The 144179-nt window shown below is 35.6% G+C and overlaps 3 protein-coding genes across 6 annotated transcripts; 2 read left to right on the forward strand and 1 right to left on the reverse strand.

The window, feature by feature from the left end:
* Window positions 1–19718: 19718 nt before the first annotated feature.
* Window positions 19719–24412, forward strand: LOC132300886 (probable serine/threonine-protein kinase PIX13). The gene is made up of 6 exons (XM_059798166.1): window positions 19719–20089; window positions 20762–21105; window positions 22629–22764; window positions 22900–23042; window positions 23350–23473; window positions 23624–24412. Exons 1-6 carry the CDS (start codon window positions 20023–20025, stop codon window positions 24064–24066), a joined length of 1257 nt encoding a protein of 418 aa, XP_059654149.1. The 5' UTR covers window positions 19719–20022; the 3' UTR covers window positions 24067–24412.
* Window positions 24413–25154: 742 nt separating this feature from the next.
* On the forward strand, window positions 25155–27349 carry LOC132300887 (dehydrodolichyl diphosphate synthase CPT3-like). 3 transcript variants are annotated; one of them, XM_059798168.1, is made up of 2 exons: window positions 25155–25330; window positions 26124–27349. In XM_059798168.1, exon 2 carries the CDS (start codon window positions 26140–26142, stop codon window positions 26998–27000), a length of 861 nt encoding a protein of 286 aa, XP_059654151.1. In that variant the 5' UTR covers window positions 25155–25330; window positions 26124–26139; the 3' UTR covers window positions 27001–27349. The 3 variants fall into 3 exon arrangements, with proteins under 3 accessions (XP_059654151.1, XP_059654152.1, XP_059654153.1); XM_059798169.1 differs by having other exon boundaries at window positions 25155–25324; XM_059798170.1 differs by lacking the exon at window positions 25155–25330 and adding an exon at window positions 25357–26002.
* Window positions 27350–40267: 12918 nt separating this feature from the next.
* On the reverse strand, window positions 40268–67188 carry LOC132300888 (GDP-mannose transporter GONST1-like). 2 transcript variants are annotated; one of them, XM_059798172.1, is made up of 10 exons: window positions 66820–67187; window positions 56674–56848; window positions 53355–53586; window positions 53041–53180; window positions 50608–50737; window positions 47236–47334; window positions 45438–45592; window positions 41312–41428; window positions 40834–40931; window positions 40268–40750 (listed from the first exon to the last, which is right to left on the reverse strand). In XM_059798172.1, the coding sequence occupies exons 3-10, from the start codon at window positions 53571–53573 to the stop codon at window positions 40692–40694; spliced, it is 1017 nt and encodes a 338-aa protein (XP_059654155.1). In that variant the 5' UTR covers window positions 53574–53586; window positions 56674–56848; window positions 66820–67187; the 3' UTR covers window positions 40268–40691. The 2 variants fall into 2 exon arrangements, with proteins under 2 accessions (XP_059654155.1, XP_059654154.1); XM_059798171.1 differs by lacking the exon at window positions 56674–56848 and having other exon boundaries at window positions 66820–67188.
* Between the last annotated feature and the right edge of the window lie 76991 nt (window positions 67189–144179).

Below are 144179 nucleotides of genomic sequence, written 5' to 3' on the forward strand. Positions count from 1 at the left end.
ACCTTGTTATTTTTAAAGAGAATTGGATCCTTTTAAGGCATCCAGAAATAGAGCTTTTGGCTCATAAACCTTTTCAAAATCCTTTTTGGAATTAATTTTAACACAAGAATTTTTCAAATCACTTTTCAAAACTTTGTCAATAAAAGGATCATGCACATACAATGAAGGAGGAATAGAATGTGAGATGGGACGGGTGTCAACTTTCAGTTGCACTGGTTCACTCTCTTTATTTTGAATACCAACTTGATTGTCAACAATTTTTCTACTTCTCAAGGTCGTCACCGCATTGACATGCTCAATCATGTGACCTTTCGATAAGGAATTGGTCTCCAAAACAAATTGTTGCTTGGGAGGTGGATTCAAAGGCATATTCCCTTTTTCGCTAGCATTTAAGGTACTATCTATCTGCCCAACTTGGGTTTCTAGCGTCGTAATGGATTGAGAGTGGAAATGAAGTAATTGGGTGTTTGCCTCCAACGTACCCAAAACAATCAACACTTTTTCCTTAAAAGCGGGACTCCTAGAATTTCCTTGAGAATAAGATGGTTGATTAGGAAAATGAGAGTTAGAAAATTAGTTTCCATGTGATGATTGAAAAGATGATCTATAACCTTGGAAACCTTGGCTTTGCATTGGGGCGAAACATACTCGCCTTGAAAACCACCTTGGGGAGGGTTTGCGCCTTCCCCTTGGCTTTTCGAAGAGAAGTTTGGATGGCTCCTCCACCCAGGATTGTAATGTGTGCCATAGGGATTATTCCCTTGGTTGACAAATATGGTATTCACTTTGTACATGTCCATGGGGACAATTGGAAGTAGAATGTAAGACACTAGAACAAGTCATACAAGATTCATTGGAATTGTGATGATGATGATTAAGGGGGGAAGACACTTGATTCACCGAATTTTGATAAATAAAAAATTGATTAAACCTTTAAGATAAAGACTTGACTTCGGCAGCTATGTCATTGGAATTGTCAACTTGATACAAGCCGACATTTTTTCTTCCACCTAGGTTTCTACCATTTTTGGAAGACAAGGATCGATGCATTGAATTCTCACTCATGCTCTCATATAATCGCCAAACATCATCCTCATTCCTATCAAGATATGAACCACCCATGGAAGCATCACCATTCCTTTAAAATTATCTGACAAACTTTCAAAGAAAAATTGCACTAATTGCCATTTAGGAATGTCGTGATGTAGACACTTCCTAAGCAAGTCATTGAGGCGCACCCATGCCTCGTGAAATAATTCCCCATCCCCTTGAGAGAATTCACAAATTGAGATTCTCATTGCATTGGTCTTTGAAACCGGATAGTATTTTTTCAAGAACTCTTGTTGCATTTCTGACTAAGAAGTTATCCAAAAAGGTCTAAGATTATTGAACCAATATTTTGCTTTATCTTTAAGGATGAAAGGGAAGAGTTTTAGTCTCAAAACCTCTTCCGGCATGTCTGTGTATTTTACGGTGGAACACACTTTAAAAACTCATCCAAATACTTGTAAGGTTCTTCACTTGGAAGTCCATGATAGTTGGGAAGTATTTGAACAGTTTGTGGTTTAATTTCATAATGATGTGCTCTAAATGGGGGCAATTGAATGCATGTAGGTGCATTATATTCATTTGGCACATAATGATCACCCAAAGCAAGAAGAGGATTCACAACCGGTGGTGCTACATAAGCACCTTGATTGCCTTGAATAATGGAGGTTGTGGAGCAAAAATTAGTCGAGGCATTCCCAATGAAACTTGGCCTTGTTGTTGTGGTGGAATGAAAGGTCTTGGTATGCCTAATGGTACTTGAATGTTGTCATGATGCACATTAGGGTGGAGGATACCTTATTGGTCTATGTGACCAAGGTCCTCCACATGGTCTTCATTGATGTCTTCCATTGATGAAATGGAATGACTAGAATTACCCCTTCCCTTAGAATTACGAACAATGGATTCAAGATTCAAATTAAATGGACAAGAATAAGATTTAATGATCTACGACCATGCATGCATAAACAAAACAACTAGAAATAAGTAATTAGCAAACACTTCGCCTTGGCAACAAATCAACAATCTCCACATACGATGATCCTATACTCCCATGCTTTGAACAATATGTAAGAAAAATTAAATTGCCTCCACGCGGGCTCATGATCTATGTAAGAAAATAAAGACTTGCCTCCATGCAGGCTCACGATTTAACTAGAGAAAGAGTTTAGAAAAGCTTACAAAGGGTCTTTAAGCAACTTCAAATTAATTTCAATTTTTGCCTTGCTTTGTTTTGCAATTCTTTTAGATTTTAGCTTTTTATGCTTAGCTTAGCTTGGCTCTTTGCTTTTGCAATTCTCCTTTGCTTCACTTCCCTTAGCTCAATTCACCTAGCCAATAAAAAACAAACATAATAAGTAACCAAAGTAAAATAAAATACACGATCAAAAGAGTACTACTTCTTAATTGATTTCCAAAATACGACGATGCTGAAATCCCCGGCAACGGCGCCAAAACTTGGTAAGCCCCTTTCTATGTGTTTAGAAAGTGAACTTTTTAATGCGAGAGGTTGCTTTGCAAGGTCAAAATATGAATGTGGTTTCGGAAGCCTTTCTAGTTAAATTTACATTTATAAAAACCACTACTACAACTAATGAAGCATAACAAGTAGGGATCGTCCACAGAGATTATAGTGTTGGAATTTAACTTCAACTCTAATGTATCAAAAGATTGCAAAGGAGGATTAGTTGTTTGATTACTCTAAGATACAATTAATTAAAATGCAAGAAAAGTAAACTAGTGAGAGATAGGGATTTAAGAGATATGAAAAGAGGTCTTATGGTGTTGGAATCATCACTAAGCTCATGTAATTAACCACTTGCTTTCCATTAATGGGGAATACATTATTACAATCTAGATGTGGCCACAAACATAAACACAATTTGTATGTAAAAGTGTAAACTATCTAATGCAAGAGTGAATTGTCTACCTAACCAACAAGTAAACTAAGTGTATAACAACCCACCAAGACAAAGGCATAATCCATCAATTAGTTAACAAATAGGTCTAATAAGAGCACCCATCAATCTAGAGAATCATGGAATTTGCAATAATAAGTGTGGAGTATCAAACCAAGCAAAGATTGTCTACCTACCTACAAGCATGAATTAAATTGTAGAATAATCTATCAAGCATAAGTATAATCCATCAAATTAATTGACAAACCCATTCAATGAAAACTATGCTTAGCCATCACTAAATCCTTAATTAATCACACATAAACATGTAACCAACATAGAGAATCTAGTGTAGAGATCAATTCTCAAATAATCACACATAAGACAACATGTAATTAAAATACAGAATCATAAGGAAAAATTAAATCAACAATCACAAGGCTAACCACTAATCATAATAATATATATAAATCCCCAAAAATAGAAATACTTAGATTACACAAAACTTAGGGCTCATCCAAGCCCTAAGTGTGGATCTAGCCAATCATGGAGGAGGTGGATGTAGTCATGAAATCCTCAAGGGCAAGCTCCAAATATGGCTCCATATTCTTTTTCCTCTTCTTTTTCTTCTTCTTTGAAGCTCAAGAGATAGAGAGTATGTGGATCTAGAGATGTGTTCTTGAGATGTGCCTCCACTTCCCTCTTTTCCTCTAACCCTAATTTCTAACTTTCTAGAGAGAGAAAAACTAATGAAAAATATTGAAATTACAATGTAAAAATATGGATCTCCCTACAAAAATGGTTCAATCCCTCTTATATACAAGGCTTTTAGAGCCCAAAAATGTGAGAACTCGGCTTTAGGATCTTCTCTTTCAAGTACAGCCCACGTTACTTCGAAATGAGTTTTAGATCTGCTTTTTAATAACTTCTACGAACAATTTGATCGATCAAACCAATAGTGTGATCGATCAAAGATATGGTGTGATCGATCAGAGGTATGGTGTGATCGATCAGAGGTATGGTGTGATCGATCAGAGTTCGATCGATTTAACTTTTCTTCGATCGATCCAACTTAGCAGTTTTCAGCATCAGCCTCTTTTGCTCCAAATCATCCTCCTTTTGCTCCAAATTCTCACCAAGACTTCGTTTGACTCCAAAAAAGCCTTAATGGACCGAAATTAGCCCGTTTTAGTATTATTGACCTGAAATAGACAAAAACATGAAATTAAACTAAAACGGGAAAATAAGATAGAAGAATGGACTAAAATACCCTCGCTTAGGTGCTAAAATGCGTCACATTTTAGCATTCATCAATTTTTATCTAAAAGATTTCAAAGAAGGGTAGATGCTATCACTGAACATTGGGATTTGACTTCCTGTAAAGTAGATAAAGTTGTAGGTTCATTGAAAACTTTTGAGATGCAGAATTTTGATTTAAATCGGAAGGAGAAGAATCTTACTTTAAAATTAATATAGGTTGAGAATTCTGTTGATGACAACTCTGATGATGATTTTGTTTTTTTGTCAAGGCAATTTAATCAGATATTGCAAAGACAACAGAGGAGAAGGAATGACAACATGGCCAATTCTAAAAATTTTGATAAGACATCAAAATTTAGGTTTGAATCAAAAGAAAATAAAAGAATCAAAAGAAACTGAATTCACTTGCTTGAATTGTGGTGGCAAAGGTCACGCAAGAACAAAATGATAGGAATAAAGGAAAAGCAATAAAAGTTTCTATTTCTGAAAATTCTGCTTTAAGTTATAGTGATTCTACTCATGATGATTCTAATAATTTTTCTTATGTCACTTTTCTTGAAAAATGTCCTCATGTCGTTACTTTATCTGACTCTGATATTTTAGATAATGAAGACAATGAAGTTTATGAAGAACAGGTGTAAGAGGCTGAAAAGGAAGATGAAAGATTGAGGAAGATGGTTGGAGAAACCATGGAGGTTAAACAGGTTATCAATAAGTTGGCAAAGGAACTTATCCAAGCTAAAGGAGAGAATGAAGATCTAAGAAAATAGGTTGATGAAGGAAAAATAAAAGCTTTTGAAAGCAATTCTATCATCACTGAGCTTGAAAAGAAAATCATTATTCTTGAAGATAAGGTAAGTAGTGCTAACTGATTGAAGGAATATCTTGCTCTGAAAATTGATTATCTTGAAATTGAATTAATACAAACTACATAAGATAAACTGAAAGGATTCACTATGAGTCAAGACAGTTTGAATAAGATAATCAACATGAGTAAGGATGTGAATGATAAAACTGGGTTAGGATTTTTTAAAGGCTCTTCTAGTAGTCAAGGTAAAACAATTTTTGCTAAACCTGCTGATTATCATATGCCTGATCCATGTTTGCCTAATGCATTACATTCTGAGATGTCTTATATGCCTCAATTATTGCATTGCACTTTTACAGTAAGAATGGACATACGTATCACTCATGTTTTCAAAGGAAAATGAAAGGTTTTTCTAAAATTCATTCTCATGATGCTCATGCTAAAAAGAAGGTGAATTCTAATAATAGAAAGAATTTTGTAACACCTAAGTTTTCTAAAGCTAAAAATTTGCCTAAGAAAGAGGTAAAGAATGAAAAAGAATTTTAGGAAGTGAGAGTGAAGACTGTGTGGATCAAAAAGATTGATTTGATCAAGTATATGTATGTTGAGTCCGTAGAACTAAGTTCCAATAGGACTTCACCTTCAAACTGAGTCCTAAGATAGTCAGTGATCATGGTTTGTGCTTAAAATGAATATTTTGTTGCCATTGAATCACTTGTTAGGGTTTAGTTTAAGTGTCGAGTTTCTTGTCATATTCTTCATGATATATATGTGAAAATTCTTTGAGAAATTTATGATCTATCTTTGAATGAAAATTAAGACACACGATAAGTTGATAAAAATAGATTCTTAATTTGTCATCTATACAATGAAAGATGATTTGCATTGATTATGTGACTTTTAGATTTAAATCTCTTAAGTTCATAGTCTTTTGTGCACTAGTCTATCTCTGAAAATTTTGGTTGAATATCTTTTAATCTATTTACTAAGGTTTGTTGATCATAAAAGCTATAAAGGTTGTTGTCTGAAAAAAATAGAAGCTTTAAAAGAAAATTTCAGCTTGAAAAGAAAAGAAAATTTTGAAAATTGTTGAATTCTTTGTTGTAATGACTCAGTCATTTTTTCTTCTTTTCCATTCCCTCAAATTTTACGGATAAATTTTTTTAGTCGATTTCTTTTTCCGTCACTTTTTCACTATCTTTTCATTTTGCGTAACCTATCGGGTCATGCTCGAATTTGATTCTGACCTTGCATGCATTCATTTTACTTGATTTCTATATGATCCGCATTTTTACTTTTGTAGAAAAGCATACTAGATGTTTACTTTTGCCTATAGGGGTATAAATGTAAAGATTCTTGAAAATTGTTTTCTTTACTTAGGGTATTTTTCGTAATTATCTTTTGATGAAAATTTGTATTTAAGGTTATTTTAAATGTATCTTTTGAATGGCACCTCATTTTAGGCTTTCTGAGAAATTCACTTTTTGAGTTATCTGGTGGAGGGGCATTTGTGTAATTATGAAAAGTTTTTTGAAAAGTTTCTCGTTTTGGGTTCAAACTTTCATGAGGGGTTTATATTCACTTTTTATGGACTCTAGAACTTCCGGAATATTTTTTGGATGTTTATTTCGTTTAATTTGAATTTTCGAACCCCGTTAGTCATCAATCTTGTCTGGGGCATATCTCATCGCTCGGGACTCAGTTTTCGACTCCGTTTCTTTCGTTAACCTTAGAATTCCATTTCAAAACTTTTTTATTCATGGACCATAGGAATTTGAGCGTGTCTTCACTGATTTCACTTTTTGGACCCAGACGAGGCCCGTTCGGACAGTTCGGGACACCTTTTTGACCTATTTAGGATTAGTGGATAAGAGGGAAAACATCTCTAACTTTTTATTTCCAAAAAAAGCAGCCACTAGCCTCCATTGAAAAACCTTAGAGCTGCCCCTTCTCTCTTCTCTTTTCATCTATTTCCTCTTTGAATTTCATCTTTGCGGTGTATACTTTTTTTATCTCCTCGATGACGCGGTCATTTCTATGCGATCGGTTTCTGATTTGCAGCACTTTGAATTTTGAGCTGAGAGTTCAAGCTTGGATCTGGGTCTTCTCACTTAAGGATTTTTGCTCTCCTTGCTATCCCCACCAAAATCCCGAAGTTTCATCGCATTTTGTTGAGTTTGATTTTAGTAGGATTTGAGATTTTCATTTCAAGTGAGGTAGGGGGTGTTTCATGTTTATAATCTTAGTGTTTTACATGTTTTTGAGGTTTATATAACTTATATGCATATTTAAAGTTTAGATCTAGAAATAGTTTTTCTTTTAATTAAATGATGATTTAATTTCATAGTTGAAGCATGCTTAGATTTAATTAATAATATGATATTGGAGAGTCCATGACTTGTAATTCATCATATATATTTTTTGAAATTTTTGGATGACTTTTGAAATCTAGAAATTTTTAATTAATTAAGTTAATTAAAAATTAATTAAGTATTTTAGTGGCTTAATTAGACTTTTGATTTGATATTTGAATTCTTCATAATATATTGCTTATTATGTGTTAATTTCATGTCATTTGGTGATGTTTTACAATCTAGAGGAATAAATTAAATTTTATTTTATTAGCTTCCATTTGATGAAATTATGATTTATTGGCACCTTTGATGTTTTCAAGGCCTAATATGTTACATGCCATGGTAGTTGAGGAACTAGGGTATGTCTTGTGTGTTTTCACAATTTGATTGTGTATGATATTTGATTTTGTGCATTTAGTATATGTGTATATGCTTGTTATGCACAATTTGTTTATTTTGCAAGCTTGGGGATGTCATAAGTATGATTATGGCTAGGGCTCGGCTCTAGTACCGGGGACAGAAGGAGCCCTCTATTTATAATGTGCACTTAGGGGAAGGTACCCACGGGCAAGTAACCCAAAAGTGGCCTTATGTGTCCGTTTTTGAGCCGGCATGACGTCCAAGTTTTCGTTTATTTGATTTCGCATTTTAAATTCCAAGTTATGTACTTTGTGAATTTATATTTTGTTATTTGGCAATTGATATTTTAATGTTGTTTAATTGCTTATTTATTGTGGTTTATGATGTGGATGTTCTAATTTAGCTTAGGATGATCCCTTAGTCTCACCTTGGACATAGATGTTAGGTGACATGAACCACATGGATTGATTTATATCAACTTATAAAGACTTATAAAACTTTAGGTTATACGCATGTTCATTTCCTACGAGTAGCTTTATGTTACTCACCCACGTAATGGGGACATTTTTCAGGTACATGAATCAAGATTCGGGATTTGTATTATGCCTTAGATGATTTGTAGACTTGAAATATTTGATTTATGGAAATGTTAGTATGAAATGCTATTTTTAGTTTAAAATGTCAAAACTTGTATATTTGGTTCTAAATATGTCATGTGTATGTAAGTACACCTTTTGTGATGTATTTGACATGTATGTTATGAGGCCAAGGGCCAATGACCTTATACTTCACTTTTATGCTATTTGATATTATGCTTAAAAATGAGAAAAATTGAAAAATGTGAAACTTTAACATGACAATTTCAGCTTGGATGGTGGGAATTGTGTTTTATCATTTTTCATAGTATTCTTATATCATATATGATGTGTGGTCATGGGCCAAACAATTCTTTGAATGCATCAATGATGGTTGACTTCAAATTTCGCTTAAAAATGCCATTTTTCATGATTTTGGGGCTAGGACATGTCATATTTTGCATATGGTATATTTTGAGGTCATGGGCCATTGGGACGCATTTTATTATGTATATTACACTTGGTAGAATGATCACATTGCACAAAATATCATGGTTGCATGTTATAGTTGATGGTAAGCTAATTTTTTTTTTTTATTTTAAGACATTTTTGAGGTTTAATAGGTCGGATTTTGTATTGGGCATAGTTGGGGGTTATGGACCATTCCCACACACTTCAAAACACTTATTACGTTTGCGTGCACAATCGTTTTAGCCCACAACTTTATATTTAGTCATTTAAACACTTGGTTGCTCTTATTTTTACATTTTTCGCAAAATTTGGTTTAGGGGCATCTTGGGGATTTTTCTTCAAAAATAAATTCCAGTCTTGACATAGTCACTTAGAAAATGTGATTTTAGGGGGGGAGGGGGGTTTCACAAATTTTTTCCAAAAAATGTCTTCTCGGCTTCCAAAATCCCACGTCAAATCTAATTTCTTGGTGCGCACTTCATCAAGAAAAAAAGTGTGATCTTAAGGGTATTTTGGGATTTCACGTTAAAAATAAAATGTTTTTTTAACATGGTCAGCTTAGAAAAATTATTTTAAGGGGAGTTTTTTCTTTGTGTTTTTTCAAATAAAACGTTGTTTAGTGCCTCAAAACGGCACAATGTTTCAACATTTTTTTTGCCTAGCACTATTCATGCTGTCAAAACACTATTCACGACCGCAGCGACGTCCAATCTTCGTTTCGACTTTTCTCCTCCTTTCGAACTCCGAATCAAGTAATTTTTGAGTCTATCTTCGTTAATTTTTCATTGTCTATCCAATGGTGTACTCGGTAGCACCCATAAATTTTTGAAAATTACAATTTTGCCCCTAGGGCTAAACTTATCCCTTTTTAAAAAAAAACTTCGCTTCCACATTTTGTTTTCTTTTAAGTTCCGTGGCTTCATGGGAAGCCATGTTTCTGTCTTCAAGATGACGTACATCTCTTGAAACTTTTTTTGCATGTGAAATGACTATTTTGCCCTTGGGGGCATACTTGATCTATTTACACTTTTTTTTGCTTCCGTATTTGTTTTCTTTTGGTTTCGTGGCTTTATGAGAAGCCATGTTTGTGCCTTAGGGATACCGAATATCCCCATAGAATTTTTTTTGTTTCCACTTTAGCATTCCGGATCCATTATCGGATCAACTTTCGAGTCACATTAACAATCCGGGTTTGCGAAAATTCAGAACGTCACATTTGTTAAGGAAAATGCTACTTATTGAGATTTAATCGAAAGCTCCTATTAGACTTTGAAGTGGAGCTAATTGAGTAAAAAGAAAGGTGCAGACAATTTAAATTAGGGAATTGCTGACTGTTTTTTAAAGTGAAAGTCACATTGCTTGGAAAAATTGCTCAAAATAATTTTCTCTTCATATTTTTTGATCAATAAGGTTTAGAAAATGATCTGTTGAAATTTGATTGAAAATGAATTAGATTGGATTTCATACATACACATGAACTTGCTAGATTAATTTCTAAATTTTTCAGTAAAATTTGCAAGTTTAATTTCATATTGTGATTACTTTCTTAGATTTGAAATTATTTGAAAAATCTGTGGAGTCAAAAATTTGTTCTCTGAGATACTTTTAAAATTATCTGAAAGAGTTTTGAATCATGTGTTGATCGGATGATTTTAATGATTGGTGATTTGTTGTTTTTTTTTAAAAAAAAAAAAATTCAAAAAGATTTTTGATTTTAAGTTTTTAGATTTTTCTTTGTTGAATTTTTTTTTATTTATCAATGCGTTAGAACAAATTCTAGATAATTGGAAAAAGATATTTTCAAAAATAGCACTGTGTTTCAATACTGGAGCTTTTGAATCGATTCCACATGACTGAACCAGTTTAAGGATGTCCATTGGCCAAGCCAATGTTGACTACCTATCTTGAACCACTTCAAGAGGGCTGAACCAGTTCAAGGCTACGGGATTTGGGTTTAAAAACTGCTAGTTTACTTGTTGTTTTGTCAACTTCTTTCTCTATATATGCTCCCTTTCCATCTTCATTCCATATATCATACATATATATATATATATACATCATCTATATATATCATGTCATATTTTTGTCATCAATCCATGTTATATCAATGATCATTACATGATGAAACTTGAAGATTGAGAACAAAATTGAAGAAGTTGAAGATTGAAAATTGCAAATTGGGTTTGAATGAAATTGGAGTTTGCAATTGAACTACTTAGTGGATTGGTTAAGTAATTGAATACTTGGGTTGTTGAAGCTTCAATTAGTGCTTGAAAGTATATATACTTCCATTGTTTGCTGATTTTTGGGAAGATTGAAGATTGAATCAAGATTGCACACCAAGTGTTTGATAGAATTTCCAAGAGAAGTTGAAAGCTTCAAAGTGATTAATTTTGTGAAGAACATGGCACCAAAATTATTCAAAGAAGTTAAAGGCAAAGGTGTTGCACAACCAAAGCCTCCCAAAAGGCCCCAAACTGGCATAGTCATCCAAGAACCTCAAAGTGGTTCTAATGCTTCAAGAGACACTCTGATTCATTATCTATCTATTTTGAGCATTGGAAGAATTGAATTTGAAGAGTCACACTTTTGCAATAACCTTATATGGCAAGCTTATGTCACTGTCTACAAGGATGGTCCTATCAAGACTGAAAGGAATGTTAATCTCCAAAAGCTTCGAGACATAGTCGGATGGAAACTAGTGACTTACATAAAGTCAGAAAACAATGATGCTAGTGATTTATGTTTGTTTTAGATAATGATGCTGACATTTTTGTATTATTATTCATGCATCATGACATCATACTTCTTCTTAACATGGTCATTAATTTTGGATATTATCTTTTATGCTTCAAATGACATGTTTAACTATTAAAATCTGTTTTTCTTATTTCTCTCTACTCTGCAATTAATGCTTTGTCAATTTGTTACAAAAAGGGGGATATAACAATGTGATCTTAAGGGGGAGAAAATTACAGATTTTTGAATATTTACTTAAGGGGGAGCTTTTATAATTTCTTTATTAAACTTCACTAGTAATTTTTGCTTGATATTGTGCAGAAAATCAGGTCAAGTTGTTTATCTAAGAAGAGAAGAGAACAAAGATGAAATTCAGTGTTTTTGCCTTTGAACAAAATTGTAATTTACTTTTCTGCTTTGGGTAGATTGCTAAATTATGTTTAAGGTTTTGTCATGAAATTGCTAAAGGGAGAGATTGGGAGATATTATTTTGTAATTGGCAATTATCGAAAACAAAACGAGTCCTAGTCGAGTTGTAATTCAAATACCATATCAAAATTGACAGGGATTGCAGAATTGAAAGGTTGTTCAAAGTTATCATAACTGAGATCATTCAAAAAAGGTAAGAACAACACATTAGGAAGGATTCAAAAAAGGTTAGGACATATTCTACACTTGGTATATTTTTCAGACTTACCAAATATAGTGTTTTCAGCCTGAATGAACCAAAAATTCAAGTCTGGTATACTTTAACCGGTTCAACCTCCTTGAACCGGTTCAAGGCTTCAAGATTGGCTTCGAAATCCAATCTACCAAACTTGAACTGGTTCAGCCCCTCTGAATTGGTTCAAGAAGTCTTGTTCCTATGTTGATTTCAGTTTCCTTTTCCTGATTATTTCCTAGTTGTTTTAGAATTGTATCAAGTCCTATGCACAAAATTTTCTATATTTTCAGGGACTAGTTCATTCTAAACTCTATATAAATCTTGTTAGTCATCTAGGTTTAAAGGCATTTTTTGTACTATCAAGTCATTATTCATAAAAGTCTTAGGAAGATTATTTTTGCAGAAAATCCAAAAGATTTATCTTTCGTCTTTCTAGAATATATACACATAAACACATAGTGAGTTTAGAGTTGTATTGTTCAAATCCTAATCGTGATTATACAGTTGCATCTACATCGATCAAGGAAAAACATATCTATTTCTACATCAAATTCATAAGTTGAAGAACAGAAGTAAAAGCGATCACACTTTGAAAGAGTTGGAGCATTCGAGGAGTGTTGTCTAATCTACCTGATACTCTTCGACAAAGATCAAGCATAAGACTGAGGTCAAGTTGCTGTTGGACGGGACGTTGCAAAGCTAGAGGATTGTCAGTTATTGGTGTTTGGTAGAACGATAGGGTGTAAGACAGAGTCAAAGTTCAGTGTACTTTGTTTTAAACACAGTGGATCGGTTTACTTTGGACTGCACAGTCCACGAGATTTTTTCAACTCAAACAATTGATGTATTTTATCAACTGGGGTTTTGTAATACCCCTAATTTTAAAAGGATAGTCTCGGTATTTATTTATTTGTTTTAATTGTATAGTTAATTATTTAATTGATTATTTGACTAATTACTTATGTGTTTAATTGAATTAGGTTTTTCTTGATTATTTGATTATGTGTCTATGTGTTATTTGTATTTGTCTATGTGTTAATTGTTTAATTAGATTATGTGCTTAAATGGTGTTTTGATTAATTGTAAATTAAATGTTTTCTTTTCTTTTATTATTTTATTTTATTTTTTTCTTTTATGGTTATGGTTAGTAGTAATGGGCCAACCAATTGGGTCCCATGGATTACTTGGATAGGAGGTTGGATGTGTGTGGATTATTACCCATGGATAGTTGTGTATGTATATATATAGATATATATTATATACATATATAAAAAGGAAAATAATTTATTAATTACTTTTATGGTAACTTGGGTAGTAATATTTAATCTTATGTATATGTTTTATATTTAAATAATAAAAATATACATAGATTTTATACGTGTTATGTTTTAAGTTACTTTATAATATTATGGTAACTTAAGTATTATTGGAGAATCCATTAATAAATAATGGGATGTGTATAATTTATTTATTTAATAAAGATATACATAAATTATATACGTAACATATTTTACTTACCTTTTTAATATTTTAATATTTATTTTTTTTAAGTTGACTTGGATTGGGAAAAGGGTTAGGGTTATTTTATTTAGCCTATAAATATATAGCTATAGGTTATAAAAGGGGGGTTAGAAATATTCACGTGATATATTCTAGAGAGAAAAATTTAGAGAGGGAAGGAGGAAAATGAAGGAAGGAGGAGAAAAACCCTGTAAAGAGAAGATCAAGGAAAAAAAAGTTTAACTTTCGATCCGAAAGTTTAAGGCAAGTTCTTCTTCTATCTCTTTCCCTTTGATTCGTGTTTCTATGCATGCCTAGGAAATTTCAGGATTTATTAAACACATAAAATTAAATAATTATGCATGTTTAATTGGATTAGAACATAGGTTTTATGAAATTGGTTCAGATCTGTTCTTGTGTTATGAATTGATAAATGCATGATTTTGATTTGATTTCCAGTGTGAATTTTTATATGTTTACATTATGTATTTTTCATATATATGGAATGATGGAACGTAGAAACATGCCTAGGATTCCTGAACATTGAATAGGAACTAGGTTTGGGTTTAAATAAATTTAAATAGACTCAATCATAATGATGCTTGCTATTTGAATGTTTTAAACAAACGAATGAATTTAATCTTTTAAAATGTTTTAGCAATTAAGATTAAATGTGTAGGATGAATTGGATATGGAGAATGCTTATTTGACAGTATAATAAAATATCATCATGTATAAGATTCAGTTTGTGTAGGACATATGATATAGGAAGCTTAAATAAATAATAAATCATTCCTATTTTGTGATAACTTGATATCATATTATCATAGTTATTTCTGGATTGTTTGATGTATTTCCTTAATCGTTACATCAATTGTTGGATTGTGTGGTTTAATGCACCGGTATGGGACGGTGGCATTTTAGGAACGGATTAACTTATCAGTTAAGTCCTACCTATTTTATATAAGGGAATGGATTAACTAAAATGTTAAATCCTACTTATGTTCAAGTCAGGTCAGCTGAACAAGTTGAATGACTTATGGAGGATTAATTTATTATATAAGGGAATGGATTAACTAAAATGTTAAGTCCTATTTATATTCAAGTCGGGTCAGCTGAACAAGTTGAATGACTTATGGAGGATTAATTTATTATATAAAGGAATGGATTAACTAAAATGTTAAGTCCTACTTATATTCAAGTCAGGTTAGCTGAACAAGTTGAATGACTTATGGAGGATTAATTTATACTGGATATGATGGTTACTAAATTATATATATATAAGTATGGTGCCATGATATGAGCTTGAGTCTCAGAATCAGTGGTTAGGGCGCGTATATCGCCAGGGATGTGTAGCTAGATATAGTGTAGTTGTATACCCTGGTAGGTATAGGTACTCATGCCCACCATATGTGCGTTTTGCATGTTGCCTACTATTCAGGTTGAGACAACCCTATAGTCTAGTGAGGTTCCTTTAGTGTGTGTATATATATATATACGGACTACTAGTTACTGTTAGATTGACTAGGATGTTTACGTGTATCGGATCTCTGCTTGGACTGTAGTAGAGTAGAACTTGTTTGTGGGCCTGACCCACCATTATTTTTCAGGTGTTCGTCAGGAGTAGAGGTTATTCGTGCTGAATGAGGATCAGTCTACTTCATTCTTCCGATGCTACATAGGAGTTCCTTTATGATTCAGTTTCCTGATTTAGACAGTTATTACTGTCATTTGTTTAGTTTTGATTTTCTAGGGGTCCACACAGTATGGATTCTCGAGTTGTATTTTGGAGTATTTTGGAGAATCAGTTGTATCAGAAGAGTTTATCAACTAATGGAAATATATTCTGAGGTTTATTATTAAATTATCATTTTAGTTTCTTGTCAGCATTTTATTTATTCTTCTTTATTCTTTTGTACTTTGTGTTCGTTTATTATCAATTTATTTTGATATCCTCGGGTATTCGGGCGTGGGCCTGGCCAACTTGCATTCGGAAATCCGGGGGTATCACAGGTTTCTCTCTAAAAATCCTAGTGTCATCTCTAACTTTTACTTTACTTATTTTATCTGCATGTGATTAATTATTTAATTACTAAAATAAGGAAAGCTAAAAAAACACAAGATCTATTTTTAAAAAAACAAAACTTCTAAACATTCCGTTACGTACAACTCACAATTCCGGCTACCCTTGGGTTGCCTTCACTGCTCTTTGCTGCTCTGGTCTAGCCTACGAGACAGTCTCATTCCTTCTCTTTCTTGGTTTAGCCTTCTTGGCAAAATCCCTTTCTTTCTTTCCTTTGCATTTTGTCTCTCTAAAACTCTCTGTATGCTCTTTGCCTCTCTCTATACGTGAATAGGGTTTATGTAACCCCTTCCTAGACTTATACTAGATATATATATATATATATATATATAGGCTATAATATAACCTAATCCTACTTCTAATCCAAGTCTGCCATCCTAAGGAAAAAGAAAATAAATAGAAAAGGAAAATACATTTATATAAGCTATATCTTGTAGATACATACATATATAAATATATATATTTGAGCTTAATATATATATATGTATGTATATATAACAACCGACTATCCAAAACATAATAATATTAGTACTACTAATAATAATAATATTACTAATAATAATACTATCCTTATATAATATATATATATATATATATATATATATATATATATATATATATATATTCTAAGATCCATGGATAACTATCCATACCTATCAAGACTTCTATCCAAGTAGTCCATGTAACCTATTTGGTTGGTCCATTACTACTATCCAAATCCAACTCCTTTCAAAATAAAATAACAATAAAATAAAATAAAACAAAACATTTAATCCTAACAAATAATTTCACATCATTTAAGCAAGCAATTTCATACAAACAATTAATTAACTTACATAATTTAAACATCTAAATAATTTAAACAAATAATTCAAGTTAAACATAAACAATTAGCCACATAATCAAATAATCAATTAAAAATGCAATAAAATAAATAAATAAATAAATCCCAATTACATCCTTTGAAAAGTTGGGGTATTTTAGCTAGCTAGTGTTCTAAATGGTAAACAAACGGTAGGCTTGTGCCATTTGGAGTTAGAGGCCAGTGTATATTTGTGTAGTGGTATGGATTGGTTGAGAAAATGTTATTGTGTGTAGGATGAGATCATGTGATTGGTTCGGGGTGGATTCATGGCATAAACATTGATTGCATTGTTAGTTTTGCGGTGGACTTGTGTGTGTGAAAGTGACTATGTTGATGCTTATACGTTTTTACTAATGCCATGTATTATTGATTCTGTTATACCCCTGCAATAGTATGATCCTCTTACCTTGCTCTCCCTTTTCTATATGTGTTTATTCATGGGGCTTTAAGAACCATACCTTAGGCATACTCTACTGAGCAGTAGTGTTCATCCTTTTATTTTAAACATTTTCAGGACTTGGAAGCGAAATGGTGGATGGAGTATCTTTACAAGCTTAGGCGTATAGAATCTATTTTCGTCACCTTTTGCAACCGATGCCATATTTGTAAAGTTTTGGGCTTAAACATATATCATTTTGTAAAACATTTCTACAAAATTGTAAATTTATTGCATTAACAATGTACCTATCAACATAGTGGGGGCTTATAGAGGGTGTTATGTCGGGGGTGTGCCATTTTTCCAATTTTTATATTTTTTTTCTTCTCCGATCTTGTATCATACATATCTTCTTCATTTTAAATTCAAATGGGGTAATTCTTGAGTCTAAATTGAAGGATTTTGAGACCTCTTTCCATTAGTACCAACCACATTTCATAATTATGACTCAAAATGACCGTTTTACCCTTGTAAATCCTAGGGGTCTGGTGTGAACCTATTAGAGTTATCTTCTTTTATGAATCAATGTGATTAGGAACGACTTGTATGATTTCATTATGACTCTAGTAAGGTGCATATTGACCATAGTACCCTTAAATGTACTCAGGTTCGGATAAGGAACCGGTTAGCGATTCAGACTCTCGGATTCGAGTCATTACAAATATTTTTCCCATATATGGTTGTCCCTATATTTATTATACTTATCGTGATTCGAATTAGTTGTGAATTTAAAGTTTTTTGGAGATTACAGTTATCTTTTTAAACAACTATTTGGATGAGATTTCCATCCTTGTATCCAACTTTTTGTTCAAGTCCTTATAATTTTTTGTAAATTCAAACTTAAAAAAATATCATTGGTTAGTCAAATAGTTATTTTTCCTATCATATGTTATCGCAGGTGACTTTAATCTGCTCATGAAGTAAGCAGACATCTAAGCAACCAGACCACCCACTATAAGTGAGAAATTTGGCTTCAATGGCTCCTCGATGTAATCACAAATGACATTAATATGTAAATCATTAATATAACTCTTTGCTTCTAAAAATAAAAAAGGAAAAATTATATTTTAGTGACCAAAATTAAACATAATTGCTATACAGCGACCTTAAAGTCAAGAAAAGGTGAATAGTGACCAATCTTGAAACTTAATTGATATTAAGTGATCATTTAAGGATAATTAGGTCAAAAACACTTAGAAGTTTAATAAATATTTTAAAAATAAATTTTAGATGACAAAATTGCCATCCAATATAAATAATAAGTCATTAAATTCATCCTCCTTCTACTCTGTTTCTCTCTAATCCAACGTTTTCTTTTTTTCCTTTTTAGTTTATAATTTACCAATTTAAAAAATTAAGATTTCTTTATCAGCATTATCTTTTTTTCACCATTTAGCTATTTTTCAAGGCTCTCAACCATCTAATATTTTCCTTTTTACTTTACAATTTACCAATTTAAAAAATTAAAATTTCTTTATCAACATTATCTCTTTTCCATCCTTTATTTATTTTTCAAGGCTCTCCAGTATGAACGCTTTACAGTGGCAAATCATACTTTTGAAACACCCTTTAACAGTTAGTAAAATTATGAAATTAATCAACAATAGTCATTATTTCTTGAACTATAACTAAGTAGTATTAAAAATTCCTAAAAATTACAATCTTATATCTGAAGGAAGATCTCTCAGACAAATCAACTCGTAAAGTATAATAACTATACCTTGAAAATAATGAATAAGAAGAAAATTTACAATTTTCTCGACATGTCTCTTAGAATCTTGAAGAAAATGATGTATAATATCCATCATCAGTTCTCTCTCATCTTGATCTTCTCTTTAGAGACTCACCTTAACAATCTGTCGTCTTTTTGTTAGTCAATTTAAGTAAGTGTTTATTTAGATTAATGTAGAGGGTAAATTTGTCTACTTACATAATAATATATTATAAGAAGGCTATTTAGGTAATAAACCATCAAATGGTCACTTAATATCAATTAAGTTTCAAAATTGGTCACTATTCAACTTTTCTTTACTTTAAGGTCACTATATAGCAATTATATTTAATTTTGGTCACCAAAATATAATTTTCCCTAAAAAAAATAAAAAATTCACATTCCTAAAATGATTAAAACAACACTAATTGAAGACAAAAAGACATAACTAATTAAAATTGTTTGGTCATGTGCAACTGACAGTCCATAATTGTTGACATAAAAATAATAATACATGATTTAAATGGGATTACAACTTTTTTAAAATAATTTTTTAATTTTTTAATTTTTTTACCAGACCTTTCAGTCTTCCACAGAACCGAAAGACAGAACAAAAAAAAAAAAAAAAAACAGAATGAAATCTTTTCCTCACAAAACAGTCGTTACCTCCCTTTATGCGCTTTAGAACAGAGTATATGCATTGCACGTATATGACATTGACCCAACATCATTGATGAAAAGGGTGTTTATCTAAATCGTAAAGTCGTTGCCTTGTTTGAATCTCCATTTCCCTACAAAGAGAGAGAGAGAGAGAGAGATGGGGGGTTATTGACTGGCTGATCCATCTACACGGCTATTTGACTTGGACCAAGGTTTGTCTGCAATTAAAAACCAGAATTTCTCTAGCTTTTCCATACCATGACTTGGTCATTCATTCATATGCATACATACATCCATACATACATAATTCTATACCACTATTCAGCAATGTAAAACCATATATAATATATGTGAAATATATATCATATTGATATAACTCAGAGAGAGCGTAGTCAATGGTCATGGTCAAGAAAAGTATTGAATAAAATAGAAGCAAATAGATGAAAGGGGTGAGTCTGAATAAGATCAATACAAAGCAGAACTTGCTTTGAAGGCCATTGATCATCAACCAAATTATGCCCCTATCTGTCTCTGATTAACATCCAAGCTCCAAAGAGAAACACAAAGTGTAGTAACCAAATAGAGATTCATATGGGGATTTGCTTTGCTTCTCTTTCTAGGACCCAAAGCCCTAACACTACTGGCAACCTTAGTTCAGGTACCCCAACAATCATATTTCATTATTTATTTTATTTTTTCTGGTTTTCCTGTACCAATTCTCCATTAATTTTGCCATTTTCTAACAATTCCTTAATTGTTTTTTATTTTTATTTTTTTATTTTATTTTTGGGTAATATTACACTAATATGAATAATTCTGATGAGAAGTTTAATTTTCTAAAGAATTTCTTTAAGAGCTGATAAATTTCATTTTATATCACATTAGTTCATCTATTCTCTGTATGGTAGTACAAACAAGTTCTGTCTTTGATTTCAATAATTGTAATTTTTTGGGGGAATCAGGCCACAGTAAAAACAACATTGGATTGATTTTCTCAATTAAGAATCTGGGTTTTACTTTACTTTTTCAGAATTCTCTTAATAGCTGCTAAATTTCATTTTCTATGACATTAGTTCATCTATTCTCGGTATGGCAGGACAGTCTGTCTTCGATTTCAATTTTTGTACTTTTGGGGGGAATCAGGCCACAGAACAAATAACATTGGATTGATTTTCTCAATTAACAATCTGGGTTTTGCTTTACTTTTTGGAATTGTCTTAATAGCTGCTGAATTTCATGTCATTTTTATAGCATGTTTTGTATAATCTCTATTGGGTTGCTCATTTCCTGACTTCTTGTTTTCTGGGACCATGATTATATATTGCATCAGGAATATCACAGACAACCAGTAACACAATATCTTCAGGAGGCACAACATCTTCAGGTGGCACCAACCTGTCCACTGCCAGCGAGTTCTCGGCTGCAAGTGGCAACGATGAGACTTTTCCGGGTGGGCAGATCTTGCCCACCCCCAACTTGAGGATATTCACTTTTGCGGAATTGAAGATTGCAACCAGAAATTTCAGAGCAGATACAGTTTTGGGAGAAGGTGGTTTCGGGAAAGTTTACAAGGGTTGGCTCGATGACAAGGTTACACCTAGGAATGGTAGTGGAATGACTGTTGCGGTCAAGAAGTTGAATTCTGAAAGCATGCAAGGCTTTGAAGAGTGGCAGGTAATTCTCAGGACCATTCATTTTATTTATTTTATTTTATTTTATTTTATTTTATTGGCATTCAATTTGTGTTTTGCCTCTTTTTAGCTTTACACTTAAGTTTTTTTTTTTTTTTTTGGCTCAAGAAACAAATTACTAATATGAATTTGATTACCTCGCAATATTTGTTTTGTCAGCTGCAAATGGTTGCAGGGTTGGGTAGGTTTAGAGGACTGGATATGCCTTTTGTTATTTCTATATATGGCGTAAGGCTCTTTCTTAATGGACATGGATGCCTTTCTTTGTTCAGAAACCTAAAACATTGCTGGTTATGGTGTGCAAGGGTTTTTGCCTCCTGCCCCACCCACCTACACACACAAAAATAAATAAATAAACGATAGGCACCACATACCTAATTTCATGGAAGTTTATTATTATTATTATTATTATTATTAATATCTTGGTGGATGTTGAGGGAGGGGGGAATGATTTGGCCATCTTTTATTATTATTATTATTTTATTTAAAAACACTCATTTGCACATATATTAAATTTAAATTCTGAGGTGCTGTATTCTTTGTCTTCTAGCTTCTTCTTAGTTTAATTTCCCTTTCCTTGCTTTTCTTCATTGTCCACATTCTTATAATCAATGATAGTTGAGATGTATTTACATATAGCTCTGAATTGCCTTCCTATCTACAAGAGAATAGTTTAAGAATCTTCTAAATGGTATAATAAAGAAATTGTTTTTGTATCAAAGTTCCTATTTGGAAAACAAAAGTGCTTTTAAAGTCTATTTTATATCCGTAGTTACTTTGATTTGAACTTTTTGACACTAATACCAAACGAAATGATTTAAATGTTATGTTTCTTATTTATTACAATATTGTAGCCACAGGATTATATAGATAAGGTATTTTGGAGTTGAATAACCATACTTCTGCTCTTTTGTGAAGAATGTCACAAAAACTGGGAACATAAAAGGGGAGAAAACAAAAAAACTCTTGACTTCCGGTCTGCAAAACTGAAGCCATAAGCACATTCTGATTTTAACTGTGAAGACAAAGCTGTAGCCAGGCCCCTGCTCTCCTACTGTTCAGTTAGAGAAATTAAAATGAAAAGGAAAAAAAAATTATTCAATCACGAACCACATAAATTAGACTAAATTTCTAGGTAAATGGCTGAAAGATGTTACGATGCAGTTTTCAGATGGGGTCGTTCTATTGGAGTTGTGGGTATAATCTTCAGGTTTAATTGACCTAGTTAGTTGGTCCTGTCATATTCAAAAAAAAAAAAAAATTAAAATAGACTTAGAGTTGATATAAGTACAAAAACTTCTGCTGCAACTTTTTACACACTTGTGGTAGGTTTAACTATGTGTAATTGATAATCTTCTAAAGTTTTGGATATTATTTATTACTCTCTTCCCCTATAATATTTGGGAAAACTAGTTACTTGTTTAACCATTGCATTTTATATAATTGCAGTTCTAAAAGTTCTTCAGAATGTCATTTGCTTATTTGTTTTTTCATTTATACGTGCAGTCTGAGGTGAATTTCCTTGGAAGGCTTTATCATCCTAACCTTGTTAAGTTGTTGGGATATTGTTGGGAGGATAAAGAGCTACTTCTTGTTTACGAGTTCATGCAAAAGGGCAGCTTGGAGAATCACCTTTTCGGAAGTACGGCTTTAACATATAATATTAATATTATAATAAATGTTGTAGCATTAGCAAATGTTGATACACTTTTGTCTTCTATAAATCAATTAAGTTCATATAATTGGTTCACTAAACACCACATGCTTTGACTTGCAGGGGGCTCAGCTGTTCAGCCACTTCCATGGGAAATAAGGCTTAAAATTTTATTAGGAGCAGCTCGAGGGCTGGCATTCTTGCACACATCGGAGAAACAAGTAATTTATAGAGATTTCAAGGCCTCAAACATATTGCTTGATGGGGTAAGTCCTTCAATTGATAAATTACTACCATGACATGATATAAAGGACCGTGAACTATTTGATGGTCGAGTATTTTGCCTTTTTCTTCTTATCCCCCTGATAATGTGGCAATCTTCACTCAAATTTGTGCCATTGAACTCCCCCCTTCCCCTATAAAACCCATACCTATTTCAGGCCGCCAAATTATGGTGGTGAAAGGAAGGTTGAATTAACGGGTGACAGAAACACATTGCTCAACTAGAAGATTCTATTAGAGGAAGCATGAAATCAACTTGATCTAACATATATATTTTGTTGTCTTTTCCAGTCTTATAATGCAAAAATATCGGACTTTGGCCTGGCAAAAATGGGTCCCTCAGCTAGTCAGTCACATGTTACAACACGGGTTATGGGAACATATGGCTACGCTGCACCCGAGTATGTTGCCACAGGTAACCCCCAAAATTTTTAAGCTTTGGTGCTCGAGGCAAAATTTTTATCAAATCAAGCTTCTGAAAATTTGCTTGTTTCAAAGCAACTTGAGCTATACCTACCTAATTTCATGATATGCTATGATACTAATGTAATTCTTTTTGAAACAGGACATTTATATGTGAAGAGCGACGTGTATGGTTTTGGTGTCGTTTTGGTTGAGATGCTGACAGGTTTACGAGCACTTGACACAAACCGTCCGAGTGGGCAACATAATCTGGTTGACTGGATTAAACCATATTTATATGACAGAAGAAAGTTAAAGAACATAGTGGACTTGCGGTTGGAAGGAAAGTATCCTTCCAAAGCTGCAGTACAGGTTGCTCAGCTTTCTCTAAGTTGTCTTGGACCTGAACCCAAAACCAGGCCATCAATGAAAGAAGTTGTGGAAAGACTCGAACGGATTGAAGCTGTCAATGAAAGGCCAAGGGAGCGTAGAATTAATACACATCGCACAGCTTATCAACATGGCCAACAGCCTTTACATCATCGTTCTCCACATCACCCCAGGCAAAATGGAAATGGAAACTATCAACATTCACTGCGAGCGTAACAACTTGGATTCTACCACTTACTGTGAACAAACAAGAGGTCTTTCCACACGTGTACACTGATTCTTACATTGAACAAGTCTCTATTTTTTCTGTTGTTTGATCTCCTGGAAGTGTTGCAAACTGAGTTGTTAAACTGCTGAGCTGTGTTACATAGATGAGAATGTCAATGATATTGACTGTAATTATTTTGGTTGGTCTATTCAGTTCTGTTTGATATTATTTTAAACATAAATCATTATTTATTCATGGGAGTAATTTTATCAGTAATGATAGAACTCTCACATGGTTGTAGATTTTAAATACTCAGATTAATGAAGAATACTATGGTAGTTGTGATGATTGAAATCATTCATAGAGTTGCACTCTTCTCTCTGTGTGCGCGCGCACACTCGGGCACGTGTTTGTGTTTGTGTTTGTGTTTGTGTTAGCCTGACAGGCATACTCCAAATAGTTGGGGTAAACCTTTGTTGAGCTAAGTTGTATTTACTCAAGGTATGGCACATGAACTTGCTGATGATGGACCTTCAACAAACAGATTTTGGTGAGAGGACTGTTGTGCATAAAAATAATAATAATAATAAAATAAAATAAAAATGTTCTATCATTACTGATAAAATTACTCAACTTTTCCTTTTAAAATGCCACCCCAGCCCTCTCCTTTTTTTCAAAATAAAAACAATGTCTTTTGCAGGTTTGTTTCAAGTTTCAACTAATAAGAGCAAGGCATGTTAAAGCTGAATCATTGCAATTTTTTTAGGTCTCTTTCAACTATGAGGAACACATGTAAACAATATCTCTCTTTTTAATTTTTTAAATAATGCTTGTGTTTCTACTTTATGTTATTAATCTATGGCCAACCAAATTAGGTTCTTTCTTTGAAAGCAAAAGAAGATATAAAGAAGCAGGTTCCTTTAACTCTTTTATGTGTCCATTAATTTCTTACCACGTGGACCTAGCAACCAACTCATGCCTAATGATTATTATTTTTTATGGTTGATAAATAAATTGAGCCCAACACATATACATATAAAGACACTCACCCTTTTGGCATGTTTGCAGGTATCTAAAGGTTTGTAAGCAAGCACTTGTCCTCCTATTCACTACACATGGGACCATTGGTCCTTGTGCTTTCAGTTTCTTTCTTCAGGCTTCTCTATTTATAGCATTATCTGTGCTATATATCATCATAATGGCAATGCTCTAGTTACATTGCTTTTATTTCATGTGAATTCAGAGGGTCAGGCTTTATTTCCTCAGGTTTTGGTAACGCTTTTCATCTTTATTGACACTTCTTTTATATTTATCTAATTAGTTATTTTTTCTTCAAAAATTTGGATGTTGTTCAACCTCATCACTTAAATTTCCATATATGTTCAACTTCAAGTAGTGTCTATTTCTAGATAGGCTAACCTGAAGTCATCTCTCTAGATATATCTTTCTATCTGTACTGTTTTTTTTTCCCTTCATTAATGAAAACCTTGTATGTTACTCTTTATGTGATGCCTAATAATTTATTACATCTGCATCAATATTGTTTAGAGAGAAGGTGATAATCATAAGATGTTTTTGATACGCATATATAAACAAAAAAGACTATAGTTTTATTTTATGTGGCTCTCTCCAGGATGGGGCTACTTGATTATGATAACTTTTATCCGACTTCTTTTTTTCCTGTTGATGCCTAATTGTAGATATGGCTGTTTTATGAGAACTCCCGTTCAAGAACCAGTTAGTCGTGTCATCGTGCTCTCCGTCTTGCTAAGCTTATCCAATGAATTAATGACACATCCTAATTGAGTTCTGTTTTTTTTTTTTTTTTTTGGTCCTTCAGAAAAATGTTACAGAAACAATAATTTCATACAAAACTTCATTTAGATTAATGAAACAGAGGCATGCATTAAATTAACAGAAACACAGACGGTGCTGTATTTTGTGGTGAGAGGAACACTTCATATGAGAAATTCTGTACCAAAATTATGTTTGATTGCATAAGATTACTTTGTTTCTTAATGGTTTGAAGTTTGAACTAATTAATTTTGGTTGTGCACATGAATAGTTTGTGTGGTTCAACAATGGAAAAAAGTGGTGGTGATATCAAAATAAACTCGATTTCAGAGAAGCTTGGCATTTTCATGCGAAAATGCATTTATTCTGTTTTATCTGTTGGTCCCATCCCCAATCACATTGCCTTCATCATGGATGGGAACCGTAGATATGCAAAGGGGAGGAATATGGGTGAAGGTGCAGGGCACAATGTCGGGTTCTTGGCTCTCATGTCTGTGCTCAGGTTCTGCTATGAGTTGGGCGTGAAGTACGTAACAGTCTATGCCTTCAGCATTGATAATTTCAAGAGACGACCTGAAGAAGTGGAGACCCTGATGGACTTGATGCTGGAAAAGATTGAAGGGTTGATGAAGGAAGAGAGTTTTGTCAACCGCTATGGGGTGAGGGTTCATTTTGCTGGAAATCTAATGCTATTGAGTGAACCTGTCCGGGAGGCAGCCAAGAAAGCAATGGAGGCCACTGCCGCCAACTCCAAAGCAGTGCTCTCTATCTGTGTTGCCTATACATCTACCGACGAGATAGCAAATGCTGTTCAACAATCATGTAAAGAAAAATATGAGAAAAGAGCTGGTCATGGTTCAAATGGACTTGGAGGGAATGAAGAGTACTATTACCATGGTCAGAACAGTATCAAAGTAGTGGACATCGACAAGCACATGTATATGGCGGTTGCACCTGATCCAGACATCTTAATCCGAACCTCTGGTGAGACGCGCCTCAGCAACTTTCTTCTATGGCAAAGTGCATATTCCTATATATATTCTCCTTCTGCGCTTTGGCCAGAGATTGGTTTTCGTCACCTGGTTTGGGCAATCCTGAATTTTCAAAGTAACCACTTTTATCTTGAGAAGAAAAAGAAGCAAAATTAGAGGAGATCCTCTTGCTGGAGACCTAGTTATGATATATCCTTCTTGTCTACAGTATGATCGTGTCGTTTCAATACATACTTCTCCTATTCTTGAACTGAAGTTGTTTCATGTGTCCCTGCATTTACAGCATATGTGCTGACAAAATAAATTGACAATTAGTGTCAATCAGGTACCAATATATATTGTAATACAATTAGTGTCAATCAGGTACCAATATATATTGTAATACAATTAGTGTCAATCAGGTACCAATATATATTGTAATACTTGTTTTAAATGTTAAACTGGTGGCACAAACACATTGACATATGAAATCATTATGTGAAGTTTATAATATGTTATTGGCTTATTTTTATGGCTTGGTAATGGATGGTTTGCTCTCAACTAAAATGTACGTCTTCTTGATATTCTCCCGTGTGAAGTGGCAGTTTTCTTGAACATTGTTAGGCGATTCACTGTACGAAGATGCAGTAATTGAGTTCTATGGTCCGAAGAAATGCACATTGTATCTGTGACGAAGGTTGTTCTTTTACCCTTTTGGATAAGACTAATCCTTCAAGGCACAAGTATGTGGCAGTCAAACTTGGGACGTTGGCTTTGTAAACATAGTCCTTGAGGCCAATTCTTCTATACCCCTTGGGGGTTTAATGTACAATTTTTTTTGTTCGCCCCCCATAGAAAGGCATGGCTGTAAATGTACGGACTCATAATAATTAAAAAGGTAAAGGACCACCTTGATCAATCAACATTAAAAACATCTGTTTTTGCAGTACGATGAAATGTGGAAAAGCAAGCCCTAGCTCCCTCCACATGTGAAGCAAATAAATTGACTTACCTAAAAAAAGAAGCAACAATGTCTTATTTTTTCTTCATGGATGGTTGATCCATGACAAACATAATATTGTACGTAACACTGTCTTTCTTGTAGGATTGATGTTCTTGAATCTTGATTTTAGTGGTACAATCTTTCCTGTGATATGCAATAAGGTGATGGATGCTCTTTCTCCACGCTAACACTTTATGCAGAAGCCATGAAATTCTTATCCTACAATTTGGTATATGTGCATGCTTTGTACTTTTATGTAGTGTTTGGGAATAACACATTTGAATTGAATCATGAAAAAATTATTTATTTTAAACCACTCAACCCATTGAGATTGTTATCACAAACTATTACAAAACTACAACTAAAACATTTATCACCGGAGTAATGCTATTTAGGCATATTTGTGTGGTGTAGGTGCAAAAATTTGTTAACTTTGAAGAGTCAAAGAATAAACACAACACACTCAATGAAAAATAATCAAAGCAATGTGTTTGGCTTGTGAAAAATCGTGGTCCTTTCCAAGTGTGGAAAGGAAGTTGTGGACGTGCCAGGAACTGTAGTCGTTCCAAAGTGAAGCTCCAAACAATATTTTAGTTGGAAGTTGTCGGGATCAGGCGATTGTATGAAGGACTAGAATGACCACCTTCAAAGATTCTTTTTGCCTTGAAAAAGGACTTCTGGATTGTTTTATGACTAGTGGAAAAAAAGACAGTATTGAAAGTGCAGGACTTTAGAATAAAACAACTAAAGTGTAATTGCTGAAATGTAAGAAAGGAAGTGCAGGACTTGTAATTGAAAGTATCGAAAACTACTTGCTGGAAAGTAGGAAAAGAAAGTACTGACCTTAACTTAAACATTATGAGAATTCATTGCTAGAATGAATGCTACATGGAATAGCAAAGTGCTAGACATAAATTAAAAATAATGTAAATTCATTGCTGGAATGAGAGAGATATGAAATTGAATAGCAAAGATACTATATTGATGTGTGGTGTGCGCTGAGCAGGGTTTGCATTCTAGGCCTAAGTGCTTTATTTATAGAGCTTCTCATGCAGCAGTTGGAAATGTGACACTTCCAACAACTTCCACTTGGCTGGTCTTCAGATTGCCAAGTGTCCCACGATCTTCCAGCCTTCTCACAGTGTTGACACGTGTAAAATCATATTCTCCCATGATCTACAACTTATAAATAATGGTCTTGGCGGTTGAATGCATGTTTGGAAGCCTTTACCCACGTTCTGGAACTGCCCAGATGGAAAGGCAACAATTCCAACAGTAGTTGGAAACTTTCACCTAGAAGGTCTGGATTGTGCCATGTCTCCCATGTCTTCCTTAATCTTCTCATAGTATTGACACTTGTAAGAACATGATGTCCCTTGAATTGCAGTTTTGAAGGAGTGGTTTTAGTTGTTGAATGCTTGTTGCAAGCCTTTACCCACGTTCTGGAACTGCCCAGATGAAAGGCAGCAGTTCCAACAGCAATTGAAAACTTCAACCTGGAAGGTCCGGATCTTGCCACGTGTCCTACATTTTCCTCAGCTTTCTTTGGTAAATGCTTCATATTTTCAGCCCACTTGCTGATTTTTAGCAATCTCCTCACCTAAATAAGGGAAGTGGCTGCCTTCTAGAGTTGACACATCACTTGGTAGAGTGGATATAGTCAACTTTGGCACAAACTTTCCTTATATGGCAACCACATACACCATTTTTGCTAGGATTATGCTGTAGAGACCAGTTCCTTTTTCTCATTTGTATGGATTTTATTTTTTCATTATTTTATTTTTAGAGTTCGGATTTTGTCGGACCTGATTGAGCCAGTGCTCAGGAATAGTTCCCGACACTTCTTTCATTTTATATTTGTATTGTCCTTATTTTTATTTTCGCCTTCCTTTATTTGGGGTTACTTTTGTGATTATGTTTGAGGACATTTTCAATTATTGGGGGTCTTCAAAAGCTCTTAAAGTCTTCTTTTTAGGTATTTGCATTTGATCTTCAAAAGCTCTTAAAGTCTTCTTTTTGGAGAGTACACCTGAAAATAGACAAAAACACAAAAATAAAGATAATCTATATATAAAGACCAAATAATGGACTTAACTAATGCAATTAAGAGCGCTTGAATATACAATATTCGGCACTTATCAGGTCACAAAGAGTGTTTTAATGGGTAAAGATAGAATCTTTGGATGGAAATACCTCAATCAAGGTACCTTTCAAGTCACTTAAACTTTGTAATGTATAAAGATTGAATCTTTGAAAGAAAAAGATATAATGTTTTACTGAATAAAGATTAAATTTTTGAATGAAAATACCTAAACAAGGTACCTTTTAAGTCACTTAACCTTTTTAATGTATAAAGATTGAATCTTTGAAAGAAAAAAAGAGATTTGAGTTAAATTTAACAATTTATTTTCTCTCAAAGATTCAATCTTTATACATTAAAAAGGTCAAGTGACTTAAAATGTACCTTAATTGAGTTATTTTTATTCAAAGATTCAATCCGTACTCATTAAAACACTTTTCGTCACTTCAAAGGGAACTCGAATAAGTTTAACTCAAAACTTTCATTTTCTTTCAAAGATTCAATCTTTATACATTAAAAAGATCTAGTGACTTAAAAGGTACTTGATTGAGGTATTTTCATTCAAAGATTCAATCTTTACACATTAAAGCACTCTTTGTGACTTCAAAGGAAACACGAATTAGTTTAAATAAAAACACTTATTTCTTTCAAAGATTCAATACTTATATATTAAAAAGGCCAACTGACTTAAAATGTATCGTGATTGAGGTATTTTCATTCAAAGATTCAATCTTTACTCTTTAAAACACTCTTGTGACTTCAATAAGAACTCTAATAAACTTAACTTAAAACTCTCTTTTCTTTCAAAGATTCAATCTTTATACATTAAAAAGGTCGATCTAGTGACTTAAAAGGTACCTTGATCGAGGTATTTCCATCAAAAGATTCAATCTTTACTCATTTAAACACTCTTCATGACCCTAAAGGGAACACGAATAAGTTTAACTCAAAACTCTCATTTTCTCTCAAAGATTCAATCTTTATACATTAAAAAGGTCTAGTGACTTAAAATGTACCTTGATTGAGGTATTTTTATTCAAAGATTCAATTCTTACTCATTAAAACACTTTTCGTCACTTCAAAGGGAACTCGAATAAGTTTAACTCAAAACTTCTATTTTCTTTCAAAGATTCAATATTTATACATTAAAAAGATAAAATGTACCTTGATTGAGGTATTTTCATTTCAAGATTCAATCTTTACTCCATAAAACACTATTCGTGATTAAAAAGATACTCGAATAAGTTTAACTTAAAACTCTCATTTTCTTTCTAAGATTCAGTCTTTATACATTAAAAAGGTATAGTGACTTAAAAGGTACCTTGATTGAGATATTTTCATTCAAAGATTCAATCTTTACACATTAAAACACTGTTTGTAACTTCAAAGGGAACTCGAATAAGTTTAACTTAAAACTCTCATTTTATTTCAAAGATTCAATCTTTATACATGAAAAAGGTCTAGTGACTTAAAAGGTACCTTGATTGAGGTATTTTCATTCAAAGATTCAATCTTTACACATTAAAACATTCTTTGTGACATCAAAGGAGACTCAAATTAGTTTAACTAAAAACTCTCATTTTCTTTCAAAAATTCAATACTTAGACATTTAAAAGGTCTAGTGACTTAAAACGAACCTTGATTAAGATATTTTCAATCAAAGATTCAATCTTTACTCATTAAAATACTCTTCATGACCTCTAAGGGAACTCAAATAAGTTTAACTCAAAACTTTCAGTTTCTTTCTAAGATTCAATCTTTATACATTAGAAAAGTGTAATGACTTTAAAGAGAACTAGAATATGGTTAACTTAAAGCTCTCTTTTTCTTTCAAAGATTCAATCTTTATAGATTAAAAGATCTAGTGACTTAAAAGGTAACTTGATTGAGGTATTTTCATTCAAAGATTCAACCTTTTCTCTTTAAAACACTCTTTGTGACTTCAAAGGGAAGTCGAACAAGTTTAACTCAAAACCATCATTTTCTTTCAAAGATTCAATCTTTATACATTAAAAAGCTCTAGTGACTTAAAAGGTATCTTGATTGAGTTATTTTTATTCAAAATTTCAATCTTTACTTATTGAAACACTCTTTGTTACTTAAAAGGAAACTCGAATAAATTTAACTCAAAACTCTAATTTTCTTTCAAAGATTTAAATCTTTATACATTGAAAACGTTAAGTGACTTAAAAGGTACCTTGATTTAGGTATTTTCATTCAAAAATTCAATCTTTACTCAGTAAAACATTTTATCTTTTTCTTTCAAAGATTCAATCTTTATACATTAAAAAGGTTAAGTGACTTAAAAGGTACCTTGGTTGAGGTATTTCCATCCAAAGATTTTATCTTTACTCATTAAAACACTCCTTATGACCCCAAAGGGAACTTGAATAAGTTGATTGGATGTAAAGCCCCAAAGGGTCCACGATTTATTTTGTTATTGGCAATGAATACAAGAAGCATGTTCTCTTGTATGCATTAAAGCACTCTTTAACGCATACAAGAGAACATTACTTCAAACACTTTTCGTGACTTCAAAGATAACTCAAATAAATTTAACTCAAAACTCTCCTTTTCTTTCAAAGATTTAACCTTTATAATGTTAAGTGACTTAAAATGTACATTGATTTAGGTATTTTCATTCAAATATTCAAGCTTTACTCAATAAAACATTCTTCGTGACTTAAAAGGGAACTCGAATAAGTTTAACTCAAAACTCTCTTTTTCTTTCAAATATTGAATCTTTATAAATTAAAAAGTTCTAGTTACTTAAAAGACATCTTGATTGAGTTATTTTTATTCAAATATTCAATCTTTACTCATTAACAAACTGTTCGTGACCCCAAAGGGAACTCAAATAAGTTAACTTAAAACTCTCATTTTCTTTCAAAGATTCAATCTTTATACATTAAAAAGCGCTTGGGACTTAAAATATGCTTTGATTTAGGTATTTTCATTCTATGATTCAATCTGTACTCATTAAAATATTATTTGTGATTTCAAAGGGAACTCGAATAAGTTTAACTCAAAACTCTCATTTTCTTTTAAAGATTTAATTTTTATACATTAAAAAGGTCCAGTGACTTAAAAGGTACCTTGATTGAGGTATTTTCATTCATAGATCCAATCTTTACACATTAAAACACTATTTATGACTTCAAAAGGAACTCGAATAAGTTTAACTTAAAACTCTCATTTTCTTTCAATGATTCAATCTTTATACATTAAAAAGGTCTAGTGACTTAAAAGGTACCTTGATTGAGGTATTTTCATTCAAAATTTAATCTTTACACATTAAAACACTCTCTGTGACTTCAAAGGAAACTCCTATTAGATTAACTAAAAACTCTCATTTTCTTTCAGAGATTCAATAGTTATACATTAAAAAGGTCTAGTGACTTAAACGGACCTTGATTAAGATATTTTCATTCAAAGATTCAATCTTTACTCATTAAAACACTCTTCATGACCTCAAAGAAAACTCGAACAAGTATAACTCAAAACTCTCATTTTCTTTTAAAGATTCAATCTGATTACATTATAAGGTTTACTGACTTAAAAGGGAACTCGAATATTCTTTACTGAAAAACTCTCTTTTTCTTTGAAATATTCAATCTCTGTACATTAAAAAGGTAGAGTGACTTAAAAGGTTACTTTATTAAGGTATTTTCATTCAAAGATTCAATCTTCACTCTTTAAAACACTCTTTGTGACTTCAAAGGAAAGTCTAATAAGTTTTACTCAAAACTATCATTTTCTTTCAAAGATCTAATGTTTATACATTAAAAAGGTCTAGTGACTTAAATGGTACCTTGATTGAGGTATTTTCATTTAAAGATTCAATTGTTACTCATCAAAACACACTTCGTGACGTTAAAGAGAATTCAAAGAAGTTTCAACTCAAAACTCTCATTTTCTTTGAACGATTTAATCTTTATACATTAAAAAGGATTAAGTAACTTAAAAGGTATTTAGGTTGAGGTATTTTCATTCAAAGATTCAATCTTTACTTATTAAAATAGTCTTTGTGACTGCAAAGGGAACTCAAATAAGTTTAACTCAAAACTCTTATTTTCTTTGAAAGATTCAATCTTTATACATTAAAAGGGTTAAGTGACTTAAAAGGTACCTTAATAGAGGTATTTTCAATCAAAAATTCAAATATTTACTCGTTAAAACACTCTTCTTGATTAGAAAGGGAACTCGAATAAGTTTAACTCAAAACTCACTTTTTCTTTCAAAGATTCAATCTTTATACATTAAAAAGCTCTAGTGACTTAAAAGATACCTTGATTGAGGTATTTCTATCAAAAGATTCAATCATTAATCATTAAAACACTCTTTGTTAATTTACAGGAAATTCAAATAATTTTAACTAAAAACACTCATTTTCTTTCAAATATTCAATATTTATATATTTAAAAGGTCTAGTGACTTAAAAGGTACCATAATTAAGGTATTTTAATTCAAAGATTCAATATTTACTCATTAAAACACACTTTGTGATTTCAAAGGAAACTCGAATAAGTGTAACTAAAAACTCTAAAAAAGTTTCAAAGATTCAATACCTATACATTAAGAAGGTCTAGTGACTTAAAAGGTACCATAATTTACGTATCTTCAATCAAATATTCAATCTTTACTCATTAAAATACTCTTTGTGACTTCAAATGAAACTCGAATAAGTTTAACTCAAAACTGTTATTTTCTTTTAAAGATTCAATCTTTATACATTAAAAAGGTTTAGTGACTTAAAAGTTACCTTGATAGAGGTATTTTCAATCAAAGATTCAATCTTTACTCAATAAAACACTCCTCGTGACTAGAAAGGAAACTCGAATAAGTTTAACTCAAAACTCTCTTTTTAGTTCAAAGGTTCAATCTTTATACATTAAAAAGCTCTAGTGACTCAAAGGGTACCATGATTGAGGTATATTCAGCCAAAGATTCAATCTTTAAACATTAAAACACTCTTTGTGTCTTCAAAGGAAACACAAATAATTTTAACTCAAAACTCTCATTTTCTTTCAAAGATTCAATATTTATACATTAAAAAGTTCTAGTGACTTAAAAGGTACCATAATTGAGGTATTTTCATTCAAAATTCAATCTTTATTCATTAAAACACTCTTTGTGACTTCAAAGGAAACCTGAATAAGTTTAACTAAAATCTCTTATTTTTCTTTTAAAGATTCAGTACTTATACATTAAAAAGGTCTAGGGACTTAAAAGGTACCTTGATTGAGGTATTTTCACTCAAAGATTCAATCTTTACTCATTAAAACACTATTCGTAACTTCAAAGGAACTCGAATAAGTTTAACTCTAAATTTTCATTTTCTTTCAAGTATTCAATCTTTATACATTAAAAAAATCTAGTGACTTAAAAAGAACGTTGATTGAGGTATTTTCATTCCAGGATTCAATCTTTACTCATTAAAACACTTTTTCGTGACTAGAAATGGATCTCGAATAAGTTTAACAAGAAACTCTCTTTTTCTTTCAAAGATTCAATCTTTATACATTAAAAAGCTCAAGTGACTTAAAAATACCTTGATTGAGATATTTTCATCCGAAGATTCAATCTTCACTCATTAAAACACTAGTTGTGACTTTAATAGAAACTCGAATAAGTTTAACTCAAAGCTCTCATTTTCTTTCAAAGATTCAATATTTATACATTTAAAAGGTCTAGTGACTTAAAAAGTACCTTCATTGAGGTTTTTCATTCAAAGATTCAAACTTTACTCATCAAAACACTTTTCGTAACCTCAAAGGGAACTCGAATAAGTTTAACTAAAAACATTCATTTTCTTTCGAAGATTCAATCTTAAAACATTAAAAAGGGTTGGTGACTTAAAAGGTACCTTATTTGAGATATTTTCATTCAAAAATTTAATCTTTACTCATTAAAATACTCTTCGCGACTTCATAGGGAACTCGAATAAATTTAACTCAAAACTCTCATTTTCTTTTAAAGATTGAATCTTTATACATTAAAAGGGCCTAGTGACATAATAGGAACCTTGATTGAGGTATTTTTATTTAGAAATTCAATCTTTACTCGCTTAAAAACTCTTTGTGACTTCAATGAAAACTCATTAAGTTTAACTAAAAATACTCATTTTCTTTCAAAGATTTAATATTTATACATTAAAAAGGTCTAATAAATTAAAAGGTTCCTTAATTGTGGTATTTTTATTCAAAGATTCAATCTTTTCTCATTAAAATACTCTTCGTGACATCAAAGGGAACTCGAATAAGTTTAACTCAAAATTTTCATTTTCTTTCAAATATTTAATCTTTTTACATTAAAAAGGTTTAGTGACTTAAAAGTTACCTTGATTGAGGTATTTTCATTCAAAGATTCAATTTTTACTCATTAAAACACTCTTTATGACTTCAATGGAAACTTGAATTAGTTTAACTAAAAACTCTAATTTTCTTTCAAAGATTCAATCTTTATACATTAAAAAGGTCTAGTGACTTAAAATGTATTTTGATTGAGGTATTTCATTCAAAGATTCAATCTTTAATAAATAGAACACTCTTCGTGACTTCAATGGGAACTCGAATAATCTTAACTCAAAACTTTCATTTTTTTCAAAGATTCAATCTTTGTACATTAAAATGGTCTAGTGACTTAATATGTACCTTGATGGAGGTATTTTGATTCAATGATTCAATCTTTACTCATTTAAACACTCTTCGTGACTTCAATGGGAACTCGAATAATCTTAACTCAAAACTCTCTTTTTCTTTGAAAGATTCAATCTTTATATATTAAAAAGGTCTAGTGACTTAAAATGTACCTTGATTGAGGTATTTTCATTCAAAGATTCAATCTTTACTCATTAAAATACTCTTCGTGACTTCAAAGGGAACTCAAATAAGTTTAACTCCAAACTTTCATTTTCTTTGAAAGAGTCAGTCTTTATATATTAAAAAGATCTAGCGGCTTAAAAGGTACCTTGATTGAGGTATTTTCATTCCACGATTCAGTCTTTACTCATTAAAACACTCTTCATGACTAAAAAGGGAACTCAAATAAGTTTAACTAAAAACTCTCTTTTTCTTTCAAAAATTCATTCTTTATACATTAATAAGCTCTAGTGAATGCAAAGGTATCTTAATTGAGGTATTTTCATCCAAAAATTCAATCTTTACTCATTAAAACACTATATGTGACTTCAAAGGAAATCAAATAAATTTAACTCAAAACTCTTACATTCACATTAAAGAATTGCTTCCATGGATGTTTGTTAAGGCGGTGTCTCCCCTCCACGAAATGTAAGCAATTCTTTATTGTGAATGTGAGCAATTATTTATTTGTCTTGATGATTAGTACTAGATTTGTGTGCTAGTTTGAGACCGGTTGTACCTATTTCATTGATTATGCTAAAATAGCATCATATTTGATACCGGTTCACTAAAAAGGATGCTAGAGTTAATTTGATTTGCATGATTATCTTACTTGATGTGTGACGGACCATATTTACATGATTGTTGTTAGAATTTTGAGAATTACTTAAAAATGGTTGAAAAATGGCATACTTGAGGTAGTTTTCTTAATTGAGGTATTTTCCTTCAAAGATTCAATCATTAGATATTAAAACACTGTTTGTGACTTCAAAGTGAACTCGAATAAGTTTAAAGCAATTAAAGGATAACACCGTTTTTGTAGAGATCACGGTTGCAGTCAGCATATGCAACAAGCCTTTTGAAAACTAATGTATAAAGATACCTAAATTAAGGTACCTTTTAAGGCACTTAACCTTTTTAATGTATAAAGATTGAATCTTTGGAAAAAAAAGAGAGTTTTGAGTTAAACTTATTTAATTATCTTTTCAAGTAAGATAATCATGCAAATCAAATCAACTCTAGCATCCTTTTGAGTGAACCGTCATCAAATATTTTGCTATCTTAGCATAATCAATTAAATGGGTACAACTGGTCTCGAACTAGCACACAAATCAAGTATCAATCATCAAGACAAATAAAGAATTGATTACATTCACATTAAAGAATTGCTTACATTCTGTACAGGAGAGACACTGCCTAGCCAAATATTAATGGAAGCAATTCTTTGAAAGAAAGTGAGAGTTTTGAGTTAAACTTATTCGAATTCCCTTTGAGGTAAAGAAGAATGTTTTGATGAGTAAAGATTTAATATTTGAATGAAAAACCTCAATGAATGTACCTTTTAAGTTTCTAGACCTTTTTAATGTATAAAGATTGAATCTTTGAATGAAAATGAAAGTTTTTAGTTTAACTTATTCGAGTTACCTTAGAAGTCATGAAGAGTGTTTTAATGAGTAAAGATTGAATATTTGACTAAAAATACCTCAATCAAGGTACCTTTTAATTCACCAGATCTTTTTAATGTATAAAGATTGAATCTTTGAATGAAAATGAAAGTTTTGAGTTAAACTTTTAAGTTCCCTTTAAAATCACGAAGAGTGTTTTAATGAGTAAAGATTGAATCATTGAATGAAAATACCTAACTCAAGGTACATTTTAAGTCACTAGATGTTTTTAATGTATAAAGATTGAATCTTTGAAAAAAAATTAAAGTTTTGAGTTAAACTTATTCGAGTTTCTCTTCTATGGTCTACCACACATGGGAAGAGCGGAACAACAGAATTTTTCGGCAAAAATCCTATTAGAGTGCCATAATGTCTCAAAAATATGCTTAAGAGCAAGCCTATAAGTTGATTTATCACTGAAAATAACCTATTATTTGAAAAGGCCTAAACTTGTTGATCTATTCCACCATACTCACTGAGAAGCAATTTTAGTAAACTTTTTTTTTTTTTTATCCTGACAAATTAGGAGGGAAAAAAAACTCTAACACCGACGCACCTACTCCAGAAGCTGATCGTTGTACCAATTAAGTCACTGAATAATGCCCCAATGATACCCTTCTTCATCATCTCTCTGCTATAACATACACTTCAACATCGATGAAAGAATTATTTGGAAAATAGTTTGTTTTATTTATAAAACATGAAACAGGAGGAGAGACTTGTCTTGAGTCACAAAGTGCTAGCCATGTTTGACAAAAAGAGAAGTGTGAAATGCAACCATCTCTGAATCCGAAGCCCCCATCTATTTTAGATCCCAACTCACCTAACAAATTTTTTTTTTTTTTTTTTTTTTTGATTAGTTTGGAGTCTGACCACCATAACTTAAATCATTTTAGTTATCAAAATGATTTAAAATAACTTGTAAAGCTTGCAAAATGAATTCATAATAACCTCCCTAGCCTGTTAACCTCTCTAATACACACATTCAAAATCTCATTTACCTTGATTAATTTGTCAAACTTTAACCCCTGAAATAGACCCATCAACCGCTACACTCGCATATTATAATCGTATAGATGTTTATTCTTTTAAAATTCATAAAGATCCTTTCATGTTTAAAAATAAATCAATATTCTTCAAAGAAATTAAAATAAATGTACATATTTCCTTGCTTTATATTAGTTTGAAAATAAAAAAATACATTATAACATTTATATTTTATAAAAAATTACTATAAATTAAGTACTACAATTCTGAATGTTACGTATTTTTATTATTTTGGCAACAAATTCATACACCTATTTTTACTTCCACGACGACTTAAACGATGGACTTAGAAGGTCAAAAGGTACCACTAAATTACAATCTTTGATTGTATATTATATAAACATCATATATAACAGCATAAAAACGTACAGCAAATTTGAATTTTGTAACTCTCTCACTCGCACTTCAATAACTCTCCCACTATTCTATATCTACTCATGAGTGTAGAAGCCACAAGGAGTGCGAACCTGTATCCGGGGTGATCTCCATTATCTACACCCTCCCTCTCTCTGTACTGGAAATTATCCTTCTCTCAAGGAGCACGTGTGAAGAGAAAAAATATTTTTTACTCGGCTATTTCAATACTTCATCTAAATTTCCCAGAATATTATCTTTTTTAAAATTGTTATTTCCTTCCAAATTCGGATTAATTAGAATATTAGTATATGTGACAAATGAAACCTAGGATGAGCACCCTACCCTAGTCCCACCACACTCGTAAGCTCAGTTGTGAATGTAGAAGACACAAGAACCACCACCACCACCACACTTGTAAGCTCAGTTGTGAATGTAGAACCACAACAACAATTGAGTTTATACACTAGGATCACAAGACAAGTGCAAAGTCTATATGCATCCATGACCCTCACCTTATAATGGGAAAATCAATTAGACTAATAATCTAGTGTCTCACTGATCTGCTAAGCAACATGTAAAAATGTTCATCAATTGAACCTCACTTCTTGGCATCACAATATAAAGAGAGGCAGAAAAACAAACACTCGTAGACTTGGTGCAAAAAGAAATGCGTCTTCTCTATGAATTATCAAAGCTGTATGGTATTTCTTTCGTTCAGCAAAACATAATGGACATTGATATATTAGATCATTTGAAATTTCAGTCAAATGTTGACTAATCTAACAACATAGTAAAAGGGAGGGAAGTGTGTTCCCATTACAATACAGATACGACTGAGAAAGAATAAGAAGTGTTCTCCTCACAAAAGCACACCGAAAAGCACCCTTCTCCGCAGTAACAAGTGAACTTTGAATAGCTAAATCTCAATTACTCAGAAAAAAGATTTCCCTACTCCTCTCCTGTTTGCATGTTCTGTGTTTTGATGATGTGAAATATTAAGTGATGAAAGTAGACAACCATAAGACATACTTTTAGTCAAGGGACCAGTGTACGGATGCATTGCAGCTTCCAACTTGTTAAGGTTGAGATTTCTCCCGCATTTTTGCCCTAGCAAAAAATACTCCCGCCAACAGACCTACAAAAGACAGTTCAAGCCTCTGCTTTTGAGTTTTCTCAAAGAACCCAACATTTTGAAGTAGTTAGAAGGACAGAACTTACCGAAGAAAATGCTTGCAGAGTTCTCTAGACTGGTAGGGACTTTGAAAAGAAGGATGCCGGCAACAGAGAGAGGTATCTTATTCAGTGATCCCACAAGGCTGCAGATAGGAAAGCATGAACAAGAAACAAAAGAATTCAAATATGTTAAACCTATGAAAAATTAATTTAATACGCAAATATAGTGACAACTTCTACCATCATCTACTAAAACACAGCCAAGCTCTAGTGCACCAAACTCATAGCTTACCCAGTACCCAGCCAGAGTCCCAATCTAACATCCTACCCAATCCCCAATGAAGTATAAATTTCAGCTTTTGCCATGAATCACTGCAATACTAAAATAAACCAAAAAAGAAAACAAATTCATGCCTGGGATTGGGCCATCTAAATGAAATTGGGACTGGCACAAGTTGCAACTGCTGAAAATAAACATAGAAACCACAAACCATAGTTTGGATCATTTAGCATATATACTTACCTGTATGTAGTTGGCCCAGTTTGACGAAGAAACCACATAGATGTGAAGCTGATTGCTAGGCCCAAAAATCCACTGAATGTCACCACCAACCAGAAGAGAGGCATCCTCAAAAGTGGTCTGCCATTCATAATATAATGCATGAATCAATAAGATATATCGAAAAGGAAGAGAAAAGAAGAGGGATTAAGCACAGGAAACGGGTGATAATATTTAGCAGCAGATACAGCTAATAGAACATTTAATGTAAGTAGAAAGAAATTCAAGAAAAACCATTGTGATGTCTTCAGCAAGAATCAAGACAACAAGATTGCAATTTACATAGCAGGGAAGGTTTATAATGTGGGGAAAAGGATGCACTAGGATGAAAAATGGTGATTTAAGGAGAAGAAAATACCAACTCAGAGAAAGAGTAGTTGAAATGCAGAGGAAGAGGAGGTGATGTGATATGCATAATCCAAAAGGTGGGGTATAATGTACAGCTTATTCAAATCTGAAAATGTTTTACAGTTGAAAAATCAAGGGGGGGTCTATCGTACTTGTTAGAGTATGGGTATATATATATATATATGAAAGTGGTGGAATTCTGATGTAAATCAGATTTTATTTTATAATCTTCTCCTCTCTCTTCTTCTTTTCCTCCTCTTTTTCTTCTCCTTTCTCCAACCCTAGAAACACAGTTTCACAATCTCAACTTGGTATCAAAGTAGTGTATTGAGAGCAGAATTCATCCATATCAAGTTGCAGAACATCAGATGGCATGCTGATGTTTGCAGATACCGTTCAAGAACTATACAGCTGAGATCACCTGAATTTTCTGGGATTTGTGGTGGTGTTTTTGATTCATTTTGAAGCTATTTGAGGTGTTTGTAATTTTCAAAACTTTCTATATTTTGGCCCAGTTGGTTTCAATCTTTTTTTTTTTTTTTTGGGGGGGGGGGGGGGGGGGGTGGGTGGGTTGGTGTTAGTTTCTTTTGTTGGTTAAGATCCAACCAGATTCATCTGAACCTTGCCAACCAGTTTTTGCACTCTATTTTTGAAGTTACTGATCCAATTTTGAAGTAATTTTTTTACCCATGGATGACGATAAACAACAAACCTCGAGGATGATAATATGCCTAAGTTGATTACTTCAAAAAAATTGAATGGTGTTAATTACTTTGCTTGGGCCCATGTTGTGCAAGTTTTCTTGTGTGGTCGAAGAAAATTGAAGTATTTGACTGGAAATCATCCTGATAACACAAAGGTTGGGGAGTATGACGATCAGATGTGTAAGGATTCTATTGTAATGGGATGGTTTTAACATAGCAACCCCATATTGCCACTATAGTTGAATTTTGCGATCCTTCTATGAAGATTTGGGATTCTCTTGCAGATGCATTGTGACAATCATGCCGCTATCTTTAATGCTAGCAATCCTGTTTTCCACAAGCGCACCAAGCATATAAACGTTGACTCGCATTTTATTTGAGATTTGTTGTTGCGAAAACAGATTGTTACTCCCTATATTTGCTCAGAATATCAGTTGAAGGATACTCTTACAAAACTGTTAGCTCGTGGTTCATTTCAGCAATTGTGTTTCAAGCTAGGCATGTTTAATTTGTATTTGTTAACCCCAAGGGGTTGGCGCAAGTGGGTAAGAACTTGGCGCCGGTGCCTCAAGAAGCATCGGATCTAAGGTTCAAATCCTCTTGGGTGCAAACAATTCCTTGGGGGGTGTGCGAGGATCAACTAGGAAAAAAAATTCTCTATTTGTTAATAGCATGAGCTTTGTATAGTATTGTTTAATGGCCAAGGGAATTTATGTAATCTTGCTATCTCAATATGTATATATGTTAAATTTGGATGCAGAAATAAGAAATGCAAATAGGAAAAGGGAAATATGGAGAACACAAGCATATACATGGTTCGGCACCAAGGCCTACATCCATGGACAAAGAGCCACTAAGGGCTACATTTCTATTATTCAGATCAGTATATTACTTGAGTACAAATAGCTTATATATAGGCATGAGAAAGATAAGAATATATGAAAGGTGTACAATAGTCAAAAAAGATACCGTGACTGGTGGAGGATTTTGCTCCACCGTTATATAGAAATATTTATAGTTAGAAGGAAATTGACCGGATCAGCAAGATTGGTAGAGGATTTTGCTCCACAATTATATAGAAATATTTATATATTTCAACACTCCCCCTCAAGTTGGAGCATGAATATCATAAATGCCCAACTTGCTAAAGAAATGCCTCGAAATATGATGAGAAGGTGTCCAGAATAAAGCCAAGAAATTGACCAGATCTTACTGGGGAAAATAAACTGCAATTTGCAGGGGAAAATGGCCGGAACTACACCAGGGAAAATGGCCGGAACAACGTTGGGGGAATGGCCGGAACTATGCCGGGAAAGGCCGGAACTAAGCCGGAAAAGGCCGAACTAAACCGAGAAAAGCCGGAATAACGCCAGGAAAAGCCGGAACTAAGCCGGGAAATGGACGGAACAATGCCGGGAAAAGCCGCAACAACGCCGAGAAAGAAATGTGAAGACATAGTGTTAGCATTTATGATACCACGATTTATAGTATAACTTACCATAATAGCAGAGATTTGACTATGCATATAATAGCATATATATGATACCACGATTTATGGTATGACTTACCATAATAGCAGAGATTTGACTATGTTATAGAATATGCCATAGAATATGCTTTAGAATAAGTTGTGATTTGATTTTGATTTGATTTAGTTTCTTTTCTTGTAATATGAGCATGTGCTCATTTTATCTATAAATACTAGAACTGTGAATGAGTAAATCATCTCATTCAAGCGTTTACGCAATTCTCTCTTTTCTCTTCTTTTTATATATTTCTACTCATAGAGAATATGCTCCATGATAATAATTCCAATACTTCCCCTCAAATTCTAGATGGGATTACAAGAACTTGGCTCTGATACCATGTTGAAATAGAAGTGAAGAGAGAAATGAAACAAGAAGAACACAGATATTACGTGGTTCAGCCACTAAGGCCTACATCCATAAACAAAGAGCCACTAAGGCCTACATTTCTATTATTCAGATCAGTATATTGCTTGAGTATAAATAGCCTATATATAAGCATGGTAAAGATAAGAATGTATGGAATGTGTACAATAGTCAAAGGAGGCACCGTGATTGGTGGAGGATTTTGCTCCACCATTATATAGAAATATTTATAGTTGGAAGGAAATTGATCGGATCACCACGATTGGTGGAGGATTTTGCTCCAATATTATATAGAAATATTTATATATTTCAACAATATATATATATATAAATGAGAGTGGTGTAGAATTCCTGATGTTGATCAGATTCTATTTTACAATTATTTTTTCTCGTCTCTCTTCTTCTCCTCCACCTCTTATCCTCCTTTCTCCAATCCTAGAAACAAAATTCACAATCTCAACTGCAGTCAAATAATGATATCAAAATATCTAGCAAAAGCTATATACAATTGAACATAACAAAGCCAAGGTTGCATCTCAGTATTGGAAACTCTCTCGGGAGTTGGAGTCCTTTTCTTATAAAAGTACAGCGTAGTTCTTGTGAGTTGTGACAGTTGAAAACCTGATGGGTTGAAGATGCGTGCTTTATCTTTTTATACAAATAGTAAAAAAAGGAAAACCTGCATTTGGTATGTCTTGAAATGTTCTAAAAGTTGTTTTCCATATCTTTGCTAAAAGTTATATTTATGTATATATAAAGGGCTAGGACAATGCACGAGGCCCCACCATTACGGGGTCTGGGGAGGGTCAGAGGTACACAGCCTTACCTCCACATGCGCGGAGAGGCTGTTTCCTTGATTCTAACATGTGACCTTCAGGTCACAATATAGCAAGCTTACGATTGCATCAAGACCCACTCTCATATGTGTACGTATATGTATGTATATAATAAAAATGAGACAAATGGGCTAGGTCCATTGAAGTCATTGGAATTGACATCCACATTGAAATCATTGAAAGAGCATACACCAATACATCACAAAATAAATTTGGAAAAGGAGAATAACAGCAAAGAATTTATTTTGCAGGATACTTAATTTAAATGAGTTACCACCATATAGAAGAAAAAGAAAGCCAGAAAACTCACGTTCTAGAGAGATAGTCCACCTCGTTAAACATTAAAATAAGAATAATTCCAAGCGGCAATGAGAGGGTGTTATTGAGCAAGACCATTGAGAACTCGTTCAAGTTTCCAGATTTCGTGACTTGCTTTGCTGTATCCATGACTCTACGTAGTGTTAACTGCAACAGAAAGTTTTGATGATAAAAAAGACATCAGCCACATTGAGGTGAAAACATTAAAGAGACTGAACAACAAGAAGGTAATGAATATCTGAGACAGCTGATAAACAGATATACCCAAATAAGAGAAATCAGCATACAAGGATTCATTATGGTACCCCAAAAGCAAAGTGACTCCCGTGGATCTGTTGAGTACCCCATCTTTCAGTGGAGGGGGATCCCAGTTGAAGGGAAAAAATAAAGCAAGTGAAATAAAAAGATGTCAATTATATTAGTAGATCCACTTAATTGCTTGAATTACTTGAATAGTGTGGCTGGTGAGAAGCATCAAATGCAATATTTATATTGGGGAGGTAAGTGTAGAAAGACTGGCATGGCCACATTGCCCAGTAACTTCTAAGTCCATCCTCTGTGGTTTCTCTCCTATGAGAAGCAAACAAAAATTTTGACTACCTGAAGGCCCGTTTTATACCACATTTGCAATCAAATTTTTGGAGGGAAATCTAGCTACAAAGCTACTAGTACATGGTTTTGGATTGATTAAACTTTCGAGTGGCTTGTTTGGGAAATACCATCCCATTTGCTTGTCTTTATGCTTGATTTATATTGCAATCGCACACTGGTGTCAAAGTGGTATCCAGTTGAGTCCTCAATTACGGCTGGCTGAGCGCTGAAGAACTGAGGCCAGTATGCATATACACATAGGAACAAGGAGTCATATATACCGGAAGCTAATTAAATTGTAATGCACAAACAATTGCACCCAAATATGTACTGCAATAATATGGATAGATATATACGCACCAACTTGAGGGAGAGTGCTGGAATATTCGAATATTCGGGTAATTAGTGCTTGGGGTATTTTTGTGATTGTTGCTTATTCAATAATATAAATAGATGAGAAATTACTCTCTTGAACCCTTTTCCTATGACTTCTCTCTTTTTCTCTTTCTATCTCAAACCCTAATCTTTCCAAGCCTAGTAACATTTTCAACTATGCTACACTATGAACTTCAAGTATCAAAGTGCCACACAAGGAGGCTCTTCCGAAGGCTGTTTGAGCTGCTCGTATCATAGCTTCTTTTGAGTACTATAATATTCATATAGTAGTTATTTTCAAATTACAGCTCCTGTGGAGAGAGCGCTTTCAGATTGGCATTGTCTACGGCTGTGTCTACCACAAGAAAAGGAAACACCAAATCTACAAATGTCTTCCCAGTTTAATAGCTTCAAGCAAAACTTCAAGTGAGTTGAGACCTAAGGTTCAAACCAATTACAATTAATTCATTGCCATCTTGTAAACCGAAATATAGTCTCTGATTTCCTTAATTCACTTACAACTGGTAAGTAGCAAATTTGATAAGGTTGAGTCAAATTAAATGTTGTAAAGAAAACAAGGGACAACTTTTTGGAACATGAAAATCTCCACCACTCGAATCAAAGTATAGATTGAAAATAATATACATATTGTGTAACAGTATAAGGAAAGCAAAATTGAAAGAAAAAAAAAGGCATTTATAGCTGTGTTCAATGATAGAATAGGCAACTATTATAAGCCAAGCCATAAAAGACTGACGAAGATGAAATGGAATCCTAAGGCTTCGTGTATAAATGAAATCAAAATAACCAACCAAAATACTCACAGAGTATGATGCTGTTAAGAAACAATTAAAAATCTGCCACGTATAACCAACAGCATGGAAAGATAGATCTGTGATTCCTCCGGAGATGGCTGAAATAATCTGCATAATAGAAGCATAATGTCTCATCAACCTTCCCTAATCAAATATCAGTCAAAGAAAAGAGGTAAACTATATCTGTGCATGTGTGATAGATTAAAATATAAAGCTTCAGAGAGTACGTGGTAACAAAGGGTTTGGATTTCTCATTAAGTCAAAAATGAACGGAAGTTAGCGAAATTTTACAAAGACTCTTCGGAGAAGTATGTATGTTGTCAAGGGCTTATTTGTTATTACTTATATAATATTGGGGCTTATGTGTAATTTTTGAAATTTGTTAGTATAAATAGAATGTGGTGGAAGGATGAAAGTATTCTTCTCATTCTTTCTCTCTTTCCCCATCTCTCTCTCTTTTTCTCTCATACTCTTTCTTCTCTTTTTCTTCTTCTTCTTATACTTTACTCTTGATTTGATTATCTCTTAAAGTCAACATGGTATCAAAGCATGGTTTGTAAAGCTCTAAGTGTGTAGTTGAACCCCTAGGGCAAGTTTGTGTAAACCCTAGCAGGTGTGAAGGGTTTTGAAGAGATTCCAAGATGGAATTTGTTTGCAAGTAGTGTTAATCACACCCACTCGTACCGCGGATTTTTTGGACCTGTTTTTGATCTGTTGCAGTCTCGATTGGTGTTTTTTACGTGTTCGCATGGTTCTGCAATAGCGGCTTTTTCTTCGTCGTTCGCAATTCTGGTATGGTCTACTTTGTTGCTTTCTAGGGTTTGTGTGGTGACTACGTGGTCGCTTTTTTATGCATCTCAGAAGACGGTAATCTTTCTAGTTGAAGTTTGTGTATTAGAGAGGTGATTCTCTACATATTTTGTTGTTGCTTTTGTTTCTGAGGATTGTATACCCAGAAACTGTTTAATAAAATGTCTAGCTCAGAGGTGACTTCAAAAAAGGTTGGGTCTTCTCCTAGTCTAACTCCAGTATTGGGTGGTAGTAGTGATCAACATCCAGGCCTTTGTATTACGACTGTTAGGATGGATGAGACAAACTATATGGAGTGGGCTCAATCTGCTCATATGCATACCACTGGTAGTACGATGATCGACCATATCAAAGGGACTGTCACGTATCCCTCCAAGAGTGATCATGAATTCAAAGAGTGGAGTGCAAATAATGCACTATTTATGACGTGGTTGTTGGAGTCAATGCAGCCAATGCAGCCACATATCAACAAAGGGTTTCTGTTTGTGAAAACAGCTAAAGAATTATGGACGGCTGCGGAAGAGACGTATTCCTCGGTTGGTAATTTTGCAAAACTGTATGAACTCCAACAACATATTTCAAGATTCAAGCAGGAGGACCAAACTCTTGCTACATATTACCACACTCTACGTGGTAAATAGGAAGAGTTAGATCACTACCAAGACTACATACTTGTGCGTGCAGCTAATGTTAAAGCAATTCATGCTATGGTAGAAAGGAATCGAATCTATGAGTTCTTGGGTGGTCTGCATCCGAGATACGAGCATGCTAGGCTACAAGTGTTAGGCAGGTATCAAGCCCCCACTTCTGTTAGAGATGTGATTTCGTATATCCAGGCTGAGGAGAATAAATGAAGGCTATGTCTACACCTGTATACACTAAGCATGAGCCAGAAGTACCATTGTCTGAGAGGTCTACTCTTGCCACACAACAATGGATCAAACCCAATCCTTCGAAAGGAGGGAAGCAGGATGACAAGAGCAAGGTAAGGTGTGATCACTGTGGGCGTACACTAGGAAACATGCTGGAATCTACATGTTTGCCCTACTCCAGCTCCTGCCCATGCGAATGCTAGGCCAAGACCTGGTCCATTTAGAGGGTTACCTACGACACATACTGCAAAGCGTGAGACTGCTTCTACTGCTCATGCCTCCTCAGGGCCACCGAGTTCTTTTTCCGAGGCTGAACTTGATGCTCTCCAACATTTACTAGCACAACATGCCTCCATTTCCACCTCTAACTTCGCTCAGAAAGGTATCTCTCATTCGGCACATCAGGTTTCCACATTATTTGGTGGGCCACCCTGGATCATTAATTCAGGAGCCATTGATCACATAATTGGTATGGCATTTGATTTTTCTTCATAGAGTTTATGTTCTGTTAAGGATAAGGTTAGAGTGGCTTATGGCACCTTCACCTCCATTGCGGGGAAGGGCATTGTTTCTGCCTTTCCGAATCACCTTATCCTTTATTCTTCATGTCCCAAAGTTTACCAATAACCTCCTTTCTGTCAGTCACATTACAAAAGGCTTGAATTGTAGTGTAACCTTTTTCCATCTCACTGTGTGTTTCAGGACTTGGACACGGGGAAGACGATTGGAAGTGGAAGTGAGAACAATGGCTTGTATTTGTTGAACGTGAAGCTAACTTCTTATTATGTTGCAAATCAATCTAGTGTTAGGAATAGTAATATCAATAAAGATCTTTTAATGCGATGGCATAATAGATTAGGTCATTTACCTTTTCCTGTTTTGAAGCATATGCTTCCCCAGTTTGCTTCTATTGAATCTTTTGAGTTAAATTGTGAAACATGCGTTCTTGCCAAATAATGTCATGTTTCTTATCCTACTAGTATTAATAAAAGTACAGCTCATTTACAGCTTGTTCATTCTGATGTGTGGGTCCTGAATCTAATACTTCATTACTTGGTTTTCGTCACATTGTTGCGTTTGTTGATGACTTTAATCAATATACTTGTTGATGTGTGGGTCCTGAATTACTGTTACTTGGTTTTCTTAAAGTCAACAATGTTTTGGGTTTACCATAGCAGATCATAATAATATGTACATTCCGTGCAAATTGTTGGTGAAATTAACAGTAATTCGCATTCCATTTGGATTATTGTAACACCAGAGAATGTAAATATGTTATTTGTATATTCAAGTAATCCTCCTAGATAAGCTGAGCTTTAGTCCCCTAAATCCTATTCAACTTTAACCCCAACCCCCCACCCCCTCCTCAAAATCAACAGAAACAAATCTTGAAAAACAAATTTTGCTCGAATGAATACTTGATTCTTGTCAGAACTTCAAGGTGCACCTCTCTCACTGTGTCACATTTCATGGGACCATAATATAACATCCAGATTATATTTTTAACCAAACAATAATATGGAAGACTGCTTTTATAAAATAACAAACAATATACAAAGACATGGTATCAAATGTAATCAACTACGCAGCAGATGAGAAGACCAGTTAAGTGACTATGCCTGTTCAAAAATGCTAAAAGGGTTCAAAATAGACAGAGAAAGTATCATCCAAAATTTATATGTTTAGACATTCAACATACCATTAAGAAAAGGGAAGCCCAGACTCTGTTGTCGTGGTACTTATTGAATAAATACATTTCACCAACAGCAGTAATCACATTTGTAACATTCTTCAAGACTGTAACCATAGCAACATTAATGTACTTCAGACTGCAACAAAAAAAAAAAAAAATGGATCATAGTTAAGTAACATTCTAAAATGGGAGTGCTGTTAGCTGTTCTGAGTAATTAAGGGACATTATGGGCACGGACAAGCATAAAACTTGGACACGCAATGCAGCACACAAGTTGTTCAACACCCTCCATTAGATATGACTCAACAAGACAACAAGAGATCAACTCTGGTAACTCTGGTAAATTTTCACACCAGTATTAGAGAACTTCAACAATCAAACGGAACAGAAATAATTAAGATTGTCCAAAATTATCCCAACCACAGTGATATTCCGCATTCACCTACATATCACCACCGGGATGCATAGTCCTAATACTCTGGCTTTCACATCTGCACAAGATAACAAAAGGCCAAAACACCAAATTCCCCAGTGAGAGATTTGGTCCTGAGCAGCTCTATCGGTCTCAATATAAAAGGGGTTATGCATTATGCTACCCGTTAATGAAGGGTATATGGAAGAGCGAATTAGATACAGACCTAACCTTTGGCATTATTTGCACAAAGTGACTACTCTAACAATTCAAATCCACATTCTCACACTTGACAGCTTTTACCACTACACTAGGCAATGGAAAGTGCAAGTTTGAAGCATTTAAGCAGTCTACCAAATCTTCTTAACAAAAGTCAATAATAAACAATGAACCCTTGCATCCAGGCTTCTTGGGGCAGTAAACCGTTGAACTTCAAATTCCAAGGTCTTATCTATCCAAAATCCATGATTGCATGACTGGTGCTAATGGTCTGAATCCAGCACAGAAATCATTGATGGATGTACCCCGGTAAGCTAGTCAACCAGAAGTCTAAAATAATAATAATAATTGTTGAAATATATAAATATTTCTATATAATTGTGGAGCAAAATCCTCCACCAATCATGGTGCCTCATTTGACTATTGTATACCTTCCATATTTTCTTATCTTTACCGTGCCTATATATAGACTCTTTGTACTCAAGCAAAACATATCTGAATAATAAAAATGTAGCCCTTAGTGGCTCTTTGTCCATGGATGTAGGCCTTAGTGCCGAACCATGTATATGTTTGTGTTCTCCATCTTTCTCTCTTCCCTTTCCTATTTGCATTTCTTATTTCCGCATCCAAATTTTAACAATAATAATAATACTGATAAAGCAATTGGAATGTAGTATTCATGTAAAGGAAAACTGTAGAGCTAAAAGATCTGATCTGGTACACAAGACTTGAGCAAGCGTTCTATAAAACCAGGAGGTCTGATAGCAACTGGTTTGTAGGGGAAAAAGAAAAAAGAAAACAAAGAAAAAGCTAAAAGGGAAAGAGAATAAGGTTAAGCAGGAATTCAAATCCAATAGCATACATACTCAGAATGCATATCGAAGATACGTATAACTATTGGATTTTATATATAGCCATCTACCACTGAAGTGCATGACAGTGACAAAGATCATAATATCATTAACCTTATGTACAAAAGGTAAAAGCTCATCTTGGATTAAAAATAAAGTTATCGTTAAAAACAATTATCGTTATCTAATAAAAATATATCATCATACTTAAAACTGTTTCTTTTGCGTTAAAGATTACAATTTTGAAACCCAAAAGTTTCCTTGTGGAGTAATTTTTTCAGTACATTCCATCTTTTAGAGAATAGAAATAAAGAAAAGATACAAAATGGATAAAGCATGCTTCATATAAAAATAAATACCTCATCATCCAGTCCCAAAAATATAAATTTTGACTAGAGAGAAGAAAAAGGAGTGACTAGTTGCTCTATACAACCAGTGCACAACGTTAAAATAAAACACATAAAAATCTTTTAAAATTTCAACCTCATGGAAACACTAAATATAAAACAATATGGCAGTGGTTAAATAAAATAATTATTATATATACTAGAGGAAGAAAGAGAATTAGCTAGTACAGCTAACTTCCATTCTAAATTAAGAACCAGAAATTCAAGTGAAAAGTTAAACTAGTTAAGCAGATTTGAAAACTACTATCAGCTTAAAGATCAAATCAGTTATCTTCAAGGTATTAAATCTCATTGAGAGCATTGTTCTGTTATGCCAAAGAATGGAACGTGTTGAAAACACAAAAAAGAAAATAAAATTAAAGAGAAACAATGAAATACTTGAATTACAAAAAAAAAATTATATAAAAGCATATATAATACTATATTTGGATGCAAAGATAAGCCTGGCAAATGACTGATTTAGCATGATGGATTACCTAAACATAAGCTAATGGCTAACGCAAACTAAGATAACCACCTGGATGGTGAAAACAAAAGAAAAACTTCATACCTAAACATGCTTGTGATTAGCATCCCAACAAATATAACGTTCACTGGTAGCCACACCTTAATCAATCTCCACGTGAGTGGTTCTGTTGATATTACACCAGAAAAGCTCAATATAAGCACAATCACCACTGAAACGAAATTCTGCACCCAGAGAATAGAACACAACAAGAAACTCATTAGTTACAAAATACACACACACACACACACATATATATATATATATTATATCAAGTCAATAAAAATGAAATCACTGTTGCATCAGAATTCCTATCTCTATTAGAAGATAAATAAAATATACTAAATAAAGAAAGTAACCTGATAAAGCATCAAAGATATCCCAGCATTAAAATCATAGCTGGAAAGGACATACTTGTTAACAAGTATCATGCTACAGGATGAAATGCAGTACGCAAGGCCAGATAACAAGGCCTGGTTGTGTATTTTAACCACCCTGCTACTTCGTATTGTTTTTTCTGTGTCTTTTTCCAACTTACCACCTTCCAAATCAATCTCATCATTGCCAAGGGTCTTCATTGCAAAAGATGACCTAAACATAGAATAAAACTAATTAACAAACAACATTTGAAGTTGAAAACTGCATCTTTTGTAAGTATGCTAAATGCATAATGGACAAAAAGAGAACAATTGGAAGCTACATAAGCAAATACAGCATAAGATGCTCTAATGTATCTCACAGGTCCGGTAAAAACTGAAGCAAACAGAAAAAGAAACACAAGTCTTCTTACAACTGTAAGGGAGACTAGGAATACTCCAATGATCCAATCACCTTCGGAGCCTAGATTTCTAAAGGGAAATCTAGGAAAAGCCTGAAGAAACTGTCTATAACTCTGAAAATACCTCAAAATATATTGATAAAGACTTGATTACAACAGATATAGAGGTCTGTCCTTTTATAATAAGACTATTAATGACTCCTCAATTCTCTCTAGACTGACTTTTGGACTACCCACAGAGCATTAATAACAACTTCTATTCCCAGGACATCTTCAGATTTCCACAGCATAATTACTATTTACTAGACTTTGACTAAATACTTTTCAAGGCACCATTGACTGCCTCAATCCTAACTAAAGCACCATTACTGATTTGCATCAGACCCTCCTCACAATTTACCACGATCTATTAAAAACCCGGATAATGTCTTCCATCCTTTCTTTCTTCTTTTCCTTACTCGAACAAAACACAATAATTTTCTTTCACCAGCAAAGAGCATCATATGATGAATTTCCCGAGCTCTTTCTTTAAATTTAGAAGATTTCCGAAGCTTGCTTGAACACATATCATAAAACAAAATCTGAATTAATCTGATTTTTGAATGACAAAAACTCCAAGTCATATGTCGCATCAAGAAATCATCTCACATTGAGTCATGAATATGGAATTCATGATTTTCAACCTCATGAACAAAGTAGCTTCATTTCTTACTCTTGGAAATCATATATATATATAGATTGACTCAATGATTGTGGCAGATTTATTGGGTCTTGGCTTATGTTTAGGCTTCTGTTTAGGGATTTGATTTTTATTCTCAATTTGATTTTTATTCTCTTTCCATATTTGTAATTTTCCACTTGTATATAATAATGATAGTCAGGCTCTCAAATTGAGTACGCCAATTTTACCAAATCACTTTTTGGTATCAGAGCCTCAAATCTCTCTCTCTATCTCGTCACAGCCCCTTTCCTCTTTCTTTTCATCACAGACTCCCTCTCTTCTTCAGGCTGCTGATGCGACAGTCCTAAGAGGAGCCAATCTCCTCTAGATTCGACCATGTAGGGGTATTCCCTTAGTGTTTTTCATTAGAGCTGCCGGGATATTCGGCAGTGCTTTCGGATCAAACCGCCATCTTGGTTTGATCAAAATCAGATTTATTCCTCCTTTATTTGAAATTATTGGGGATCTGTTGAATTGTTCTATTTAATATTATGGTTCATCACTTTCATTGATGACCATACTAGAGTGTGTTGGGTATATCTTTTGAGAAAAAAATCTGAGGCTGCGAGATTGTTTAAAGAGTTCTATGCCATGATTGAAAACCAGTTTCAAACCCGGATTCAAGTATTTAGAACCAACAACGGAAAAGAATTCTTCAACTCTATTCTTGGTGATTTTTTGAAAGAAAATGGTATTTTCCATCAGTCCACTTGCTTTGATACCCCACAGCAAAACGGGATAGCTGAGAGAAAAAACCACCATTTACTTGAGGTTGCTAGGGAAATAATGTTCACTATGGGGGTTCCTAAATATCTATGGGGTGAGGCTGTTCTTACAGCTTCATACTTGATCAATAGAATGTCAACTAGGGTGTTGAAATTTGAGACACCCCTAAACAGCTTGCTGTTAGTTTTTCCCCATATTAGGATCTTCACCTCATTACCTCTTAAAGTGTTTGGATGCACTGCTTTTGTACATGTTCATACACGGGACCCTTCAAAACTTGATCCTAGGGCAGAAAAGTGTGTACTCTCCTCAACAAAAAGGGTATAAATGTTATAACCTCACCTCTAAAAACTTCTTTGTGAGTATGGATGTGACCGTTTTTTAGACTCAACCCTATTTCACGAAAAATACTCTTTAGGGGGAGAGTAATGAGAGGGAAGACCATTTTTGGGAAGTATTGGGCTCTTTACCATTGCCAAGTGTTTCACCAAACTCTACCTTACCTACTAAACCTACTGAAGACTTTCGCCGGATCTCCACCATGGACATAGGCTTTGCTAAACCACGTGTAAATCTTTGTGTGGTGTGTCTATTTTTCTATTGTGTTTCATAATTGTTGCTTGGTACGCTGCGTTTGTCGTAACACAAGCTTTTACACATTTCTCTTCTCTTTCTTCTATATTGTATTTCTTCTATTAGAAATAGGTAAACCCAATCAAATTTTCATTTAACGAGAAATAACACAAATTTTGAAAACGGAACCATAGGTCATCCTGAAAAATTTTCAGCGGACATTCTTTGATTTAGTGCTAAAGTCATGAGGACACAGGATTGAATCTGTGTGTAGCCACTTCCTGAGAGTAGTGCCAAATTCTAGACCATTACCAATCTGTACCCCCCAAACTCCCTAATTTAACTTGGACCATACTATGCAATGACATTCCCGAAACTTGTCAATTAAAATCAATCAGCTGCATAACCTAAATAGAAGCAATGATAAAGGATATCCTAGGTAAGTAGAAAACTGTACAAACACACATATGACACGGTCCTGCAATTTATCAGAATCACCATTTAGATAAATCAATAATATATGTCATTCATTACCTACTGAGGTTTCCACTGATACTTGCCATTTCTTACGTAAACTTGCCATCACAAAATTAAAGTAGTTACTATATATATTATATCAGTTTCACACCTAAAAGTGCTACAGTAAGTAAGAAGGGCATCATTAACATAAATTATTCTACAGGCCACCAACTCCAGAAAAAAGAAAATAGATATATATAAAACTTTTACAATAGCCCAGAATTAACAACCCATGACATAAACCATACATCATGCATAACTAATAATCTAGACTGTCAGGGCTGATATAAACACCAGCAAAGAGTTCCCTTCAAAACACATTGATTCAAGCCTCAACTGTAAGGTTAAGATAATACTTTACCTTAGACAAAAGGTGAAACTACCACAGGTAAATGCTAGGCATATATGACTGCAAAATCTTCATGCCCATCTCCTACAGAGTTACCAATCCATTGAAACAAATATCAAGAATGTTTGCTGCCTCAATGGCTATGAATTCCTCATAAAGTCTTCCTTCCAAGATCTGATTTTTTTTTCTGCAGATAAGAATTAATAGTGAAATCCATTGAATAGTCTCCCAATATTATGTGAAATCAATTTCAATGAATAACTTAAGAACCTCAATGAATAAGTTAAACATCTTAAAATAGATCCATCACCATTTATTTATCATACATACCTATACGCATACTTTATCATACTTCATGTTACAAGTGAATCAAAGGTAATTTACTAAGTTAGATCCCCAACTGATAGAGAATTCCTATTCTTCCGGATCCGTTTCATACTTCCCGGACTCTCTTTTGGATTCATGGCTGTTAGACTCAGTTCCGACACCCTTTTTGATCCCTGATTAACACAAGTGCTACCCTCACTCTTATTGTCAGATTCTTCATCAGTTCCCCTAGGGGGTAAGGGATGACCATACTGAAGAGTGGGTTAGAAATAATGATAGGTGTGTAGGTAACCTTGTTGGAGTGACCTTTGAGGGGGATAATAGTCAGGCAGTGGGAATGTTCCATGAATTTAACAAGGTCCAGCAGGAGGGGAGCAAGGGAAGGACTTCTTCGGAGAAAGGAGAGAGGGAGGTGAGGAACCTTATCTCGTATGTCAACTATGAGGGGAAGAGTGGGGGTCAAGGGAGAGGGAAGAAGCGCGATTGTTTCCTCATGAAGTTCCGTATTATCTCGTGGAATGTTTGTGGTCTCAATGACCCAGAAAAGAGGAAGGTGATGAAGTTGGCAATTCGTAAGTGGGATGTTAAGGTGGTTTGTTTACAAGAAACAAAATTTGCTTCGGTCTCGGATAAGATTGTTAGGAGCCTTTGGTGGGGGGGACTTCGGATTCCATAGGCTCTTTGGAAGGGATGTGGGATAAAAGATGAGTTTCAAAACTTGATGTGTGGATGGGAAGATTCTCCTAATCATGCCTTTTCTATATGGAGGAGGATCGTTTCCATTGGATTTTTTCGGATGTCTATAGCCCTAACAAGGATGATGTTCACCATTTGTTGTGGGAGAAGCTTAGTTCTGTCCGGAGAGATGGCCTTCACGTTGGTGTGTTGGAGGGGATTTCAATGTTATTCGCTCTCCTAGTGAAAGGTCGACTATGGAGCAGTTTTCTGAGTTCATTGACGATTTTCAGCTGATTAATTTGCCATTGGAAGGAGCGACCTACACTTGGTCTAGTGGTAGAGAGTCTCCTACTCTATCTTGTCTGGATAGATTTCTTTAGTCCGAAGATTGGGAGGAGAAATTTCCAGATGTGGTTTAAGCGGCGCTGGCTAGACCTACTTTGGACCATATTCCTTTGGTTTTGGATTGTGGGGGATTATGGAAAAGAAGTTTTCCCTTTAGATTTGAGAATATATGGCTTCGAGCTTTGGGCTTTATTGAGAGGGTCCGCTCTTGGTGGGAGGGCTATAATGTGAGTGGCACTCTGACCTTTATCCTTACAGGTAAATTGCAACGGTTGAAGATGGAATAAGGAGGAGTTTGGGAACTTGGAATGGAGGAAAAACCGAGCGTTTTTGGAGATTGCAGAGATTTATCACATGGAGGGATTAGGAGATCTTGTGGAAGCTTTGAGTAGTAGGAGGGTGGATTGCCAAGTGGCGATTGCTGAGACTACCCGCTACTGTGTTGGAAGAGATTTCATTGAGGCAGAAATCTCAAAGGGGTAATCATATTGGGAGGATTTGGGTAGAAGGGGTGTTTTTGTGAAATGAGGAGGAGGTTTGTAGAGGGTTGCCCCTTTTTATCAGAAGCTTTTCACTAAGACTCACAGTTGGAGACCGTTGCTTGGGGGACTCCAATTTGATTAGATTTTTGAAATGGAGAGTGTTGGATTAGAGAGGTCTTTTTCTGAAGAAGAAGTGTTTAAGGCATTGAAGAGCTGTAATGGGGATAAAGCCCCAGGACTTGATGGATTCTCTATGATATTCCTTTTTGAAAACTGGGAGGTGATGAGGGGGGAGCTGATGGGAACTTTTCATGCTTTTCACTCTCAAGGTAGTTTTGAGAAAAGTTTTAATGCCACATTCATTGTGCTTATCCCCAAAAAGCGAGTGCGTCTGATGTCAAGGAATTTAGACCTATCAGCTTGGTGGGAAGCATCTATAAATTAAATGCTAAAGTTCTGCTTCGAGATTGAGAGAGGTCTTGGAGGGTATTATCTCGTATTCCCAAAACTCTTTCGTCGGAGAACGTTAGATTCTTAATTTAGTCCTTATTACAGGAAAGTGCGTGGATTCTAGACTGTGCAGTGGGGTCCCAGGGGTTCTTTGCAAGTTAGACATTGAGAAGGATTATAATCATGTCAGTTGGAGCTTCCTTCTTTATATGGTGGAGAGGATGGGTTTTCAAGAGAGATAGAGGAAATTGATTGAAATTTGTATCTCAAGCATTAGATTCTCGGTCCTCGTAAATGGAGCTCCGACGGGTTTCTTTTCTAGCTCGAGGGAGGTAGGGAGATCCTCTATTTCCTTTTCTTTTTCGCATTGTGATGGAGACTCTTAGCAGGATGATGAAAAAAGCAGTGGATCTAAGTTTATTGCATGGCTTTCGGGTGGGGAGAGAAGTTCCTAGTCAGTTGGAGATTTCCCATTTGATGTTTGTTGATGACACTCTTGTTTTTTGTGTACAGATGTGTCTTTGATGAGGTATTTGAGATGCGTTCTAATATGGTTTTAAGTTGTTTCCGGCTTGAAGGTAAATGTGGGAAAGAGTGTTTTGGTTCCATTTGGGGAGTTTCATGAGATTAACTCTCTAGTCAACACTTTGGGCTGCTGCATTGGATCTTTTCCCATTTCTTATCTGGGGCTGCCTTTTGAGACGCCATCAAGGATGATGGGAAATTGGGATCCCATGGTAGAGAGGTTTGAATGAAGGTAGGCAAGTTAGAAGAAGCAGTATATTTCAAAGGGTGGAAGGGTTACTTTGATGAAGAGCACTTTGTCGAGCCTCCCTACTTATTTCCTCTCTCTTTTTCAGATCCCTCTTCTGTGGTTGAGAGGATTGAGAGGCTACAACAAAATTTTCTATGGGAAGGGAAAGGGGAGGAGTTTAACGATCATTTGGTCAACTAGAAGCAAGTGTGTAGCCCGATTCGAAAAGGTGGGTTGGGTATTAGAAGTTTGACTCCTTTCAATAAGACCCTCTTGGGAAAGTGGCCATGGAGGTTTGGGGTGGAGAGGCACGGATTGTGGAGGAGGGTGATTGCCAGTAGATTTGGGGAGATCAAAGGTGGATGGTGCTCTATGGAGGTGAGGATTCCAGATAGAGTTGGATATGGAAATTCATCTGGAATGGGCAGGATGAATTTTCTAAACACAATAGGTTTTGAGTCATGGATGGCAGCAAGATTTGTTCTTGTGAGGATATCTGGTGTGGTGATCGTTCTCCTGCCCTCTCTTTTCCCAGACTTCTCAATATTGCCGCGGATAGACGCGCCTTGGTGTTTGATTGCTATCGCCTTGATAGTGGGAGAACATCCTGAGATGTGCACTTTCTGAGGCACTTTCAGGATTGGGAGATTAAGGAAGCTTTTGGTTTTTTGGAGTTATTGTATTGCTAGGAGATTCAGGAAGCTTTTGGTTTTTTGGAGTTATTGTATCGCCAGGAGATTGTGGATGGAGTTCCTGATTATGTGGTTTGGGTTCCTTCTTCCCATGGTCGTTTTGAGATTCGGTCTTTCTATAGGTGTCTTACGGATGTTCGGGGGAATTCATCCCCATGGAAGGCTATTTGGCATTCCAGGGCACCTCTCAAGATGGCTTTCTTCACCTGGACATTTGGGGAAGATTTTGACCCAGGATAATCTAAGAAGGAGGAGACAGGTTGTGGTCAACTGTCGTAGCATGTGCTTTAGAAACAAGGAGACAATTGATCATCTTTTGTTGCACTGCCCAGTAGTTAGGGACTATTGGGTTTTGATGCTGACTTTGTTCAGGGTTTAGTGGGTTATGCCCAATTCTTGTAGAGGCTTGGTTGATGCTTAGAGAGGATGTACAATGGGGACCCAGGCTCGTGATCTTTTGATCTTTTGTTGGGTTCTAAGGAGAAATTGTAAATCTATGGATTAAATAGTTGATTTTTTTGACTCCTTGAGAATTTAGAGGCCCTATTTGCCATTGTGTAGTTTTTTGAGGGATGCATTCCCCTTTTGAAGGCTTCTTAATACAACTTTACTTATCAAAAAAAACATGTTGCAAAAAGTGTGTTAGACAAAACCAAAGAGTTACTCTTTGCCCATGAGTTAAAGAAGTGGCACGAAGAATAATTTACTTTGTAGAATACATAACTTCTCATAAGTGTATTAGGTTTTTCAAACAATGAAACACCAAAAATAGAAAAGGGAAAAAGTTTCCAAAAGAAATTCTAAGGATGGAATTTTTGAATGATCTAAAGTGCCTCTCAAATGGTTCAAATGCTATTATAGACTGTAAGGTAAGTTGCCATGATTTTAAGCAGTATTGTAAGTCTATCTTCAAAAACTTTCTCATCCAAGTTCATGATTGTTGTAATCCTATTTATATGACACAATACTCAATAGTGAAAAGCCAACAGAATGATAGTTCTCATATCTTTATACATAAAATTTATAGGTCAACCTCTTAACTTCCTAACTTCCTAACTGTTAATACAGAAGCAAATCAATTTCCATAATCATATGAAAAAATCATGGATTGAATTTTTTAGACTATAATTAAGGTGGATTGACATCTGAAGAAAAAAAGGTAAAGTAATCCCTTATTTCATTAATACTAGAAACTGTAAGGTACAAAGAATTTATAGGAGAAAAATACAACTAACCTATAATTAAATCTCCTTAATTCTAGTAGCTAATTACAAGAAAGAAGATCAAATCTAATAACTAACAGATTTGAAAATAAAATATAAAAAAAATCAAGTAACCAAATGTCCTACTTTCTATATTCACAAATTCAACTTAACTAAAATAGAAATCTCTTCCCTAGAAAATAGGGATCTAAATCCGGAATTCAACACTCCCCCTCAAGCTAGTGAATAGATGTCAATCATTCCCAGCTTGGTGATTAAAGCATCAAAATTAGTTCTTGGAAGTGCTTTACTAAGGATGTCTACAATTTGACGGCATGTAGGAGTGTACACCATCTTGATTATTCCTTCCTCGATCGTCTCTTTGATGAAGTGGCGATCAATCTCCACGTGTTTGGTTCTGTCGTGGTGAATTGGGTTCTTAGCAATACTTATTGCTGCCTGATTGTCACTTTACATCTTCATTGTCTTCTCAGTTGGAACTTTTAATTCTTCAAGTAATCTTTTCAGCCAGATTCCTTCGCATGTACCGTGAGCCATAGCCTTGAATTCAGCCTCAGTACTGCTTCTTGCAACTACAGACTGCTTTTTACTTCGCCATGTAACAAGATTTCCCCAAACATAAGTGCAATAACCAATATAACACTGTTGTCCGTAATATTCATTCTGATAATGGGCGTGAATATGTTTCGAATGAGTTCCGGACTGAATGTAATAAAAAAGAGATTTTACATCAACTCACTCCTAAACAAAATGGCATGGTTGAAAGCAAAAACCGTCATATTATGTCCGTGGTACGATGTCTTTTGAGTGGTCTGCATGTGCCTAAATTCTATTGGCATATGGTTGTTCTTACAGCTGCTTTTCTGATTAATTGTAGTCCCAGTCGAGTTTTAGGTGGTAAAGCCCCACTTTAGATTCTCCAGCCTAATTATACATTGTTTCACCTTCTGCCTCGTGTTTTCGGCTGTACTTGTTTTGTTCATAACCGTAATCCTTCTCGTCATAAACTTGATGATAAATCTATTAGGTGTATTTTCTTAGGGTATTCTGCTATGTCAAAGGGGTATCGTTATTATGATCATGTGGCCAAACATATGTACTATTCTCTTGATGTGACATTTCATGAAACTATTTCTTTTTATAGTACTAATTATGTGGTACAGGATTCTCTCTCTTGTGGTCTGGAGAAAGAGATCTCTCCTATTGCCCGTCCTGTTCCTATCTTTGAAGATCACGCTATCCTAAAATCTCCTTCTCCACCAATGCGGGGTTCCCCTCCGCCTTTACAGGTCTGCTCTCGTCGCCATCGCACTCAACCTCCCCTGCCAGAATCATCTTTTGAACCGGGTCCAGGTAACTCTCCTTCTTTTGTGGCTCCTACCATTCCCGAGCATACATCCCGTTACGTCACCCTCCTAATTGGTATGGTTTCTCTAGTAGCATTAACCACCCTATTTCCCAGTATGTGTCCTATGATGGTCTTTCAGGTGCATATAAATCCTTCGTGGGCAAAATTGGGTCCATTTCTATTCCTCGATCAATGCCAGAGGCCCTCCAGGATCCCAATTGGGTGTCTGCTATAACAGCAGAAATGGATGCTTTAGCGCGTAATAATACATGGGAACTTATTTCTTTACCTGCTGGGGAGAAAACGGTTGGCTGCAAATGGATCTTTAGTGTTAAGTACTTAGCCGATGGTTCTATTGATTGGTATAAGGCTCGGTTGGTGGCAAAAGGCTTCACTCAGATTCCGGGCAAAGTCTTTGGCGCTACCTTTGCTCCTGTGGCAAAGTTGACGTCTTATCTCCTTGGCTGCTGCCCATTCTTGGCCTTTACATCAGTTAGATGTCAAGAATACATTTCTTAATGGAGACTTACTTGAGACTATATATATAGATCCACCCCCTGGATTTCGGGCTAAGGGGGAGTATACTAGGAAAGTCTGTCGGTTGCGGAAGTCTCTTTATGGTCTGAAGCAATCTCCTAGAGAATGGTTTAGTCGTTTTAGTGATGTTGTTCTATCCATGGGCTTTGTGCACTGCCACTCAGACCATACTTGCTTGATTCGACGTCGCTATGATGGTCGCTGCATTATGTTATTAGTATATGTGGATGACATCATTATCACAGGTGATGATGATTCAGGGATTGCTCAGGCGAAACTTCATCTTCAAAAGTCCTTTGATGTGAAGGACTTAGGTCCCCTTCGATATTTTCTTAGAATTGAGGTTGCTAGATCCCGTTGTGGAATTTCCTTATCTCAAAGGAAATATGTTTTGGATCTTCTTAAAGATACTGGCATGCTTGGATGTCGACCCGCTTCCACTCCTATGGACCCTAATCTCAAACTCTCTATTGAGTCAGGGGAATTACTTCCAGATCTGTCCGTGTATCAATATTTGGTAGGTCGTCTTATCTACTTGACTAACACAAGGCCCGATTTGACCTTTGTTGTTAATGTGGTTAGTCAATTCATTCATGACCAACTCATATGGATGCAGTCTACTATATTTTGAGGTATCTTAAGTCGTGCCTTGGCCTTGGTCTGTTCTATGCCTCAGGAAATCAGTCCGGACTCTCATGCTTTACTGATGCAGACTATCCTAGATGTAAGACAGATAGACGGTCTACCTCTGGCTTCCGTACTTTCTATGATAGTAAGCTCTAGTGGCTGAACCACGTATATCCTTATGTTCTTCATGTTTTAATTTCTCTCTTCAACTTTTATTTTTCTTTCAACATAGTATCAAAGCAGGTTTATAATACCCCACTCTATACTCTACTCGTCTCGGATTTTCGGATCAACTCGTCTTGGATCTTCAGATCAACTCATCTTGGATCTTCGGATCAACTCGTCTTGTCTCGGATTTTCGGATCAATTCGTCTCGTCTCGGATCAACTTGTCTCGTCCCGGATCAACTTGTCTCGGATCTCTGGATAAACTCATCTCAAACTCTCGACAAGTTCATATCTAATTTCAAGTTGGACACTTGAGTTAAATCTACATGTACCAACTCGAGCGGAGGTGTTGGAGAATAATTATAGAAGTGCTTTATTTAAGCCCTTAAATCACTCCTTGACAAAATGTTAATGTTACTAAACTTGGGCAACAAGTTGTTGCCATATTTATATTTGACTTTCGATGTAATTCCTTTATTACAAGTTTTCCCCAATTCACCTGTAAATAGAGGTGGTTATTGTAAACAAAATTAAGAGAGAATGTAATGAAAGAGATGTAGCCCTTTGGGCTTTGTGTCGAGGATGTAAGCTCTAATAACTGAACCACATATATCTTTGTGCGCTTCATGTTTTAATTTCTCTCTTCAAATTTTATTTTTCTTTCAACAGTAATCATCTCATATCATGGAAGAGTAAGAAGCAAACTGTTGTCTCCAAATCCTCTGCTGAAGCTGAGCACCGAGTTATGGCTCAAGGTATTTGTGAGCTCCTTTGGCTTCAATCAATTTTGGGAGAGTTGGGTCTTGTAGAGAAAGATTCTTTAAGGTTGTTTTGTTATAATAAATCAGCCATTATGCTTGCTTCTGATTCTGTGTTACATGAAAGGTCAAAACATATTGAGGTAGACATTCACTTCATTCGAGAGAAAGTTCGATCAGATATCATTAATCCTATTTTTGTTCCCTCTTCAGAACAGACTGCAGATGTGTTCACAAAGTCTATTGGGCTTCTCTTCTTCAGTCTTCCATAGTCAAGCTGGGCTTGGTCAACATATTTGGTCCAGCTCGAGGGAGAGTGTTGGAAATCATATCTATAGGTTGACTCGATGATTATGGCAGATTTATTGGGTCTTCATTGGAGGCTTATGTTTAGGCTTTTGTTTAGGGATTTGATTTTTATTCTCTTTCCATATTTGTAATTTTCCTTTTGTATATAATGATAGTCAGGCTCTCAAATTGAGTACGCCAATTTTACCAAATCACTTTTCTAACAATAAAAAATTAGTAGAACTAAAACCATAAAAATGAAATTGTAAACTGTAGTCCTACATTGAGATTTCCATTACTTCCACAAACTGCTTTCATTTTTTGGGTTGAGGTGATCAACGAAGAGCAAAATCTCCATAAACTCAGATATGAAATTTATCCAGTGGGTTTTAGGATATAAAATGAAATTGAAGACCATGACATGGACTGAAACCAGTTCATGCACCAAAGTAAGAAATCCATAAAGTACATCAGCCCGTATCACATTCAAACACAACCGCAAAAGATGAATTTCGATTCTCAATCAGAAAACCATTACTTTATTTAGTTTATTTTTAATTTTTTTCATCATCATCATGTATGTCTCCAAACAAGCCTCTCTATAGAATATCCACGTTATCAAGCGGCACATAATTCTACAATAGAACAAAATCCATAGACCAATGCGCACCATGTGTATATGGTGAAAATGATATTCTTGTGCATCATCCAACTCCACCTTTGACCACCATAAAGCCCAAGGAGTCTTCCAAATTGGAAGTCATCAGTTCATACTTAAGCAAGCAAAATTCATTGAATATATGTTTACATCAAATAAGATAAAGTAATCAACCATCTTTCTACCCACTTCTAAGCCCATATACAATTCTGTTAAAGCCAATATGAAATATGCCTACTGTATTCACGAATTTTGAGCACTCAAATTACAAAATAAGGACAGCAAGGATTGTACCTATACACTTGTAATTAATGAGTCCACTATCTTACTTCTACAAAAGGTACCAAGACCATTTCTCTATCCCTTGTTTCTCCATAAAAATTGGACATAATCCAGTCACTAACTAGGAAAGCAGAGTAGTGTGGCAGTTGAAATGAGATGAGCTTAAGATGTTTACTGATTATTTTGACAATTCATACCAAAAAAATTTAATCTAGAAAAATATAGCCTCGAGTAAAAGCTAGGAATTGATGATAAATCTTGCACAATATAAATTCATTTATGGAATAACATATGTACATACTATCTATATACTTACAATTAAAAGAAGGATAAGCTGAAGAAAAAATTTGCGTTATATGCAGAATTTATTATTCATATTTATCCCCAAAAAATATCAAGTCTCCAAATTGTAAGTTTGTCAACAGATAGTGACAGACTAAAAGCAAGTAATTATATACATAGGTATACCCTTTTCTAGGCTTATCGTCAGATATAATCGCAAAATCCAACTAGAACCAACCCGCAGAAAGAGAAGAAATTACCTGGAACTCATTCAAGTCAAAAGCTCAAAACTTCCACATAGACAATAGGAACCACACACATACATGTATATATATATATGACTTCCACAGAACTGTAAACAAGAGTAAAAAGGCAGGAGAGAGAGACCCTTTTGCGATTTGGGCAAGATAAAGAAGAGAATAGTGTTTGGAAGCTGAGAAATCAGAGAGGAAATAGATGAAGAGCACTTGTTTCAATTGTGCGTAACTAAATGAACATGTAAAAGAGACCCAGACGAGTATTAAACTGCAAGAACCGAAAGATGAATAAGACCCAACTTTGATCAGATTTGAAATTTTCGGAGTTGTGTCTTCAACTCCAGAAGTACCATCTGATTTTCGTTCTTTTCAAAAATTTTATATTTTTATTTTTAAACGAAACGGGCTAAAATGCTCCGTCTTATCGGCGCACTATAGCATTGGTTTTGCCAGAAATGATGCTTGCGGCTTCCAGATATGATTTTGCTATCCCAAAAAAAAGTCCGTGGCTCTTTTACATTTACTAGGAAAATTCACGTGGTGATGAAATAAATATTTTGTAAAACAAATAAATTTTATATAAAACTTAATTTTTTATTTTTAAAAAAAAATTAAAAATAAAAATTAGAAGATTTCATAAAGGAATCAATTCACTCTACAAATCATATATAAAAATTAATCCAATTATATATAAATTGCATTTTTCACATTTTATAAAATATTTTGTTGGTTGATTATAATCAATTACTTTTATCTATATGTCTATAATATTCAATAATTATCATGAATATCTTTATCTTGACTCTTTCTTTCTATTTGCCACCCAGTTATTTCTTTTATCTTGGCTCTTTCTTTCTATTTGAAATACTTTTAGGTGTGTGAAATGTTTCGTTGCATTATCTTTGTGAATTTTAAATATTGTTGGTCGATATGAAAGTCTATAGTGCTATAACCTTTGTTGTATTTGATTTGAGTTTGTGGGTTTGCCATATTGTATGGATCATTTTCATTTACATAATACATGTCAACTAATTCAATTTTTTTAAATAAGAAAAGTTAAGTCTATTTAGAATTTTGAAAAAGAGGTTTTGATTCTTTTATGATTTTTTTGTGTTTTAAAATGCTCAAAGTTTAATTAATGGTTTGCTCAATGCAACATTATGTATTTGTTGTAAGTGTTTCAAATACTAAGTCCTCTTGTTTCAGTGTAAGGCCTAATTAAAATACTTATTAGTTAGAAACCTTTTGTTGAAATTGGGAAATGTTTTTCGGTTTGGTTATTAGTATCTCTTTGACCAATATGTTTTAGCTCTTGATCATTTTATAACGGATAATTATGTTTAATATGATAATTGGATTAATATATTTATTTTTTAGATGATTAGTTAATTGTCCAGTTTGAAGTAAAGGCATTTTATAAAGCTTTATAGTTAGCAAACCCATTTTGAAAAAGTTCAAGGAAGTATAAGCAAGAGTGTATTCCCGGTTCATATAATAATTTTAAGGAAAAAATTTTGGTACTTTTCCTTAGATTGAAATTATATACAGTGGAAATCAAAATTAGGAATGGTGTTAATTCATAAAATAAAAATGGTTTTAATTTTTTATTTTTTTTATGTATTCCATCACTTTTATATATATATATATATCCCATCACCTCTATTTTCTTATGATTTATATTTTTCCATTTTTGTTGATTAATATTTTCATTATGAATTCAAATAATACATGAAGTGTTTTAAATATTGATGGACTCTTCTCCTATTATTTTTGTTTTCTCTTTTTTTTTTTCTTTTTTTTTTTTTTGGGTAGTACCTTGTCCTTCAAAAATAATGATTCATGATATATATGCTACACACACACATATATATATATTACTAAAAAATAACAAGTGAAATCATATCTAAACTTTAGAAGTCCATCATAAGTAACCGAATAAAATAAAATCTTCTAGTTATAATAACAAAATAAAACAAACACATTGAACATATAGAAAGATAGTAAAAAATAAATAAATAAAAATACAGACAATCAACTATTACCTAAGGAACTTGTCAAGATGATCGGACCAATTATACAAACTTCTATTATTATAAAGCTTACCGCCCCTTTTACATTTCGTCCTTGCAAATATTCATTTATGAATTTAGTCACATGTTTATCTAAAGTGTTGGTAATAAGAAATTATGGTTTCTCCGTGAAACAATTATGTGTAACATGGTAAATATCAAAGAAACAAATGAGCAACACTATAATAAATACAAATAACACATTAATCAATAATAAATTCAAAACACTTTTTATAGAGGGAGTTGAAAATTTTCTAAAGAGGATGAGCTAGAATTTAATGATTAATTTTAATAAAATGGAGGAGTAAATATAATGTTAAATTTTGATGAGATAAAAAACGGAAATTAAGAAGTTCATTGGGTACGCCATCTCTAAATTTTCTATTAAATAATATCTTTAAATTTTATATCTTGACTTAAAAATACTAAAAACGTATAAATAAATAAATGAAATTGGGAAGTTGATTTGGTGTTTCCTTCAATTTCCCCATTAAACATTATCTTTAAATTTTTTATATTTTGTTTTAAAAAATAATAAAAATATTTAGAAATAAGAAAAAATAACTTACACGTTTAAAAATTCTTTTTCTAATTTGTGCCTTTTAGTGTGATTAATGTATATATATATATATATATATATATATATATATGTTTTTTATGACTAAAAATAATAAATAATAGCATATTATAATCCAAATAAACATATTTGATAAGAGATGTGAAAAACTCAATTCACATATAACTAAACTTAATTAGTAAAGTATTTTAAATAAATATATTTTATAAACATGTATGTAATACTTTACTAATTAAGTTTAATACATTACCTCCAACTATAGGTATGTAATAATAAATAAAAAGAGAAATAAATAAATCTAATTAACAAATGAACTAATAAATAAAAGCAACACATAACTAACAAATTCAATATGTACTCCAATCTTGTGTGCAGTGAAAAAATAATACAATTGGTATTAATAAATTAAACTAATTAAAGGATAAATGAACAATATATATCTAGGAAAAAGAGAAAAATCATTCATGAACTAATTCATGAAAAAAAAAAAAAAAAAAAAGGAACTAATTCACGAACAATTACTTTATAATAATTAAAAAAATTATTTACTACAATACATGAGAAATACCAAAAAAATTTTAAAAAAAGAAAAAAAAAAAAACATACTTTGTATCCATTTATATATAAATATAAATACACATACTTGTTCAATTATCTTGGAAATAATTAAAATGTTTGTATTAGTTGTGTTGCACTTTTTTAACTTTTATTAGACACAACTAATTTTCCATTGGCCTTTGATGTTTGTACATTCTTTTTTAAAATTAAATTTATTTTCTTTGCATTTCCTTTCCACAATATATATATAATGTTAATATATTGTTATTTTGGCTTTAAATGGAAGATACGGTTTCCACAGATTCTTTTGTAGAGTCCAAATAATTTGTATTTTTATTTTAGTTCTTCATTTTTTGTTCAATGGTTGATATACCTTCTATGACATTTTAAATATATATATATATATATATATATATATATATATATATATATAAAAGACTTAAAAATTATAGGACTATCGAATGCCTCCACATAACTTCTAAGTCTATGAAATATCAACATTTGATATAAGAATTAAAACTCTTCCGGTTCAAAATATATATATTTTTTGTTACCCAGAAAAATAGTGTAAAAAAATCACAAAAAAATAAGATATATAGCTCAAACCATTAACATTTAACAATCAACATGACAAATTGTAAGATTATTTATTTAATTGTGGCACACATGATTTGGACATGTCACATATTACTTGGTAATTAAGTAAATAGATATCAATTAATATTATTTATTTTTGGTCAACTTATAATTAACTTTTTGGTAATTACTTATTGCAGAAGTGTTTTCCTTTCTTATTCCTTATTTTGATTGAAAGTGGAATTATGTTACTAAAAGGAAAACTGGTTCTCTCTCTACCTTTATAAAAGTGTATATACTGCATCAATTATGTACGATTAATGATACAACACGTAAAAGTTTTATGTGTGCAAAAGGCCAAGAGAGAGAAACCAGTTTCCACCTTCACCTATTGATCAGAGTTGCAGATTAGTTCGTAGTTAAAGAGTCTAGACGTTAGACTTGATCTCTATTATAATTGCAATCACATATCGAGGTATTTATATCTAGCCATATTTATTTATGCATTATATGTATATGAGAATAATGAAGTTCTAAGATTTGGGATTCATATTTATTTGTGATGAATAGTTTGTACGAATAAATTATAATTTACATGTGGTATCAGAGCTTATGATTTAGGAACTTGTTATTTTCCTTTAAAGTTGCATAAATAATATATATAAATTTAAAATATAATTTGTATAGTTTATTTGTTTGGAATTGCTTCCACACATATGTATGTTTTAATTGTTGTTATAGATATGTCTGTGATGCATGTGACGAGCCGAAAAGAATTAGTAATGTTTTTTTGGCAACAAAGAATTTTGACTTTTTATCTCAATTTTCGAGCGTATTGAATTTAGTGGAAGTTAACTTACTTTCACACGAGTTACTATAAATGGGTACATATGTATATATAATTGATATATATATATATATTCATTATCCATGAACATGTGACAATTATTATATGAATGTCCATTAAAGATTTGCTTGGTTAATAGACTTTGTCAAACATGTGATTAAATATGAATATTCTAATTTTATTATTATTTTAAAAATAATAATATTAATAAAATATTAAATACATCAAGTATGTGTATTTATTTAAAATTTCTAGAATGATATGTGAGTCTAGAAATTTAATTAAATTTTTGTTAGACATAATGAATTATTGTTTTATACACAAACATACATACATAATGGAGAATTAATTTTAGATCGATTCAATTATGGTCTTTAAGTCCGAAAATAAAATAATATGTTTTATTATGTATATAAAATAAATAGATATTTTCTATGAAATTTTAGACTATTAAGTTTTTGAGATCGAAATTATTTAAACTTCAATCGACAATTATGAATATGTGTGTATAATGTTAAATGGGTAAATTAATGATTAATTAGATACTAGCTAATTTAATATTCATATTATGTGAGGGTTAGTAACTACCAAAGTGGCCTAACTATGATGATCGATGAATATTAATTTTAGTAGTAAATATAACTTAATGATGAATTAATCTCTGTCTAATTTAATATTCATATTCTGTGAAGATTGGTAGCTACCAAAGTGACCCAATCATAATGATTGATGAATATTAATTTTTGTAGTAGACATAATTAATATTAAATTAGTTACTATCTAATTTAATATTCATATTATGTAAAGATTGGTAGCTACCAAAGTGGCCTAACCATAATGGTTGATGAATATTAATTTTAGTAGTAAACATAATTGCAATATTTCATGAATTATGATGCTTATTATATTTTGTGATATTCATGAATATTGAGTTTATTTAATTATGAGAAATAATTCTCCAAAGAGAATTGATTTTCAAGTGATTAAATGAAAATTAAGAGATTGCATGTATTTTTTAATTAGGTAGATATAGGATATCCAAAGGTAACTTATCTGTTTAATTAAATAATGTATCACCAATGAAGGTATACATATAAATACAAATAAGTATCATTATTAGTATTTTATAGTTGCCACCCAAAGGGGTGCTATAGTTATACATTGTATTTATATTTTTAAGTTATATAAACGTGTTGTTAACTCAAAACATTATTATTGTGAGCATTTTATCTTATTATATTTGTTTTATTATATCTCTTAATGCACATGCTACATCTATTCTGATTCTCAATAGGACTAACTTCTCATAATGGAATGAGTAAGTTGAGTTCAAAATTTAGATGTGTTAAATCTTGATTTAGTATTTTAAATTGAGAAACCTCCTGTTATTACTGATAAAGACAGTGAGGAAGAAAAGATTCTCCATAAAGTTTGGGAGAGATTGAACAGATTAAACATTATAGTTATGTGAATAATTGTTTCCCATAGTGATAGTGCTAAGGAATATTTTGACTAGAAGAATGTTTTCGAATTGTAGATAAATATCTAAAATGAAAATTAATTATTAATTTATATCTCTACTATGCAATTTTGTTGGTACTCTTACCATGTATGGGTATGTTTTTTTTAGATGACTAATGTTGCTGCAAAATTGAGAACCTTATGGATGATTGTGAATGAGAATTTTCTTATTCAATTTATTCTCAATTTATTGTCTATTCAGTATGAGTCATTTAGATAATTAACATTATTAAGACAAGTGGAAAGTGATTTAATTGACCATTATGTTAATTTAGGAGGAGACAAGACTTAAGTAGCAAGGTAATCATTATATTCATCTGATAACTCAAGAAGTTATAAATAAATTTTGGGAATAAGCTTGAAAAAGGCATTAAGTGAGCAACACCTAAAATTAAAAGATTTAGGTCAATCTACTAAAAGAAAGGAATGTAATAGTGTCATTAATGTATTAAACACTTTTAGAAAGATTATATGAAATATAAAGAATTATTCGAAAAAGAATGGTAAGCTTTTGGTTTTTGTATATTTTGAATTACTTATTGAAATTCTTTTTAATACATGATAAGTTGACTTAAGTACTAATATTTATATTTCTAATAGATGCAAGAATTTCTTATGGCCTAAATCACAAATTCAAATAAGAATTTCTTATTTATGATAATTGGGAAAAAGTTTTGTTGAAACCATTGTGACATTATATTTAATGTTAGACAGTGGATTTTATTTAATTTATTTTAAACTTTTTATGTTTATTAAATTTCCTATAATTTGATTTTATTTCAAAACTTTATGTTAATGGTTTTTCATTTAAATTTGATAATGATGTTTATTCAAGAAATTCTAATTTGTGAGTTATGGTATTGGCATGGAATTTGGGGGGCAAATGTTTATCCCATTATTTTTAGCCTAATGGAAAGGTGACAGGTGGCGAGTTCCAATGAATTTGCCATACTAGATTGGTGTTTTGATATTCCAAAAGAGGAAGTTATACTATGGAATTGTTTAAGATTAGCTATATGATATCTACCAATAAAAAGGAAGCATATGGCGAGTTCCAATGGAACTTGCCACACTGGATCATGACTTTGGTAAACTTTCATCAGAGTATTAAAACTATGTGATTTCACGTAGTAAACAGAAACAAGGATAAGTGGGCCAATTAAATTCCACCACTTGGAATCTTTTATTTTGGTGAGTCCTATTATGATTTGCCAACTTTAAATAATGGCCTACGATTTCCTAATGAAATGGAAGGATTGTATGGAAATACAACTGTAGATGCAACCTTATGCAAATTATGATATACAAGACTCATCCAACCTATCAGTTTTCGACACATGAAGTCTATGCAATAATGATGTTGATGAGCCAATACAAAAGTAACACATGGCGAGTTCTATGCAGCTTACCAAAAGATGTTAATTCTTTTAAGGGTTGGTGTGTGTGAATTTTGGATAAACCATGCGTCTTCAAAACCCTTAAAGGAATGAGATTTACAGCAAGACTAAAGTTGACCAACCCAAAAAGGAAGAACGTGATGCTAGATTTTCTCCTAATTTTTAGGAGACTCCAATAATTGTTTAGCTAGGTCAAACGATGAGTTGCAAAGAAATAGGAAAATGGGTGATGGTTTAAATGGCAAGTATATTTCAATATGTGTGTATGTACACACACTACCCATTAAGAGGAAATCACTGAAGTCATGGGGTCACTACATCATTAGTGCAAAACCAGAAAGGAAAGTCTAGTTGAAGAAGGTTGCTAAAATCAAGGAAACGTGGGTTGCAAAGGAAAAGAAGTATGGGGATAATTTTTATTTACGACTATATATATATATATATATATATATATATATTTATATACATATATGCCACATATTCAACCCATGACGAGGAGTTGCTAAAATTATGAAGGGGGCCACAACGCTATAATTAGAAAGGAAAGTCTAAACTAGAAGAAGTTACCTAAAACCAAGGAGACATGGGTATGCAAATAACAAACATATATATGCATGATATATATGGAATTATACAGGAAAAAAGATTTCTGTGAAAGGAAAGACTTCTTAAATCATGGGACACTTGGCCAAACAAAAGCACGTCAGTTGAAAGTGATGGTACTTCATATAGTTACTACCACTAACTAAAGGAAAGTTGCCGAAGATGATGGATAACAAGGCTAAGTAAATGGAATCGTGTGTTTGAAATAGAGAAAAGAAATTGACAAGCATGAGGAAAAAGAACAAAAACGTGGGACCCATATAGGTTTGTGAAGAAGACAAGTGGAAAACTTACTCCAAAACTACCCACGATTTAAGATCATGGAAGACTAAAAGGACATGGTTCAAGTTAGGCACCAAAGAAATTGACTGTAAGAGAAAGGAAGAAGAAAATGGTGGTAGAAATAAAGGGAACTGCCGAAGATATGGGACACTTGGCAGCTTCAAGCCAAGCCAAGTAGAATTTGCTGAAGTTGCCACATATCAGTTGTTGTATGAAAGAAAATTTTATAAATAAAACACCAAGGCATATCATACAAGGTCTGCTCAGCGTACATCACACATCAATACAACATATTTACTATTCATGTATCTCTCACTTCAGCAATGAATTTACATTATGTCTAAATCTAGCACTTTGCTATTTCATATATTTCTCATTCCAGCAATGAATTTACATTATGTTTAAGTTAAGTCCAATACTTTGCTATTCCATATAGCATTCATTTCAACAATGAATTCTCGTAATGTTGGAGTTAAGTCCAATACTTCATTTCACTACTTTCTATCAAGTAGTTTTCCATATCTTCAATTACAAGTCTTGCACTTCCTTTCTTACATTCCAGCAGTTGCACTTTAATTAGTTTAATTTTCAGCCTTGCACTTTCAATATCGCTTTTCTTTCCACTAGTCATACAACAATCCAGAAGTCCTTTTCCAAGGCAAAAAGAACCTTTAAAGGTGGTTATTCCATTCCTTCATTCAATCGCTTGATCCCTATAACTTTCAACTGGAATATTGTTTGGACCTTCACTTTGGAACGACAGCAATTCCTGGCATGCCCGCAACCCACACCTCTCCTTTCCACACTTGGAAAGGACCATGATTTTTCTGAGCCAAACATATTGGCACGCCCGGTGGAACATCTAGACAGAATGTCCCATGGCCGGTGGAAGAAGGCAAGGCAAGTTTATTCAAGACCATGCCGAAATAGAAGAAATGCAAGCCAGTGAACTTCCAGCCGAAAGTTCACGAGTTGCACTCGAAGAAAGATATATGGTGGAAAAGTTTACTCAAACAATAGAAAATGGACCCATTATGGATAACATTCGTATGATGGCTATGCAGCAAGATAGGTATGCTCAAGACCAAGCAAAAGCCGCTTATTCTCAAGAGCGGAAGTTAGAAGAAATGGTGGACTGAATCTCTCATAGATTCGAATCTATATTAGAACAGTCCTTTGGAAGCTTGGCTCAAACTTTGGCCTCGAGGCCAAATAATTCTGAAGGGACTCAACAATCAGCCGTTCAAGCCAACAGGTTGTCCACATTTGTTGAAGGCAGTTCCTCTCAACAACATGCAGGTTCATTCCTTCAAACTCAACAACAGATGCAATCTGTTCCAGTGTCATAAACTTACATTCCAGTTGCATTAGTAACTGCTCCAGTGGCCCAAATGACCATTCCACAATCAGCGCCTATGCCAGTCACTTAGCAAGTTCAGAACCCTCCACCTATGGCGTTTCCATAGCAGACTGGGCATGATCAGCATGGCTAACCTTGGCCATACCACATTCCTCAAAGACAGCAGAATGTTCCACTTGTGAACGCTTAACCAGCAGCAACTAAACCTCCAAGGCCAAACAAGGCCATTCCTATGGCGGTTGGGGGGCAACCTTTTCCAAGGGAGCCACTTCCGGACCAAGGAGGAAGAAACCGTTGGAGGAACAACCTTTTTGACACCAACCCATTGCCAATGGCAAGTGGGGGGCATCAAAGGGGCAATCCACTTCAAGGTTAGCCAGGTAATAACCTTCCACAGCCTATGATGCTTGATAGAGGCTAATTTGCTGAATTCCTCTAACAAGAATTTGGCCTAACTCAAAGGGGTGGAAGACCAACCTACAAAAAGCCCTATCTAGAGTTCATTGATGAAGTTGAGTTTCCAAGAAATTTTAAAATTCCAGAATTTGTAACATTGAATGGAGAGGGCGAACAGTCCACATTGGAACATATCAGCCGTTTCACTGTCCAATGTGGAGAAGCAACAGCCAATCCATTGCTGAAGATACGTTTGTTTCCAAATACACTGACTGGATATATTTTTAGGTGGTATTCCAACTTGCCAGCCAACTCCATCCAAATTTGGCAACAGTTTGAGGATCTGTTCCATACTCAGTTTTATAGAGCTGAGCCTGAAGTGTTAATAACAGACCTTTCTAGACTTCATTAGTTACCTAGAGGGCAGTCAACAACTTCCTTTCTAAATTTAGAAGGGCCAAGTACAAGTTCAACTTGTCTTTGCCACCAGAAGAATATGTGAAAATGGTTGTGAATGGTTTAGAGTTTGAACTTCGTAAGAAGTTCAAAGGAGTACAATTTTATGACTTATTTAATTTAGCCAGCAGAGTAGCTAAGTACAAGGAACTCCTTCATGAAGAGCAAGAACATAAAACTTCTTCTAAGGGTACTTACTATCGTGATCCTAACTACGAGATGTTTGCCACTGAAATTGAAGGAGATTTGTAGGTTAATATAGCCGAGTTCAATATAAAGAAGGTTTATACCCGTGAGGCATTGGCAAAACCAAAAGTAGCCACAACCAACTTGCAGGCCGCTTCTAGTTCTAAGTGGAAGGGAATAGACTCTTCCAGGAGCTATTCTTTTGACATTTCCAAAGCCGAACAAAATTTTGATTTGCTTGTGGTTGACAAACAATTAATCTTCATAATAGGCCACAAGATGCCAACGGCCTCCGAAATGGCTAGGAAAGAGTATTGAAAATTTCACAATTCATGGAGACATTCCATTAACAATTGTGTAGTTTTCCGCAATATGGTGCAGAAAATAATTCAAGATGGTAGGTTGAAGTTTCCAGAAAAATCAGAAGTAATGGGTATTGATGGAAATCCTTTCCCCAAGGTTGTTGCAGCAAACGTTGCTTTTTTGGCCCTGGAACACCCTTGAAAGAAGGTGGACCTAGCAGATCCAAGGGCCAAAGGAAAACTGGAAATTCATGAAGCAGCAACATCTATGGAAAAAACAATGGCTAAGTTGGAAAGGCAACTTAGAGAAGCTCATATTGCCTTAATCCAGCAAGGTTGTTGCCCAAAATATAAAATTCATAATGAAGGATGCTACAGAGACTTTCCAAAAGAGAAGCTTTCCAACAGTGACCGGGGGCAGAAAAGGAAGGTTCATGACATACTAACTTTGCAAAATTTAGAGAATACTATTATTGTGACCATTTCAGTGAAGGAAAGCCAAATCCATTCTGAAAGGAGATCAGAATTCCTTCCAAGGAACTTAGAAAGGAGTACGGTTCCTTATGAAGCAATGTCTTGTCCTAGCAGTAGGTATGGAAGAAGTTCTGAAGGTGATAGATATTCCAGGCCAAAATTGGCCCTGGAAGTATGGGTCAAAAAGGGGAATGAGCAACTCCGTCCAAGAATGGTTAAGCCTCTCATCTCGTAACTTGAAAGGTGGAAGAGGGTAGACCATCCCAAGTTTCCTGTTCGCAATGATTCTTCCTTAACCTGCATGCAAATACGGAGGCAGCAGAGGAAGAGGACTGACTGAAGGAAGTTGTGGGAAAAAGACCATGGGTGGCCCAAAGGACCAAAGGAAGGAGCAAAGCCATCAGACTTATCAGAACGTCCATCTAAAGGAAGAGATCCTGATGACTTGTTAGACCTTGTTTCAGAGGTTGAAGACTCCTTGATGGTAGATGGCTTTCCTGCAAAAGGTGGAACAGTCATGGAAATCTCCAACGGTTCCAGCAGCAACAAGAAGATTTGTTTTGGTAGCCTTCTATGTGAGTTTACTTGCAATATGGTAGTAGTTCTTCCTTTAGTTTTTGAGCCATATCCAAATCAACCAACATCAATGGAAGGAGATGTGGTGGATACAAGTCCTCCTACAGAATGCCTTGGATAGTCTAGTTCTGGTCCAATCATAATGGAACCGGGAATAATATCCAAGTAGAAGAAATCTTTGAGGATGAAGCTGAGTATCTTCAGAAATTAAAAGGAGTTGTGATTGAAGAAAATAGCCCCACGGCGCCAAAGAAGATTGTTTTGGAGAAGCTACCGTATGGCATGACTCAACAGCTCAAACCTCTATACATCAAAGTGCTGGTGGAAGGGAGACCTTTGGCAAGAGTTCTGGTGGATAACGGTTCAGTTTTAAACGTTGTTCCAATCAATGTGATATGCATGCTTAGAAAATCACCTGAAGACATCATTCCAAGTGATGTATCCATTAACGGATTCACGAGAGGAACAGTGAGGACACAAGGCATTCTGCCGCTGGAACTAACGGTGGGGGATAGAACTTCAATTATAGCCTTCTTCGTCATTGAGTCCACAGTGGCTTATAACTTGCTTTTAGGCCGTGAATAAATTCACCCAAACTTTTGCATTCCATTTTCACTACATCAAATGCTTATATTTTGGGATAGAGATGAGGTAAAAGTAGTGGAGACTGATAATCAGCCATTTGTGGCAAGGGTCTACCATGCAAGATGCCGAGCTATATAGTGAAGAATTCATTTTAATTAGATTTATTAGAAGGGAGGATAGCAAAGGACGTCCAAAAAAGGCCACAATGAGGCGAACTCTCATAGAGGAGGATGCAAATGAGCTATTTCAAGGAACATCAAGACTAATAATTCTACCCAAGGCTAGTGTTCAACGTTACCTTTCAAATGAAAGTTTTTATGGAAGAGAAGAACTAGTGGTTTGCTTGGAAGGACGCTTGGTTTTGGCAGGTGCCATCGATAACGATCTTCACAGACTAGAGTTTTCCTTTAGGGTTTGAAGAAAATAGAAATAGGAGAGAAGAAGGAAAGGTTTCGTTATATATATATATATATATATATATATATATATATATATATATATATATAAGTAATGGAGGAGTAAATATCCAAGGACGATTTTTGAGGGTGGTAGTTGGTAAGTTCTGAAATTCAAAAAGGGTAAGGAACGAGGTTTCAGAAGTCTAATGGTTTTGAACCATAAATAGATAAGACTCATTTGGGATATGGAACACTTTTGAAAATGGTGGCAAGTGAGATTAATGTGGAAGATATCAAGGGGTCAGTCACAGAAAGTGAAGAAAGTTTTATTAGCCGTAATGATTGCTTCGAAATTCCAAAAATGGATGTGACTTTTAAATTCAAAATCCCACTCATTGTTATCAGATGATCTACAAGGCATGGAATTTGGGGGGCAAATGTTTATTCCATTATTTTTAGCCTAATGGAAAAGTGACAGGTGGTGAGTTCCAATGAACTTGCCACACTGGATTGGTGCTTTGATATTCCAAAAGAGGAAGTTATACTATGGAATTGTTGAAGATTAGCTATATGATATCTACCAATAAAAAGGAAGCATATGGTGAGTTTCAATGGAACTTGCCACACTGGATCGCGACTTTGGTAAACTTTCATCAGAGTATTAAAACTATGTGATTTCACGTAGTAAACAGAAGCAAGGATAAGTAGGCCAATTAAATTCCACCACTTGGAATCTTTTATTTTGGTGAGTCCTATTATGATTTGCCAACTTTAAATAATGGCCCACGATTTCCTAATGAGATGGAAGGATTGCATGGAAATACAACTGTAGATGCAACCTTATGCAAATTATGATATACAAGACTCATCTAACCTATCAGTTTTCGACACATGAAGTCTATACTATAATGATGTTGATGGGCCAATACAAAAGTGACACATGCGAGTTCTATGGAGCTTACCAAGAGATGTTAATTCTTTTAAGGGTTGGCATTTGAATTTTAGATAAACCATGTATCTTCAAAACCCTTAAAGGAATGAGAATTTACCAAAGGTGGCAAGACTAAAGTTGACCAAGCCAAAAGAGGAAGAACGTGATGCTGGATTTTCTCCTAATTTTTAGGAGACTCCAACAACTGTCCAAGTCAAACGATGAGCTACAAAGAAATAGGAAATTGGGTGATGGTTTAAATGGCAAGTGTATTTTAGTATATGTATGTATATATATGTGTGTATATATATATATACACACTACCCATTAAGAGGAAATCGCTGAAGTCATGGGGCCACGACACCATAAGTGCAAAACTGGAAAGGAAAGTCTAGTTGAAGGAGGTTGCTAAAATCAAGGAAACGTGGGTTGTAAAGGAAAAGGAATGTGGGGATAATTTATATTTATGAATATATATATACATATACACACACACACACACACACATATATGCCACAGATTCAACCCACGATAAGGAGTTGCTGAAAATATGAAGGGGGCCACGACGCCATGATTAGAAAGGAAAGTCCAAACCAGAAGAAGTTACTTAAAGCCAAGGAGACATAGGTATGCAAATAACAAACATATATATATATATATATATATATATATATATGGAATTATACAGGAAAAAGATTTTTGTGAAAAGAAAGAGTTCTTAAATCATGGTACACTTGGCCAAATAAGAGCACATCAATTGAAAGTGGTGGTTGTGACGGCCCAAGGCTTTTCAACCCTGTGCGTCAGTGATGAATCGGAAGATGACCCGATAACAGATCCGAATTGCGGAAGCAAAAGATGGAATGACATCCCTAGGGACACAACATGTTTCTAGGACACCAAAGAGACCCTCAATGAGATCATGGAACCCAAAGAAAACAAATGCGGAAATACGATCTCAAAAATGGATAAAAGAAACCCAAGGGTAAAATGGTCATTTCCATCCTAAAAGTGAGTACTACCAAGCACACCGTTGGAAAGACAATGAAAAATTAATGAATTTAGACTCAAGAATCACTTGATTCGGAGTCCGGACGGCAAAGATATCAAGTCTTGAAGTCGATGGAAGAAAAACCCTATCCCGGTTCAAGCCAAAAACTGACACCCCTCCATTAAAACTTGAATAACTTGAGATACCAAAGGAATCTTAAACTCTAATTGGTACCATTGGAAAGCTTATTTCGATGTGGTCAATTTAGACTCAAGAACGGACCAATTTGGAGTTAAAACAAGGAAGATACGATAATTTGAAGTTGGAGGTGCAGTGTTGAACCAAGACACAAAAACACTCTGTGAACAGTACTTCGAGCCTAAATGGAAGTTCGAGCGCTCGAAGTTTGGGCAGAAAGTTTTGGCCTCGGGCAAGTACTTCGAGCGCTCAAACTTAGGACTTCGAGCGCTCGAACAGTACTTGCCCGAGGCCAAAACTTTCTGCCCAAACTTCGAGCGCTCGAACTCCCATTTAGAGCGCTTGAACTCCTATAGCTGCACCTGAAATGCAACCTTGAAATGCCATTTTGAGGACTTTCTGAGACTTTTTTAGAAAAAAGTTGTGAAGTAACCCCCCTTCAAATCATGTTTTTTGGTCAACCATGTTGAGACCAACATTTATTTTTCAAGTGAAATACCAAAAATGCCCTTGAGGTCTCATTTAGCAAAAACATGTAAATGAATGCTACTCTAAGTATTCATTTCTTCAAGAATGGTGTTGTGTGCCAAAGTGAACATGCACACATATGTAAAATGAGAAAATGCATGTGTTCCAATAGCTCATGGTCACATAACATGTCATATACAAAATACAACCTGTCAAACCTCAAATTCTCATCATTTCATAAGACAACTATGGGATTAAACTAGCATACATGTGATATAAATGTACATGGCACTTGGCCTCATGTTATGTATACAAAAATGACATCTTCAAGTGTTCTTAGATATACATTACACATCAAGGAAGCCATTTTAGCTTTTACAATACCATACATCCATGGTATACAAAATTAACATCCAAAAAGGAAGGCATGCTAAACAAGTGCATGTCAATATACAAAAATGCTTCAAATAACTCAAAATCTTCTAAGGATGATGAGCATCCAAGAACATGGTCTCTTTACCTGAAAAATAACCCAAATCACTAGGGTGAGTAATCAAGTTACTCGTAGGAGAAGCATATGCGCATACCCTAAAGTTTCAACATCATTGCAAGATTAATATAGACGAATACAAGGGAGCATTCCACTTAAGGTCTATGTTCAAGGTGTTCTAAGGGATCATCTTAAGCTAACTTAAACGTTTCTTAGCCACAATATCAAAATGGATGTACTTAGCAACATCAAACCACACATAACAAAATTTTCAAGTTACAAATAGCATTGAATGTCAACTTGGAAATGAATTCGAAATAAAAAAAAAATAGAATCCTTGGACACCTAAGCTCGGAATTCTGCTGAGACCTCAACGGTTATTCCGGGCATTAATCCGCAGGGAAGACCACCCTAAGTGCGCACCATCTCGATTGGGGAGAACTCATACCTCCCGCACTAGAGCCAAACTCTAGCCATGTTACTAGTAATCATATCCCAAGAGAATCCAAAGTATATATATCAAGTTCAAAACTTATATATATAGATAACAAGGCATATAAACCACCTTCCATGCACAAGTACTTCGAAACCATACAAACCATGTCTTAGGGTTCCAAGTCTAGAATGACATGATAGATGACAAGTTCTTAACATGATATTATGCACAAAACAATATCATTAACTTATCAATTTAAGCATGCATCAACAATAAGCCATATATACTAAATGTTTGCATTTTAGCAAATAGCTTCTAAAACAATCGTGATTATCAATAGTAATATACTAGAATGTAGGATTTCCATCACAATAGCATAGTAACTCAAATCATTAAGAATTCTATACAACTTCAACAATCCTACTCAAGATATATACACATCATACATGCTTGATCAATGAAATCCTAAGTCAATCATAAGGATTTCCTATAATATGCAATACTACAATTCTAAAAGCATGTATATAATATATATTAAACCCCAAAGGATTTCAAAACACTTAGAAAATAAACATACTACCACCCATACCTCAATAGAGAATTGTATCTCTATAATCTAAGCAACCAAGCACTAAATGGAAAACAAGCTTAGGGTTAATGAAGAGGAGAATGAGAGGAAACTTTTACTAGCTAAGATTCTTAGTCTAAGATGAATGGAAGGGCACCAAAATTGAAGAATAAAGCTATTAACCAAGCTTTTCTCCAATGGTGGCTAGATTAGAACTTTGAAGAACTAAGGAAAATGAAGAGGATAAGTGAAAAATGGTGAGTGGAAGGGCTAGAGATCCTCCACTCACTATGTGCTCTTACACTACCTCTCATACACACACAATGCAAGACTAGATCATGGCCTTACGCTTGTCACTAATCCAATGCCTGTTTCAAGACTTAATCCTAAGCTTACACTTGTCAACAATCCAATGGTTACATGTGCACCAATCTAAGGCCAACACATGAATGAATCTCTACCCACCAAATGTCAAAAGATCATGGTGCCAAGTCTCTTCACCTAAATGCCAACAAATGGCTCCATGAGAGTGTGACACTTGTCACACTTTCCAAAAATTGCAAAATGGTCATTTTTCAAAATATCTTCTAAAATAAATTGTAAAAAGGTCCCTTAAACGAAAAATAATAATTTTGCATAATTACACTAAAATCCCAAAAGTTATGTATAATTACACTAAAGTAAGCATTCATGCCCTTTATGAAAAATAAAAGCAACTAGCATGCTTTTCAACAAAAGTGAAAATACTAATGTCATGAAAATCAAGTATTATGAATGCATGCAAAACCGGAATCAAATCCGAACACCCGAAGTGAGGTTAAGCGAGGAAAAACGATAAACGAGTAAAAGACGAAAAAAAAAGAAAATCACCAAAAATGAAAAAGGAGTAAAAAGTCCGGGTCATTACAGTGGTACTTCTTATAGTTACTACCACTAACTACAGGAAAGTTGCCAAAGATGATGGATAACAGGGCTAAGTAAATCGAATTGTGTGTTTAAAATAGAGAAAAGAGATCGACAAGCATGTGGAAGAAGAACAAAAATGTGAGACACATGTAGGTTTATGAAGAAGACAAGTGGAAAACTTACTCCAAAGTTACCCATGATTCAAGATCATGGAAGACTAAAAGGACATGGTTCAAGTTAGGCACCAGAAGAAATCGACAGTTAGAGAAAGGACGAAGACGATGGCGGCAGAAATAAAGGGAATTGCCGAAGACATGGGACACTTGGCAGCTTCAAGCCAAGCCAAGTAGAAGTTGCTGAAGTTGCCATATATCAGTTGTTGCATGCAAGAAAATTCTATAAATAGAGCACCAAGGCATAACATACAAGGTCTGTTCAGTGCACATCACACATCAATACAACATCTTTGCTATTCATGTATCTCTCATTTCAGCAATGAATTTACATTATGTCTAAATCTAGCACTTTCCTATTTCATGGATTTCTCATTCCAACAATGAATTTACATTATGTTTAAGTCAAGTACTTTTGCTATTCCATATAGCATTCATTTTAGCAATGAATTCTCATAATGTTTGAGTTAAGTCTAGTATCTCATTTCACTACTTTCCGTCAAGTAGTTTTCCATATCTTCAATTACAAGTCTTGCACTTCATTTCTTACATTTCTGCAGTTACACTTTAATTATTTCAATTTTCAGCCTTGCACTTTCAATACCGTCTTTCTTTCCACTAATCATACAACAGTCCAGAAGTCATTTTTTAAGACAAAAGAACCTTTAAAGGTGGTCATTATAGTCCTTCATACAATTGCCTGATCCCTACAACTTCCAACCAGAATATTGTTTGGACCTCCCATTTGGAACGACGGCAGTTCCTAGCATGCTCGCAACCCATACCTCTCCTTTTCACACTTGGAAAGGACCATGATTTTTGTCGAGCCAAACACATTCCATGTATAGCTCTTAAAAAAATGATGTGGAGTCGAATTGTTGTTTCTATCCTTGGTTTCAAGCTTTGCTATATTATGTATTAACTGGTAATTTAGTGTTCCACTAAAGAATGTATGTTATTTGATGAACAAGAACCGGTATTATTGGATCTTCTAAGAGTTATTAGCCACCACCGAGCTCGGCTTGCCACACCCATTCACACAGTTTTTAAACTGACATTGAAGATGGTGAAAGGCTTTGTCACCATCCATAGCTAGGCCTGCCTTGGAAGATAATATTGTCCTAAGTGTTGCTTTAGAAGGGTCAAAACCTAGAAAGAACGGAGACTTCATCGAAGGAGCTGTACTCGTGTCGTGTTCAAAAAAGGACACTGACACTCGGACAATTTCTTTTTATTTGATCTGATTCTAATACAAGCAAGGTCATTTTTCAGAAATCATTACATGCTCCAGATTTTTCCATATTTGAATTTCTTTACTTTATGTTTTAGTAATTTGAAATAAACACCACCAAGATTCAACCAAATCGGTGCTTTAGATTGGAGGAAATTTAGTTCAAACTCAATTTTAAATTCAAGTCACCGATTGTGTTCCCAAATATAGATAAAGATTTTGACAATAAATTGTTTACCATGTAACATATCGGAGCAGGTAGAAATGATCCAATCTTCTCATCTTATTGTATTGGATTATCAATGATTAGTTTACTATATATGTTACTGTGAGAATTTCTTCTATAAATGGAATTAATATAAACTGTATCTTGAAATTAATTGTTGAAAAGTAAACAAAAATGGAATGATTCAAGTTTGTTGTTATTAGCCAAGCCTTGATGACCCCTTTTTTTTTTTTTTTTTTTGAATCTCCTGTAAACCAAAATTATTTATTGATATATGAACTACTGAAAGATCGTTCTCATATTTCTGTGGCTAATTGCGGTAAGAAGTAATGTAGCTCTGACCATCCCAAATGGAATAACGAGAACGAAATTGGTGTGTTGTCAAAATAAAATAAAATAAAATAATAATAATAATAATAATAATAATAATAATAATAATAATAATAATAATAATAATAATAATAATAAATAAATAAATAAATAAATAAATAAATAAACAAATAAAATTGGTGTTGTCCTCTGCATACCTTGAGAGTATGAATACATCATAGAAATACTTTGGAAGAAGAGTTGGTGTACACGGGCAGGTGTTCATAATCTCTGCAGTTGTAATACCTCTACGTGATTATAATGTAATATCCTCATTCGTAGACGTAGCCTTAATTTATGGTGAAGCACATAAATCTTGTGTTGTGCATGATTTGTGGTTACTTTATTAGATTGGTTGAATCTTACGTGTTCTTGTTATCGAGTTACAGTTTTGGAGAAGTTGGACCGGTTATACTATTTTTGACTCGCCCAAATTCTTGGATGATTGTTTTAATATCTTCTTCTATTGCGTTGAGCCAACAGTTGAGGCCAAGGAAAATTGCCTGAATAGGGGAGATCTAAAAAAATAAAAAAAGCTTGTCCTCGAGTTAGCTGCGGATAAATTGACTCATCATATAAGAGTTGATTTGGTTTATTAATAGCTTAACCCAAATTCAACCCTAATTAAGTTTGAGTTAAGATTTTTCAACTTGAGCTGAACCCTAATTGTAATAATGAGTGTCTAAGCTCGCAAAAAATCAAATTGGGCAACCCATGCCCAAAAATCAGACTGGGCTAGAGATCATATGGTTGTTATTTCATACATCCTTCTGATCCATGAAGCTCCTAAACAGGCCCTTACTTATCCTTGTTACTACTATAATAAATACATTAACCACACATGAACTAAAAAAATTAATTCTATAAACATTGAAATAAAATCCTAGTATGTATTTAATACTAAAATAGTTTTAAATTTAATCTAAATTTACAAGTCATCTCAACAAAAAATTATTGCAAAAATAAAAATAAGGGTTAAGTGCAAAAAAGCCCCTCACTATATATAAGATGTGCAAAAAACTCCCTATTGTTTCAATTTGTGCGGACATTATATCAATTTAGCAATTGAAATGTCTAAAATACCCTCATAAAAGAATTTTTTTTAAAAAAATAATGAATAAACAAAATATTTTTATTTTCTGATCCACTCTCTTTCCAGCGACATTTTTTTTTGTCACTTCCATATTTCCGGCAAGCAAGGCTTAACGCCAATAGTGAGACAAACCGGCAGTGAAGCAAGGACTGCTCAAGTTAGCGAGGAGACGAAGACGACGAGTTGAAGACCAAAAGGCACATATCAAGTTAGACTCACCAACTACTTGCCGGCCTTGAGATTTCAAATATTTTGAGAGGCCTTAAGCAAATTTTCACACACGCAAAAAAAAAAAAATTTATAAGAGTGCGGAATTTTCACACAATGTTTGCGTTTGTACATTATGCGACAACTAAGAACTATAAATTTATCACCACCAACAAATAATTGTGCGCCTGTACAGTGTGCATATGACAACTAACCAGTATATAATTACGCGTCTCTATAGTGTGCATAAGACAACTAACTAATAAATAATTGTCCGACTGTGCAGCTAACTAATAACTATAAATTTTTGTCACCACCAATGAATAATTGTGCACCTATGCAATTTGCATAAGACAACTAACTAATAACTATAAATCTATCACCACCAATAAATAATTGTGTGCCTATGCAGTATGCATAAGATAGGTAACTAATAACAATAAAACTATCAATTAAAGAGTGCGAAATTTTCACAGGCACAAAAAATTTATAAGAATACAGAATCTTCATTAATATGAAATTATAAGAACATAAAATATATTAATGTTGAAAATACACAAAAGAAAACCTTGTCTTGGTGCTTTAAAAAGAGTACGATCTAGTTTACATAAAAAAAAATTGTTCAACACAACTTAGGCAAATAACCTCACGAGATCCTAAGAAGAGTGTTCTGCTAGCATGTGAAAGAAGATCACAATTAACATAAAATGGATGGAGAATCAAATGGAAAAAATAATACCTAAGCATTGCCGATCATATAATAAATATAATATTAAAAAAATCTAAAATCAAGCAGTTTGGTCTAATGATCTCCTGACTGGAGTTTTCAATAGAGCTTTGTGTGTGTTTGTGTGGGAGCCAATTACCCCTTTCTTGATTTCAGGATGAGGAATCAACTTTAGTAGCAGTGATTGATTGATCAATGCTACAGAAGACCTGTGCAAATTAATAGAAAAAAACATTAACTTTTGTTTTGTTAAAGCCTACTCTTGATTTCCATGTGTTTGTACATTCTGATGGCAAGTGCTTTGAGCCTTTGACAATATTATTAACTGAAATTCTAGCTGAGCCAACTTCAAATAACATCAATAATGGTGGAATGTATCTTCATATAAAAATAATATATATATATATATATATATATATATATATATATATTTTATTATAAAGAAAACCCTTAATTTGGCACTTTCATGTATGAAAGTAATTTAGAGATCGAAAATGTTAATTATTACCTAAGGTCCTCAACCCACTTAGAAGGGATCCTTAATTTTCGTTGGATTGAATGTGAAAATGTAAAAAATTACGAGGAAAAGGGGTATGGTTGCTGCTGTTGTGAGACTGGAGTGGACTTAGGGAGAGGAAAACAAAAAGATAGATTCATGCAAAAGGAGAGATACGAGAGAGAGAATGAACATACCTTGTCACGGTGTCACCTGAGCCTAAGGCCATATCAGAGGCTGTGTCCTGCAGAGTGTTGAAGCTGGTTGTGTCATCTGAAAGACTTGCCCTAACTAATTTTTATTTTTATTTATTATTATTATTATTATTATTTTTTACCCCATCCACTGTGGGACTCAAAATTTGAGACTTGCCCTAATTTTTTTATTTTTATTTTTATTTTTCTCCATTCCCTATGGGCCCAAGGCGACCTGAACTGGGTTACCTCTGGCCTTCTTTCCTTCTCTATCCTTTTCCTCCTCATCTTCACAGGCTTCACTCTCATCCTTCACACTCGCAATCTCGTCTGCATTTCTCCCTCCTCTGACCCAATTTATCGCATGCGATTCTTCGGCTTCCACGGACTCGAATCTGATTTTGGATTTTTGCATTTACTTCTGTAAATTTAGGGTTTATTAGATCTGAATTAACTATGCAAGATATCCATACAAACATGCAAATTTCGATGGAATTACTGCTTAATTTAGAACTGTTTGGGCTGTTTGGGTACTGGGAAAATGGGGTGAAAGAAAATAATGCGATAATTATGTACTATGGTGTGTGCGCGTTTTTTGTTTTTTTTTTTCACGTCCTCTGTTGTAAAAGCTTAAATCAAACAGAGATAGATTGTTGTATCTAGGTTCGCTATGCGGTTTTTAATGGATTGTTGTATGTAATCTCAATCTGCATTTTTTAATTTGTTGACTTCTCAATTATTGTTCATCATCATATCATCCTTGTTGATGTAACTATTACCATTGCGCTTATTGTACACCAGATGAGTACAAAAGTGTGCCTCAACATTTTGTGGACTTTGAATTTTAAACTTTGTTTTATAAATATTTTTTTTTGGGGCATATTGTAATGTTTTCAATTTTTGTCATTTTTCATTTTTTGGAATTTTTCGATTTTGTAAGGGTATTTTCGTTGAAATGACCCGGCCATTTTCCTCCCTTTCCCTTTTTTTCAAATTTTACGGAGAAATTTTTTTTCGTTATCTTTTCTATTCTGTGTTTGGTTTCTCGTCACTTAGTGTCGTCTCGAGTGCTCGGAAATAGTTTCTGAGACTCTTTCCTTTGGATTGACAACTTCCTTTAAGGACCGAGTCATTTCTGCATTTTCACTTTTTGGACACTATTCACTTTTCGTCTTTTTTTTTATTTGATTTTTTCCCCGTTTGTCACTTTTTGGCACAACCTCACTTTTTGTGCTCGGAGTTGGTTTTTGACTTCACGTATCTTCATTCTAAGTGGTTTCTATGAAATACATATCTTTACTTTTGCAGAAAAGTACTCTGGTTGCTCTCAGTGTCCATAGGGGCATGGATACATAGTTTTTCAGAATTTTTTTCTTTTCTTGGGGTATTTTTCATAAATATCTTTTGAAGATATTTTATTTCAGGGGTTTTTAAGAAAATATTTTTGGAAGATATTTTTATTCGGGGCCATTAGTGCAGTTTTCACTTTTTGGAGGGGCCATTGCGTAATTAATGAAAGTTATTGCTAAATACCTTATTTTGAGCCTTGATCCTCGTACGGGATTCATTTTCACTTTTTGTCGAGTCGCGTATAGGGGTGCAACTTGGGCTGACCTGAGTCCAGCCCATGAATTTTAAAATCTGGACATATAAATTCACAATTCGGGTTTCAATCGGGTTTCAAAACCCAACTTTATTCGGTTTAGACTAGGTTCAACCCGAACCTAACCTGAAAGCCCAAATTAAACATTTCATTAAAAAAAAAAAAAAAAATTCACGATAAAGAAACCCTTACTTTCTCTCTCCCCGTCCTTCTCTTCTCTCTCTATATCGCCTTCCTGCCGATCTCTTGTGAAACTCGAAATGAGCAGCGAAGCTCGTAACCTACCAGCGACTCCCTCTATCTCACATCTCTCAGTGACTCCCTCACCTCTATCTCACATCTCTCGAGGACTCCTTCTATCTCACATCTCTCGGCGACTCCCGCGAAAGTCAAAACGCCGGTCTGGCCACCAGAGAACAGGTTTTCTTTAAATTCATACTATTTCCCTATCTAGGTCTTCAATTTTCAATGCAATTATCATTTCACACATATATGTTGTTCAATTTATGTGGATCGTTTGATTTGGGCCTTTTCATTTGTTCCAATACTAGGGTTTTTTTTATGTGTGTGTCATTGTGTGTAATCCCTATCTGGTGGGTTGAGGTAATAATTAACTTTTTCGATCTTTAAATTATGCTTAATAATAGTATTTGATTTCATGAATTTTTAAGTGTGCCACTTGCCATCATTGTCGACTGATCCTCTCTAAAGTACCATAAATAAGAGAGGCAAGTAAATGTTGCTGTGAGATCACATTTACATTTAGCTCTGTGAAGAAAATTAGACTGAACAGTTACAAGTTGTGCATTATATGTGTGCTGTTTGGTTGTCATATTTTAGACTCTCGCGTTTCATTTTTGCGACTGATGTTATCTTTATACATGTATGTGTTCTAACAATTCTACAATGAAAGAAGAAAAGTTACAATTGTATTAGCTCTCACATCAATTTTTCTGCGAGATGGCATTTGGTTTAAACTTAAACCCGAATTGTGAATTTATATAGTATAATGTGTAAGTTCTTTTTATGTCGAGTTCATTTTAATCCAATTTGATCACGAGAAAGCCTATTTATAGGCATAAAGATAGAAGCCTATTTGTAATTTTAACAAAAATGTATGGAATTTAATATCGGATGGATCATAAGTTCTTTTTATGTCGAGTTCATTTTAGCTCGTTTCTTTTTGTAATTGTAGCCAAAGATGTATAATTTTAGAGACACACATAACAAATGAACAAGTTTCTTTAAATTACAAAATCATAGATGATGGGTTACATACTTATCGGTGAATACTTAAGTGATACGACCCGAGCGTGTACACAAAATAATGCACAACACTTTGAGTTTGGAAATTAGTGTCAAGTGGGCATCATACTTTAAATTTATAAACCACTTAACACCTATACTATGTAGTATGAGTGAGAAGGAATCCTCCCAAGAGATTATACGTGTTAAAATTTAATTTCCACTCTACTGTACCAAATGATTGCAAATGAGGGATAATTGTTTGATTACACTAAGATGTAATTAATTAAAATGCAATAAAATCAAGCTAAAGTGAGATAGGGATTTAAGAGATGAGAAGTGAGGTCTTGGGGTGCATTAGAATCGCTACCAAGCTTGTTCACCGAACCACACACTTTTAAATAATTTAGGGAAAACCTTCTTGTGAACAAAATGCGACTATTAATTGCAATATTAAGCATGGACCATCAAATTCAAGTATGAATTGTTTACCTAACCAACAATTAAACTAAGTGTAGAACAACCCATCAAACTAGTAACAATTATAGCACACATCAATCTAGAGAATCATGGAATTGTAATAATAACCCAAGGAATATCAAATCAAGTATAAATTGTCTACCTAACTGATAAACGCCAAATATTGCATATTTAAGCACCCTTAATTGCATTAGTTAAGCCCATTATTTGATCTGTTTATATAAATTAACTACATTTTTAGGTTTTTCTGTTTTTACAGGTCTTATTGCTAAAAAGGAATAACAATAAGGTTTTAAAGGGTTTTGAAACACAAGTCATATCGGGCCTACATTTCAAGTGATCATCAAAGAGAAATAAAACGAAGAGGCGATGGATGCAACTGGAGCTAAAGAGAGAATTCTGTGCCAGAGTAGCATGCGTGGCGTCTGGACCCCACCTTCCAGTAGATCACATCCGAACGCACGCTTTGGCGTCCGGACACTAAACCATCAAGGCCTCGCGTCCGAATGTAAGTTTTCGCATCCGGACGCGAGACCACGGGCCCCTATTTTATTTAAGTCCAATTTTGTTTTATCTTGAGTGGGGATTCGAATTTTAAATGAGGATTTTGTATTTTGAACTCATGTAAGGGGGGGGGGGGGGGAAAGGCTGAAAAAAGAGTCTTAGTTTTGGTTTTGAAAAAGATACAGAGAAAGGGAGGATTTTTAGGGTTCTTGGAGGCTAAGCCTGCAACAATGGTGAGATAGGGGATTCTGTTCTCTTCTTCAATCCTAGAGGTTGCTACCATATTCATGAGAGGCTAAATCCCTATTCTAGGGAGTTAATGTAACCTAAACCAAGTAAACATGTTTTGATTTGTATTTCAATTTGGGGATTCTTATTGTATATATTCAGTTTCATAAATTAGAAGTATTTATATTGACTTGATGTACATTACATTAAATTGATGTATGTGTTTATCATAAGAATATATATTTGTGTTGATTTGTTATCTTGTCTTAGAAATCATATTGATATAAATATTACACTTGATTTTCTATAGTGATAATGGGAAAGAGTTTATGGAATGGTTATATTGGCATGAAATTGAGCATTTATATAGGTTATACCTAAGGAAGATGGACCATGCTACACCCTTAGATTAATATAGTTAGGTAGATGGTCCATACCTACTAAAGATAATCTATGATATTTAATTGATTTCATGTGCTGCAACATATTATTGAAGGACCTTGATAGGCCATGCCTAGGGAAGATGGTTCATACCACAATTTAGTTTAGGTGGGTGAACCATGTTAACCAAAGATGGGTTATGCTTAGTCCTGAATGTATGATCTTCTTGATGATGTTGTGGTAGTTTTATGCTTCTACATATCATTATATATATATATAATTGTCAATCCCCAAGTTGAGTGCAAGTTTAATATGTTTATAAGGTTGAGGTGAAGTCAATTCCCTAGCCTTCTCTTTATAAGTTCAATCCATTCTATTCATATTATTTACTGTTTTATGAAAGTTAAATTCGTAGGTTAAGTGACAAACCAATCAATTTATCATCTCTATTATCAAATTGAGGAAGTAGTTAAATAATTCTGTTTGCCATAAACTAGCAATCCTTGTGGTTCGACAACCCCCTACTATAGCATTAATCTGCAATGACGAATGTGTTATTGTTATAAGTGGTATTTTTAAGTGGTTTACATTTGTCGAATAATCCATCAAGTATAAGCATGAATTAAATTGTAGAACAATCCATCAAGTATAAGCATGATCCATCAAATTAATTGACAAATCCATTCAATGAAAACCATACATAGCCATCACTAGATTCTCAATCAACCACACATAAATATGCAATTAATATAGAAAAATTAGTGTAGAGATCAATTCCCAAATATTCACAAATAAGACAACATGTAATCACATAGAGAATCAATAGAAAGAATTAATCTATAGAAATCAAAGGAGAACCCAAGATTCATTAAATCTACAAGGCTAAAACACTAATCACAAGATATTATTCCCTAAAAAGTATGAAAGAGATAAAGGTTTAGACTATAAACTTGGGGCTCATTCAAGCCCTAAGGAGAAGTCTAGCCAATCATGAAGGAGGTAGGTGTGATCTTGGAACCCTCAAGGGCAATCCCCAAACATAGCTCTATCTTCTTTCTTTTCTTCTTTGTTGAATTTTAGAGAGAGTGTGTGTAGATCTTGAGATGTGTTCTTGGTGCCCCCACTCCTTTCTTTTTTTATAATCTCTAACTTTTCTAGAGAGAGATATTAACTATTACAATGTAAAAACATCATAATAATTGAAGACCCTTTACAATTGGTTCAATTCCCCCTTTATACAAACTTCTTGGAATAATGAACAAGTCAGAAAATAAGCCTTTAAAATATCTAATCCCATAACCATGTGGTAGGTGGAGTTTGGGCGCGCGAGAATAAAACAGTTCGCTGCCAGCGTATTCTTGATCAATCCAAAATATCTTTGATCGATTAAGAATTTTTTGATCGATCCAAATCCCTTGATGGCGAAATTCTGCATTTTTCTGAAACTTCCCAGAATTCTACGGTTGACTCCAGAAAGGCCGTAATGGACCATTTTTAGCTCGTTTGAACCTTATTGACTTAAAATAGATAACATAAATTAGTACTAAAACGGAAAAATAAAGATAGATGAATGGACTAAAATACCCTAACTTAGGTGGTAAAATGTGCAACACTTGAGCACTTATAATTAAGTATTTTTCTTTAATTATTTTATAATTAAGGGATGTGTCCAATTGTTCTTGCTCCACTTTAGTAGTTAGGATGGAATACATCCTTACCGGCGAGGATCTAAGTATTGTCTATACGTAAAAAATTTTAAATTTTTTATGTTAGTTTAATTCATTAATTTTATCATAAAGTTTTCAAATATAGACTGTTACAGAGTATGGACAAGAGAAGAAAAGAGCATTAAAGAACTTACTGCATTTGGTATGCTAATATGGAATTTAGAGCACATTTGATATGGTGGAATGGAATCAAATAAGAGGGAATGTGTGACAGCCCAAGTTTTATAAACCCAGTGCGTCAGTGATGACCAACAGATGATCCGATAACGAATTCGAAATGCAGAAGCAAAATATGGAAAGTGACCCGTCACCCTTAAGGTGCCAAGATGAATCCCCATGAAGCCATTGAATTCAAATGAGCCAAGAAAATGAGGCAAAAATGTCAAACCAGGAAAGAAATGAACCAACGGTAAGATGGTCATTTCAAACTAAAATGGATGCCACCTCATATACCATTGGAAGGGCAATAAAAAATGAATAAATTTGGGCTCAAGAATCACCTGATTCAGAGTCCGGATAGAAAAGATATAAAATAAAACAAAGTGGCATTCTCTGTTTAAGAAATACCACAAACCTATCTTACTAAAACTGAAATAACTCTCACTATAGGTGGAGTTTTAAGGTGTAATTGGTGCCATTGGAAAGCCAACTTCAAGATCTTAAATTTAGACTCAAGAACGACCCAAATCAGATTAGGAATGAAACAATTATGATCCTATGACATCGATGCAACAAAACTATCCAAGGAAAAGATAAGGAATTTGGTTTCAGGGAGGATCGGTCGACCGGAAGGCACACATTAGCCAGCCAAAACTCAATCGTTGGTCGGCCGAACCCCAATCGTCAGCAGGCTGAAACGATGAAAATCCTAAAATAGCTATTGGAATGGTTCCTCGAGCATGTGGCAGTCGGCTGATGGACTTCATCAGCCGACCGATGCCTCTGCTGCAGCAATTTAAAAGCTACTGCAGAGTGTGCAAAGCTTAACCGATCCAACCTTAATGCCATGCATGTATCCTAATTGATCCTAAATGAGTTTGAAAACATTTTCTAGGCTTAATTAAGCATAATCAACATGCTAAACCAAAGAAAAACATAAAACTTGCTCTTATGCATGAGTTTTTGCATAAAATCCATTAATCTTCCAATAGACGGTTCAAAAGTTGAAACTCAAGAGTTTTACGAAATGTGAGCATGCCCGCAAGTGTAAAATGATGTTTAAGGCACACTACAATGGCCACGGCATCATTTCGATCCATTTACAAAATTTAACCTATTAAACCTCCATTTTCAAAAATAGGCTATTAAGGCAAAACATATGCTTTAAAAATATACATGTAACTTGAAGTTTAATGGCCCTTGGCCTTAATGTTATACATACAAATTGAGCTTCAAAGGTATACTTAGATACACATTACATGTTAAGAAGCCATCTTAGCTTACAAAATACCATACATCCATGGTGTACAAAATATATAACATCAAAAAATAAGCATGCTAAACAAGTGCATATCCATAAGCAAAAATGTTCCAAAGTGCTCATAAGCCTCTAAGGATGATGAGCATCCGAGAACATTGTCTCCTTACCTGTAAAATAACCCACACAACTAAGGTGAGTAATCAAGTTACTCGTATGAAGAAGTATATGCGTATACCCTAAAGTTTCAATGTCATTGCAAGATCAATATAGATGAATACAAGGGAGCATTCCACTTAACGTCTATGTTTAAGGTATTCTAAGGAATCATCTTAAGCTAACTTGGATGGTTCTATAACAATGCATTAACATTATAAATGTACTTAACAACATCAAATCGCCATTAACCAAAATTACAAGTCACAATTAAACATTGGTTGTCAACTTGGAATTTAATGCGAAATCAAATAGTGGAATACTTGGACATCATGCCTTGGATAAAGCCAAGACCTAAACGGTTATTCCGGGCATTAACCTGCTGGGAATACCACCCTAGTGTGCACAATAAATGGGGAGAACTCATACCTCCTGCATTAGAGCCAAACTTTAGCCATGTCACTTGTAACAATGTCCTAAGAGAATCTAAAAAATATCAAGTTCAAAACTTATGCACAATATTACAGTATATATACCACCTTCCATACACAAGTATTTTGAAACCACACAAACCATGTCTTAGGGTTCCAAGTCTAGAATGGCATGATAAATGACAAGTTCTCATCTTGATATAATATACAAGACAATATCACCAACTTATCAATTTAAATCACGCCTCAATCACAATATAGAATTATCACCACCATAAATATAACAATTCAAATAAATATGAATTTCATATTACATTAATAATTCTATAAGAGTTCTATATCACTACCACATGTGAAAATACTAGAATTTAGCATACTAGTAAATCATATAATCCTTTTATATAAGGTAAATACATATAATACATGCTTAAATCAATAAACCCCAAGTCAAAAAGTGAGGGTTTCCTATAATATGCAAGACTATCATATTAAAAGCATGTACACAATATATATTAAACCCCAAAGGACTTAAAACACTTGGAAGTATAAACATACTACCACTCATACCTCAATAGAGAATTGTATCTCTATAATCCCAAGCAACCAAGCTCAAAAATGGAAACAATTCTAGGGTTTTGAAGAGGAGAGTGAAAGGAAACTTTTGTCTCCCAAGGTAAATGGTCTAAGGTGAGTGGAAGGAAACCAAAATGAAGCTAGAAGCTCTAAACCAAGCTTTTCTTCAATGGTGGCTAGGTTAGGGTTTTGAAGAACAAAGGAAATGAGAAAGGTAAAGTGAAAATGGTGAGTGGAGGGTTTAGAAATCCTCCACTCACTATGTGATCGTACACTATCTCTCACACACACATAATGCAAGACACATTTGTGAGCCTACACTTGTAACTAATCCATGGCTCCTTCCTAGGCTTAATCTTAAGCCTACACTTGTCAACCATCTAAGCCAACAAGTGCACCAATCCTAGGCCAACATGTGGGTGAATCTCCACCCTTTAAATGTCATAAGTTGATGCATCCAAGTCTCTCCACCACAATGCCAACAAGTGGTTCCATGAGAATGTGACACTTGTCACATTTTTCAAAAATTGCAAAAAGGTCCTTTTCCAAATTACCTTCCAAATTAAATTGTAAGATGGTCCTAAAATGAAAAATAATTACTTTGCATAATTACACTAAAACCCCAAAATTAAAAATAATTACAATAAAGTATGCATCCATGCCCTTTACAAAAAAAGTAAGCAATTATAATGTATTTTCTACAAAAGTAAAAATATAAATATCATGGAAACCAAATATTATGGATGAATGCAAAGCCGGAATCAAATCTGAGTACAAAAAGTGAGGTTATGCAAGGAAAAAATGATAAACGAGAAAAAAACGAAATAGGGAAAAGGACGAAAAAAGAAATTACCGATAAAAGAAAGGAAGGAAAATTACAGGATCATTACAACCTACCTTCCTTTAAAGGATTTCATTCCTGAAATCAAGTCACACCTGAGAGAGAACAAATCGGGATGCTGTGCTGACCTTGTGGGCGGGTGTGCCGTGGGCGGGTGCGAGAGACACTGTCAGGCTACCACACTGGTGAGCTTCGGGTGCACAGCCCCACATCGCCTGGGTAGAGGAAAGGTGAAGTGCTTATATGTAAGTGTGTCACCTCCAATAGGTATGAGGCCTTTTAGGGTAAAGCCCAAGAGCAAAAACCGTGAGGGCTCAGGCCCAAAGCGGACAATATCATACCATGTGGTGGAGCGGGTTGTTACAAATGGTATCAGAGCCTAACCCAGCCGAAAGTGTGCCGACGGGGACGTCGGGCCTCCAAGGGGGGTGGATTGTGATGACCTTGTGGGCGGGTGTGCCGTGGGCAAGTGCGAGAGACACTGTCAGGCTACCACATTGGCGAGCTACGGGTGCACAGTCCCACATCGCCTGGGTAAAGGAAAGGTGAAGTGCTTATATGTAAGTGTGTCACCTCCAATTGGTATGAGGCCTTTTGGGGTAAAGCCCAAGAGCAAAAACCGTGAGGGCTCAGGCCCAAAGCGGACAATATCATACCATGTGGTGGAGCGGGTCGTTATAAATGGTATAAGAGCTTGACCCAGCCGAAAGTGTGCCAACGGGGATGTCGGCCCTCTAAGGGGGGTGGATTGTGATGACCTTGTGGGCGGGTGCGAGAGACACTGTTAGGCTACCACACGGGCGAGCTACGGGTGCACATTCCCACATCGCCTGGGTAGAGGAAAGGTGAAGTGCTTATATGTAAGTGTGTCACCTCCAATTGGAATGAGGCCTTTTGGGGTAAAGCCCAAGAGCAAAAACCGTGAGGGCTCAGGCCCAAAGCGGACAATATCATACCATGTGGTGGAGCGGGTCGTTACAGATACCGAGAGCGAACTTTCTGTTCAAGCTCCCAGGTAGCCTCCTTAACGCCGTGATGTCTCCACAAAACCTTAACCAATGGAATGGTCTTAGTCCACAAGACCTACTCCAGTGAATCAAGAATCTGGACTGAACCCTCCTCGTAGGTCACGTCCTCATTAACAATAATATCTGTTCACCATAAAATATGCGATGAATCAGTCTCATACTTCTTTAACATAGAGACATAAAAGACGTCGTGAACCCTATCCAGGTCTGGCGGCAACGCCAAACGATAAGCAACTTCACCGACGCGCTCTAAAATCTAAAATGGTCTAATGAACCTAGGAGATAACTTACCCGCCTGCCAAAATCTCAGAAGTCCCTTCCGTAGAGAAATCTTGAGAAAGACGTGGTCCCTTACCTCAAAAGACAAAGATCTCCTCCTCCTGTCAGCATAACTTTTCTGCTTACTCTGAGCTGTAGCCAACTGCTGTCGAATTAACTTAATCTTTTCTGTCATTTCAATGACAATGTTAGGACCCAAGGCGACTGCATCACCTACTTCAGTCCAACAAACTAGAGATCTACAAGGTCTGCCATACAATGCCTTAAAAGGTGCCATGCCAATACTGGTCTGGTAACTATTGTTGTAAGCAAACTCAACCAAGGGTAAGTAGTCTTCCCAACTACCCCCAAAATCCAAAATGCAATCCTGTAGCATATCCTCCAATATCTGAATGGTACGTTCTGACTGACCATCAGTCTGAGGATGGAATGCCGTGCTAAAATGAAGCCCTATGTCAAGAGCCTCCTAAAAACTCTGCCAAAAGTGAGACGTGAACCTGGGATCCCTATCGCGAAATAATGGATACTGGAACCCCATGAAGCCTGACAATCTGCCTCACATATAGTCCACTAAGTCTCTCTACATCGTCTGTCACTACCATAGGCAAAAAGTGAGTCGTCTTAGCCAATTTGTCAACAATGACCCAAACGACATCATTCCCTACCTTGGATCTTGGAAGTCCCGTCACGAAATCCATAGTGACATGCTCCCACTTCCACTCTGCCACTGGTAGTGGTTGCAACAAACATGCCGGTCTCTGATGCTCTGCCTTCACTTACTAATAAGTAAGGCATTTAGCCACGAACTGAGAAACATCCCGTTTCATTCCTTTCCACCAAAACTGTCTCCGCAAATTATGATATATCTTCGTACCACTAGGATGAACTGCGAGTCGAGAATGGTGAAAATCCTGAAGAACAATGTCACGACAAGACAAAGGAACAAACATCTTCCCTCTGTACCTGAGACCACTGTCTGAATGCAAGGTTTAACCCTCTATATTCTCGCCGCCTGAAATCTAATCGTGGATGGACTTCATCTCCCCATCCTCTTACTGTGCCTCAATAACTCTGCTAACAAGAGCTAGTTGAGCCACAAGGCTAAACAAGATAGTCAGTGAAACATCTTCATATAACTATAAACCAAGATTTGCATGTTCTTCTAGCATCTTCCATCTATGGACAAAAATGCTAGCAAGAGTACCCCGTGACTTCCTACTCAATGCATCAGCCACCACATTGACCTTTCCCAGATGATATTGTAACTCAAAGTCCTAGTCCTCCATGAACTCAACCCATCTGTGCTGTCTCAAATTCAAATCCTTCTGAGAGAAGAGATATTTGAGACTCTTATGATCGGAGAAAACCTCGAACTTCTCTCCATTCAAATAATGTCTCCACCCCTTCAGGGCAAAGATAACTGCTGCCAACTCTAAATCATGTGTTAGATAGTTTAATTCATGAGTCTTCAACTATCGAGACCCATAAACTACCACCCGTTCAGTTTGTATTAGAACACAACCCAAACCTTCTCGCGAAACATCACAATAAACCACGTAACCCAAACCACATTTAGGTATGATCAAGACTGGAGCTGATGTCAACCTAATCTTTAACTCCTTAAAAACAGAATTACAAGCCTTATTCCATATGAACTTGACTCCCTTGCGAGTAAGTCGAGTCATAGGTGCCGCTAGACGAGAGAAATCCCGAACAAATCTCCTGTAATAGCCAGCTAGGCTAAGAAAGCTCCAAATCTCAAACACTGTCTTCAGATGTTCCCAATCCATCACAGATTCAATCTTTGATGGATCCACTGTAGCACTGCCCCTTAATATAACATGTCTAAGGAACTTCACCTCCGATAGCCAAAATTCGCATTTCTTGAACTTGGCATACAATCGGTTATTTCTAAGGATCTGCAAAACTATCCTCAAATGATACTCATGTTCCTCTATCGAAGCTGAGTATACAAGGATGTCATCAATGAACATCACCACAAATTTGTCAAGATAGTCACTGAATACACGGTTCATCAAATCCATAAAAGCTGCTAGAGCATTGGTTAAACCAAATAGCATCACCAGAAACTCATAATGGCCATACCGTGTGCGAAAAGTAGTCTTGGATATATCCTCATCTTTAACCCTCAACTGATAGTAACCCGATCTCAAATCAATCTTCTAAAAGCATGTCGGTCCTTTCAATTGATGAAACAAGTCGTCGATCCTAGGTAAAAGATACCTTTTATTGATCGTATCTTGATTCAACTTGCAATAATCGTTGCAAAGTCTCAAAGACCCATCCTTCTTCTTCACAAAAAGAACCGGTGCTCCCCATGGTGAAACATTTCAAATCATCCAACTAACCTTTTAACTTATCAAGGTCTGCCGGTGCCATACAGTATGGTACCATAGAGATGGGTGTTATACTGGGAATGACATCAATGGCAAAAACAACTTCCCTTAAAGGAGGTAACTCTATCAGTTCCTCTGGAAAGACATCAACAAAATTCTCAATAACTGCTGGAAGAACATGGCCCAAACTACTATCCTCGTCAACTAGCAAACTAGCCAAGAAGGATCTGTGGCGACTCCAGTCACCAATGCTGAAAACCATTGCCGAGTGGGAATTGCTTCGATCTCCCACAAAATGGAAATAATTTCCCTTAGGAGCGCAAATGGATACCCTCCCTTGGAAGCAATCAATCGTAGCCCGAAAGAATGACAACCAATCCATCTCTAGAATAACGTTAAATCATGTCATGTCGAAAATAATGAAATCACACTCTAAGGTCCACCCAACTATCTCAATAGCAAAACCCCGACAAACACGAGCCAAAGATTCTGAACCCCCAACTGGTGTGTCAACATAGAGAAAGAATGTGATGCACCACGGGACTGTGATGCACCCGTGCCAACAAGAACTCGTGCCAACAGGAACCCATACCCAAGAATTGAAAACTGGAAAGATACCTCGAACTGAAAAGGTTCCTACGGAAGCATCCGCCTGTGGAAGAGTGTAAGCTCGCCCCTGAGTCCCTGAGCCCTGCTATGAACTACCATGATAGTCTGACTGATATGAAGAAATAGTAGGTGTAGAACCCTTGGCTGGGTAAGTGCCAATCGGCGCTATTGGCTATGGTGCCTGAGGAATTCTGAACCAGATTGAACCACTGCTGACTGTGCTGGTACTATCTGTGAATCCTTGCCATTACGCGACTTGTTCAACAACTATAGACAATCCTTCTTGAGATATCGTGGTTGCCTACAATAGAAACAAGCTCCCTGCCTTGTTTTCATAGAAGCTGAAGTCTAACTGGCTTGTGGACGAAGCGGTGGGCAATGAGGCTTAATGTGCCGCGGTTGCTGGCAATGGTGACAGATCACACCCCGAGCTGATCCCGAAGATACAAGAACTGTGGGAGTAGAATGACTCTACTGTGATGCCCCCTGTGAGTGTGTACTATTACCTGCCTTCGCCTTCTTCCACTGACTCTCGGAAGATGGCGGAGTGTCGCCGCGAGGCTGCTTATGTGAACCCCTGATCCATAATTGATCCCGTTCCTCTACCTCAGCTAGCATAGCCCTCTGGACTACCTCTCTGCAAGTCCTCAAATCAAGAATTGAGACCCGTGGCCTGATGTCAAGATATAACCCATCTTGAAACTTTATTGCCCTGGCCTCATCTGTCGCTACCATATCCTCGACATAACAAGAGAGAGAAGTAAATCGTATCTCATACTCAATAACACTCATAGTGCCCTGATAAAGACCTGTGAACTGCATCCTCATCTCCCGCCTTATAGCCCTCAGAAAGAAGCGCTCGAAAAACAATTCTCTGAATTCATTCCAAGTCATTAACTACACATTATGGACATTGGTCATAGACCTCCATTAGATATCTGGATCTCCTATGAACATAGAGGCTGTTAAAGAAATCCTCAACCTATCCGTGGGTACCGCCATACTATCCAACTTGTGAACCATAAGGTCTAACCAAACTTCTAAGACTAGCGGATTTGAACTCCCCGTGAATGGATCAATCTTAACCCTCTATAGTCGCATAAAGTACTCTAGTGCCTCATTGACTATCGGTGCCGGTGCTGGAATCTGTATCCCTGCCACCTGCCCGTGAATCAACTCCTATAGAGATTCAGCAATCCCCTAATTGATTCCTTGAACTACTTGCTCCTTATAAGTTGGTGCCCATGGTGGATTAGCATCCATGCCACGAACTAGAATCCTAGGCCTTCCCAGACCCCTCGTAAGCTTGGTGTCAGACACCTGCTTCTCAATAGCTTGACGCGAATATTCTCTACGCGTGATAACCATGACGCTAAACGTACGAAAGGAAAGAGGTCAACAATAACATAAGTTATCATGACCGAATTGCAACTCACAGCATGAATGCACAAAACACGAATCAAGACAAAGTATGCAACATATAGTCATGCTAAAGCAATCAAAGAAATAAGCTATTTAAATAGTTAAGCACTTAAGCAAATAAGTATACATGTCAAACAAAGATGCTTTCAACCACATAGGCACATAAGCATAAGGACATGTCATAATACCAAACGTATTGTCAAGAAACACATAAACATGATATAGCACCAAAATATGTTATCAAAAGCATGTAAATATGTCAAAGTAGATCAATAAAAGTATGATATGCACCCAAAACCCGTCGTCCTAAGGTATTCAAACCTAGGTGCTCTGATACCACTTGTGACGGCCTAAGTTTTATAAACCCAGTGCATTAGTGATAACCAACAGATGATCCGATAACGGATCCAAAATACGGAAGCAAAATATGGAAAGTGACCTTTAGAGATGTACGTCACCCCTAAGGCACCAAGATGAATCCCCATGAAGCCATTGAACTCAAATGACCTAAGCAAATGAGGCAAGAATGTCAAACCCGAAAAGAAATGAACCAAGGGTAAAATGGTAATTTGAAACTAAAATGGATGCCACCTCGCATACCATTGGAAAGGCAATAAAAAATGAATGAAGTTGGGCTCAAGAATCGCCTGATTCAGAGTCCGGACAGAAAAGATATAAAATAAAACAATGTGGCATTCTCCGTTTAAGAAATACCACGAACCTATCTTACTAAAACTGAAATAACTCTCACTATAGGTGGATTTTTAAGATGTGGTTAGTGCCATTGGAAAGGTAACTTCAAGATCTTAAATTTAGACTCAAGAACGACCCAAATCGGATTAGGAATGAAAGAATTATGATCCTATGAAGTCGATGTAACAAAACTGTCCAAGGAAAAGATAACACACATCAGCCGGCCGAAACTCAATCGTCGGTCAGCCGAACCCCAATCGTCAGCCGGCCAAAATGATGAAAATCCTAAAACGGCTACTGGAATGGTTCCTCGAGCATGTGGCAGTTGGCTGATGGACTTCATCAGCCGATCGACGCCTTTGCTGTAGCAAATTAAAAGCTGTTGCAGAGTGTACAAAGCTTAACCGGTCCAACCTTTATACTATGAATGTATCCCAATTTATCCCAAATGAGTTTGAAAACATTTTCTAGCCATAATCAAGCGTAATCAACATGCTAAACCAAAGAAAAACATAAAACTTGCTCTCATGCATGAGTTTTTGCATAAAATCCATAAATCTTCCCATAGATGGTTCAAAAGTTGAAACTCAAGAGTTTTATGAAATGTGAGCATGCCTGCAAGTGTAAAATGATGTTTAAGGTGCGCTACAATGGCCTACGGCCTCATTTTGATCCATTTACAAAATTTGACCTATTAAACCACCATTTTCACAAATAGGCTATTAAGGCAAAACATAAGCTTTAAAAACATACATGTAACTTGAAGTTTAATGGTTTTTGGCCTCGTGTTATACATACAAATTGAGCTTCAAAAGTATACTTAGATACACATTACATGTCAAGAAGCCACCTTAGCTTACAAAATACCATACATCCATGATATACAAAATGTATAACAACCAAAAATAAGCATGATAAACAAATGCATGTCCATAAGCAAAAATGTTCCAAAGTGCTCATAAGCCTCTAAGGATGATGAGTATCCGAGAATATTGTCTCATAACCTGTAAAATAACCCACACAACTAGGGTGAGTAATCAAGTTACTCATGCGAAGAAGCATATGCGTATACCCTAAAGTTTCAAAGTCATTGGAAGATCAATATAGACGAATACAAGGGAGCATTCCACTTAACGTTTATGTTCAAGGTGTTCTAAGGAATCATCTTAAGCTAACTTGAATGATTATATAATAATGCAATAACATTATCAATGTATTTAACAACATGAAATCGCCATTAACCAAAATTACAAGTCACAATTAAACATTGGTTGTCAAGTTGGAATTTAATGCGAAATCAAATAGTAGAATACTTGGACATCATGCCTTGGATAAAGCGAAGACCTAAACGGTTATTCCGAGCATTAACCCGCAGGGAATACCACCCTAGTGCGCACTATAAATGGGGAGAACTCATAACTCCCGCACTAGAGCCAAACTCTAGCCATGTCACTTGTAACAATGTTCTAAGAGAATCCAAAATAGATCAAGTTCAAAACTTATACACAATATTAAGGTATATATACCACCTTCCATGCACAAGTATTTTGAAACCACACAAACCATGTCTTAGGGTTCCAAGTCTAGAATGGCATAATAAATGACAAGTTCTCATCATGATATAATGTACAAGACAATATCACCAACTTATCAATTTAAATCATGCCTCAATCACAATATAGAATTATCACCACCATAAATATAACAATTCAAATCAATATGAATTTCATATTACATTAATAATTCTACAAGAGTTCTATATCGCTACCACATGTGAAAATACTAGAATTTAGCAAACTACTAAATCATATAATCCTTCTACGCAAGGTAAATACATATAATACATGCTTAAATCAATAAACCCTAAGTCAAAAATTGAGGGTTCCCTATAATTTGCATGACTATCATATTAAAAGCATGTACACTATATATATTAAACCCTAAAGGACTTAAAATACTTGAAGTATAAACATACTACCACCCCTACCTCAATAGAGAATTGTATCTCTAAAATCCCAAGCAACCAAGCTCAAAAATGGAAACAATTTTAGGGTTTTGAAAAGGAGAGTGAAAGGAAACTTTTGTCTCCCAAGGTTAATGGTCTAAGGTGAGTGGAAGGAAGCCAAAATGAAGTAAGAAGCTCTAAACCAAGCTTTTCATCAATGGTGGCTAGGTTTAGGGTTTTGAAGAACAAAGGAAATGAGAAAGGTAAAGTTAAAATGGTGAGTGGAGGGTCTAGAAATCCTCCACTTACTATGTGCTTTTACACTACCTCTTACACACACACAACGCAAGACACATTTGTGAGCCTACACTTGTCACAAATCCATGGCTCCTTCCTAGGCTTAATCTTAAGCTTAACTTGTCAACCATCTAAGCCAACAAGTGCACTAATTCTAGGCCAAAATGTGGGTGAATCTCCACCCTCCAAATGTCACAAGATGATGCATCCAAGTCTCTCCACCACAATGCCAACAAGTGGTTCCACGAGAATGTGACACTTATCACATTTTCTAAAAATTACAAAAAGATCCTTTTCCAAATTATCTTCCAAATTAAATTGGGCAACGGTGCCAAAAATTGATCGGTTGGTCAATCATACATCAACCTTCGCAATAGCACGAATCATTGTAAAATAGGGCTATTGGTCGGGTAAGTCGAACCACTGGGACTGTGCTAGTCTTAAGACAACCTAAGTATCTAGAGTCATTTTAGAATGATAAGGTGTAATAAGGAGTTGTTGATTGGTTTGTCACTAAGCTAGTAATTGAAGTGTGCATAAAACAAGAATGCTAGTAAATGAGAGTTAGAGATAATAAAAGGGGAAACTAGGGAAGTGAATCCACCTACGCCCTAAATACATGATAAATCAAGACTAAATTGGGGATAAACACTATATAAGTAATGATTAAGAATTATGTAGCAACACATAGTTGCTTCATAACCAATAAAAAGTTCATGAGATTAAAACAAGAATGGTCTATCAAAAGACAACACATTTGGACTACCTAGACTAGGGTGTAATGTCAAATACATTAACTTAAGCAAAAGACCATCAAATGATGAAGCACATGAAGGTAAGAATCAAGCATAGTCCATCAAAGGAGGTACCTAAGCAATGGAATATCAAGTTTCAAAATCAACATGCCTTGAAAACCATTCATAGTTAATATCTTCATTGTCACTATGAAAATAAAAGCAACAAGACTAATGTAAGAATCATCAAGACAAGCTAAAGAACTCACATCAATCATTTAAACATGAATATTCATTACAAGAAGTAATAAGCTCTTAAACTATGAAAAGACTAAAGTTTATACATTATAATCCCCAAAATAGAACCTAATCTAGAACATGAACAAAAGGGGAGGCTTTATCACCTCCCTAGATGGAGTTTAGTTACCCATGAGTGAGCTAGAAGAAGGAAGAAGCATGGATGGATAAGCCATTTTTGAGTTCCCTTCTTTAGCTTCAAGAACACCTTTCTCGCTCTCTTCTCTCTCCTCTAATCTTGTAGAATGAAGGATATGATGCATGTGGCCCTTAGTTGCCTTATATCTTTCAACCAAGCTCTCTCTCTCCTCCAAAGACATTCCCAACCACTCCATAAAGAAGGAGGGTGGAAATGTGGAAACCAATGCACAAGTGGGCTGAAGAGGGGTTCATTTCCGAGCTGCAATCTGGCCAAATTTCGAGCACTCGAAGGGTGGCCGCGAGCACTCGAAATTGGTGTAATGTGTAACATGCAATTCTTGCCCATCACTAACCCACTGTGGAAGAATGACCATAACTTTGTGCTCCAAATTCCGAATGATAATCTGTTTGAAGATTTGGAAAGCTAATTCAGAGCTCTAAAAACTTCATGTTTTGATGAAGACCCAATTCTCAAGTCTGGTTGGTCGAAAATGGGGAGAAAGGCAGCACTTCAGTGCTGCCAGGCAGTTCTGCGCACCTCTGGTAAGAAGATCATAACTCTGTGCTCCGAAGTCCGAATGATGAACTGCTTGAAGATTTGGAAAGCTGATTCAGGGATTTACAAACTTTATGTTTTGATGGGAGTCCAGTTCCCGAGTTTTCTAGGTCAAAAATGGCGAGAAGGCCGGGCTCTACTGCTGCCAGAATTTCAGAATTGGCACCCTTTTTGTTCAAAATTCCACAAGGCATCATTTTTGCTTCCTTTTTGTAATTTAACCTGAAAATGTACAAAAACATGCAAATGGAGATAATCTACATAAAATAATCAATTAATGGACTTAACTAATGTAATTTAGGGCGCTTGAATATACAGTATTCGGCGCTTATCACACCCCCAAACTTACATTTTGCTAGTCCCTTAGCAAAACCAAAATGCAAAGCTCAATGGAATGAAAAACATGGGAATGCTATTACAAAAATATCAACCATGGCAAAAATAAATATAAACATAGCTCAAATACAACTTGAAACAGATAAAGAGCTGGAGACGGGATCATTGGGAAGACTACCTTGCATATATGAAGCATTGATACAAAAATTGGCAAAAACCATTTCAACATGCATGCATCAACATCATAGTCCATATAAATAATTCAATTGTCATCTCTTAAATGGAAATAACTTAAACTCCAGTGAAAGTGAATTAAATTCTCAACATGCGGCTTTTACTTTCTTTTCCAATTCCAAGGCACAAGTTTTCAAATCAATTAATTCCCCTTTACATGAAGTCCCTAAGGCATGATTTTATTTTCAAGACAATTTTTGTTGCTTGTTAAGAATTTATTATAACTCAAAAGTAAAACATAAAATGGTTGTGCAGTGTTGAAATCCTTTAAGCTTTCTAACCAACCTATGTAGCGAGCGTTAGGCCAACAACTCCCAAACCAGATGGCTTTAGGGTGCTAGGTGTAAAGACACTCCTAGGGCTTAATAGCTCAAGTTGGAAAGGCTACGAATTCCAACAAACCATGTTTATTACACACATTTTTTTTGAATGACCGTGCAATGTTTAAGTCTTTTAAGCTTTCTAACCAACCTATGTAGCAAGCGTTAGGCCAACAACTCCCAAACTAAACGGCTTTAGGGTGTTAAGTGTAGAGACACTCCATAGGGCTTAATAGCTCGAGTTGGAAAGGCTACGAACTTCAACTGGTCATTATTTTCTTTTTTTCTCAAAATTTTTTTTTTTTTTTAGGTCCAACTTAAATCATGCCAAAGATATTCATCTATCAGGTTCATCAAATCAGATTAACTAGGCCAAGGTCAAGGTTGATCAAGTTACATGCCTCACAGTTAAGTTTCCAATGTGCATCTGTGCATTGTGAAGCTTATAAGAGTGTAAATCCAGTAAGAATCTAATTGAGGCATTTATACAGACTACATTGTATTTGCATGATCACTTCAAATTCAAATTTCTTTATTTTCAAAAATTTCTCAATTGCTTCTATACACAAGGTATTAAACATATGCTTTGTCTCCGACAAGTTCCAAGTTACACTATCATTGCTTTACAAAAATATGATACCAAAACTATGCCAAGAATGCTTTGATGCACCCCCAAACTTGAACGACACAGTGTCCTCAATGCGGGACATAGATGTAAGTTAAAGACAAAAAATGACAGAAAAATAAAAAGGAACAAAAATACCCAGGGGGAGGAAACGGCATGGTGAGAAGAACCCCCAAACTTGAATTAGACCGCGCAACCTAGATAGCATCATGAAAAACAAAAAGAGACAACTAGAAAAAGCATTAAAAATACAAGCATAAATACAGAAAAATAATGTACATAAAGTTAACAGAAAAGAGAGAATTTGTATTTCAAAAAGAGTTCACATGATTACAAAAAGAGCTGTACATGGATCATGTCTACCAGAGCAACCTATGCATAGCAAATTCTGAAAGTTCAAAAGTAAAACAAAAGATACAAGAGAAATATTTACATATGAACAAAAAGATAAGGTCCAACACTCGCAACAAGCTACGGGCCAGAGGGTAAACGGGCGAGGATGGAATGGAAGAGAGATTGAGTCTTACGCCGGTCGGCCTGAGCCAAACGACGTTCCTCAGCTGCGACACGACAGTCTTCAGCAGCAAGATGACGATCTTCTTCGGCACAGGAAGAAGTCGCACACATAGTCCGAGTGTACGCGGACAAAGAATTTTCAAAATGATCCATCCGCTCATGAATACCGGCAATGCTAACCCGGATGAAAGCCTGGTCCTGCTGAGAGTCGACCGGAGGCTCTAACCTTGCAGCGGCTGCGGCCGTGGAAGCATCCTCAGAAGGAGGGGGAGGTGGAGGTTGGATGAACAGGGGGGCAGCAGGCTGAGGGGTACTAGAATGGCTAAGAACATTGATCCACCGGTGCTTGGTAAAAGTTTTAATCTTTTCGTCTTTTGGTTTATGGGGAGGAACAATGAAACCCTTGTGCTTTAGGAGCCGGGTGATGAAAAACGGGAAAGGCAATTTCTGATTTTCAACTCGCGGAACCCGTGCATTATGAGCGTCATGCCAAAACTTCATAAATGTTATCCAAATGAGCTCCGGGATGGAGAACCATTGGCCTTGGTCCATGGCATATAAGGCTTGCAAAAGGAGGCCCCTACGCTCGGTGCTATGCACCAAAGGGCAGACATTGTGCTTGAAAATAGTGTCAATGAACCAGAGGCATTCCAGAAGATTAGTTTTGCGGATAAAAGACCGGGGCCTATTAGGATCGTCAACATTGCCAATGGCAGCGACAACCTGCTCCACAGTTAATGTATCCGGCTCCTCATATAAAGGGAGATTCTCACGATTGACAATGTCATCGGGGCACTCAATGGGGCAACCAGAAACCTGAATGATGTCAGTTATAGTGAAAGCATAGGTGGTGCCATCAATGGATGTAGTGAGAGAAATGGGTGGCTCTTCAGGGCATTGGAGATTCTGGTAGAAGAGGCGCACTACATGGGGGTAGGCAACCCTGGCAAGGGGCACGCAATGTGCTGCAGACGCCGGTTAGTCAATTCGGCTACAGCCCACGAAGTAGTGGGTAGAATGTCAAAGCCATCCGTGAGCGGAAAAGAAAGCTCGTAGTTGAGTTGTTTGCGATCCCAAGGATCACGTGGTCGCTCACGATTGACAGCACGGGCACCCGCAGAGGGTCTAGGAGGGCGAGAAGGACCAGTACGAGACATTTAGAGAGGTGGACTTGGTTGAGGACTTTCAGCGAGCACCTGGCGTGCACCACAAAAGAGAGAATGTGAAGATGAGTGGGGTGGATGATGAAACCCAAAATTTTTGACAAGCAAATCAAGCTCTATCATCAACAAGTCAACAACAAAGCATCAACAGAACCAAACTCCAACATTACGAGCCCATCCTCCTTGTAAAACACTATGAATGAACAAAAAAAAAAAGAAAAACAGATGAAGAGGACACAGACCTGAATTTCAGTGTATCCGAGAGCAAGAAGGAAGGCAGGAAGAGGGAGGTGAGATGATGGGGTGGTGGGGTATTGAGGTGAGTGAGAAGTGGTGTGGAGAGTTGAGAAGGTGGTGTGGCTTTGGGAAGGATGAGGTTTCGAGAGGGAGTGAGAGCTTGGGTGTGTGGGGTTGTATTGAAGGCTGCGGAAAAGAGAGAGGGATGCTGTGGGTAGAGAGAGAAAAGGTGATGACAATGTGGGTTGGGTTGATGGTGGAGGAGAGGGAGTTGAGTTGGTGGCTTGCAGCCGAGGAGGGGTGGTTTGCAGCCGAGGAGGGGAGTTGAGGTTGAGTGAGATTGGTGGGGCTTCGGGGTTTTTAAAAGAGAGGGGGTAAGCTTGGTTCGAGCACTCGAAGTGGGTCTTCGAGTGCTCGAAAATCCGGCAGTGGGCTCGGCTGGCTTGGGTGAGAGGACTTAAGGAATGGCGAGCACTCGAAGATTGGCTTCAAGTGCTCTAGAATTTGGCAGAGAGGGTTTGGTTTGGTGTTTGGGGTGAGAGATGAGGTTAGAATGAAGTTTGGAGCATGCATGGAAGTGGGTTGGTTTTGGAGAGGGGTTGGTCGTGGGTTGGTTTTGTTAGTGGCTGGTTGAGGGGCATGCATGCATGGGCTTGCATGTATGCATGTAGGGCATGGAGTTGGATGGTGGAGGTTGAGGTTGTGTGGGTGATCTTGAAGAGAGAGAACCGAGAGGTGAGAGAGTTGGTTTGTGGAATGGGTTTGTAGAGTTAGTGAGGTTGGGAGGGGGGTGATGAGAGAGGGACCGAGAGATGAGAGAGCTAGGGTGGGGTTGAGAGGGTTGCATGGGAAGCCGAGAGGGAGAGGTTTGCATGGGGGTTTGATGGTTAGGGTGGTTTGCAGGATGGTTGGTTGGTTGTTGGGTTGAGGTGGTTCGAGCACTCGCAAGGGGAGTGAGAGAGAGAAGTTGGGGTTGGTTTGGTTTGTATTTTGAGATGGAGTTCGAGCACTCGAAGCTTGGTCTTCGAGTGCTCGAAATTTGAGCAGTGGGCTCGAGTGAGAAGGTTGGGAGATGAAGGTTGGTTGGCTAGCAGTTGGAGCACTCGAGATGAGGTTGAGATGGCTCGGGTTTGTGGTTGAAGGGGGGTTCGAGCACTCAAAGTTGGATTTCGAGTGCTCGAAGTATGGGCAGTGAGTTGGGTTAAGAAGCTTGGGCACTCGGAATGGGGTTGGGATTGCTCGAGAGTATGGCAGTGAGCTTGTAAGGAGTGAGAGAGATGAAGGCATTTGATGGATTGGCATGGCTGGTGCAATGCCTGTGAGTTGCAGCCAACTTGAATGCAAGGAGCTTGCATGAGGATTTAAGCAACATTGACTGAGCTTGTGCACTCCAAAAAGGAGGATTTAAGTAACATTGACACCTATGCATGCAAGGTGTCAATGTTGGAAAGCAGAATTTCAGTGGCTTCGAGTGCAAGGTGGCAATGCATGCAATGCAGCAAGTTGTGAAGGCATGCAAGGATGCTGATGGATTGTGCCACGGTTTCAAAATGTTTCCATGCATGCAAATGTAGTGCCATACAATATTGAAGTTGGATCACGTGATGAAAGTTGAATGCATGAACTCATGAAAGAATGTATAAATGCAATGCAGGTATGCATGCATGCAACATTGTAACCTATAGATTGATCATTCTTATGCATGCATGATAAAATAAATTAAAAAAAAAATAAATAAATAAAATAAAATAAAAATAAAAATAATAACAAAATAAAGTAAGATAAAATAAAATTAAATATTTCAATGAATGAAATCCCCCCCCTTTTTTTTAAGAAACTTTTCACTTTTTGCAACTTCAATGCAATGTATGGATGATTTTGAGGAATCATGATCCAATAATGGAGGAAGAGAAGAGGCTATGCATGTGAGTGCCATGTCGAAAGTCCGAGAAAATTGCCTGATAGAGCCGGAAACTTCCGGGAATGAAAACAAGAGCTGAGAAAGTCTAATAAGCCAGTCTAAAATTGTGGAACACAGCTGAAGAGCTATTCAGAAAAATCAAATTTTTGGCTTTCGAGACCATTTCCCAGAAAATTCAAGGCTCCGGCAATTTTGAAGAGGGGGGGAAAGCTTAGAAATTGGAAGAATTGCTTCCCTTGCTTTGCTAAATTTAATGTCGATAGCTAGACGAAGTTAGAGTTGGCACTAATCCTCATAAATTGGGTCTGTCAAGAGGACTTCCTCAACTTTTCGGGTTGGGATTGTGCCATCAATGCAAGGCTTAAGCCATTGGCCATTAACCTTGAAGAGTGATCCACTTGCAGGATCATGAAGCTCGATTGCTCCATGAGGAAAGACAGTAGTGACAATGTATGGACCATCCCATCTTGATCGGAGTTTACCGGGAAAGAGTTTCAAGCGGGAATTGAAAAGCCAAACCTTTTGTCCCAGGGCAAAAGACTTCTTGACGATGTGTTTGTCGTGAAAAGCTTTAGTTTTTGCCATGTAGATTTTTGCACTTTCATACGCGTCATTACGCAATTCCTCAAGTTCATTTAATTGCAACGCACGATTAGAGCCGGCTTGTTTGAGATCAAAATTGAACCTTTTTATGGCCCAATAAGCACGGTGCTCTAATTCTACCGGGAGATGACATGCTTTGCCAAAGACAAGTCGATATGGCGACATGCCAATGGGTGTCTTATAAGCTGTCCGGTAAGCCCAAAGCGCATCGTTTAGCCTTAATGACCAATCTTTGCGGTCCGGTCTAACCGTTTTTTCCAAAATGTGCTTAATTTCCCGGTTAAAAATCTCTACTTGACCACTCGTTTGAGGATGGTAAGGTGTAGCAACCTTATAAATGACGGAATACTTAACAAGGACGGATTTGAGATAATGATTTTGGAAATGAGATCCGCCATCACTAATGATTGCTCGGGGCGTACCAAAATGACTAAAGATGTGAGACTGAATGAATTGGATCACGACTTTATGATCATCGGTTTTGGTAGCCTCGGCTTCAACCCATTTAGACACATAATCCACCGCTACAAGGATGTACTCATAGCCATAAGATGATGGAAATGGTCCCATGAAGTTAATCCCCCACACATCAAAAATTTCAACAATTAAAATGTTGGTGAGGGGCATCATGTCTTTTCGGGACATGGATCCAAGTTTTTGACATCGTTCACACGATTTGCAAAAATTATATGCATCCCGAACAAGGTAGGCCAAAAGAATCCGCTTTGAAGAATTTTGTCAGCGGTCTTTCTAGCACTGAAATGGCCTCCACAAGTGAGAGTATGACAAAAATTTAGAATGCTTGTGGTCTCGGTTTCAGGAATGCATCGCCGGATGATTTGGTCCGGGCAATACTTGAATAATTCCGGATCATCCCAAAAGAAGTGCTTGACTTGGGAGAAAAACCGGTCCTTCTCTTGTTTGGACCAATGAGTTGGAATTTTGCCAACCGCAAGATAGTTGACAATATCCACAAACCATGGAAGATTGGAATGTGAAACTTGAAAAAGTTGCTCATTCGGAAAGGAATCACGGATGGCTGTGAATTCGGATTTTTCAATAAGCAAGCGAGAGAGATGATCGGCGACAACATTGTTGGTCCCCTTTTTGTCCTGGATTTCAATGTCAAACTCTTGAAGTAAGAGGATCCATCGAATTAAACGGGGTTTTGTCTCTTTTTTCGCTAACAAGTGCCTAAGAGCGGCATGATCCGAGAAGACGATGACCTTGGAACCTAGGAGATAGGAACGAAATTTATCCAAGGCGTACACCACAGCTAGCAATTCTTTTTCAGTGGTGGTGTAGTTCAATTGGGCATCGCAGAGAGTCTTGCTGGCATAATAAATGACATGCGGAAGTTTATCCACACGTTGGCCCAAAACTGCCCCTAATGCATAGTCGGATGCATCACACATGATCTCAAAGGGAAGAGACCAATTAGGCGGTTTCATGATTGGGGCGGATGAAAGAAGAGTGCGAAGTTTAATGAAAGCTTCCATGCAAGCGTCATCAAAATTGAACGGAACATCCTTGGCTAAGAGATTACACAAGGGCCGTAAGATTTTGCTAAAATCTTTGATGAAGCGACGATATAATCCGGCATGGCCAAGAAAAGAACGGATTTGACGGACGGAATTCGGAGGAGGAAGATTAGAGATCAACTCAACTTTTGCCTTGTCTACCTCGATTCCCCGTTTAGAAATGACATGTCCTAAAATAATGCCTTCTTGGACCATGAAGTGGCTTTTCTCCCAACTTAGAATGAGATTCATCTCTTTGCATCTTTGGAGCACAAAAGATAAATTTTTGAGACACGAGTCAAAGGAGGAGCCAAATACGGAAAAATCGTCAACTTCCAAGAACTTTTCAACCATATCGGAGAATATGGACATCATGCACCTTTGGAACGTTGCCGGCGTATTGCATAGACTAAAAGGCATGCGTCGATAGGCAAACGTACCAAAGGGACATGTGAATGTTGTTTTCTCTTGATCTTGGGGGGCGATTGCCACTTGGTTATAGCCGGAATAACCATTAAGAAAACAATAAAAGCTTTGGCCGGCTAGCCTTTCTAGGATTTGATCAATAAATGGGAGTGGGAAATGATCCTTCCTAGTTGATGAATTGAGTTTTCGGTAGTCAATGCACATACGCCACCCGGTGGTAGTTCGTTGTGGCACGAGATCACCCGCCGAATTTTCAACAACGGTGAGACCGGATTTCTTGGGAACAACTTGTGTGGGGCTCACCCACTTGCTATCAGAGATAGGGTAGATGATTCCCGCATCTAGCAATTTGATCACCTCTTTCATGACCACTTCCTTCATATTTAGATTTAACCGGCGCTGGACCTCTCTAGTAGGCTTTGCGTCATCCTCCATATGAATGCGGTACATACAAATGGAGGGGTCAATTCCTTTCAAATCTGCCACTGTCCAACCAATAACTACTTTATGTTCTTGGAGCACCGCTAAAAGGTTGGTCTCTTGGTCTTTTTGAAGGTCCGAGGCAATGATGACTGGAAGGGTTTGCTTTGGACCAAGGAACACATACTTGAGATGGGCCGGGAGCGGCTTAAGCTCAAGTTGTGGCGGAGATAGCAATGATGGGACCGAAGGAGTAGTGGAAAGTTGGGGAAGTGGTTCTTTTGGAATTTTCCAAGGAGGTACATCCATGATAGCATTAATATCAAGCAAGGAATTGACTTCTTGAATGGCGTGATCAACATCAAAGTTTGAGAAGTCAAAATGAGACATGCAAGTTTCAAGAGGATCTTTGCTTAGAATGAAGGGGAGAGATTCTTCGACCACTTTATCAATGACATCCACAAGAAAACAATCATCCTCATTGGAGGGATGTTGAGTTGCATGAAAGATGTGGAGTTTGACTTGCATGTTTCCAAAAGCAATGTCCATCACCCCGGTTCAGCAATTAATTAATGCATTAGCCGTGGCTAAAAATAGCCTACCAAGGATCACGGGAATGTGCTTTTTTGGGTCATGGACCGGTTACGTATCAAGAACCACAAAATCTATCGGGAAGTAGAATTTGTCCACTTTGATGATAACGTCCTCGAGAATACCTCGTGGATGCTTGACCGATCTATCGGCAAGTTGCAAAACCACGGAAGTCGGCTTAAGATCTCCCAAACCAAGTTGTAGGTAGACTGAATATGGAATTAAATTCACACTAGCTCCTAAGTTAAGGAGGGCCCTCTCGATTTTTCTGTCACCAATGACGCAAGAGATTGTGGGGGCACCCGGATCCTTATACTTCGGAGGAGTGCTGTACTGAATGATAGCACTAACATTTTCAATCAACCTCACCTTTTTTGGCAAATGATTTTTAAAAGTGCGCTTTTGAGTGCACAAATCTTTGAGAAATTTTGCATAGGGAGGGATTTGCTTGATAGCATCCAAGAGGGGCAAGTTAATCTTCACTTGCTTGAAAACTTCCCACATGTCTTGAATTTTACAATTCTTGTTCCCAAAATGTGTCGACTCTTGAAGACGTTGAGGAAACGGAACTTTTGGCTCATAAGTAGTTTCCACATTTGGGGTGACATGTGTTGGATTTCCGTGAATGGTATTTGGACAAGAATTTGGATTAGAAGAGCTTGGATTTGGATTAGAAGAGCTTGGATTTGGATTAGAAGAGCTTGAATTTGGATTTTTCAAAGGAGGGTTTTTCTCACTTGTGTCTCCATCAACCTTGTTGTCAACCACTCTACCACTCCGAAGGGTGGTGATAGCTTGAACTTGTTCATGAGTCGGCCCACTCGGAGGAGGGGTTTCATCAATCACATGCATTCCTCTAGGATTTTCAAAAGGTTGAGAGGGAAGCTTGCCCTTGTCCTTTTGAAGCAATTGATTCACCGAGTTAGCTATTTGGCCCACTTAATTTTCGAGCTTAGCTATGGATTGAGTATGGGAGTGAACCATTTGGAGAGTAGGCTGTAAAGATGTCAAAAGTTGCTTATTGGAATCCATGATTTACTTGTTTGCAGCTACTATCTCGTCAGTTGGACACACAGGAGGTTGATTGGAAACATTTGGATTGTAAGGAGGACGGTAGCTTAAAGAGGCTTGGAAAGGCCTACCTTGATATTGAGAAGAGGGCTGATTTTGAGGCCCTTGATTTTGAAATTGGGAATTTTGTGGGGCTTGTTGCCTCCACGAAAAATTCGGATGGTCCCTCCAACCCGGATTATATGTATTGGAATATGGGTTATGCCCGGGCCTTGAGAACATGGCATTAGCTTGCTCTTGGTTGGGATTGGGAAATTGCTCCGATGTGGGGCAATCTTCCGAGAGATGGAATGGACTAGTACATGAAACACAAACTGAACTTGCCGAATTTTGAGACAATGAAGGAGGAAGATGTGGTGCTATCAATTGGTAGAATTTATGAGCGATGGCATCCACTTGAGATGATTCCTCCCTTATTGATTTTTGTTGACAAGGGTTGGTGTTCTTTGCAATGGTTGAGGTCGGAGCCCTACGAGAATTATGTTGAAGTGAATTTTCGCTTAAATTCTCAAGTAGGGTCCAAGCCTCATCCGCATTCTTGGACATGAACATCCCACCATAAGAAGAATAAACCATGAATCTATGGGTTTCGGTTAAGCCGGCATAGAAAGCTTGCACTAATTGCCATTTTGGGATCAAATGATGAGGACATTTCCGAAGAAGATCTTGTAGCCTTTCCCAAGTCTCATGGAGTTATTCTCCATCAATTTGAGAAAAGCTTAGAATGGAACGCCTCATTTGGTTGGTTTTACTCACCGGATAATACTTCTTAAGGAATTTTTGTTGCAATTGAGCCTAAGAAGTAATGGAATTGGGACCGAGGGAGTTCAACCAATATTTTGCCCTATCCTTTAGGGAGAATGGGAAAAGATGAAGGTGGAGTGCATTGTTTGGAAAACCTCTCAACTGGATGGTTGAACAGATTTTGAGAAATTCATCAAGATGTTTATATGGATCCTCATTATCAAAGCCATAAAATGATGGAAGCATTTGAATGGTACTAGACTTGATCTCATATTGAGCTGCATCGATGTTTGGCATCACTATGCAAGAAGGGGAAGCATAGGTGGTAGGGATGAAGTGATCTCTAAGAGTCATTGGTTCTACATTCAGAATTTCAGCCCTATCATTATTAACCCCTTGATTTCCCAAGTTTTCTTCATTACCGGCCATTGTGTTAAATTCAGTTTCAAGATCTCTTATTTGAGTGGATTCCCTAGGGTTACGTCTAAGAGTTCTTTCAAGAGAATTGATATCAATGGGTGAATTAATTGTGGGTAGAGAGAGTGATCTAGGGCCAAACATCAACAATTCACAACAACATCATCACAACAAATCTTTATCATCAACTCCACATACGATGTTCCCTTTCTCCTCAATTATCAAGACAGAAAATAAATGGCCACGACAAGGACCGATGCTTGTACACGAAATTAAACAAGATAATAGCCTCTACAAGGGCTTCACAACTAAATTAACTACTTCTAAAATTAACACATGTACTGTATCTACAAGTTGAAACTAGAAGTCAAGAGACTTACCTGGGGTCCTCTAGACTTACAATTTGCTAGCGTTCCCACGGCGCTTCGAGTCCCTAGAATCTTACAACACGAAAATGGTTAAACCACACGAAAAATATGCACAAAACACAATATCCACAATCAAACTAAATTTAACCCTAAACTTTGGTTGCTAAACCGTTTGCAAGTCCCCGGCAACGGCGCCAAAAATTGATCGGTTGGTCAATTAAACATCAACCTTCGCAATAGCACGAATCATTGTAAAATAGGGCTATTGGTCAGGTAAGTCGAACCACTGGGACTGCGCTAATCTATGGCAACTTAAGTGTCTAGAGTCATTTTAGAGTGATAAGGGGTGTTCATAGAGGGTTTGTTTTGTTTGTCACTAAACTACAAATTCAGAATGCATAAAACAATAAATTGAAGGAGATTAAAAGAAAGATTTAGAGAAGGAAGTCTAGGGAAGTGAATCCACTCCAAACCTTTATACAAGCTAATTATATGATTGATTTGGGGAATTAATGTAGAAATGACATTGATGAATAGCAATTCATGACTACTATAACATCTTCAAGAAATTCAATTAATTAAAATGTAAGAACAACCTATCAAAGCTCCACATGCTTAAATTACCTAAACTATGGTGCAATCCTCAACATGCTCACTAAGCTAGAGATTATCAAACAAGTAATCAATTGATGAGAGCACATGATAACAAGTCACAAGGTTAATCCATCAAAAGAAATTCTTAAGCAATGAATTAACAAGCTACTCAAAATCATGCCATTAAAACCATTCCATAGTCTTAGCTCCATTGTCACTATGAAACTACAAGCCATACAACCATGAGATTAAATCATCTAAGACAAGAGTATTTAATGCAACATGATCTTTAGAACATTAAAACATCCATTACATTATGTAACATGCTCTAGATTATGGAACTAGTCAAATACACATTTCATTCCCCAAAATAAATCAAAAACTAGACATGCTTACAAGAAGGAGTTTCATCACCTCCCTAGATGGAGGTTTAGTTATCCATGGATACAAAAATGGAAGAAGAAGAAGAAGACTCCATTGTTGCCTTCAAGAACTCTAAGAACTCTCCTGCTCTTGCTCCCCTTTCTCTCTCTACGAATCTAGCAAAAATGTAGATAAATAGAATGTGTGGCTCTCCCTCTCTTATTTAGATAACATATCTACCCAAAAAGCCCTCTCTCTCCTCCAACCACTTCATAAAGAGAGCATCCAAAGTTAGAAAATTTCTGATCACAAGTGGCTGATCTCATGAAGCAATCTGCCCTATTTTCGAGCACTCAAAATAAGGCCTCGAGCACTCGAAAATTGGGCAGAATGCCCTATGCTTGGTTTGCTCTGCCCGGACCTACTTTGGTAAAACGGCCATAACTTTGTAATCCGAACTCCAAATGATAAAATATTTGAAGATTTAGAAAGCTAATTCAGAGGTATAAAAACTTTATGTTTTGGTGGAGATCCAATTCTCAAGTCTGGTTGGTCGAAATTGAAGAACAAGGCAGACTTTCATTGCTGCCAGGCAGTTCTGAGCACCTCTGATAAGAAGGTCATAACTCTCTGCTCCAAACTCTGAATGATGAACCGTTTGATGATTTGGAAAGCTGATTCGGAGTTCTAAATATTTCATGTTATAAGGGAAGTCCAGTTCTCGAGTTTGGTAGGTCAAAAATGGTGAGCAATTCCGGATTTCACAGCTGCCAGAATTCAGCATTGGCACCTTTTGTTGCTCAAGATTCCACAAGGCCTTATTCTTGTTCCATTTTGGCCAATGAACCTAAAAATATACAAAAACGTGCAAATGAAGATAAACTACATACAATAATCAAATAAAGGACTTAATTAATGCAATTTAGGGCGCTTGAATATACAATATTCGGCGCTTATCAAAGATGGTCCCTAAAACGAAAAATAATTACTTTGTATAATTACACTAAAACCCTGAAATCAAAAATAATTACAATAAAGTATGCATCCATGCCCTTTACAAAAAAGTAATCAACTAGAATGTATTTTCTACAAAAGTAAAAATACAAATATCATGGAAACCAAATATTATGGATGAATGCAAAGCCGGAATAAAATCCGAGCACAAAAAGTGAGGTTATGCAGGGAAAAAATGATAAACGAGAAAAAGACGAAATGGGGAAAAGGACGAAAAAAGAAATTACAGAAAAAAGAAAGGAAGGAAAATGACAGGGTCATTACAGAATGGGAATGCTTTTTAATTCATTCTTGTGTTTGGTGAATGTTTTTAAATGTGGAATGGGAATCCCAAACCATTCTTCGAGAATGGTGGTTCTACCAAATTCATTCATTCTCTTGACTAATGGAATGGTTAGTGCATTCCCACATGGAATCAGATTAAAAACATTTATGACCAAAAAATCCAATCGTTGCTGACATCACCACTGCTACAACCACCTCCAAACCCACTTCCAAACAACATCACCACTGCAACCACTACCAAACCCACCCAAAACCTCCATCACCACTAACAATACCTTTGAATATAACTTTGCTCATTGTTGTGGGTTTATCTTTGAACACCTTTAATCCAAATCCTATCGTTTCAACTCACTGCCCTTTGAACTCCATGAACGCCAATGAGAGCTCGGAACAGAGCTTGGAAGTGGGTTTGCCAATGATAACTATAACAGAGCTTCAAAGTGGGTTCACGGGTGAGTGCCCTTGTCATCGCTGCTTGTCACTAAAATCGCGACAATTACAGCCATTTTCACCGCTGTTTTAGTCCTCCATCATCGTTAATCAAATCCTCTTGCTAGTCGCCAAAATTGTGACTTACCCCTTTCTTTGTTCACCCCCAACCTTTGTTATTTCTTCTTTCTACTTTCTCTCTCTATCTCTTGCCCAATTTCTTACCACTGGATCAAAAAGAATTTGGGTAGAATTCGGTTGTGTAGATTTGTCGGCAATCAAAGGCTATCACTATAGCTAGAACCCCTTTCAGTCCGGCAAGCTTCAAAGTAGAGTCGGTTAAATCTGGGTCTATTTCTCCACATTAGAAATCATGAAATTCTTCCATATATGAAGTAATTTTTGACAATTGATTCATCAGAAATTCGGTGATGGTGATGGTTGTGTTAATGGTGGTGGTGGTGGGAGAAGAAGGGTGAAGGTAGTGGTGGTCATGGTGTTTGTGGTTGTGGTTGTGGCGGCTACAATGAAATGGTTCTCTTTATTTGTTGCCCCAAATTCATTCCATTCCATCTATTACATTAGTCCAACCAAACACATGAATGAAAATCATCATTTTATTTTTAGTCATTTCATGTTTGTAACCAAATAGTAGAATGAGAATTATCATTCCCATTGATAAGTGCCGAATATTGCACATTTAAGTGCCTTTAATTGCATTAGTTAAGTCCATTATTTGATCATTTTACATAGATTATCTTCATTTTTGTGTTTTTGTGAATTTTCAAGTTTGTTTCCCAAAAAGAAATAAAAATGATGCTTTACGGGTTCTTGAAGAGCAAGGCATGCTGGGCCGGGGCTCTACATGGATACTAGGCAAATATGGTCCAATAAACTCATGGACACATTTTGTAGAGCCCAAGAAGGAAGATGGAGTCATTGGGCCAACCCAAGGTCAATTTAAGAGAAGAAGTTTTGAGCCCAGTTTATACCATTGCTGGCGCCTGCCAGCCTCATATACAAATCCCACGGGCGCCCACCAAACTAGACTCGAGGTATTGAATTCCAAAGAATGAAAGATTTCATTCCAGTAGCCTCCAGAATCCGCGCGGCCCTGCCAGTTCCTGCGGGCGCCTACCTGTTACCACAATAGCCCTATGACGCCCCTTTGTTGCGCACGGAAGATAGCACCATGGCACCCCACGGGGGCCCACCAAGACCTGTGGGTGGCCGCCAGTTTGCAGACAATAATGAATTGTCTTCTTTGTTTTAACCAATGCAATTCCCTTAATTGAAGGGATATGTCTTTCTTCTTTTATGGAGCATTGACCATGAAATTGAGGGGTTTTGAAAGATATTTTTTTTATTTAGGTGAGATTGCATTATTGTAAATTATTTATTGAATATTTAGAGAATAATTCTAGTAAGAGAAATATTGAGTTTTTGGAGGGTTTATGTTCTATTTTCTGCAAGGCTGTAGGAATTGAGGGGCTGAGTTCTTCAACCTCTTCCTACCTTACTACCATGGGTAACTTACTCCCTTCCTAGGGAGTTAATGAAGCCCTTCCAAGTAAATATGTTTTAATTGTATTTCAATTTGGGGATTTAACATGTATATAGCAAGTTGCATACTCTAGAGATTTACTTGTTTTGTAATTGAATTTTATTCCAATAAATGATTGTGTTGAGATGTCTATATTGTCTTAGAATTCATTTCTTCATGATGATACTCCTTACATCTTTATAGTGAGAATGAAAATGAGACTATGCAATGGTTTTCTTGGCATGTTTTATGAAGGTTTTGATAGTCCATTCCTGGGGAAGATGAATCATACTACACCCCTAGTGTAATGTAGTTAGGTAGATGGTTCATGCTAACCATAGATGGATTATACTTAGTCTTTGACTACATGTGCATTTACCATACAAGGTAAGAGATTTGATAGGCTATTCCTAGGGAAGAAGGCTCATTTTACAACCTAGTTTAGGTAGATGAACCTTGCCAACCATAGATGGTTTATACTTAGCTCTTAATTGTATGAACTTCTTGAAGATATTGTGGTTATCATGCATTTCTTCATATCATGGTTATAAACATAGTTAGTTCCCCAAGTTGATTGCAATTAGACATATTTATGAGGTTTGTGGTGAAGGCAATTCCCTAGCCTTCTCTTCATAAGTTTTATCTCATTTAAATTCATTCTATTTTCTGTTTTTATGCAATTTCAGTTTATAACTCTAAGTGACAAACAAAACAAACAATTATACACCTCATTTATTAAACAAAGTGATTTCACAACCTTGGTTGCCATAAACTAGCAATCCTTGTGGTTCGACTTACCTTTACGATAGCCCTATTTTACAATGATTTGTGCTATTACAAGTGTTAATTATTATTGGTAAACATTATCAACCACCAATTTTTGGTGCCATTGCTGGGGATTGCAAACGATTTTGTAACCGAGGTTTAAAGATTACCTTTGGTTTGATTGTGAAAATTGTGTTTTGTGGATATTTTTCAGTTTTGTTTTGGTGATTTTTGTGTTTAAGTATTTTTGTGAGATTCTAGGAACTCAAGGCTTGCCAAGGAAAAACTAAAAATTGAAGTCTAAAGGACTCCGGGTAAGTTTTTTAAAGTTCTAGTTTTAAAAGTTGTGAATATTTGCATGCGTATAAATTAGTGATTTTTTATTGTGAAGCCCTTGTTGAGGCTATTTCTGTTTTTCTGTTTTGTAAAGCATAGGTCCTTGTCATGGCCATTTATTTTCTGTTTTGTTGATAATTAAGGAAAAATGGAACATTGTATGTGGATGTTATGGTGAAGTGGTGTTGTGCTTGTTGTTATGAATTTTGTAGTTGATGTTAGGCCGTAGATCATTATTTTTGCCAACCCTTGAAGAACCAATTGACATAAATTCACTTGAAAAGACTTTTAGAAGAAACCCCAGGGAATATAAAAATATAAGAGGAATTGAACTTGAATTTAATACCATGGCAGGAAATGATAGAGATGTGCAAAATGAGGAAATTAATCTTGAAAGGGCTGAAATTCCAATTGTGGTACCTATGACTCTTAGGGACCATTTTATCCCTACCATATATACTTCTCCTTCAAGCATTGTGATGCCAAACATCGATACAGCCCACTATAAAATTAAATCAAGCACAATCCAAATGCTTCCTGTGACAACCTTGCATTTTTCAAACCAGTGTGTCTTGTGATGACCCAAAACAGATCCAAAATGCGGAAGCAAAACATAAACACGTCTATAGAGATGTATGTCATCCCTAAGACATGAGAGTGGCCTTCCGAGGAGTCCCGTGACTCAGCGGAAGTGAAACCGAGGTTAAGGTTTCAAAACCCTCCAAGGAATGGACCAAAGGCAAAATGGTCATTCCAAAATTAAATAGGTGCCACCGTGCACACCATTGGACAGACAATGAAAAATTAACAAGGTTAGACTCAAGAATCGCTTGATTCAGAATCCAGATGACAAAGATATGAAGAAAGAATGAAGCGACGTCATCTGATTAAGAGATACCACAACCCTATCTTACTAAAACATGAATAATTCCCACTGTGAATATGAGAATTACATTGATACCATTGGAAAGCTAACTCAAAATCCTTGAGTTTAGACTCAAGAATCACCCCATTTGGATTAGAAATTAAGGAGATATGACCGTTTGAAGTCAGAGGAACAAAGCTGATACAAAACTGAAGGGCAGTCATGTGAAAGTTATTTAGGTCGGCCAAAATGGACCCAGAATCACCAAAAAACTGAATTTTGAGGAAAAGTCACTTCGGTCGACCGAAATGAAGAATTGGTCGACCGGTTGTGACCAAAACAGTATGTAAGCTACTGGAAAATGACTTTTTACTGTTCAATCAAATTGAACAATGAACCGGTTGACCGAAATAAGCCACCAGTCGACCGAAACAGGTCAAAAAACTGAAAAAGCAGCCTACCAAGTACCAAAACTGAAAAGAAGTCTTTAAGTCCTATTTGAATCCCCCATAGCATGATCAAACTTAAAACCGTGTACTTGTATGCTATTGTGAGCGTGCACGCAAACATAAAATAACATTTTAGACGTGTTATAATGGCCTATGGCCTCATTACATTCCATTTACTCCAAATCACATGTCAAACCTCTAAAGTTGGTAAAAATACATTTTTAAACAAAATATGGCACCAAATGAGTACAAGTGCAAATATAAACATGCTTGGCCCTTGGCCTCATTTCATACATATCAAATGTGTACTAAAAGAAATGCTTAGGTACTCATTACATATTTGGAATTGAAAATGACATGTTAAGCCAAATATTACATTACATTTTCCTAAGAGAAACTAAACATGCTTACACTTGCATGTGAACAAGAATACATTAAATGAACCTCAATTCAACAACCGACCTTGGGATATCGTGCATCCCGAAACCATATCTTCTTATCTGAAACAGGTCGCATTCAGCGAGGGGTGAGTAATCTATAATACTCGTAGGGAATGGACATGCATGACCTAACTTTTCACAAGGTTATCACATTAATGTGGAACAATTCAAAAGGGGTCATGCCACCTAACGTCTATGTTCCAAATGAGTCTAAGGGATCATCTTAAGCTACTCAGACAATTGAAATGAACTACAGCGTACAAGCATACGTGCTCAAGCATACAAAATAATGTTGAAACTAGGTATACGACACACAAACATACATTTACAAGTATACTAAACCATACTAAACAAATTATACAACGTCTAAGCATCCATACACAAATATACGATTAATATGGAAACTCACAAATCAAGTATACAAGCACAAGTATACTAAATGAGATCTAAATACGCGAAGCAAGTATACAGTTCCAAGTATACTAAATGAAATCCAAACCCACAAAGGTAAGCACCAATTCTCAAGTTACAAGTAATCTATGATTAACAATTTGAAATTAAATGCGAAATCAAATAGTGGAAAGACTAGGACCCGTGGTCTTCGACCAAACAAGTTATTTTGGGTAATTATGACCCACAAGGGACTACCTAGTGTGCACTTATGACTTAGAAAGCTCTTGTCTCCATATTAGAGCCAAACCCTAGCCATCACCTGTATTTTGTCCTTACAAGCCTTCCAAAATTGATAAGTTCAAAACTTATGTAAAATCAGTAAGTTAAACCAAACTTATACAAAATCAAATAATGCATAAAAATCATCTTTCATGTGCAAGTAAGGTTGAATCCATACAAACCATGTAACGACCCGGTCATTTGCCTTCCTTTCCTTTTTCCTAAAATTTTACGAATGAATTTTTTTTGTTTAATTTTCTTTTCTGAGCTCTTTTTTCTTGTTACTTAGTGTCATCTCGAGTGCTCGGAATTGGTTCCTGAAACTTTTTACCATAGATTGACAACTTCCTTTGAAGATATTTTATTTCAGGGGTTTTTAAGAAAATATTTTTGGAAGATATTTTCATTCTTGGCCATAAGTGCAGTTTTCACTTTTTGGAGTGGCCATTGTGCAATTAATGAAAGTTATTGCAAAATGTCTTGTTTTGAGCCTGGATCCTTGTACGGGATTCATTTTCACATTTCGTCGAGTTGTGTACTCTTGGAATTTCCTCCTGGTCGATGTTTTCCAATTTTAGGGTTTTTGGACCCGGTTTTCGCCAAATTTGTTTTGGGTATAACTTTCTGCTCGGGACTTGGTTTTTGACGCCATTTCTTTTGTTGTTCATATTATATTATTTTAAATCTTTTTTGTTCATAAAGTTTTGCCATTTGAGTGCGTTTGCTTAAATTTTACTTTTTCGGACCCGGCGGGGCCCGTTCGGGGCACTTTTTGAGATTTCTATAAAAGGGGGGAGAGATATTTCATTTTTGATCTTCTCCCCTCTTCATGCATGACCTGGAGCTCCCATGGCAGCCCAAGGGGTGCTGCCATCTTCTCTCTCCTCTTTTGGTTCACTTTTCCTTGATGGAAAGTCTTCGGCCTTAACGTTTGTTGTTCCCCTCGCCGTGCTCTACCTTTCCCCCTTATTAGAATTCAGTTTTGACCATTTCTTGAGTTTGGTTTTGAGGTCAAGTTATGATTTTGATGGGGCTTTCATGGGGGTTATGTTCACGGCGTTGTTCCCGACAAAACCTAGTAGTTTCGTCGGATTCGGAGCCGTTCCATTTTAATGGCTTTTGAGATTTTCATCTCAAATTGAGGTAGGGGATGTTCTCGGTTTAAATTCTTGTTATATAGCATGCTTGTGATGCTTATACTACTTGTTTGCATGATTAAATATAAAATCTAGAGATTTTATTATTTATTTTTCTTGTACGGGATCTAATTTTCCCGGTTGCTCATGACTTGGTTTAAACATGTAGCATGATTTTATATTGCCCCTTGATATGCTCATTGTCGTGTATTAAGATTGGAATATTTGAATAAGTATTAAAGATTTTATTTAATATTTATCTTACGTGAAAGATTAATTCACATGGCCTAAACTAGCTTGAAATTAATAGGTGTTAGGATATTATATTAGGCCTTAGCATGCTCTTCAACATAGTTGAATTTGAAAGTAATTGGAGGTGTTTTGAAAATTAGGAATTATTAATTAATTTGCCTTGAGTGCACTATTCACTCCATTTGAATTCTAACTTGATTTTCTTGATCTACATGCCATATAGCTTCACATATATTTGATTTAGAATATTCGGTGAGGTTTTGAAACCTTTTATTTAATTAATTTCCTTGTTTAAGATTTAATCCTCATGGTGATAGACAACTTGGAATTGAATTGTGGCATGCTAGAAAATGAAGCTTTGGTGTGGTTGTTCACATATATTAAATTGGGATTAATTATATGAGAATTGCAACCTTTATTTTATATTTAACTTTAGTGAAAGTTTAATTTACATATGTGTAACTTGCATGAAATAAGCTTGTAATGTGATATTACATTAGTCCTTGGCATGTTCTTTGAGATATGTTAAATTGAGAGCATTTGGTTAAGTTTGAAAATCTAGAGATTTTAATTAAAAGAATTAATTAAAATCTATTTTGTGGTCCCATTAGCTTAATTAAGGTTTTTACTTGATGTTTGTATTGACCATGACTTGTTTACTAGTATATATTAATTTGGGACTATTTGAAGTTGTTTTAGAACCTTGGGATTTAAATTAGCATGATTTAATTAAAGTTCTACTTTGTTGTTCTAAAAACTTAATTGAGTTTTAGAATAGATATAGGTGATGACCTTGCCATGTCCTTTAACATGTGTTAAATTGAGGTTGATTGGAATTGAATCGGAGTCCATAGAATTTAATTGTGTTTATCGATTTAAATTCTATCAATTTGCTCCATGATCTAGTTGTGTTTTAGAAGTGGTTTCTATATTCAAATAATGGACTTAGACTTGTTGTATATTCATTTAATTATGTTTTGAACATTAGATAACATATTTGTTATGTTTGTATTCATGAGAATATAATTTCCTTATTGAATATATTGTTGCTTTGTGTAATGATTTGCACACTTCGTGTTTAACATCTTTCATGCATAGCGTGTAACGAATCGCACACTGAAGATTCGACATTCATCATATCATATTATTTGTGGATTTAGAGCATATATTGTATAGGTTTCCAAATTTGGTTGTGCTTAGTAGATAGCTGATTATCTTGCATATTCCTGTTGATATATGTGTTGTTGCACAACTTGTCGATTTTGGAAACTTGAGGATGTCGTTGTTTGACTATGGCTAGGACGTGGTTCTAGTACTGGGGACAGTCCCTCTATATATAGTCTAGTGTGCACATAGGGAGGTTACCCATGGGCTAGTAACCCTAAAGTAACTATGTTGTCGGTCTGATACGGCGTGACGTCCGAGTATCCACTTTGTTTGATTTCGCATTTCATTTTCAAGTTGATAACTGGATGATGTTGTAACTTGTTGTTTCTTAATTATCGTTCCATTTTAAGTTACAGGATGTTAACTTTGCGAAATTGTGCTTTATGCGTTGTATTGGAAGTTCCAATGTTGGTTAAATTGCATCGATATTGAAAATTATGTTTTGACGTTCTAATAAAGCTTAGGATTGATCCTATTGATTCATTTATAACATAGACGTTAGGTAGCATGAACCACTACTGTTATTTTGTGCTTTAGATTCTAAGTTGATGGCCTTGAGAACTTAAACCTTGTTGCATTGTATAACATGCTCTTTTGTTGTTGAATTGCATGGATAATGTGATTTTTGTTAACTTGTATTGAAATATGCTTTTGTCATGTTGTATGGATTACTCTAGACCTAGTTCAATTGTATTGAAAATGCAATTCATGTTAATCTATGCTCAAGCATTCCTCTTGTCGTGTTCTTTGGATTATCCCAACCATGATTCATTTCATACACGTATGTATATCATGATTCTTGTTGCTTAGACTCTAAGGTAGCTTAGGATGCTCCCCGAGTCTCACTTGGACATAGACGTTAGGTGGCATGAGCCCCTTTAACATGTTTCACCTTAAGGTGATAAATTTGTAAAATGCTAGGTCGATGCATGCTCATCTCCTACGAGTAGCTTTATGTTACTCACCCGTATGATACTGGGGCATATTTCAGGTACAAAGACTTGGTTCGTGACGCCTGGCATTCCTTGGATGTCGTGTAGCTTTCAAGTTTCCATTTCATGCAAATGTTAGCATGAAATGTCATTTTGTAGACTTATATGTCAAAATATGTATATTTGATTCCATGTATGTAATGTGTACTTAAGTACACTCCTTTCAATGTATTTGATGTGTATGAGATGAGGCCGGAGGCCAATGACATGTATATTGTATTCTATGTACTTTTTAACTTCATGAAATATTGTGAAACTCTTGAAAAATCGCAAGTCATTACTTCACCATGGTTGCATCGGGTGTGGGAATTCTATTTTCATTCTTTCATAGGGTCTTATAAATCATGTTTGAAGTGTGGCCAAGGGCCAAACGGTCATTTGATCCCGTCTTGTATTTTTGGATTCTGAGTTTTCATTCCAAGTTCCATTTTTGCCTTTTTGCCCGTTGGGGGGTCGGATTTTGTATCGGTGCTATTTTTAAGTCGTGGACCATTGTAGCATGTCTAAATAGGTAAGTTACGTTTGTGTGCATGGTCGTTTCCGGGCAAAATCTTATCGTTTGTGTTTTGAGCCTCTTGTTAATTCATTTCGTACTTTTTTTGCATATTCTGATCTAGGGGCATTATAGACTTTTTATGGTGGTTTTATTTTCTTTTTTCAACATGGTTGAATAGAAAACATGATTTTAGGGGGGGTTTATTTTCTGTGTTTTTCCAGAAAAAACCATCTTGGCATCGGAAATCGCATCCGAAGTTCAGCTCTCAGTTTTTAAATTTAGCAGCTTTTTGGACCCTCTGGACCAGTTTTCTTGGGAGGGCATTTTGGGCATTTCACAGTGAATTTTTTTTCAATTTTCTCACGAGTCACGTAGAAAACTCAATTTTGAGTGGAGTTTCTTCTTTGTGTTTTTGGAAAAAAGTTCATCTAGGCCTCCAAATTCAGCTTCTGTTCTGGATTTTTCTGAAAAATTACCCCACAGCAGCTTTATGGCTACTGCTACCAGCCATGGTGCACCCAGCGTGCACGCGGCGTGCATGGGCGTGCGCATGGGGCTATCATGGCCCCTCGTCGGGCCGCTGCGACATCAATTCTTCTTTTGGGCTTTTCTCCTTCGTCCGGACTCCGATTCAAGTGAATTTTTTTTTTGAACTTGACTAATTTTTCGCTGTCTTTCTAACAGTGTGCTCGGTTGCACCCAGTTCTTCCTGGATAATTACCAGTTTACCCTTTTTGCCTTAAGTGCTTGTTTTTCTTCGTTATGCCGTTTCTGCTTCGTCTGGACTCCGAATCATGCGATTCTTGAGTCCATCTTGATTAGTTTTTTTGTTTTCTTTCCAGCGGTGTGCTCGGTGGCACCCGAATCTACAGTTTTCAGAAATGACTATTTTGCCCCTGGGGGCTTATTTGTCATATTTTCGATCTTTTGCTTCCGCATCAGTTCTTGTTGAGTTCCACGACCTCATGGGAGGTCACTTTGACTTCTTAGAGTCTTGTTTACTGTTTTCGTTTCCGCATTCGGATCCGTTATCGGATCATCCTTGCGGTTCACCACAGGACACGCTGGCCTAAAAATAAGGTCGTCACAGGTGTATCAGAGCGTCCGGGTTCGAATACCTTGGACGACGGGTTTTGGGTGTATATCATGCTCATGTCGTTTTGCTTTGACGTGTCATTTGTATCTTGATAACATGTCTTGTATGATAACATGTTCACATACTTAGGTGTTTTGAGACATTTATTATTTGTTAAGCATACTTTATGTGTATATATGCTCTTAATAACATGTTTTGATTTGATAACATGTCTGTTTGCTTATGTGGCACCTTGAGTAGATAGTCCATTGCTATGTTGCATGCTAGCTACTTCCTTTATGTCAGGTTTTGACATTGTCTCATAGGATTTGTCGTATTCCTTGGATGCATTCTTGTTTCACGAGTTTCTTCCTTGGATAGGAGAAATTCATTCTGTAAGGACCCATGTTGGGAACCTTCTTGTCTGTTTTGTTGATGCGAGTAAGGCTCATGTGAGCGTAGAATCGCAATCCTTGTCTGGTGGAGTGAGACGTGTGCCAGGGAGACACCGTTTCATTTCCTTTTCCATTGCGGCTTCTAGATCTAAGCCCTTAAGCGTAATGGTGCCAGTGTCATTGTTGTCAGAGTTTTGGGATTAGCTACCCCAACTCTCGCAGATGCCTGATTCGCGCGGTGCTTTTGGTAACGATCATTTTCGACATTGATGTCATCCGTATCAATAGGTTTCTCAGAGTTGACCTGGTTGGGGCATGTTATGAACTAGTGCCTTATACCGTCATGCTACCTTGCTGACGAGAAAGTGTGGGCGGGTTCTGGTCACTGTTCGTACTGCCTTGTCACTCTCTTCTTTCACTATGTTTGACGTTTTGTTTTCTTGGGTTTCTCTCGGTGGTTGATGTTGAGTTAACGTGCCGGTTCGTATAAGGTGTTGTCTCAGTTCATGGTTTCGTGTTCCTTCAGTTGATCTTTAGACTTCAGGATTTGTCCTTCAGTGCGTTGTGAGTTGTCCTTTGATTTGACCTTTTGTTCGGTCATTATTCTCTTCTCTCTGGTATGTCCCTAATTTCGGGGACGAAATTCCTTTAAGGAGGGTAGGTTGTAATGACCCGGTCATTTGCCTTCTTTTCCTTTTTCCTAAAATTTTATGAAAGAATTTTTTTCATTTAATTTTCTTTTCTGAGCTCTATTTCTTGTCGCTTAGTGTCATCTCGAGTGCTCGAAATTGGTTCATGAGACTTTTTTCCGTGGATTGACAACTTCCTTTGAGGACCGAGTCATTTTCCTATTTTTTGTTTTTCGACACTATGCGCTATTTCGTCCTTTTCCCTATTATGTCTTATCTCTGTTTGTCAGTTTTTGGCACAACCTCACTTCTCATGCTCGGAGTTGGTTTTTGACTTCACGTGCCTTCATCTTGAGTGGTTTCCATGAAATACATATCTTTACTTTTGCAAGAAAGTACTATGGTTGCTCCCGGTGTCCATAGAGGCATGGATGCAAAGTTCTTTGAAATTATTTTCTTTTCTTGGGGTGTTTTGTGTAAATATCTTTTGAAGATATTTTATTTCAAAGGTTTTTAAGAAAATATTTTTGGAAGATATTTTCATTCTTGGCCATAAGTGCAGTTTTCACATTTTGGAGGGGCCATTGTGCAATTAATGAAAGTTATTGCAAAATGTCTTGTTTTGAGCCTGGATCCTCGTACGGGATTCATTTTCACATTTCGTCGAGTTGTGTACTCTTGGAATTTCCTCGTGGCCGATGTTTTCCAATTTCAGGGTTTTTGGCCCCGGTTTTCGCCAAACTTGTTTTGGGCATAACTTTCTGCTCGGGACTCAGTTTTTGACGCCATTTCTTTTGTTGTTCATATTTTATCATTTTAAATCATTTTCGTTCACAAAGTTTTTCCATTTGAGGGTGTTTGCTCAAATTTTACTTTTTCGGACCTGGCCGGGCCCATTCGGGGTACTTTTTGAGATTTCATTTTTCATCTTTTCCCCTCTTCATGCACGACCTGGAGCTCCCATGGCAGCCCAAGGGGTGCTGCCATCTTCTCTCTCCTCTTTTGGTTCACTTTTCCTTGATGGAAAGTCTTCGGCCTTAATGTTTGTTGTTCCCCTCGTCGTGCTCTACCTTTCCCCCTTATTAGAATTCAGTTTTGACCATTTCTTGAGTTTGGTTTTGAGGTCAAGTTATGATTTTGATGGGGCTTTCACAGGGGTTATGTTCACAGCGTTGTCCCCGACAAAACCTAGTAGTTTCGTCGGATTCGGAGCCGTTCCATTTTGATGGCTTTTGAGATTTTCATCTCAAATTGAGGTAAGGATGTTCTCGGTTTAAATTCTTGTTATATAGCATGCTTGTGATGCTTATATTACTTGTTTGCATGATTAAATATAAAATCTAGAGATTTTTTTATTTATTTTTCTTGTACGGGATCTAATTTTCCCGGTTGCTCATGACTTGGTTTAAATATGTAGCATGATTTTATATTGCCCCTTGATATGCTCATTGTCGTGTATTAAAATTGGAATATTTGAATAAGTATTAAAGATTTTATTTAATATTTATCTTACGTGAAAGATTAATTCACATGGCCTAAACTAGCTTGAAATTAATATGTGTTAGGATATTATATTAGGCCTTAGCATGCTCTTCAACATAGTTGAATTTGAAAGTAATTGGAGGTGTTTTGAAAATTAGTAATTATTAATTAATTTGCCCCGAGTGCACTATTCACTCCATTTGAATTCTGACTTGATTTTCTTGATCTACATGCCATATAGCTTCACATATATTTGATTTAGAATATTCGGTGAGGTTTTGAAACCTTTTATTTAATTAATTTCCTTATTTAAGATTTAATCCTCATGGTGATAGACAACTTGGAATTGAATTGTGGCATGCTAAAAAATGAAACTTTGGTGTGGTTGTTCACATATATTAAATTGAGATTAATTATATGAGAATTGCAACCTTTATTTTATATTTAACTTTAGTGAAAGTTTAATTTACATAGGTGTAACTTGCATGAAATAAGCTTGTAATGTGATATTACATTAGTCCTTGGCATGTTCTCTAAGATATGTTAAATTGAGAGCATTTGGTTAAGTTTGAAAATCTAGAGATTTTAATTAAAAGAATTAATTAAAATCTATTTTGTGGTCTCATTAGCTTAATTAAGGTTTTAACTTGATGTTTGTATTGGCCATGACTTGTTTACTAGTATATATTAATTTGGGACTATTTGAAGTTGTTTTAGAACCTTGGGATTTAAATTAGCATGATTTAATTAAAGTTCTACTTTGTTGTTCTAACAACCTAATTGAGTTTTAGAATCGATATATGTAATGACCTTGCCATGTCCTTTAACATGCGTTAAATTGAGGTTGATTGGAATTGAATCGGAATCCATAGAATTTAATTGTGTTTATCTATTTAAATTCTATCAATTTGCTCCATGATTTAGTTATGTTTTAGAAGTGGTTTCTATATTCAAATCATGGACTTAGAGTTGTTGCATATTCATTTGGTTATGTTTTGAACATTGGATAACATAGTTGCCATGTTTGTATGTTCTGATCTAGGGGCATTATAGACTTTTCACGGTTGTTTTATTTTCTTCTTTCAATACGGTTGAATAGAAAACGTGATTTTAGGAGTGGGTTTCTTTTCTGTGTTTTTCCAGAAAAAGCCATCTTGGCATCGGAAATTGCATCCGAAGTTCAGCTCTCAGTTTTTAAATTGAGCGGCTTTTTGGACCATCTGGACCAGTTTTCTTGGGAGGGCATTTTGGGCATTTCACAGTGAGTTTTTTTTTCAATTTTTCTCTTGAATAACGTTCAAAACTCGATTTGGGGGGGGGGGGGGTGGTTTCTTCTTTGTGTTTTTAGAAAAAAGTTCATCTAGGCCTCCAAATTCAGCCTCTGTTCTGGATTTTTCTAAAAAATTACCCCACAGCAGCTTTATGGCTGCTGCTGCCAGCCATGGTGCACCTAGCGCACGCGCGGCATGCTTGGGCGCACACATGGGCGTGCGCATGGGGCTGTTATGGCCCCTCGTCGGGCCGCCGCGACGTCAATTCTTCTTTTGGGCTTTTCTCCTTCGTCCAGACTTCGATTCAAGTGAATTTTTTTTTTGAACTTGACTAATATTTCGCTGTCTTTCTAATGGTGTGCTCGGTTGCACCCGGTTCTTCCTGGATAATTACCAGTTTACCCTTTTTGCCTTAAGTGCTCGTTTTTCTTCGTCATGCCGTTTCTCCTTCGTCCGGACTCCGAATCATGCAATTCTTGAGTCCATATTGATTAGTTTTTCATTTTCCTTCCAGCGGTGTGCTCAGTGGCACCCGAATCTACAGTTTTCATAAATGACTATTTTACCCCTGGGGGCTTATTTGTCATATTTTCGATCTTTTGCTTCCGCATCAGTTCTTGTTGAGTTCCACGACCTCATAGGAGGTCCCTTTGACTTCTTAGAGTCTTGTTTTCTATTTTCACTTCCGCATTCGGATCCGTTATCGGATCATCCTTACGGTTCATCACAGGACACGCTGGCCTAAAAACCAGGGTCGTCGCAAACCATATCCTAGAATTCAAGTCTAAATGGTATATGATATGTTAAGTTCTTACACAATTGAGCCAAATTACCATTCTAAGCCGCAAGTACTAAATAAGCTATAATTTAGTAACTAGCTTTCAAGGTAATCAATTATAATATTCTAAACAAGCTATAAACCTATGCAAGATATATTTAAACAAGCTTTGTAAGACATTGATATCCTACATCATACTAGGTCCAATTACCATGATTTAAACATAGAAACAATTTCTAAGACATAGTTAAATTCATAGAACAAGTAAATATAATTTAATTAAATAAAATAATTAAACTCTATAGTTTTAAATCAATTCCAAATAGCCTCAAATTAATATATGTTAATGAACATATAATGGTCTTTACATATATCAAGTCAAATATCCATTTAAGTGATTAAAATACTTCAAATAAAATTAATTAAGCTAACTAATTAATTTTCTCTAGATTTTTAAACAACTCCAAATGTCCTCAATTTAACATAGGTTAAAAAACAAAGGCCAATTTTAATATCAGATTACAAGTTGATTTCATGCTAGTTACAACCATGTGATTTAAATTTTCATAAAAGAAAATTATTAAATAAAAGTTACAATACTTGTTCAAATATTCCCAATTTAATATATGTTGACAAACATATCAAGGCCTAGTTTAATAGCATGCCATAATTTAATTCCAAGCTATATACATCCACGAAAATTAAATCTTATACATATAAAATAATCAAATTAAATTCTAAAACTTGAACGAAGGCATGCTTACAAGTTGTATATGCTTAGAAAACAATCAGTACAACACATATATAAACCTACAACATCCCCTACAACATCCCCTACCTCATTTTGAGATGAAATCTCAAATTCCCACTGAAATGAAACCGCTCCGAATTTGACGATACTTCAGGGTTTTGTCTGCGACAACACGGTGACCATTAAACCCCAAGGAAGTCACACCAAAATCCTAACTTGGCTTCAAACCTGAACTCAAAAAATAGCCAAAACGAGATTCCAATCGGTTGGAATCGAATCCTTCGTCAAGGCAGACATTAAACACTAAGTGTGACGGCCCAAGTTTTTCAACTCAGTGCGTCAGTGACGAACCAAAAGATGACCCGATAACGGATCCGAAGCGCAGAAGCAAAAGACAAAACAACAATCTCTAGAGATACAACATGGCTCTAAGACACTATTATGACCCTCAACGAGGTCACGGAACCCAAAGGAATCAAATGGGGAAGCAACGTTTAGAAAACAAACAAGATTGAACCTAGGGGAAAAATCATCATTTCCAGCTTAAAAGTGGGTGCCACTAAGCACACCATTGGAAAGACAACGAAAAATCAATGAACTTAGACTCAAAAATCGCTTGATTCGGAGTCCGGATGAAAAAGATATGGCTTACGGAAGAAGAAGGGGAAAAACGGTCAAAAATAGCAAACCCAAGAACATCTAACCGGTTAGATGGCCTATCTAACCGGTTAGAAGGCAAAAAACAGTGACAAAAATGCTGCCCACACTCATGAAACAGGTTACGAGACCCCATCTAAACGTTTAGATTTGAAGGGGCAGTAAGGGTGCGACCCAAAAAACCTGGCAGTAGGGGTTTTTCTGGGAAAAATGGAAATTTGGGTGCCAAGCTGACATTTTCTGGAAAAATACAAAGAAGAAACCCCCCTCAAAATCTAGTTTTCTACGTGACTAGTGATAAAAACCAAAAAAAACTTGATGTGAAATGCCCAAAATGCCCTCCCAAGAAAACTGGTCCAGAGGGTCCAAAAAGCTGCTAAATTTAAAATTTGAGAGCTGAACTTCGTATGCGATTTCTGATACCAACACGACATTTTCTGGAAAAACATGAAAAAGAAACCCCCCCTAAAATCATGTTTTCTATTGAACCATGTTGAAAGAAGGAAATAAAACTGAATTAAAAAGTCTAGAATACCCCTAGATCAGAATATACAACAAAAATGCAAAATGAGTCCGTTGGTGGCTCAAAATACAAACGATGAGGTTTTGCCCGGAAACGACTATGCACGCGAATATAACTTACGTATTTAGAAGCGCTACAATGGTCCATGGCTTAAAAATATAGCCGATGCAAAATCCGACCCCCCAACGGGCAAAAAGGCAAAAATGGATTTGGAATGAAAATTCTGAATCCAAAAATACAAAATGGAGTCAATTGACTGTTTGGCCCTTGGCCATACTTCATACAAGATTAATGAGACCCTATGAAAGAATGAAAATGGAATTCCCACACCCGATACAACCATGGTGAAACAATGACTTGCGATTTTTCAAGATTTTCACAATATTTCATGAAGTTAAAAAGTACATAGAACACAATATACATGTCATTGGCCTCCGGCCTCATCTCATACATATCAATTACATTGAAAGGAGTGTACTTAAGTACACATTACATATATGGAATCAAATATACATATTTTGACACATAAGTCTACAAAATGACATTTCATGCTAACAATTGCATGAAATGAAAACTTGAAAGTTACACGACATCCAAGGAATGCTAGGCTTCACAAACCAAGTCTTCGTACCTGAAATATGCCCCAGTATCGTAGGGGTGGGTAACATAAAGCTACTCGTAGGAGATGAGCATGCATCGACCTAGCATTTTACAAATTTATCACCTTAAGGTGAAATATATTAAATGGGTTCATGCACCTAACGTCTATATCGAAATGAGACTCAGGGAGTATCCTAAGCTACCTTAGAGTGTTTCTAGCATAAATCACATCATCTATGCCATTTAAACAATATAGAAGCACGTTATACAAAGCAACAAGATATAGGTTCTTAAAGGTATTAACTTGCAATCTCGAATACAGAAACAACTAAAGTGATCATGTCACCTAACGTCTATGTTCTAAATGAATCAATAGGATCAATCCTAAGCTTTATTAGAATGTCAAAACACTATTTTCAATATCGATGCAATTTAACCAACATTGGAACTTCCAATACAACGCATAAAGCACAATTTCGCAAAGTTAACATCCTGTAACTTAAAATGGAACGACAATTAAGAAACAACAAGTTACAACATCATCTAGTTATCAACTTGAAAATGGAATGCGAAATCAAAAAAAGTGGATACTTGGACGTCACGCCAGATCAGACCGACAACAAAATTACTTTAAGGTTACTAGCCCATGGGTACCCTCCCTATGTGCGCACTAGATAATATAGTGGGACTATCCCCCGTACTAGAACCACGTCCTAGCCATAGCCAAACAACGACATCCCCAAGTTTCCAAAATCAACAAGTTGTGCAACAACGCATATATCAACAAGAATATGCAAGATAATCAACTCTCTACCAAACACAACCAAATTTGGAAACCTATACAATACATGCTCTAAATCCACAACTAATATGATATGATGAATGTCGAATCTTCAGTGTGCGATTCGTTACACGCTATGCATGAAAGATGTTAAATACGAAATGTGCAAATCATTACACAAGGCAACAATATATTCAATAAGGAAAACATATTCTCATGAGTACAAACATAACAACTATGTTATCTAATGTTCAAAGCATAACCAAATGAATATACAACAAGTCTAAGTCCATGATTTGAATATAGAAACCACTTCTAAAACACAACTAGATCATGGAGCAAATTGATAGAATTTAAATAGATAAACACAATTAAATTCTTTAGATTCCAATTCAATTCCAATTAACCTCAATTTAACACATGTTAAAAGACATGGCAAGGTCATCACCTATATCCATTCTAAAACTCAATTAGGTTGTTAGAACAATAAGGTAGAACTTTAATTAAATCATACTAATTTAAATCCCAAGGTTCTAAAATAACTTCTAATAGTCCTAAATTAATACATGTGAACAACTATAACTAAGCTTAATTTTCTAGCATGCCACAATTCAATTCCAAGTTGTATATCACTATGCTGATTAAATCTTAAACAAAGAATTTAATTAAATGAATGGTTTGAAAATCTAACCGAATATTCTAAATCAAATATATGTGAAGCTATATGGCATGTAAGTCAAGAATATCAAGTCAGAATTTAAATAGAGTGAATAATGCACTCGGGGCAAATTAATTAATAATTACTAATTTTCAAAACACCTCCAATTACTTTCAAATTCAATTATGTTGAAGAGCATGCTAAGGCCTAATATAATATGCTAACACATATTAATTTCAAGCTAGTTAAGGCCATGTGAATTAATCTTTCACCTAAGATAAATATTAAATAAAATCTTTCATACTTATTCAAGTGTTCTAATTTTTATACACGACAATGAGCATATCAAGGGACAATATAAAATCATTCTACATGTTCAAACCAAGTCATGAGCAACCGGAAAAATCAGATCCCGTAACAGAAAAATAAATAATAAAATCTCTAGGTTTTATATTTAATCATGCCAACAAGTTGTATAAGCATCACAAGCATGCTATATAACAAGAATATAAACCTAGAACATCCCCTACCTCAATTTGAGATGAAAATCCCAAATCCCCACCGAATTGAAACAGCTCCGAATCCGACGAAACTCCTAGGTTTTGTTAGGGACAACATGATCTATATGAATCCCCAAGAAGCCCCATGAAAATCTCAACCTGACTCCAAACCTGAACTCAAAAAATCGTCGAAAATGGATTCAAATAAGGGCAAAAGGTTGAGCACGTCGAGGGAAGTAATAAATGCTAAGGCCGAAGGATTTCTACCAAGGAAAAGTGGGCCAAAGGAGGAGAGAGAAAGTGGAAGCCATGGCTGCTAGGAGATCCAGCCAAGAGAGGTGGGGAAGATGATCAAAATCTGATTTTTCTTCTTTAAGTGTTCTATTTATAGTAAGTCTGAAAAACTGCCCTGAAAGGGCCCCGCCGGGTCCGGAAAAGTGAATTTTGAGTAAACGCACTCAAACGGCAAAACTTTGTGAACAAAAAAGATTTAAAATGAGAAAATATGAATAACGAAAGAAACGGCGTTGAAAACTGAGTCCCGAGCAGAAAGTTATGCCCCGAACAAATTCAGCGACAACCGGGTCCAGAAACTCTGAAACTGGAGAAAAATGACCAGAAGGAAATTCTATGAATTTATGAGTCAGTGAAAAGTGAAAATGAATCCTGTACGAGGATCCTGGCTCCAAACGAGACATTTTTGCAATAACTTTCGTTAATTGCACAATGGCCCCTACAAAAAACAGTTAACTGCGAAATTACCCTAGAATGAAAATATCTTCCAAAAGATATTTTCTTAGATGCCCCTGAAATAAAATATCTTCAAAAGATATTTACAAAAAACACCCCAATAAATGAAAAAGATTCTGAAGAATTGTCAATCTATGCCCCTGTGGACACCGGGAGCAACCAGAATACTTTCTTGCTAAAGTAAAGATACGTATTTCGAGGAAACCACTCAAGATGAAGGCACGTGAAGTCAAAAACCAACTCCGAGCATGAGAAGTGACGTTGTGCCAAAAACTAACAAACAGAGATAAGACGAAATAGGGAAAATGACAGAATAGGGAAAAGACGAAATAACGTATAGTGTCTGAAAAACGAAAAATGCGAAAATGACTCGGTCCTCAAAGGAAGTTGTC

Source organism: Cornus florida, unplaced genomic scaffold, assembly GCF_030987335.1.
Source record: "Cornus florida cultivar Cherokee Brave unplaced genomic scaffold, ASM3098733v1 CherokeeBrave_3.0.0_Hap2_Chr03, whole genome shotgun sequence".
NCBI classification, from domain to species: Eukaryota; Viridiplantae; Streptophyta; class Magnoliopsida; order Cornales; family Cornaceae; genus Cornus; species Cornus florida.

Excerpts from the sequence above, each read along its gene's own strand:
- LOC132300886 (XM_059798166.1), top strand. The coding sequence starts at position 20,023 with ATGGGGATTTGCTTTGCTTCTCTTTCTAGGACCCAAAGCCCTAACACT. Across the intron at positions 20,090-20,761 it reads TACTGGCAACCTTAGTTCAG|GAATATCACAGACAACCAGT; the intron begins GTACCCCAACAA and ends ATATTGCATCAG. Across the intron at positions 21,106-22,628 it reads AAGGCTTTGAAGAGTGGCAG|TCTGAGGTGAATTTCCTTGG; the intron begins GTAATTCTCAGG and ends TTATACGTGCAG.
- LOC132300888 (XM_059798171.1), bottom strand. Across the intron at positions 45,593-47,235 it reads TCTTAACAGCATCATACTCT|TTAACACTACGTAGAGTCAT; the intron begins GTGAGTATTTTG and ends TTTCTGTTGCAG. Across the intron at positions 41,429-45,437 it reads GTGGACTATCTCTCTAGAAC|ACCACTTTTGAGGATGCCTC; the intron begins GTGAGTTTTCTG and ends TATGAATGGCAG.
- LOC132300887 (XM_059798168.1), top strand. The coding sequence starts at position 26,140 with ATGGAAAAAAGTGGTGGTGATATCAAAATAAACTCGATTTCAGAGAAG.